At 43.6% G+C, this 107,900-nt stretch overlaps 1 protein-coding gene across 4 annotated transcripts; it reads left to right on the forward strand.

Moving 5' to 3' along the window:
• The first annotated feature begins 27,245 nt into the window (after positions 1 to 27,245).
• On the forward strand, positions 27,246 to 97,940 carry DCUN1D4 (defective in cullin neddylation 1 domain containing 4). Of its 4 annotated transcripts, none has more exons than XM_059383680.1 (11): positions 27,246 to 27,360; positions 47,122 to 47,192; positions 47,372 to 47,411; positions 58,033 to 58,147; positions 60,868 to 60,959; positions 68,509 to 68,579; positions 73,022 to 73,113; positions 79,916 to 80,024; positions 92,070 to 92,174; positions 94,261 to 94,363; positions 94,611 to 97,940. In XM_059383680.1, the coding sequence occupies exons 1-11, from the start codon at positions 27,264 to 27,266 to the stop codon at positions 94,664 to 94,666; spliced, it is 951 nt and encodes a 316-aa protein (XP_059239663.1). In that variant the 5' UTR covers positions 27,246 to 27,263; the 3' UTR covers positions 94,667 to 97,940. The 4 variants fall into 4 exon arrangements, with proteins under 4 accessions (XP_059239663.1, XP_059239671.1, XP_059239678.1 ...); XM_059383704.1 differs by lacking the exon at positions 27,246 to 27,360 and adding an exon at positions 28,041 to 28,075; XM_059383688.1 differs by lacking the exon at positions 92,070 to 92,174.
• The last annotated feature ends 9,960 nt before the right edge of the window (positions 97,941 to 107,900 follow it).

The raw sequence follows: 107,900 nt of genomic DNA on the forward strand, positions 1-107,900 counted from the left end.
TCTTGGTGCTATAGTAAATGGAATCGATTCTCTAATTTCCCTTTCTGTATTTTCATTATTAGTGTATAAGAAAGCCACTGATTTCTGTACATTGACTTTGTATCCTGCCATTTTGCTGAATTGTTGTATGAGTTCTAGTAGTTTGGGGGTGGAGTCTTTTGGGTTTTCCATATAAAGAATCATGTCATCTGCAAAGAGAGAGAGTTTGACTTCTTCACAGATAGAGAGAAAGGATCAGGAGGAAGCCTGGAACAAACAGCTTAGAAGCCACGAAAACAGAATCAGGGAAATAAATGATGCCATGAAATGTTCCAACGTCAGAATTATTGGAATCCCTGAAGGGGAGGAGAAAGAAAGAAGTCTAGAAGATATAGTGGAACAAGTTCTTCATGAAAATTTTCCAAATCTCATGAATGGAACCAGCGTTCATGTACTAGAGGCCGAAAGGTTTCCCCCCAAGACTACAGATTCTCGAAAGTCCTCGAGACACCTAATAGTAAGAATGAAGAATTGTAATTGTAGGCAGAACCTCTTGAAAGCAGCTAGGACAAAGAAGATCCTTACGTACAGAGGAAAGCCCATCAGAATAACGTCAGACCTGTCCACAGAGACCTAGCAAACCAGAAAGGGCTGGCAAGATATATTCAGGGCACTGAATGAGAAGAACATGTAGCCAAGAATACTTTATCCAGCAAGACTGACATTCAAAATGGAGGGAGAGATAAAGAGTTTCCAGGACCGGCAAGGCTTAAAAGACTATGCAACTACCAAACCGATACTGCAGGAAATATTAAGGGGGCTTCTTTAAAGGAGGAAAAAGCCCAAGAATAGCATTCAACGGAAATATAGAGACAATCTACAGAAAGAAAGACTTCAAAGGTAACACGATGTCAATAAAAACGTATCTATCAATAATCACCCTCAGTGTGAATGGCCTAAATGCGCCCATAAACCAGCACAGAGTTGCAGACTGGATAAAATGACAGGACCCATCCATATGTTGTCTACAAGAGACCCATTTTGAACCTAAAGATACCCAGACTGAAAGTGAAGGGATGGAGAAGCATCTTTCATGCCAATGGGCCTCAAAAGAAGGCTGGGGTAGTGATTCTCATATCAGTTAGATTTTAAACTAAAGACTGTATTCAGAGATACAGAGGGACACTACATCATTCTTAAAGGGACTATCCACCAAGATGATCTAACAATTGTAAATATCTATGCCCCCAATATGGGAGCAGCCAATTACATAAGAAAACTGTTAATCAAGATAAAGAGTTGTATTGATATGAATACACTAATCGTTGGAGATTTTTTTTTTAAACCTTAAAATACGGGGTGCCTGGGTGGCTCAGTGGGTTAAAGCCTCTGCCTTCAGCTCAGGTCATGATCCCAAAGTCCTGGGATCGAGTCCCACATCGGCTCTCTGCTCAGCAAGGAGCCTGCTTCCCTCTCTCTCTACCTGCCTCTCTGCCTACTTGTGATCTCTGTCTGTCAAATAAATAAATAAAATCTTTAAAAAAAAAAACTTAAAAAAAAAGCCCTTAAAATACATAATTATGCAGCCTTATAAAACATTGGTAATTCTATTGGCTTTGTATCTTGGAATCTTATTTTCATTTATAGGGGTATTTCAGGGGGAAAATGCACTATAAGTTTCAAACACTCAACGTATGAGGTAACTTTTCACAGTCTTCAAAGGTCTTGGATTTCCCAAACAACTGACTGAGGCAAGAAAGCTATTAGGGCATTTTGGAAAGATTTGCAACGAGAAGCATTGATGGAATTTTCAGATACAGTACCAGGTTTTTGTGTATTCTGGCTAATTGATTTTATTATTTCAAAATACTCTAAAGTGAATATAATCATAGGAAAAGAAAAGAAGTCATTGCTCCCAATTCTTTTACCAAATAAATAACTCGAAGCCTGACGGTATGTTCTTTGCTCAGCGGGACTTTGCGCTAGGGTCCCTTACTTACAGAACCTTGGCCCTTATCAACATAAATATCTAGACATTGAAGGTATTTCTCTTAATCTCCACTACTGTCACCAGATGGCAAGTGACTGCATCCTTAAGTAGTAGTGGCAAATGTCACCAAAATTACTACTTATTAAACGCCTGTGTTCAGAGACTGAATTTGTTCTTTTCTATACTAGTGACAAAACTTGTTGCTTTGCAGTTGACGAGTCCTTTTCCATCTATAATCTCTTCTTGAGCCCCACTATCATCTAAAACAGATTACCTATTATTATATAATAACTTATGTCTCATGATTTTGCAGGTTAGAAATTTGGGCAGAACTTGGCTGGGCTGTCCTTCTAAGTGGCACTGACTGGGGTCACTAGCCGGCATGTGTATGGTGGCTGGGCTGGACCGGAGAGTCCAAGTTGGTTTTCCCATACGACTGTGCCTTGATGAGGAAAGCTGGAAGGCTAGATTTAGCTGAGCCCTTTAGCTGTTTTCTCTGCGTTGTTGGGTAGTTGGACTTTATATATGGTGGCTCAGGGCACCCAAAGTATTTCTTGATAGAAAATGGAAACTTCTAGAAGAGTAAGGCCTAGACTTGGAAATTGGAATAATGTCACTTCTGCCATATCCTATTCACTATTCAAAGATCCTGAGCCAAGACCCCGCTTCTCAATAGGAAAATGTGTGGCCATCCTTACCCCGCCACAGCTAGATTTCAGGAGGCATCTTCTGCATTCTCTAGCCAAGGAAACTCATACTCAGTCTGAGTTGACTTGCCTAGGATAGCACATTTAGTAACTGCTGATTCTAAGACCGGCGTCCATACATTGCAGGACATCTTACTGGACTCAAATAAATATTTTTTGAGGGACACAATATACAAACACTGCTTCTTGTTTTGCTCTTCCTCTTTGGAAAGTCACTGGAGACGTCCGGGGCATCCGAGGCCCAGATGGGCCTTCTGTTTCTGTTTCTGTTTCTGATGGTGCACGTCCCCAGTGCCTCTCTTCTCCCGTTTGTCCTGTCTGAGGCAGGAATGAGGCGAGGGGCAAGAGGGAGAAAGCGGAAGATGGTTAATCAAGACTTAATTCCACCGAAGCCAGCAATGGGTCACAGCGGTCTTCCTGTGCGGCGCAAATGGCTTTTTGCAAAGCACTTCTCAGTCCGTGACATTTGTTCTCTTGCTTGGATTTGGTCACAGGAAACTCCGGGATTATTTCTGGAAGAAGGCATTTTGTCTTTACCAATAAGCTATGCTTCCAGCTGCCTTTATGTTGAAATTTCAAAAGATGTTTCTTTTCTCAACTGCTGAAGCACTGATTAACTTTTTTTCATCTTTCTTTTATAATACAGCCTATTGCTGTAATTTATAATATTTATAATATATCTTAATTATGTCAGATACTATTTATAATATAATCATATTCCTACAATAACCTCCTGCTACTATAGCCCAATGCTATATAATAACCTTTCAATTTAAATTTATGCACCAAGTTTTTGTAAATACCTTGTCTCTTCTCTTTCAAAGTGCTGGGACTGGTTTTATTTACTGCGTTTAAGCCTGCCTCATTTTTCACCCAAAACAGCAAACGCACTGAAGAAATCTACAAGGGCACAGTGGAAATGTACATCATATGTTGAGTAGGGAAAAATTCCCTTCCAAGTGCTTCTGAAAGTAACCAGGCTGAACAGCACATCACTTACACAGGGCCAGGACTTCAAAGCAACAGCAAAATTAAAGTTCAATCAAAGCATCATTCACTCAGAACATTTTTGCTTTGTGGATATCAAGTACCACATGTACTTGCAGTGGCTAGAATTTCCATAAAAGGAACAACAGGGGTGCTAGATTGCGTTACCTGAAAGTGATGGTAGCTGTTATCACAAAGGGAAAAAAAATTAAGGCAGAGGAAAGATGATAGGAGTAGAGTTAGCTAAAGATGAAAGGCAGAGTGCTTGAGCTCGCCAGGGGGATATTAGTGGGCCCGAGAGCTGTGCCCATCTGATGTGTCCCTTTATTATCTCCTTTATTCGCAACGTTTGAGGTTTGGGAAATTTCTGTGATTTCTGAAGTACCACCTGGTCTGCCTCTCTGGCAGTGTGGCTCTGTGTAATGCCCCGGTTTCCAAAATGGAATCTCTGGCTCCGGGAGCAGCCTAAGACAATTATCTGGGTGCAGGAAAAATATTAATTAGAATTATTATTTTATTCCGTTGTATTTTAGTGCTTTAAATTTCTGCCTTGGGGTTATGGTGATGGCAATGCTATTGAAAGCCAGGTCCAACAGAGGCCGCTTCGACATCACCAGGGAACCAGGTGATGGTTAAAAGTACAAACTCTTGGGTCACATGTCAAACCTACGGGGTGTCTGGTGCTCAGGGGAGGGGGCCGGAGAAGCTGTGCCTGAACACCACAGCTGCTGCTGTCACCCACTAAGGTCTGAAGAGCAGACTGGTTTCTGATGTATATATTTATAATTAAGTACATATGGGAGACACACTTGGAAGCTTCTCCTGCGAGGATGGGCAAACACAAAAGTTTGAAGATGTGCTGTGGCGGACATGCGTTAATTCGAGAACCACAGATATCCTCGTCCCGTTTCTTCTACTTTGCTAATCGACCCTGGGTCAAGGAGGGTCAGTTAGCCTCTTGTACTTCCTCGGTGAGATGAAGTAGGTTACTTAAGCACTCTGGAGAATGAGAATCAAGTGAGATGTCACTCTCTCCCGCGGGACTCTTGGGAGTGTCCTATGAGTTTGTGTACGTCAGAAACCCGTGGTGAACCCTGAGCACAGAACAGATGCTCGCTTCTTCTCCACCACTCCTCCCCACCCGCCTCCGCCCCAGACGGCTGTGGACCCCACAGCCCAGCGGTTTATGCTTTTCTGCCTGCTAGGGGAGATCTATCAGTCCCGAGCTCATCCATGTATGTACGGAAGCCAAAAAGATCTCTTACATCTGCAGGCTACAACCTGGTACATTACACTTGGTGAAGCCTGGACCAGAAAGACAGGTGGAGAAGGCAGCAAATGAGTTTACTGGACGTATTGACCTTCCAAGAGTTGCTTATAATTTTAAGCTGCGAAGAAGAGCTGTGTCGGGGATGGGGCTAGAGACTGTAGCGGTTCAACCCCGTGCTGTGGGGGACACTTGGTAAAACCACGACATCACCGAACATCCTCAGAAAGGCGGGAGCCTCAGCCTCCAGCTGCCCGAGCTGCCTGGCAGCCAGACACAGGGCAAGGAGTCCACGGGAGATTGGGAAAAGTGCTGGCTAGAGCTCTTCCCAAGATCCCTAGAAGTACTCCTAACCTCCAGCGTCCTTAGCAATCATCCGGAGAGCCTGTGCCCTTGGTGCATTTCTGGGCCTCACTCCCAGAGATTTTTAGTCTATGGTATGAAGTGGGCCAGGGACCCACTGTATTGTGAGCTATGTTTGTTCTGTGAACTGTTCAGTGAACTGTATTGTCCACTGTACTGCGAACAAGCTTCCCAGGTGAATGACTGTAAAGGGTTCGTGCAGAAGAGATTTTATATGCCCTGAATCGCACATGTCTTCAAGATGATAAGCCCTTTCCGAGCTCACTTGCTGTAAGATTTCTTAACCTTCTTCCCTTCACAAAAGCCAACGTGATTGCCATTAAGATAAGTGCATGACACTTTCTTATTAATGTATTCACACTGGACAAAACCACAAACGTTGGTAAGGGCTCCCTATCAGCTGCAAGAATTCCCTGCAGACCGAGGCCCTGAAAAGGCTATGTTTCACTAAGTTCCCTACTGTTGAACTAAACACTGCCTCAAAAGGAAAACTCATCAAGATATAAAGAAGAGAGAATAGGTGTTAATATAGGGATGACCTTGAATCCACCCGTGGTTTTTCAAATAATTCATTAGTAATCTGAGTACTTAATTACTCAATTACTAGGTTTCCTGGTGCACAAATCACCACTGGTCATCACCGTGGCAGAGCCTGTGGCTGTCCCCTGATGTTTCTTTTCCTTGGGCCTCTGTAAGAACCTTCAAATTTTAGCTGGGCACATGGACACCCAGGGTCGTGGGGGCGGAGGCGGGGAACTACATTTCCCAGCCTCTCTTGTAGCTACAGCGATCATTGTAGGGGTTAGGAACAAGTTCCTGGGGACAGGATATAAAAGCAAGTGGCAAGTGAGGTTTCAGACAGGGCCCTTAAAGCGGGCCATTCCCTTTCCTTCCTTCTGTTGCCGAAATGTGGAGATGAAAGCTAAAGCAGCCATCTTGGACCATGGTGCGGAAAGCAGGTGTTGAGGACGACAAGGGAAAGCCAAGAAGGAGGAGCCTGGGTGCCTGAAGATGCTGGAGCTGTCATGAGATCCTTGGGCTGTCTATTTACAATATAGAGAACTTTATTTCTATCCTACTTAAACCATTGTTATTTCTGGCTTTTTGACACGTGCTGGAATCCGAAGGTTGAGAGCCTCTAATCCAGCCAACCCTCTTGGGTTTCAGAGGAGGACAAGAAGCCTGGAGAAGTGAGTGGCTCACCTGAAATCACATAGCAAGTGAGGCACAGACCGGGAATGAAATCTAGGTATCTTGGCTTCTGGATCAATGCCCTTTTTACCACCCCAGGCTTTCGCAAAGTCACTGCGAGAAGCCATGCCTAGAATGGAGATCAGAGTTCTGCTATTGAACCGAGATGACTGACTGAACACATGTGCCTACCTATCTCCTGTCCAAAGTCTTGTTGTAAAGGCAGAGCAAACATTTTTAAAAGGCTAAGTCCGTGATAGTGTGGGGATACAAAAGATGGTACTGTTAGCAGATTACAGATTGAGCGTTCCTAGAAATATTGCTGAGAAATTCACAAAAGACAGAAGCAGATGGGATTGGACTGAGGAATGTAGCAAGCTGTCCAATTGCATGATACATTGAGGTACCAGGAAGGAAAGCAGAGGACTCCACCTTCTGTCTCGGTCTGCTCAGGCTGCTATAACAAAATAACCATAGACCAGTGGCTTCATGCAACAGATATTTATTTCTCACAGTTCTGGAGGCTGGAAAGTCCAAGATCGAAATGCAGGCAAATTTGGTTCCTGGCTTGTAGACAGCTGCCCTCTCTCTCCGTCCTCACATGGTGGAGAAAGCAAGCTCTGGGGTCTCCTCCTCTTTTGTAAGGATGCTAATCCCATTATGGGAGCTCCATACTCCAGACTTCCTCTAAACCTAATTACCTTCCAAAGGTCCTACCTCCAAATGCATTGGTGGTTAGGGCCTCAACATACCAATTTTAGAGGGACATAAACATTCAGTCCATTACAATTCCCCATCCCACAACTAAACTCAGGGAGATCTAAGAAGCTGTTACATTCATAAAACAAGGGGAGAAAACCTTTTGCTGATGGGTTATTATATAGCACATAGCTGACAACTGAACTACTGCATAGGAAGACCAACCCAAGAGATTGGGCTAGAACTCAAAAAGAAGATGGCTAAAGGGGGAAAAAAGTTAAGATTTATGGTGGATAGACCTAGAAGTTTATGCATTTGTGTAGAAGGGAATAATGAAGAGACTGGAGGGGAAGAAATAAAGAAATAGTAGAAGAAAAATGTTCAAGGCTATACAAAGAGGAATCTTCTCATAGAACACATCCCCTAAATCCTGAATAGGATGAAGGAGACTAAATCCAAGTCAAGAGACACCCTGGCGACATTTCAGAAATCACAGTCCTTGTTGCTACTGGATCTAGACACATTTCAAAATTGCTTAAGACTGTGGGATTGCTACTGCTTCAGTAACTCAATTCCTGAAATAACTCTCCTATACTCTGTTCTCAAGGTGTACAGAACAAGGAGCCAAAGGCTGGGTCTTGATTGATGTGCCTCAAGAGGAAAATGCACAGAAACACTATAGATTTAGATTCTAGGGATAGTATCACATAATACAGAATGCAAAATAATAGTGAGGGAGATAAACAATAATTCACGGTAGAAAATAATATTATATCTGTGCCTGCTCTTAGAGCCCAACAAAAAGAACACCAAGGAAACCTGCTGCTTATAAAGCTAAGTTTATTGAAGTTGCTGAGCAAGAAAAAACACGAGCTGACAAAGTCTTAGTAGGGTCTCCAAAGAGAGAAGTTAGGGAAGGATACTTACAGAGTTTATAGGACTGAAGGACATCCCATTCTGTCAAGATTGACAGAATTTGTACATCTGGCCAGTTCCTAGAACTGTCTGTGGTCTTTGGAACACATAAATCCATGTGATGTTACTGTTACTATAGTCTTATCTAGAAACATATGGGTCTGAATGAACTGGTGTTGAAATAATTTGGGTTTAGATAGTTTATATTGAATAATGGTTTGGTACTTTCGAAAAATCAAAGTACAGGGTTTTAAAAATTTTTTTGTTTATATGTTTGTTTTTGCAAATTGGGGTTCCCATTTCTTTTCCTCGCCTTAGATCTAGGCTACTGCCTGGATGGACACTCAATGTTGAATGAATTAGTAAATTAACTATTAATGGGGAATCCAGAACAAAGGTAAAGGTCTGAAATGTCTACATGTAAAAGCATATGGCAATGTTGCTTAATGAAAATGCAGATTCTTGGGGATTCTCTCCCTCCCCACTCCACTCCCCCCAGATAATTTGATTCAGTAAGTCTGGCTTTGGGGTGAGGTGATTCTGATGCAACCAGTCTACAGTGGTCACTTTTGAGAAACTAGTGTAGCGGCATGGGGACAGACAAAGTAGGCTTGAGATGTTAAAAAGTGCAAGGAAATAAGACCTACAGGTACCTAAGAGATGGTAAGACAGGATGGATATGAACTACGGTCATCAAGAGAATCAAGAGTTATGACTTCCTCAAAACAAGCCAGCTGATGGAGAAGGGAGTGAATCTGTTCACCTCTAAGAACACACCTGCCAGCCCGTCCATGCATCTCTATGTGATACACAGTGGCAAGCCCTTACCTGAGAATTAAAAGGATATCAAAGTAGACTGGTGGAGTGGGGGGGGGAGTGGCATTGCCATGGTAGAGCATTTTAGATTACAGTGTCCTTATAGATATGTTACTAGTTACTATGTTACTAGGTTATTTCTTATCAATAATAAAAGGCCTACATTGGAATGCATTATGATGTTTTTTACTGAAGTAAGTGAACATCAAATTCACCATTTTAGAGTGGACAACTCAGTGGCAGTTGGTCCATTCACAATGTTGTATAGCCATCCCGACTATCTGATTCCAAATCTTTTGCATCATCCTACAATAAAACTCTTTCCCAGGAAGCAGTTATTCAGCCCTGACTCCTACCCCCAGTTCCTGGCAACTGCTGATCTACTCTGTCTCTACAGATTTGTCTATTCTGGATGTTTCATGTAAAATGGAGTCATATGATATGGGACTTTTTGCGTATGTGTTCTTTCACGTGGCACATGTCTTCAAGCTTCCAAGTTTCATCCATGTTGTTGCATGTATCAGTATTCATTCCTTTTTATGGCTAATAACACTCCATTGTATGCATATGCCACAGTTAGTTTATTTATTCATCCATTCATGGACATTTGGGTTGTTTCCACCTTTTGGCTATCATCAAATCAAGTGCATGGATTTGTTTGAGTAGCTGTTCTCAATTATTTTGGGCATATATATCCATGGGTGAAACTCCTGGGTCATGTGGTGATTCTGTTTAGCTTTTGAGGAACTGCCAAACTATTTTTCCCAGTGGCTGAACCATTTGACATCCTCATCAGAAATGGACAAGGGTTCCAATTTCTCCACATCTTTGCCAACACTTGGTATTTGTGTTTATTTCTTTTTTAATTATAGCTATTTTGGTGGGTATAAAATGCTATCTCATGGTGGCTTTTATTTGCATCTCCCTAATGACTACCAATGTTGAGCATCTTTTTGTTTGTTGGTTGGTTATTTGTATATCTTCTCTGGAGAAATGTCTACTCAAGTCCTTTGCCCACTTTAAAAGTTAGCTGTCCTTTTTTTTTCTTCCCCCTTTCTTATCATTCAGACTGTCAACAATATTTATTGTGAACCTAAGGAATGTGGTGCAGTTGGGTAGGATGCAGACTTACAAACACAGTAGAAAATGTGTTCTTTCTTCCCTTAAGGTCTCATTGGTATCATTAAAAAAAAATCTGACTATAGTTGACATGGTTGTCTTTTTGTTACTGAGTTGTAAAAGCTCCTTATATATTCTAGGCCCCAGGCCTTTATCAGACAATACGATTTGAAAATACTTTCTCCAGTCCCATCCATGTTGATGCAAAAGCTGGGTATTCATCCTTTTTGATGGCTGAGTAATATTCCATTGTGTGTCTGGACCACATCTGGGCATGTATTGCATGGAGAATTGGGTTTTATATGCAAACAATGAATCTTGGAACACTACATCAAAAACTAACGATGTACTGTATGGTGATATGGTGACTAACATAACATAATAAAAAATAATAAATAAATAAGTAAACTAGAGGTGTGGCAATAAAAAAAAAGAAAATACTTTCTCCCATTCTATAGGTTGTCCTATGTTTTTTTAAATAAATTGAATAGATTCAAAATTATCTTTATACTAACATTAGGTTCAGTCCTTTTCATTCTGATATACTTTCTTGAGCGGAAGACTTAGGACAGTATACATATATGCAAACCTATATAGTATAGATTATCTCACTCCTAATCTTAATGTCTGTGGATCAAGTTGCTCACTGGAACATATTTTTCAGGAGTATCAAGACAGAAAAAAGATTGAGAATCACTTTCCTAGACCAAGGGTCCAGGCTCAAGAATAGGATGATGTACTCTTGATTCCTGTGTACCAAAAACTGGTATAAGGTCTAAAACAGTAACAGGCAGGACACCAACTAACCTAATATCTGAAGGCACACTGACTTTGCCATTCAACCATATGATTGGGATACTTCTGCCTCAGGATCTTTGTACTTGCTGTTTCTTCTGAGGAGTACTCTTTCCCCACATAGCTTGTACCCTCATCTCCTTTAGGTGTCTGCTCATATGGAACCTTCTTTGTAAAGCTTTCAACAACACTCTAGTCCTAATTGCAGCCTCCATCCACTCTCTGAAACTCCCTATCCCTCATTCTGTTTTATAATTTTCTTTAGCAACACTGAAAATACCATATTTATTTATATATTTCTGTTTGTTTTCTTTATCTTCCAACAGAAATATAAGTTCATGAAGGCATGGATTTTTTTTTAACATTGAGATATAATTCATATACCACACAATTTACCTACTTAAGCATACACCTACTTAAGCATACAATTTAATGGATTTTTAAAAATAATCAGATTTGTCTAACCATCATCACAATTTTAGAATATTTTCATTCCTTCCCCCAACAAATACATTCCCATTAGCAGTCACTCTCCTTCTTGTCATCCCCCCACAGGCAATAATTAACTGACTTTTTGTCTCTATAAATTTACCTATTCTGGACATTCCAGAATTGGAATTATGGACATTCCATAAAATTGGAATTATACAATGCATGATCTTTTGTTACTGGCTTCTTTTGCTTAGCAGGTTTTCAAGGTCAATGTTGGAGCATGTATCAGCACTTCATTCCTTTTCATTGCTAAGTAATATTCCATTATATAGCTATGCACATTTTATTTATCCATTCATCAGTTAATATATATGAATAATGTTTCCATGAACATTTGTGTACAAGTTTTTATGTGTATATATGTTTTTATATCTCTTGGACATATAACTAGGAGAAGAATTGCTGAGTCTGGGTCACATAGTAACTCTATTTTTAACCTTAAAAGGAATGCCGAACTATTTTCCAAGCAGCTGTACAGTTTTACATTCTTACTAGCAATGTATGAGGGTTCCGATTTCTTCAACACTTGTTTTCCAACACTTTTGCTGAAACTTGTTATTATCTGCCTTTTTTTTTTTATAACATTCATCCTACTAGATGTTCAGTGTCTTTTACTGAGGTTTTGATCTGCATTTCCCTAATAGCTAAGATGCTGAGCATCTTTTCATGTTCTTCTTGGACATTTGTATACCTTCTTTGGAGAAATGTTTATACAGATCTTTTGCCCATTTCTTGATTGGGTTATGTATCTTCTTTTTTAGGTTTTTATTTAAATTCTGTTTAGTTAACATACAATGTAATAATAGTTTCAGGTGTACAATATAGTGATTCAACACTTCCATACATCACCCAGTGCTCATCACAAGTGCCCTCCTTAATCCCCTTCACTTATTTCACCCATCCCCCACCCACCTCCACTCTGGTAACCATTATTTTGTTCACTATAGCTAAGAGTCTGTTTCTTGGTTTGCCTCCCCCTCTCTTTTTTCCCCCTTTGCTCATCTGTTGCTTAAAATCCACATTTGAGTAAAATCATATGGTATCTGCTTTTCACTGACTTATTTCAACTTAGCAAATTAGTATTCTCTAGCTCTGTCCATATTGTTGCAAATGGCAAGATTTCATTCTTTTTATGGTTGAGTACTATTTCATTGTGTGTATGTATACATATATACATCTATATATGTATATATATATATATACATCTTCTTTATTCATTCATCAGTGGATGAACACTTGGGCTGTTTCCATAATTTGGCTATTGTAGATAATACTGCTTTAAACATTGGGGTGTCTGTATCCCTTTGAATTAGTATTTTTGTATTCTTTGGGTAATGACCTAGTAATGCAATTGCTGGACCATAAGGTAGCTCATAACCAGAAAGAAGTTGCTACAGCTAATGTCAAAGAGGTTACTGCCTGTGTTCACTTCTCAGATTTTCATGGTTTCCTGTCTCACATTTGGATCTTTAGTCCATTTTGAATTCATTTTTGTGTTTGGTGAAAGAAAGTGGTCTAGTCTCATTATTTTGCATGTTGCTGTCCAGTTTCCCCAACACTATTTGTTGAACAGACTGTCTTTTCCCCATGGGCTATTCTTTCCTGCTTTGCCAAAGATTAATTGATCATATACTTGTGGGTTCATTTCTGGGGTTTCTATTCTGTTCCACTGATCTATGTGTCTATTTCTATGCCAGTTCCATACTGTTTTGATCACTATAGCTTTCTAATATATCTTGAAGTCTAGAAGTGTGATGCCTCCAGCTTTGCTTTTTTTTTTTTTCAAAGTTGCTTTGGCTATTGGGGTTTCTTATGGTTCCCTACAAATTTTAGGATTGTGAATTTTAGGATTTTATCTCTGGGAAAAATGCTGTTGGTATTTTGATAGGGATTGAATTTAATGTGTAGAGTACTTTGGGTAGACATTTTTACAATATTTGTTCTTCCAATCCATGATTGGAAGATTGGGATGTTTTTCCATTTCTTTGTGTCATCTTCAATTTCCTTCATCAGTGTTTTATGTTTTCCAAGTACAGGTAACTTTTTAAAAGTGTGAGAGTTCTTTATGTTGTTTAGCTACAAGTCGTTTACTAGCTAAACAATTTGCAATATTTTCTCCCATTCTGTGGAGTGTCTTTTTACTTTCAAGATGGTACCCTTAGTAGCACAAGTTTTTAGTTTTGATGAAGTCCAATTCATCTGTATTTTTCTTTTGTTGTTTGTGCTCTTGGTGTCATATCTGAGAAAGCATGGTCTAATCCATGCTTAAGTTCACAAAGGTTTCTGCCTATGTTTTCTTATAAGAGTTCTATAGTTTTACCTGTTACATTTAGGTCCATGATTCATTTGGGGCTCATTACTGTATGATTTGAGGGAGCAGTACAAGTTTATTCTTTGCCTGTGGACATCCAGTTGTCCCAGTATCGCTGTTGAAAGGACTATCCTTTCTCCATTGAACTGTCTTGACCCCTTGCTGAAAATTACTTAAGCATAAATGCTTGTAATTTTAATCTGTGCACTCTCAATTCTATTCTATTGATCTGCATGTCTACTATTATGCCAGTACCACACCGCCCTGACTACTGTAGTTTGTGGTAAGTTTTGAAATTAGGAAGTGAGTCATCCAACCTTATTCATATTTTCAAGATTGTTTTGGCTATTTGGGGTTCCTTGAATTGCCAGAGATGAATTCTTATCTGTTTCGTTAATTGTTATATCCCCAGAGTTTAGGACAGTGCTTGATACACAGTAAATGCTAAACAAGTATTATTTGAACAAATAAATGAATTCTCATAAAATTACAATAATGATTACAAAGTGGACATCTCTAAAAAAAATATCCTGCTTAGCATTCCTTCCCTCTATTCTTCAGGAAAGAATACTCACGCAGGCTTGGAAAACCACCCCTCACTAACTTTGTGTTGTTCTTTTGGGGTTTCATACCACAGTATCCACCACCCCCTGGCCCCGGAAGACAGTATTTGACTCAGGGCTGGCCAGTTCCGTCCCATCTCCTGCCATACGGAAAGGCTTTGGTATGATCACGTGAGTCAGGCCCTGTCAGTCAGAGTTCTGTCCTGAGATCACCTGTTTTAAGGAGTGACCCCCCCGCCCACCGACCAATTGTAAGAGAATGCATCCTACCAAATTGAGAAATATGCAAAACAACCAACAAAACCACCGCCATCATAAAAACAGGTCAAAACAGATGGGAGTGGCAACAAGACAGAGTGGGGAGAGCCTCCTTTTGAGCTCTAGTTCCTGAATCCAGTAGACCCTGAAGCTGTACTATCTCAGCTGACAGGATTCTCAACTGCATACAATGCAACTACTCTGGTTGACTTCCGCAGATGAGGAATTCAGTGGGAGAGCCCTGGGACACTGAAGCAAGAGCCAAGTAGAGTAGAGCCAGATCCAGATCCTGCCACAGAAGTTGTGGCAGTAACTGCTTCCACTCAGACCCCATCACATCTCCTTCTCTGACTGACTCTCCTGCCTCCCTCTTTCACTTACAAGGACCCTTGCAATTACGTAGGGCCCACTGGGAGCCACGTAAAGGAACCACATAAAGGAACACATTCACAGGTTCCACAGATGAGGGCATGGGACATGCTAGGGGTGCCAATGTTCTGCCACATGAATCATCTGTTGAGTCCTCACCACACTCCTGTGAGGTAAGTAGTGCTACTGTGCTCATTTAAAAAATAAAGAAATCTTGCCCAGAGAGTTTAGATAATGTGTCCTGTGTTGAGCAGAAGAGTCCATGTTCAAGTCTCGGCTGCTTTTCCAAAATCTGGTGTGTTACCCTTTCACAACCTTACCACTTGGCTTCAGTAGAGTGGCTGGTTTGGGAGTCTTGGTGAAGGAAATATGGATAGGATCTGACCGATGCATCATCTTTGTGTTTCCCTTCTAATCTGATGAATTGAGAAAAGACAAAACCCTTGGATCGTGAGATACAGTGAAGAGAAGCACCCTAATTCTATGATCCCTATTTCCAAATGCTGGCTTATTCAGCAGCCTCCATCTCAAGCCAATAGAGCTGGCCTTATTTAAAGGGGACATGAGTCTCAAAAAAACATCAAATACCAGCTCCTTTAACAAAGCTAAGAGCAACAGTGGCATGAGATAGAGTACAAAGCTGAAATTCTTCAGGCCCTGGAGTTCGAGGGGAAGGATGTACCCAAAAGAGCGATTGTCCTTAACTTGGGAATAATACAAAGATTGGTGAGACAGTAGACTGCTCTCGGCTGACAGAACCACAGAGCATCCAGGTAGCCTGACCCCGTTAGACCAGGCCTTAGTTGATATTAGGTACAAGGTGAAAACCGTCTTTAATGTTCAGCTATGGACTTTGAGATCTGGAAAATGCTTGCTCTTAAAGGCAGCCTCCTAGCACTCAGCATGCACGGACAGAGTAAAAGCTGCTGACTCTTCCCTATGAAATCAGGGCCATCAGCTCTCCAAAGCCAAATTCTAGACAAACCAGAGCCCTTTGTTAACATAAACAAAAGCTGGAGTCTGCATATGCTCGAGCCTGTAGAAACCATGGGTGAACTGGTGGAGATGAGAGACGTACAGGAAAGCTACTCTGTACTCCACTATTCCCACTTTATCCAGTCCCAGTGGACAAAATGGCCGCCCGTAGAGAGTTAATCGAGTCTTGCTTCATGAAACATTTACTGAGTTTCCGTTTCATGCTGGAGACAATACGAGATCATCCATTTTGGGCTCTCAAGGTGAGTCAGCCTGAGAGAGGAGAGGTTTCTCCCATGGAAGGATGGGGCCTGGCAGAGGGAGGAGGCCCGTGAACTTAGGAGGAAGGAGAGCTGGGCCAGCTTTGCTCTGTGAGCCAGGACTCTCCAAGTGCAAGTGACAGAAACTAATTTTGAACTACAAATAGGAAATGGAACGTCTTGAGAGCAATTGTCTGGGAAGGCAGGGGATCGGCTAAGCCTCAGAAGTGCTTGGAACTAGGGACCAGATGGCCATCATGCCGAGGCCACTGCCTGGGCTCTTCCAGGTGTCTGGAAACCTCTTCCTTCCCACTTAGTTTATTCACTACTCGTTATTCGTGTGTCTCCAGTCACCTCCTCAGGGGAGCCTCCCTTCTTTCCACTCTCTTCCCTGACTGAAGCAGAACCAAAGCTTTTGAGACTTTGGGGCATATTAGAAAAAGATGACCCTTTTGGGGGGTCATTTGGTGGTGGTCTTTTGGACCACCAAGATGTGAAGAACAAGATGCCCCTCTGAGCAGACGCAGCTTCACACCAAGTCCATGGGTCTGTGAGCAGACTGTAAGTGGTACTCCAGCCCCTTTGCCCCTGGACTGTGCTCCTTTGTGCAGTGCACGAATTGTACACCTGTACAAAGTTGCTGAGTCAGCTCTGCTATCGTATGCTCTCAAAAACTGTGCTCATTTTCTCCTACTTGTCAAAAGAGCCGTTTTACTTTGCTTGCATGGTTACTTAATGCCTCCTCTGCAAGCTCATAAGCCCCATGAGGGCACCAAGTGGGGCTGTTTTTGCTCAACGTGTTATTCCTAGAACCCGGCAGTGTCTGGCACATGGAAGGCCCTTGCTGATGGTTATTTCATGAATAGATGAATGAGCAAGCAAGAGATCACGTGCCCACTGGGAGTGGGAGGGATCCTGATTGGCTATCAAAACTTCATCTGATGAATGGTGAGGTGAGCGGTTCCCCCTAAAGAAGCAGGGGTCTTCCTAGCAAAAGAGGGGAAGGCCAGGCAGGAGAAAGTCCAAGTGGCCCCACTGCTTCTGTGTCTTTGTCTCCTCGCCTGTGGGATGAGGGAATGTGCCTGGCTCACCTCTGAGATTGTCCTGTCCAAACATTCTATTCCCTTTTGTTCCCATTCTGTTCCTTCCTGCCAAGTTCCGTTCTAGTGAGGCAGGTGTTCAGTGGAAAAAGACATGACTGTGGGCAACCTCAGGCAAAGAAGGGCTTAATGGAGGTGAGCCTGAAGCAGAGTCGGGAAGGGCTGGGACAGAGCTGCCACGGAGACAGGGAGGAGGACAGGCTTGAGGGTGGGATGCTGGCTGGGGGAGGTATGTTGTTGGTGCTGGGCCACGTGTTTGTTAGCAGTCTTATATCAAGGGTAAATATCTTTGCGAGGGGTACTATGTTCACACTTGTGTATTTCCCCTGGGTTAGCTTATCGGAGAACAGCAAGCCAGTCATGCACAAGGAGCTGAGGGAACGAGACATTGGACGGGTAAGTTTTGATCATCAAAATAGGTCCCAGGGACTACATGCGGCTCTGTGGTGCGTGGAGCAGGCTGATGGAGCTGGGCTCTGTATTTTGCCTGCGTGCTGTGGGGCGGCGGGCCTCCTTTTGTTCCATTAGCAGCAGAGTGACTCAGGCTGGGGAGAAGGAAGTGTCTCCATTTCCTACCCCAAAAGTGGCGTGAGGAATTTCGGGAATTTCACCCTTCCTGTGGCCCCTGAGTACTACGATCTCTCAGTATCAGTCTGGTCTCCTTCCGATTCTCAGGCAACTCCTCTGTGTCTTTCCTCTGGGATATTGTTTAAGCTTGTTTCAGTCTTGCTCTTACTAGGGAATAGAGAGGTTCGCCTTCTCTCACTGAGGATGGACCTCGTTCTAAAAAGGGCAGGGGTTTGTCCAGGAGGGCTGGCCACCAAGCGCCACGATGACAGGAGCCCTGGGCTCCTGGCAGGGGAGCTGGAAAAGGGAGAAAAGGCTAGTGGGGGGCAGGGGGCAAGTGGCAGAGGTTTTTTTTTTTTTTTAACTTTTTAAATTTTTTTATAAACATATAATGTATTTTTATCCCCAGGGGTACAAGTCTGTGAATCGAAGTGGCAGAGTTTTGACCCCCATGCAGTGGTAATCCTTTAAAGCTGCATCACCTATAACCATACTCTGCTACTTTGAGCCCCACTCTTTTTTTTTTTTTTAAATGTTAGCTCCATGCCCAGCTTGGAGCCTAATATGGAGCTTGAACCCACGACCCTGAGATCAAGACCTGAGCTGAGATCAGGAGTCAGACACTTAACCAACTGAGCCACTCAGGTGCCCCTGAGCCCTACTCTTATTTCCCCCAATGGGTAGTCCTGGTGCCAGATCCCCAGATTGTTTTAACAAGGAAGAGAATAAAGTTCCACACCCCGGAACTAGGGAAACCATGTTTCATGTTGCCACTGACGATGGGCAGAGAGAACACGGGACCTTTGCCCTGGCAGCCTAGAGTTATGTTGGGCTTGACTGCCTACTGGTTCAAGAAAAATAGGTGTAGTTTCCACAATAAAGGACTTGGAATGTGTGTTGGGTTGGGGGGGGGGGGATGTTGCACAGAGTGGGCCAACAGCCCTTCGTATGAGGCCATATGAAGAAGCAAAGTGATGAAAAATACAGATCTGAATCCAGATGGCCTGGGCTTAATTCTCCCAGTTCTGCCCTTAACTAGCTGTGTGACTTTGGGGAAGTTACTTTATCTGTCTGTGCCTCAGTCGCCTCACCTGTAAAGCGAGTTTAACAAAAGTTTCTACCTCTCGGGATTGTTGAGAGAATTAAATGAGTTGACAGGAACACTAGAATAGTGCTTGGTAATAAGTGAGTGGTACTTAAATTAAGTGTTTGCCAGTACAGTATTTATAGCCCCTAGTCTATTATCTGTGAATTGGAAATGTGTCCCTAAGCTACGGTTATCTAAAATTTGAATGGAGGTTTAGAACAGATGAAGGTTGTAGTGACAGAGCTTTGAAACCAGAACCAGTGCCTGTGAGGTGGAGGGATGAAGAATGAGATGAAAGCAGGTGCAGAGAGTCAAGGTCAGACTTGCCGAGGAAATTGACCAGACTAGGGGGTGGGGCAAGGTGGCCCGGTGGCCCCCGCCCAGAGGGAGCTGCTCAGAGCCCAGGATCAGGGGATGAGAAAATGAAACAATTAGATGAGAGGGAAAGCAAAGGGTGACTGTGGGCAGGGGAGGACCCAGAGTCTGGCTGGGGGTGGCTGCAGAAAAAGCAGCTTTGACTGCAACCCAGTTTGGAAATGGAGGTGAACAAAACTTGGAAACAGGAGTTTATTTTTGGCATCTCCTCTCCAAAGAGCACTGCTTCTCTCTTGCTCTTTGTCCAATGGTCCAATACACCACACTGCCTTGAAACTGCTGCGCCCCCCAGAGCCAAGGCTTCCCTCCTCTCCTACTGTTCCACAGCCTGAAACCATTCACCTCACCCACCAGTTCCCATTACTTGAGCATAGGCCCAGATGACAATCAGACTGGGAAACTCCTCTCTTGCCAACAAATTCCGATGGCCACTGAATCGTCCCTCAAGTGTCTGGATTTTTAAAGGGAAATACTTGTGAACTCAAATGAATGTCTAATCTAGGAGTTCTTAATTTAGGGGGTGATGGGATAGACGTAGAGGGATTTCAGGCCTTTGACAGGGAGACATCATTTTCAATGATTCTTAAAGGGATCCTGTGACTCCCAACATGTTAAGGGCATTCGCTTTAACCTATCCTGGCTAAGGCAGTATAACAAACTAAAGTGTAAACATTCAGGTCAGTTGGAAGGAAATACATTCCAGTTGGATAAATCTCTCTATATATGTGTGTAAGTGTGCCTGCACACGTGTGTACACACGCACCTGCACACACGCACATGCCTCCAAATTCTTTCCTTTTTCTAATTTGGAAAGATAGATCTTTTTCTGAAATACTTGGATTCATTACTTTCTTCCCACAACATGGCTTCTGTGGTAACTTCAGTTGGGGGTTGGGTTTCAGGTGTGTCGGGGGCTTGTGGTCACTGAGGCAGATGTAACGAGCTTGTAGGAGTGGGAATCTGCTTAGTCACAGGTTTCTGACATCCTACATCCTCTTCCTTTCTAGAACAGGAAGTTCTTACTTCCATAACATGTTATCACCAAGGAAGTGAGCATATATTTTCCTCGGCTCCTGTCCTCCTCTTCCCTCCCCCACTGCCTACTGCTGCCTGCCGGCTCCATCCACTCTCCCAGAATGCTTCACTTTGCCATAATGAGATGCTCGGCTGCCGTGCAGCCACCGACGTCTGGAGATGGATGGGGCCTCCTGTACTGCCCTGAGAGGGATGTTAGAAAGACATTGTATTCATGGAAGCAGGCTAGAAAAGGCGAGGAGAAATGAAGAGCCTGACAGCACACAGAAGCCATTGTACAAGTAAAATGGTTATTTTTTTCTGCCCATACCCTGCTAGCTGGAGTAAGTGAAGCAATGGTATATTTATGAAAGTCACTATAAACCTCATGCATTGTTTAGATTCGATTGGAAAATTATACCTTCTGAGATCGAATTTAATGCAACATCATTAGGACTTGATTAGCTCGATGCGAATGAGGTGAAAATACCCAATTCAGAAAAGAACATGCGGTAATGAACACTATTTTATTCAAACACTCTGTTAAATCCCTAGGCAGGTATGATTTCTGAAAAATAGAAGGCCCTGGGTAAAAAGAAAAAAGAAAGAAAGAAAGAAAGAAAGAAAGAAAGAAAGAAAGAAAATAAAAACGCCAGTTTAAGCATTCTATAGTTGTGCTGGAGAAATTAACAAAAAAAAAAAAAATTGAAATTGAAACACTGATGTCAAATCTCAGCAGAATTAGAAACTTCTTAGCTTTTCTGAGAGATCCCTAAAATGGCAGTTCATAAAGAAGGAAACCCGGATTTTCTAGATAACTTAGAAACAAAGACTCATTTTTACTTGAAAATAGCTCCAAGCATAAAAATTAAACCGTACCTCACACAACTGCATGAAGTTCACAAGGAAGTATGTGAAAACATCACATAATTGGGGCTCATGCATTTATTCCTGCTTCCGTCTCCTACTTTTATAAGTGCTTGTACATATGTTATCATATTTATCCCTAGAAGGTATTAATCCTATGTTTATAGATGGAGGAAGTAAGGCCCAAACAAGTTTAATGCCTCCTTAAGTGGGAGGGTCTGAATCTTATCCCAGGCTGGCCCAAAGGTAATACTTAAAGACACTTTGCCTCTGGTACAACAGATTAAAAATCTTTACCAGTAGCTGCGTCACTCAGAGAAGGGTAATATGACTTCAAAGGACGAGGAAGAGAAATTAATAACTATGAGAAGACCATATGTACCTCTAGTTATGTAGAATCCCCTGTAATTTACTACAATCTGTTTAATTATTTAGGAATTTCCTATGTACATCTGAACTTCCAGTATCAATCAATTTTCACTAAGATGGTTAGTTGGAGTGACACAGCATTGATACTGGGTACTCATTTTTTTTTTCTTTATTGTGTAAAATCTCACATTTCAGTTTCAAACTAGACTAATTTCACATGGGTGGCATGTCTTGGTGAAGAACGATTTTGTCCCTAACTCAATGTTCACTGTAAACTCTAGAAAGGAGAAAGGAAGCCAAGTTAATAAAACACAGTGACTGTGGAGGCAGAGGAAAAGGAAGGTTTGGGATGACAGCTGGCTGTGTGGGGGAGGGACTGATTCACGGATATGGTGAGGCTAACAGGTATGGAGACAGGTACCTTTCTGTCCTCTACTTATACTGACTCATTCACATAGTTCTTACATCATAACTATAAGGTAGTTCCTATTATTATCACTATTTTGCAGATGAGGAAACCGAAACACAGAGAGACGTGAAATAATTTCTTTTACATGATGCATTGTCTTCTTAAGCCAATGGGTCTTTAATCCAGGCCATCTGAATTAAGCCTATATTCTGCTCCAGGAAAAAAGTATCAAAAGTGTTGCCATGGCTAACAATGCTCAGTGTAGCGTTGGTTCCAGAAAGTTCCATCCCTTAAGATCTCTTTTTTATTGTGGGAGTTACACTATTGCCCCAACAGAAGTTGATGAAAAAAGAAAAGAAACCCTTTTAATGTACATTATGAATGCACATGACAGGATATCAATTTTATATGAAGTAACCTGGAGCGATTACCAAGAGGTCACTTGCTTGTGTGTCATTGTCAGTGTTCTGACCTCTAGCAGAAGAGGGGCAGGGGAAAAGGAAGCTGATGAAAGGAGAGGATGATGCCATCTTTTCAGCTTGCCAATCATGACCAGTTTTGAGGAAGGACTGTCCCTGTTGGTGACACTGGAGGAAAATGTCTATTTCTATGCTTTTCCATTAACCTAATGATTGGAACATGACTACGTACAGGTATTGAAAAACAAAACCTACATTTTTCCTACCCTATTAGCATTGGTAAGTGGCTAATTGCAAAACTGTTCTATGTATATATGTGAAAAGTTACGGTGATATTCTTAGGAAATTAAAAGCTAGACAGCTGAAACTATTTCCCAGAAGCACAGGCCTCAACGGTTAAAAGGCTAATTCCTGTAGGCTGAAGGGGCTGCCCCCTCCCACTGATCTATCAGAGTAAGGAAATTATACTCAGCAGTGCCTCATTGGATACTCTAGATAAATAATCTCATTAATAATATATCACGAAGTCGATAGCTGTTATTGAAATAAGGTCAAAAGGCTAAAATAGATAAGAAGGACTGAGTCACCTGGAAATAATCTTTCAGACTCGTTTTTTCATACTATATATCAACAAAGGCAGCCCGAGTGTCTACATACTCAACTCTAGAAAGAGGCCAAGTTTCACTATCTTTTAAAAACACATTCACCTCCATATTACTGTATCCTTAAGTAAATCTCTCAGGCATGGAGGGCATACATTAACCTGATTAAGAAGAGAGGGAATATTATATAACACAGGGAGTTTGACCACTTAGGCACGCTGTTCCTTATTAGCAAGATAGCAAGTTACTGAAAGGTCTAAGCCTCAGTTAACTTATCTGTAAAATGGGAATAATATTAGTAACCGCCCCGCCTGCCCCTCCCTTAGAGTGTTTTGAGGTTATGTGGAGTACTTTAACAAGGAAAGCACTATCAGAGTATAAGAGTAATGCCTACCACATGGGAAACAACTAAAAAAACAAGTTGGAATCACTTAGATCAGCAAACTGTTAGTTGGTTATGAGTTTGGAGAAATGAACTATCCTGACTTCTACCGACAGATTTACTTTTTTTGGTTTGTCTGTTTCCATGTAATCCCATCAAGCCTGACTTTTTTTTATAAAGATTTTATTTATTTGACAGATCAACTTGAGAGATCACAAGTAGGCAGAGAGGCAAACAGAGAGAGAAAGAGTGGGGGTGGGGGGAGCAGGCTCCCCGCTGAGCAGAGAGCCTGATGCGGGGCTTGATCCCAGGACCCCAGAGATCATGACCTGAACCAAAGGCAGAGACTTAACCCATTGAGCCACCCAGGCACCTTTAGCCTGACTTTTGATAACTAGTGGAGCTCTATACACTCTCTCACTTCAATCTGAGGCTGAATGGATTCCTCCCTGACATGACTTCTTTCCAGCTCTCTTCTAATTTTATCAGGGGCTTATTTATCAATTTGTCTAAGCAGGCTCAAGTTTATTTCAGTCTTAGGACTATGCTATTCTCCACTCTGTGCCCCCATCCCCCAACATAAGCAGAACAGCATGCTATGGTGGGATGTGTGGAATTTGGGGAAAAGTTTTACTCTACCATCTCAGTCCCAAGACACTTATTAATTTTCCCCTCAAGAATCTGAATATAAAGGCACAGAAGTGTAACATTATTATCTTACTAAACATCCCCCCCACACAGAGATCAAGTTATTTGGAGATGGTACCAATGAGAAAAAAGTTAAATGTTCTATTACATTTTGAAAAAATTTCCTGTTGAATTTCATAAAAGGGAAGGCAGTATTCCAGCCAGGAAGTATAGGATTTGTATTAGATTGCTATTACAACTCTTAAATGGGAAGGAAGAGTAGTTTACCCATCTTTGGAGTTTTGAGGCTTTGATATGGGAATGGGGAAAGACCTGGTCTAGGAGTTAAAAAACCCGAGTTTAGTTATTGCTTTGTAATTAACTAGTTGAGTAAGTTGGATTAGACATTTAACTCCTTTGGACCTCAACTTTCATATGCTTAAAATGAGGAAGTTGGATTTTCCCAAGGCTCCTCTCAGATCTAAAATTTCACATTACAGTCAACATTCAGTATACTCTAAGGAACAATTAAGTTGTGTCTACTATTTGAAAGCATTATACATGATGCTAAGGACATAAAGATAAATATAAGAAAATTCCTGCCCTCAAAGGCTTATAGTCTTGTGGATTATTAAAATGATGGGGTGATATCTGCAGAATATCATGTAATCACTCAATTACACCTATTTTACTATTCATACATCTGGGGCCCTGAGTTTTAGCAGACTAAGAATAAGCTTAGCCCCTCGATCTTCAGGCTGTAGTCGACCTACCAAAAAGATGTTTTAAATTACTCGGAGTCTATTTCTCATTAGAAAATAACCTTAGTGACCTCACTTAAAGTGATGCTGAGAAATAACAAAGGTTGAACATTCTATATATTTTTGTGGACACCATGAGCCAGTAAAGAGCTGGGTGCCACGGGCAAAGAAGCGGGCAGGTCACTCATGTTGCTTAGCCATTATATACATTATCACCAAGTTTGCAGCAAATAAATCAATACAGTAAATGGCTACCTAAAACAAATTAATTATGAGCTTATTTTAATTTGGAGGTGTCAAGAAGCAAACCTATTTCTGTGCAAAACAACAGTTGTATCTCAGCCCTTAAAGTACTATGATCAATAAAAACATACGTTTTATATATATAAAATTTTATGATTTAAGTTCTACAGAATTTATTACTTCCTAGATAATGAATAGGTTGCAAACATAAACAGGATAAAGAATGCAGGAGCAGCTTTTCCGTTTTGAGTAAGGAGGGACATTCTTAGAGTTAGATCTACCCAACAAGGAACCAAGGAACGCCTCTTTTAGAGTTTAGAAGTGCTTACCATCTCTGCAAGGCCCAGCTGACCAACCTGTCATTGTTAAAATTCACCAATATGGATCAGAATCTTGAGAAGAAACCTACAGTGGATAAATTCAGGACAATTCTGAGATTCTATGATTAGGTGAAGTGATTCATAAATATTCGAATGATAGAAATATGATAGATATAAAATTACAAGGATGCAATTTACCCATGAGACATTAGGGATTAAGAGGGACGTAGTATACAACAGGAATGGTGTGGGACAGAGGAACTGGTTTGATCCAGTTCTTTAAAAATACCTTGGTTATGGCATGACATTTATCCCGATTTGAAACCTAAATTTCAGAACCCTGAAACTCGAAACCATTGGCTTTGAAGTAATCGAAAACCAAAATGACTGTTTTGTTACCAATTGTATGTGATGTAATCCTATTCCTTGATTGTATAATGCTCTGGCTGTAGGTTGGGGTATAGCCTTGGGATACAGATAAGTGGTGCGATTGGGGTGGGAGGGGGCTGTCTTCCCTAAATATCTCAAAATATCATTCTGCTACACTATGGTTAAGTGTGACGAGTAGGTTGGGAAGCGTTGAAAAAAGTGGTTGCAACTCGTGAAAATGGTGCGAATTCTTGACTTAGGAAGCTCAATGGTCCGACGAATTTACTTACATTAACACCTTCTTTTGCCAAGTAACAGCCAAATGAGGCCCTCTCAGAGTCCGTGAGTTCGATTCGGGTTAGGTGTCCTTGAGGGCTCAGCACCTACGTTCTGGACTTGCCAGTGCGCCAGACGGAAGCTCAGAGCGTGGCCCTAATTTCCTGTATGCGGTGTGGGGCGTACACAGATGTGTGCATGACGGACAATGCCTGGAGCATTCGAAGCCTTTAGAAAAGCTTACTCGTGACCAAGGGGGAAGAAGTGTGATGATCCTCGAAGAGACGTGCATCTCCAAAAGGGGGAGAGGGCAGATTGTTGTAATTGTTGTACAAGAACTGGGAATTTGTTCCTCACCCGAGGGTTTGCTGGAAGTGAGGACGCGGCGATTCTCTACCCAGTTTCCAGCACTAGGAAACCCCTCGCAAGAGAAGTCCCAGTCCAAGTTCCGCGCGGACTGGGCTCCCGCTGAGAACGCCTCGGAGATGTGCGAGACAAGTGGGGGATCCCAGTAGGGGGGGACTCCCCCACTCCTTGTACGGGACACGAGCTGCCCCAGCTGTGCTTTCCCTCCTCGGCTCTTCGCGGAGCACCACGCGTGCTTTGTTTCAGAGCCGACGCATCTTCCTCGGTTGGTCTGCAGCTCCACCAATCCCGCCCGTGACGGGGCGGGGCTTCAGGGTCAAGGTAGACCAATTCCCCAGCCTCGCCCCTACACGCGCTTTCGGACCCCCGGGGATGAGTGACAGCAGCCGGGTCCAACCTGCTGCTCCAGACCGTGGCCTCCGCCGGGGGCGTTCCGGGGACGAGGCGCCGGGGCCAATCGCATTGGCGCTCAAGGGGCGTGGCCTCATTGCCAGCTCTAGACCGGCGCCCTCCGCACTCCTTTTGTCAAATGAGCGACGCGGTGGGGCGGTCCCGCAGCCGAGCTTCAGCCAATGCTTGGAGCCGAGGTGGGCGGGTCGGGTGTGCTGGCGGCTGGTCCTCAGCTCCGAGCAGAGGTGCGGCGAGCCGGTGGGGGGACCGCGAGGCGAGCGCGGGAGCCTGGGCGGAGAGTGGGGTGTGAGCTGCCCGAAAATGCACTCGGATGCCGCCGCTGTCAGTGAGTAACAGAGAGCGAGCGGGCCGGGGCCGGGCGGTTGCCAACACTCTCCACTCCGCTCCCGCAGTCCCCGCCCCGCGCCTCCTGTCCCGAAACGCGCCGGGAGCCCCTGCCCGGGAGCCACCCCTTCCCCTCCCGGGGCCGCGGCGGGCGGTGACGCTGCGGGCGGCGCGGGGCGGGGGCGGGCGTGGGGGGGAAGGGGCCGGCCTGCCGGGGGAGGGCGGAGGTGAGGGGGGTGGGGACTGGCTCCTTTTCAGTGTTGGGGGCAGGGGGGGCGGGACGTGCGATGAAGGGCTGGGACCGGAGTGCCTGGGGTGAATGGAGGTGGAGGCGGCGGCGGGCGCTAGCGGGCAGGGCCGGGGGTGGCACCGGCGCGGGAAGAGAGAGCGAGGGAGCGAGCGAGCGGGGCGCAGGGGTGAGGATTTCCTAGGGGCTGAGCGGTGCGGGCGGCTCCGTGAGAAAGGCGGGTGAGTGCGAGGGGAGCGCGGGGGCGGGGACAATGGGAAGAAGGGCTGGCTGGCGGGGGTGGGGGGAACAATGCGGTGGGGGAATGGGGGTAGCGGCCGAGCGGGGCAGGAGGGCGGGCACGGAGATGAGGGCTGATGTAACGGGAGAGCGAGGTGGTGGGAGGGATTGGGGTGTGATGGGATAGTTGGGGAGTCCGGCGGGCTGGAGAGGCATAGAAGGGTGGTGGGGTAACTGGGAGTGGTGAGAGGGGGCAGACGTTGGGGTAATGGGATTGAGCAGGTGTTGGGAAGAGAGGGTAATGGGGAGTGAGAGGAGAGAGAAGAGGGGAGGGTTTGGGGTGACAGGATGGGGGCAGGGGTAAAGGAGTGCGGTGGGGGTGTAGAGCTAGTTGGGAGGAAAGGGGGGTTGGGAGGGGCCAGGGCAGGGGGAGGACTGTCAAGTCCAGATTCGGTCCGCGCGGGGCTCGGGGTGGGGGGGGGGAGGTGTCAGACTATGTTTTCTGGGAGGGGATCCCTCCCCCCCGATCAAGACAGAGTCCGTGGAAGGGGGAGCCCTGAGCTTCGGGTGCGGGGAGTGGAGGGGGCGGGGCTGAGGTGGAGGGGGCGGGGAGGTGCCCTGAGGTTGGCGCTGGCCGCGGTTCCCCCAGAGCGGCGGGAAGCGAGGTCAGCGCTGGCGCGGGCTCCGGCTGCGGGACTGGGAGGCGGGGCCGGGGCGCGGGCTGCGGGTTTTCCGCGGCGGGATCCGGAGGGGTCGGGCCCTGGAGACCGGGTGTGGGGTTTTGCGCAGGGGAGGTGTTGGGGTCCCAGGCAGTCCGTGGGATTGGCAGTCTGTGACGCAGTTGTCTAATTTCTGGTCGTCAGGTGTGGACGCTGGTGCCCGGGGACCCGCTTCCCTGCAGGGAGGGCCTGGCCAGAGGCCCCGCGTAGCGTTCGCGGGGCGCGACCTCTGCCAAGCTTGCGGGGAGGACGCTTTAGGGGTTTCCTTTAGGGTCTGGCTCCAGTGGCCGGGTGTGAAGGGGAAAGGCGGTCGCGCGGAATTCTGGGACTTGTAGTCCGCGCCGCGCGGAGTCGCGGTTGGGTTGGGTGCACGTGGGTAACTGTGGAAACGAGTCCCAGAATGCAGCGCGCCCCTCGGAGCCTCCCGGCGCTGCTAACTCGTGGTTTATTCCCGGAGGACCCGAGCGAGCCCTTGGGAACCTCTCGTCCCCTGGGACTGGAGCGATTCATTGGACCTTCTCCCTGAGTCGGCGGGAGGGGGAGAACCAAGCCAAACGCAGTCCTTTCACACTTGGGTTCTTGATTCCCGAGTTGATTACTTCCCCCTGCATTTAGTGGCCTTATTTGTAGAGTAAATGCTTAGTCTTTTACCTTATAGCACATAGGTTTGGAGAAGCATTCAGGGTGCAGCACCGTCCAAAGCAGAGTTTAGGATGCTGTATTTATTGTGGCATCCAGCGTTAAACAGAAGGTTAAAAGGTTTCCGTCTTTAGGTAAATCTGGGAATGCAGTGGAGACCCATGGAACCCTTCTGCCGATAATACAGATTATGTGTTTGCATTTCCTGGGCTCTTTGAACTGCCCAAAGATAGGACTTCCTGAAAGAAGATGGCCTTGAAATGAATTTAGTAATGAAGATGGCTTAGTGGAATTTAGGATGGAACTGTGCCCATACATAAACCCCTCATGAAGCTGAGCAAAGGGAATATAAGATGTCTTCAATTTTCAAGGGAACGTGGGAAGCAAATGAGGCTAGCAGAAGGAAAACTCAGTGGACGACCTTAAGAGGTTTTTGTGTGTGTGTGTGTGTGTGTGTGTGTGTGTGTTTTTAAAGTTGGGGGTGTAATTCTTTTTTCTTGGCCTCTTTAATATTAGAAACCTTCCTCTCTGTAGATGCCCCAGACCCGACATCCTTTGCCAGTTCCTATTACCATTTATTTATATGCTGAATTACCATTTATATGCTGAATTTGAACATTGCAGAATCTGTCATGTAGAGGGCTGTAACATTAGCTCAAAGATGACAGACTATTTTTCTGTGATATATAAGGTATTATGAAACTATTGGTAGCTTAGTCGCTAGAAGAATATTACAATGACCCTAGTGATAAAATTTTACCAAAAAGTCCTGAAATTTGGAAACCTTTTAGTGTGGTTACAGATATACTGAACTTGATGAAGTGATTAATGATTAAGTCATGGCCGAAAAATTGGGCAATGTATGGTTTTTTCAGGAAAAGATTTCTGTTCATCTTATATTTTACTTAATCTTATGATGAAATATTCAGGAAGCCTTTTGTGATATGTAAGTATGTAATATGGACATGTTTTTTAAAATACGCACTTAATGCTGGAATTTGTTTATATAAAGCGTGAAGTGTCCGAGGTTGAAAACTAGTTATAATTGTGTTATGATTGTATTATATTATAAAATATAATAATATTTTAAAGAAAATATTATGCCAGTAATTTCTTTCCCTTTTTGTTTTTGTTACAGCACAAAGATCAGGTGCCCTTTACACACACACACGATTCCCCATCCTCCCGTCTCCCAAACCCTAGGTTTCTAAACCTGATCAGCTTCTACTTTATGCTGTGGATTTCGGGTTCCTCTTCGATTTTTGGTCTTTGGGGAGGTTCTTTATTTTCATGTGAACTAAGATACGTGTTTAAACAGATGTTTCTTCTACTTTATACAGAATTTTTTGTTATTTCATATTGGGAAGGATTTTTAGGTTATCTTGTTTATAACATTGCCAGAAGAGAAAGTCTCCCTGATTTTCTCCATTTTAGAGGAGAAACTAGTTTTCAACCTCGGACACTTCACGCTTTAGAGGACTTCTGCACATTACTCTTTCCTTCCTTTGGTCCTGCCTCCAAGAAGTGCTCCTGTCAATCAATACTTGATCACGCTTTTTCAAATGTTATTTATCATTACATCCCCTTCTGTTTTTATCTTTAGCTGCCCCCAACAGCTCTTACAGATTACTGCTTTCTTCTTGACTGCAATACATGTTTGTAATTCATGTCTGCATCTTCTCGTCTCAAGAGTAATGATCTTGTTAACTAAGCAGAATAAAAATCAGCTTGTCAGAAACTGAACTCATGATTTGACCAGTGTTGTATCCATCATTGGGAAGTAACAATACACTACAAAAAATGGCATAGATAACAGAATTTATTGTTGTCCAGTAGCAAGAAGTGTAGAAGGTGGTGCAGTGTCTGAATGATGTTTTTGAAGACTCTAGTCTTTTTGCATCCTTTTATTCCTCTATTTTTAGTATTTTGGCTTATGGAAAGCCTCGGGCTCATTGCTTCATGTTGGCAATGTGGTTGCTGTGGCCCCAGACATCATGCCTGTGTGAGACAGGGAAGGAAGGAAGATGTTTTCTTATAACGCCCTCCTAGCAGAGAGGAGTCTTCTAGGAGGTCACCTTGGAGACTTCACATTCAGTTTTGTTGGGGAGAACTGATTTCATGGCACTGCTACTTGTAAGGAAGTTTGAAAAACTGGAAGTCTGGCATTTTTTCAGTTTCTTTTGGGAGATGTGGCCTTTGCTAGAGTGGTAGAGCAGTGAGGAGAATGCTCTGGGTTGGCAGCCTACAGGTTATATCCCTGATCCAGCTACTTTGTCCAGCTGTCTCTGGCTTGGTCTCAATCTTTTTTTAATACGTCAATTTATTTTCTGCCTCATTTAAAAATCATTAAAGGTAACTTACTAAGTATAGATAAAAGCCTGCAAAGAGAAGGAAATTAGGGGCGCTGGGGTGGCTCAGTCAATTGAGCGTCTTAATCTCAGCTCAGGTCATGATCTGGGGGTTGTGCGATTGATCCCAGGGTCAGACTCCACACTCGGTATGGGGTCTCCTTGGAATTCTCTTTCTCCCTCCTGACCTCCTGTCTCTCTCTCATAAGTAAATTTAAAAAACAGAAGGAAAATAAACCATAGACTTACAGGCTGCACATAATTGCTTGCCATATGTTAGAAATGGGCCCTATATTTGGTTCTGAGCTTCCTAGTAGTCCAAACAAAGAGGAAAACAAGACTAATTTCATTCATTCGCAATCCATTTAATAACGCATCCTCGCATCCTCGCGTTTTCCTGGCTGTTGGTGAGAGCGGGACTGCCTCTCCTCCCCCCATGGAACGCGCTCCTACCTGTTGCTGCTGTCCTAGGGCTCACCCATCTTGTTGTTAATCTGAAGTAATCCTTTTGCTAGCCTCAGCCCCTCTCACTTTGTCCTCTGCATCACCAGTTTAATCACCTTTGACCTTAGGATTGCCCCACACAAAACCTCAAGGGCTCCTGTTTGCTTAATGAAATGCAGACTCCTCGGAACCTGGGGATGAATCGGTTTGTGCGGTTCAAGCTCCGTTTCTGCCCCTGCCACCCCCTGCCCACTGCGGCCTCCTTGCCCGCTGCCCTCAGCGCTGCTTCCGCAGAACTGTTCTTTCCTGGGCTCCTGGTCCCTCTCTAGCAGACTCATCCTGTCCCTCCGTTGAATCTCCAGAGTTGGGGTTACCTTTGTTCTCAGTTCTGTCTAATACAGCAATAGCTGCTCGTTTACTTGTCCCTTCCACAATTAGAGACTTACCCCTTTGAGATCCAGGACCGTCTGTTGGTATCCATTTCTCATCCGCGATGGCACTTTGTTTAGGGCCTCAAATAGGTATTGAATTGAACTTAAATGGTCAACTCTTAAGTAGTGAATTATCTGGAAAATTTTAGTTCTCCCTTGTGCTATCCAGCATGCTTCTGAATTGTCTTTCATTATCTTCAGTTTGTCTCTTCAGGGAATACAAACTCTTCCTTATTCATTCGGTCTTTTTTGACAAAGTCAGCCATAAGCAAACCAATTTAAACAACCGTTCTTTTTAAATACGTGCAAAGATACCAGGTTTTTGTTTTTTTTTTAAATACTTTATTTATTTGTTTGACAGAGAGAGATCACAAGAAGGCAGAGAGGCAGGCAGAGTGAGAGGGAGGAAGCAGGCTCTCTGCCGAGCAGAGAGCCCAATGTGGGACTCGATCCCAGGACCCTGAGACCTTGACCTGAGCTGAAGGCAGAGGCTTAACCCACTGAGCCACCCAGGTGCCCCAAAGATACCAGTTTTGAAGAATGTCTGTGGCATGAAGAAATTCTCAAGGAGCAAGTAAAATGCTGTTGATGGACTAAGGGCCCCGGAGTCTGTGTGTGAAAATGCGTGCTTCCATTTTGGATCTGGTATGTAAGTCTTGTGTAGATAAGGTTAAGGCAGGGCTTGACAGGTCTGACATTCCCTGTCTTTTTCTTTTATGGCCAGATTCTGGTCCGTAGGGTTTATTTTATGTTAACTACACATTGACATCACTGGAAGGCTTTTTTCGTTTAGAAAATAAACTTTGTTAGTTGGAGGTGCATTTTCTGATGATCTGATATTGATGCAGATATCTTTCTATAGTTGGTCATCTTGAATTCGTATTAATAGCTTTTCATAGCTTATTCTTTTTTCTTATTCTGAGATTGGGGTTAGGAGAAGTACCTCTTGAGAATTATTCTTTTAAGCAGAACATACATTTTAAAAATATGCTTTGGGGTGCCTGGGTGGCTCAGTGGGTTAAAGCCTCTGCCTTCAGCTCAAGTCATGATCCCAGGATCCTGGGATCGAGCCCCACATCAGGCTCTCTGCTTAGCAGGAAGCCTGCTTCCTCCTCTCTCTCTCTCTCTCTGCCTGTCTCTCTGCTACTTTTGATCTCTGTCTGTCAAATAAATAAATAAAATCTTAAAAAAATAAAATTAAAAATATGCATTAAGTAGAATCATTTATTTTAGCGATTATCACATCACTGTTTCAGAGCTAAGGACTTTTTTTCTCTTGTGTCCTTTATTCTAGCAGACAAAGTATTTGCTACTCTGGATTTGAATTTTTTTTTAATTAGAAAACACTCTTAATGAGTCATTTTCAATTTAGGAAGGTAGGCTTGTAGTTTTTGAAACTAATATACTGAGTACAACACTAAATGATATGAAAAAAACTCCCACCCTCCCCAAGTAGCATTACCTATGGTTATGATTCCTTTAAGTTCCCTCTTTGAGGATTTTTTTCTTGTAAATATTTTTTGAAAACCTTTTATTACTTGCTGTCACTAGTATTCCCAATGATGGCGTGTCATCCTTTTCTGTTCGTGGTGGGCATCATTAGTCTTAAGGGCCCTGGCTCTTTCCCTGATTGGGAAATTCCTACCTTTGCAGGCCAGGCTGCTCAGACACGCCCACCAGAATGTGAATCCGAAGGTGGAGGCAAGTGTTGGAAAGAAGCAGGGAGCGCCTGGAGGCCCTTTGGAGGGGACAGATAGTGGGGGGCAGCTGCCGGCTTTGGTCCCAGGGGCCAGGCCAGTTCTGGCTGTGTCCATGTGCTCTGCTGTGTGTCCTTAAGTTGTGTGACTTAGTTTTCTGGATTTCCTAGTCCTTCTGTGAACTAACCAATGGCCCTTTAAAAAAAGAAATTACGGTCCTGTTCTATTAGCTGGTTGGTTTCTGATGCTAGAAACTCAGAATCCTGACAGATTGAACATCCGTACCTGTCACTGGTCAAGATGGGGCAGAGGCTCTGGAAGAGACGAGCTGTGATGTGCCTTACTGCCCCGACTGGACTCTGTTCAGGGTCCTAGGGTCCTGATCTGAGGTTACCCAAAGGACAGAAGGAGCACACAGTCAATGTCAGTTGTGGGCACCGCCTTTGCCAATGGTCAGGCGGGCTCTGAGCTGCACATCAGCCACGCTGCTGGATCTCATTATACAGAGCTCCTTACTGCTTGTCTTTTTCCAATCACCTCTTTGTCCTTAAAAAAAAAAAAGAGAGAGAGAGAGAGAGGTGTGATGCTCAGGAGCTAATAATGCCTACCTTCTGGTGTGTCTTTTTGGATCTAATTTGGGAGTATTAGCCTGGAAATATTCTTTGTGCCTTTTTTTGGGTAGAACTCTATCTGATAGTCTTTATTGCTTTTTAGTATTTACTGAGTATCCTAGACATACGATAAAATTGAACCTATTTTAAGTGTAAAGCTTGATGAATTTTGATAAATATCTATACTGGCATAACTGCTACTAAAATTAAGGTCCAGAATGTTTTCTTGACCCCCCAAAGGTTCCTGTGTGTTCCCTTGCAGTCTGTACTTCTCCATCTCCTACCACAACTTTTGGCTTTTCGTATATGTCATTGGAAGCCGCCTTCATGTTAGTTGATGATCTGTCATCTTGCTGTTCATCGGGATATTACAGTATAAAAAGGTGTGATAAATCTCTCCTTTTTTTTTTTTTTTCCCTGAACTATTAAGTCCAGAGAAAAACTCTCAGTGCTATATAAATTATAAATCCGGTAGTGCTTTACCACATGGAACTGTCTAGAGTGAAGTTACTCATCCTTTTCAAGTTTTCCAGTGGATGGCTGTTCTGTACCACCCAAAGACACAGATGGCTAGCATTTGCTCCCTGAATGTGATGCCTTTTAACTATTATCTGGGTCAGGTTGGGAGACACTTAATAGTTTAGAGTTGGCCCTGGAGTCAGATTGCCTGGATTCTCATCCTTGCTCTGTTATGTCTTAGCTGCGTGGCCGCAGGTGAGTTTCTCATCAGTTTCTCTGAGTGCACACCTGTGTCCTCACGCCTAAAGCGTACCTACCGCAGGGTATGGAGCTGGTCGGTCTACACTGCTTACGGAGTATCTACCATGTACCAGGCCCTCTTCTTGTCTCTTGTGAAGTTCTCAGTATGGCTTAGGGGAGGGAGCCTGTAAGCCCGTAAACCATACAGTGTGGTTGGAAGTTCTGTAGAGAAGGATGAAGCAGGAGGTGGGGCACACAGGTGCGTGAGTGCGGAGGGGAGGGGAGTGGAGGATGTTGTAGTTTTTAATAGCAGGGTCCCTGCTGGGAGTGAGGGGCATTCCAGGCGGTGGGAAGAGGAATGCAGGGCCTCTGGGAGGGAGCAGACCTGTGGTAGGAATTCCATAGAGGCCGGTGGCCTTGGAGTGGAGGGGGGAGCTGGGCAGAGAGGAGGAGGTAGGAGGTGAAATCAGAGTGATCCCAAGGATTAAATGAGGAAAAAAACAAACACAGTTAAGAGAAGTGCTTGGCTCTCTTCTGTTTTAGTTGCTAATGATTGCTGTGTAATGACACTGTCCTCGTTAGGCTTTAAAAGAAGACCCTGGAGAGGAAGAGAGGTTATCAGAAAGAACCAAATGAGGCATTCCCTCACTTAGTCATTCACCAAACATGTGAGGGTTTCTTGTTGCCAGGCAGTGCCGTAACACACGTGACTGGGGGTTTGGGGTTGGGGCCCCGTGTTCCAAAGAGCTGCTTCTGGCGGCTTCAGCGGTGCAGGCAGAGAAGTAATGGACAGCTTAGGTATGGCATGGTGGCAGCTAGGTTGGTTGGGTTGCCCAGAGTGCTTTGGAAATAAATGGGAAGTCATTAAAATTAGACTTCATGGAAGGGTTAGCATTTGTCATGTGGGTTTCACTTCTGAAGTTTTCCCCGCTGAGGAAAAAGTTTTGTATGTGCCCACCCCTGGTGCTTTCCCAGGGAAAGAGATAGCAAGGGTCAAAGTACTGAGAACTGGGGCTGGGGAAGGGGGTGTTGGTAGGCTGGGGTGCAGGGGGGAAGGTGAGGGTGGGCAGGAACTGGTCGTGAAAGGCTGAGAAGAGGGAGCAGAGAGAGGAGAGGAGAACAGCCACAGGCAGGGCGCAGGGAGTGTGGCCAACAAGGGGGAGTGGGGAGGGGCTGACACATGTTTGGTGGTGATTGTTGGGCTGTTCCAGCCGCTTTGCCTTCGTTAATACATTCAGTCCTCACAACCACCCGCAGAGGCAGATTGTGTACTGTTAGTGCGCCCATTTTACAGATGAGGAAGTTGAGGTGCAGAAAGGTTAATTAATCTTCTCAAGGTCACACAGCTTCTAAGTGGTGAATGGAGATTCTCACTCGGGCATTCTGACTCCAGGGTCTGGGGCCCCACCAGTGCCAGGGAACTCAACATTCTATTTTTGTCTTTGGCCTGTGAATGTTGATGGCAGACCCAGCTGATGTGGTCATCCCCATTTTGGTTCTTTTGTTCTTAGAAGGGGCCCCAGTAGCATCAGGATGTAGGAGGAGTTCCTTCTTTCCCATCCCTCCTGTCCTCTCGTTTCTGTCGTCTTCCCCTCAATGACAGTAGGTTTTAAAAACTGATTCTAAGTGGGGAACTGATCATGGCAAAGAGAAGTCTTGCATTCCTTAACTCACTAGTGATGTCGGCATTTTAGTCTTCTGGGGTCTTAATTTTAAACAGACCTGTGTTAACTACTTTCTAAGTACACTTTTTGTAGTATTTTTAAATATAGAAGATACCGGACAACATTGCAGAAAAGCTACAAAACATAAAATTTACCTTTTAGGGGCGTCTGAGTGGCACATTGGTTAAGCGTCTGACTCTTGGTTTTGGCTCAAGTGGTGATATCAGGGTCGTGGGATTGAACCCCACATTGAGCTCTGTGCTCACCAGGAGTCTGCTTAAGATTTTCCTCCCCTCACCCCCTGCCACTCTTCCCTCTTAGTATGCTCTCTCTCAAATAAGTAAATTAACCTTAACCAAAAAAAAAAAAAAACCCCAAAAACAAAACCCAAACCCCTTACCTTTTAGTAGAACTACTAATGTGTTTTCATATAATATCTTTGAAATTATTTTTTTCTTTTTTTTTTTCTGTAGTTGAGATTAAGTCCTTTTCCGCTTTAATATCCCTTTCTTCAAATGCCATTCCCAAAATTTGACCACAGATTACTTGTTCTTAATTAAACAGGAAGCTGAAGAAGATGGTTATACATTCAAGTCCAGGCAGCTGGCTGTTGGTGTCATACTTTGAATGACCTGTCACCTTGTCATCCCTTCGGCCTTGTCTTTACTTTCTGATCTGGCTTCAGTGTGTCTTAGTCTCTTTTATGTTCTGATAATAACAGGGGAGTAAAACAGTGCACCTTATGGGCGCATGGGACGGGCCTGTGCTCTGCTCGTGCTTCTTAGGCACCATCTCTTTTCACTGTCACAGAAGCCTTGTGCAAAGGGGCCCATTAGAGCAATTGTACAGATGGGGACACTGAGGCACAGTGAGACTGGGTCACGGGCAGGGTCACTCCGCTGGAATGTCACAGAGCTGAGACTCTAGCTCAGGCCTTTCCGACGCCAGAGCAGCAGAACTCTCGTCACATCAGTGAGATTAAAGGATGATTTTTCCTCTGAACTGTAGAGTGGATCTGTGTTCCTCAGTGGTTGAGGCAGGGCACAGGGAATGAATCTAGGGCCCCTTGTACCTTGTCACACTTGGAGTGCAGCCATGCAGGGTGTCCTGAAGTGGCCGGCTCCTTTGAGATGGCACTGGCAGGCACAGGCCGCGGAGTGGATGACGCGGCTAGGTGGCACGCTGCCTCTCTGCGCCGGATGGCTTCTCCTCGCAGCCTCTTTTATGGGTCCTGGGAGAGCCCCAAGGAAAAAGCCAGCCGCGGTATGCTTGGATGCCTTTCATTTTGGAGCCTGTGTTCCGTGAAAACGCTGAGTCACCCACGATGACCTGCCTCCCACCCCCTATCCGGGTTCCCCTTGCCATGCCTCACCTTCTGGCTTTTGTGCCTTGTAAAGTGACAAATACTTATTGATGAGGAGAGAGATGCTAATATCTTCCCGCTGCTACTTGGTTTCTCATTTTCACCTGGCTTTTCAGTTTCGTCATCTTTTCCCTGGATCTTGCTCTGGTTCTTTTCAATGCGCTGCTGGGGTACCAATGACTGAGTTAGATTCTGGTCTGTAGCGTGCGGAGCTTGTCCCGTTAGCAGGTTGGCTGCCCGCAGGCTGGGGACTGAGTCCAGAGTGGGGCTAGAGCTCCCTTCTCTCGCTGCTTATTAGAATCATCTGGGCTGCTGAAACATCAGTGACCCCACTCCCATCCAGATGGTGGCCCTGGCCGTTTTTTCAAGCTTCCCAGGTGATTCTCTATGGGCAGCTGCTGGATTAGTTTGAAAGAGGCTTCACCAGCAGGCTTGGTTTGGGCTGTGGGGAAGAGGGCGCTGGGCTGATAGTGCATCCCCGGTAGTGCCTACCTCGTGCTGGCTACTGTTCTAAGCCCATCACATCATGGACTCATTCTGGCCTTGCGATATCCCTATGAGGCAGGCGCTTTTAGGCATTTTACAAAGAGATTCCTGGGGCGTCTGGGTGGGTCAGTGGATTAAAGCCTCTGCCTTCAGCTCAGGTCATGATCATAGGGTCCTGGGATTGAGCCCCGCATCGGGCTTTCTGCTCAGTGAGGAGCCTGCTTCTTCCTTTCTCCTCTCTCTCTGCCTGCCTCTCTGCCTGCTTATCATCTCTGTCTGTCAAATAAATAAATAAAATATTTTAAAAAAATAAAAGAGAGATTCCTACTTCCTAGCAAAGAGGGGCATGTGGGATGAAGCTGAACTGCAAACCTAGCACACAAACAGAAATCTAAAGCTGGTGGGGGGAGGAGGTGCTGCTTTTGATAGGGAGTGGGGAGAGCCTCTCTGATGATGTGACATTTGAACAGGGAGTGCAGTCGGCTGCGAGGCTTTGTGAACACCAGAAGTCATTGACATGGAGGGTATATTAAATGCAAAGGCCCTGAGGTAGGAATTCACTTGCGTCTTCAAGGAAGAGAGTGGCTGGAATGGAGTGAGCAAGGATAATGGAATGAGATGACTTAGGTCAGATCATGTAGGGCCTTGTAAGGACTTATTGAAGACTTGGGTGTTTTGTTTTTTTTTTTAAATTTCTTTTATGCTGCAGTAACAAATCTGAAATCTTATTGACTGAAATCAGACATTGTTACGTGTTCTCTTTATAGGTTGGTAGGGGTCTCTTCTTGACATCACTGGCATTCTCATTCTGTCTGTCTGAAGCCCACAGGAAAGAGGGCTCCTGTTTCTAGAAGGAAGGAGACAAGGCAAACCTGAAGAATACATTTCAGCTACCATACACCCTTGACTTTGATAACAGAGTATTTTTCTTTTTCCTTATCACTGAGTAAAATTAACATTTCAGGAGAACAGGCCATATAACCTGTAACTTGGAGAGCCCCTGAGCGTTCTGTACCCCAGTTAGAGAGGCCAGGCTCTGCTCGCTCATGTTCTGGATCTGTCTGAGAAACATTCAGGACCAATGCTGATTTTGATAACCTTTAATTTTTGTCTGATTTTTGTTTCACTTCTTTGTCATTAACATGGTCATTATTCTGCCCCTCCCCTCCCCAAGAGCCTTTATTGCTTTTGTTCATCATTTTCATTGTCATCAAGAAGCATTTATTAAGCACATACCTGTGCACAGTGCTGCATTAAAGTCCTTTATACCTGAGTGCATTGCCCACTGATGGGCCAACTAGAGTCTAGCTAATAATAAAATATTTTTAGGGGCGCCTGGATGGCTCAGTCGGTTAGGCGTCTGACTCTTGATTTCGACTCAGGTCATGATCTCAAGGTCCTGGGATGGAGCTGCATGTCAGGCCTGTCCTGCTCCCTCCTCTTCTTCCCCTGCAGGCATGCGTGTGCTCTCGCTCTCTCTAAGATAAATAAAATCTTTAGAAAAATAATGAAATACTTTTATTGATTGTTAGTGCTGAGAAGAAAGAGGTGCTCTTGAAGTCAAAATAACATTGGTGGTGTTGGTGGTATCTTGTCTGCCCATCTCTTCCCTTTAAATAAAGGTGGTGGGGACCCCTGCGTGGCACAGTTGGTTGAGTGTCTGACTCTGCTTTGGCCGAGGTCCTGATCTCAGGGTCCTGGGATCAAGGCCCCTGTGGAGCTTGGTGTGGAGTCAATGCTTAAGTTCTCCATCTCCCTCTGCCTCCCCCTAAAATAAATAAATAAACAAAAAAAAGTTGGTAAGTTGTTTTAGATTTAGCCAGTTTTAGTAACTTTTAAGAAAATGTTAGTCTAAGTTTGTGTACTTGATTTTTAACAACTTCGAGTGGGAGAGAGTGTTGCTCTTTTTTCCTTTAACGGAGCCTGGAGATCGATCCGTTCTCGCTCTGATTAGAAATAAGCTAGAATGGAGGGATGGGCTTTGAATTGGGAATTCGAAGATCTGTGAATCACTCCCAGCTTGGCCACAGCCAGCTGTGCGATCCTGCCTGAGCCAGTAAAGGGAGAATTGGACAGATGGACACGAAATACTGAACTCCTCCGCGCCGTCTCCTGAATGCAGTCATAGTGGTTTTTCCCGATAGTGCGATCACGTCTTATCTGGACGATAGTTCTGAGTCCTGGTGTAAGGTCAAAACCCCCTGTATTAAAAACGTCCCTTGGAAATGCTTTCAGAAGGTGCCCCACTGGAGGTTCCCTGAGATAGCCCAGCACGGCCGGTTCTTTCCTCCGGCGCTGGAACAGATCTCTGGCTCTTCAGCGGAGCACCAGTTGAAGCAGCTGGCTTGCATTTAGGGACCATGTTTTATGGAAAATACATTTTTAAATACTAGACTCATCCAGTGTTGTGAGAGTCACAAAATGTGACTAGCATGTGGGAACGGACTGACCGAGCAGCTATGGGATCTGTGTGCCTGTCTCTGGCTTATTCAGTAGCATGGGCGGTGATTATGGGACAAGTGAAGGTTCTTTTCTTCTCTCTTCCTCCTCTTCCTCCTTTCTTTTGTTTTTTCTTTTTTCTTTTACCTTTTTTTTTTTTTTTTTTTGGCCAAGTGAATGAGGTCGGATTTGTGTGAGTTCCCTGCGGGTGTGGGGAGGCCCCACTGTACTCAGTGTTGTTCCTCTCCACTGGTCCTGCCCCATCTCAAATCAGGCCCTAATCCTTCCTCGCCTCAGTCACTTCCGGTGGTCTTTGTGAGAGGCCATTCCGAAGCCAGGCCACCCACCGTCCATGCCACGCATTTGCTGCCAAGTGATCCTTCTAGACAGTTCCCAAATTGAACACTGCAGCACCTGGACCCACAGCAGTGCTCCTCAGAGTTCTCCACCAACATTCTGCTCTGGCAGAGGTTCAGTGACTTCAGTGTCCCCAGGATCCTGGCAGCAGAGCTCGGTGTGGTGACATCTCCTCGAAGTCGTGTGCCGTACTCCTGTCTTTGTGTCCATGTAACACTGTTTCAGGTGAATTACTCCTGAGTAGAATTGATGCTGTTTGAATGTGCCATGTCTGTCTGTGTGATTTGCATACCCCCAGGTGGCCCAGGTGGAGACTGGGCCTTGAGAGAGTAAATCTAGACTGGTAAGCAGGGTTCACGGATTCTTCATGTTCTCACCTTGGCCTTCTTGATGAGTTTCGTCTTTTACCATGCTGCTTCTCACATCTGAAGGTCTAATGGTGTGGATGCCCTTGAAATGCCCTGAACGTACCGAAATTAACATTTGGTGCCTTTGATCTGCGTTCATTCATTGAGTATTTATGTGCCTATTATGTGCCAGGTATTGTTTTAGGTACTAGGGATGCAGTAATGGGCAAGACCAAGTCCTGGCTTCCATGAAGCTCACCCTTTAAAGGGAGAAGAGGATGACAAAGCTGTGATACAAAGAAAAGAAGAAGGAAAGGAACGTGTGGGAAAGTGATAAAGATCGAAGAAGGGGTCCTATTTGTTGGTCCGGCGAGGTTGTGTAAGAAGGCATGTGGTGGTGCAGCCCCGGGAAATGTGAGAGCAGCCATATTCTCATCAGAGAGCAGAAGGCTTGAGGCAAAACACGAGTGAAGGCCTGAGATTGGAGAATCTTCACAGAACAGCGGGAAGCTCACGTGGCTGAGGCGAATAAGCGAGAGGAGGTCGGGTAGGAGATGAGACCAGAGACGGGCAGAGGCAGAGCGTGCAGGGCCCCGAACCCAAGAGAAGGGATTTTCTTTCAGCTCAAACGCCTTCCCCTTCCATCTATAACTTCTGGGTGAGGTTAAAATGAACTGTAGTCTGTTCCACATGCTAGCTATTTGCCCCTCTCTTTACTGATTCTCTCCTCCTCATTGATTTGAGTGTCATTTTATCGTATATTAATTACGTATGTGTGTTTACACAGATGTACATATGTTGATCAGCGCTCTTCCATTGATTTATCTTCTCGCACATCTACCATTCTGTTGTAATTATTGTGCCTTTATACCCAGCATTGGCAAATTACGGCCCACGGGCCAAATTCGGCCTACTGCCTAGATTTTATAAATAAAGTTTTATTGGAACACAGCTGTCCTCATTTATTTATGTGTTGTTTATGGCTGCTTTGCCCTCTAATGGCACCAGCAGTTGCAGCAGAGATGGCATGGCCCACAGAGCTAAAAGTGTTTACGATCTGGCCCTCTACAAAGAATTGACCAACCTCTGCTTTATACTGTGTATTGCTATCTGATAGGGCACGTTCTTCCTCATTCTTCCTTTTCAACAATTTCTTGGCAAGGCCAGAGTGTTTATTCTTTCAGATGAACTTTAGAATCAATCTGCTTGACTCCCTTCCTTTTCTCCACCTCTTTTGGGGTGGAGATCTGGAAGGCAGGAAGAGTAGGAATTTGATTGCATTTAATTTGTAGTTTAGTGCAAAGGGAAAGTGGTTGCTTTTTATAATACTGTTTGCATTCCAGTGGTGTAATATCTCTGATATCTCACACTTGTGTGTTTCAGTGAACTTTCATGGTTTTTTCATTTGTATGTTCCGTATTTGTTTATTCTTGTGTGTATGATTGCTTTTTGTTGCTATTGTAATTGAGATCATCTCCCCGCTGTCTTTGACAACTGACTATATGGTATGAGGGAAGGATTGGATTTTTAGGAATTGAAATTGTTTCTGATCTTCTGGAAACAAACTCCTATTAGGACTGTCCGTTTTAAAAATTTGATTCTTTTGGTTGGTGGTCATTGTCTGAAGTTACATAATTGTTTCCTTCCTAATGTTTGGGCCTGTTTTATCATGGAACTCTATACCTAGGGTAGGTTGGGGACATGGACTTTGGCCCCTTCCCCTTCCCCCTCCCCCACTTGTTATTCATTTTTTTCTTTTATCATATATAGGTCACAGCAAATGGTAATTACAAAACAACAAACAAAAACGCAGGAAGCTTTATCCCAGTCATTCTTTGTTGATGGTTGTAAGAATACCAGCTCATTTAGGTGTGCTGTTTATTAAGCAGGCTATGCTTTTTTTGCACAGCCAGGTTTGGCTTTTAATACAGGATAATAGGGTTTGCATGTCGTAGAGGAGAGTGAAACCCAGTCAGTGCTTTACTGTGGAGAGTCATTTGATCATGGAATAAAGGTGACTTAACCTAGCATTTATCCTTTGGAATTGAAATATGAGCAGAAGAAAATTTTTATGAATCAGTTAGTGCTTTCCTAAATACGTTCTCTGGAAAGCATTTGATCTTTACCCTTAATATCTATTCCTTAAGGATGTGAAATCTATTTTAGATTTCAAGGTCTGTTACTTGCCCTGAGCACTAAACAGATGAACCATAAATTCAATATGTGTTAACCTTTGTGGATTTATCTTTTAATGCCATTTTGGTCTTTTTTTTTCTCTGAATTTGTGTCTCCTCCTTAGCTGCTGCTTTCCTTGGTGAAGCTAAAGAGAAAGTATACGTGTTGCTGGTTTCTTTTTCCTTTTGGTGATGCAGTGATGAGGTGGTGATGACAATGGATGTGGAAATGGAAAATCCCTGAGTGTATTGTGTGATTTGCGAAATAAACCTTTTAGCCACATTGCCTGTGAGCTGAAAGTTCATATGTAGAACCTGGTCTTAAATGCTCGTCTTTTTTTCCCACTATGTCAAGGTTATCTTTGACTGTCCTCATGGACACCAGTTGATGGTATATGAATATAGAAATGCCATCATAGGCTGTAAAGACATACCAGGCCACATGCCTCAATCACAGAAGTGGCCCCAATTTGGGAGTTGGGGTTTTGGGGTTTGACTTGGACCAGTGGAAATTAGGGACCATTTTAGATAGCGGTGTGATACGGAAAATGATGTTAGCGAATGTAGTGATAATTGGTCTCTTTTATTGGACACTTAATATGGTCTAGGCATTATAATGGATGTCTGCCTTATCTAGGAATCATAATCTCATTTTATAGATAAGAGCGGTGAGATTTAGGTTAAATAACTGGTAGTCCTGAGATTCACATCACTTTTCGGTCTTCACAGAGAGGTTGTAAATCAAAGTGGTATTTTGGCTGTGATTTTTAGTACAGAACTCTGTGTGTGTGTGTATAGAAGGATTTAGAAATTTTAATTCATTTAGTTTTTTTTTTTTTTTAAGGGGGGAGAAAGGGAGAGGGAGGAGTTTTTTCTTTTTTCTTTTTTTTTTTTTTCAGATTTTATTTATTTGTTTGACAGAGAGAGAGAGAGCAAGAGCAGGAACACAAGCAGGGGAAATGGGAGGAGAAGCAGGCTTCCCACAGAGCAGGGAGCCCGATGGAGGGCTCGATCCCAGGACCCTGGGATCATGACCTGAGCCAAAGGCAGACGCTTAATAACTGAGCCACCCAGGTGCCCCAAGAGAGAGAATCTTAAGCAGGCTTCATACCCAGCCTGATGCCAGGCTTGATCTCTTAACCCTGAGACCATGACCTGAGCAGAGATCCAAAGTCATATGTTTAACCAACTGAGCCACCCAGGGGTCCGTCATTTAGATTCTTTTATGTGAATTTCAACAGTTGAATTAACATCAGAGTGGTGAAAAAGTCTAGCATGGGGGTGGGGCATCTGGAAACCTGGGTGCTTGAATGATTTTGGCAAGCCTCTTTTTCTGTGCCCCGCCCCCCCGTGTGGCTTCAGTGAAGACAGAATCTAGATCCTTAAATTTCTTCAGTTTTTAGTTTTTTTGGGGGGGGGGGTGGGCAGGAGTTTATTTCAGCATTTAATTTAGAGATGATGATGGAGTGTATCGTTTGTCTTCTGATTTTGAAATTGAGAGAGTACGAAGAAGGGGAGGTCATGGTGTGGTGATAATGTGGGGCAGGGGGGCTGCTTGTGTTCAGGCTCCCCAAAGCCTCTTGTGAATCAGAGAGCACTGTTGCTCCTAGCTCTAGAGACCCCACCAATGTTTACTAAATATATGCATAAGTAAATAAACGCACACACATATGTTCACATACTCCAAATGCGTTCCTAAACGTCTTCTGTGCAACTGCCTGATTAAGATGGAAAATCATGATTCTGGGCCACATTATGTCATCATTTACCTTAAGTATGGCTGAAGCATTCAGATGCTAAACAAGTAACACTTGTCTTTAGTCAAGCCCATTTAGAGTCTGAGGCCCTGCTCTGGTTGTCTCTCAGCCACAAAATCTGGTTATTTGGGCAGTTCTCGATGGCTGTGAGCAGAGCCTCTGACCATCTCTGCCACCAGGTGGGTCCAGCAGCACACCTGTGTGTGTGTGCGCGCGCGCGTGTATGTGCCTGCTGTTCCTGACAGTGACTTGTGAATGCCAGGGGCTCTGCTCTACCGGCCTGCCCAGAACTGGATTCCTGGCACAATTTCGAAAAGAAAGTAAAGCCTTCTAAATACTGGCAGGGAAGTCAGCTTGCTTTCCAGACTCCGAGCAGCAGCCCAGAGTCCAGCCCAGCACAGACAACTTGTAGTGTCTGCTCTTTGGTCTTTTCTTTGCATCTAATACATGTCCCAAAGAAACTGATCTAGTGAAAGGCGATTTTTTTCCTTTTTTTAAAAATCAGAATGGCCTAACTTGGGGGAGTTACAGTATCTCTTCAAGGTTACTTTCAGGCTAACTTTTCTGCTGGTAAAGGAACTAGTATAAATCTTGATATTTTATGAAAATATTCTTTGATGTTTATTCAAATATAAAATGGTTTGTAGACTTTCAACTTATATTTATGTAGCCTCATATGTATGTGCAAGCGACAAGAAACATTTGAACTTAGATGTTCAAAAAGCCTAACAGTTGAACGTTTTATGTTGTGTGGGATTCTAAGATGGGGGTATGATTGAGCATGTGATGGGGGATAATGTTCTTGGATTTGGACAGGTTTATGAGCATGATTTCTGCTTCTGCGTTCCTGGGTTTGTGGCATTTTTTAATCTTGCAGTGCAAGTAACTGTAGGCTCTATCCCTGGGCTCTGGGCTCCTGGCCTCAGCTTGCAGTGGAGTCCTTTGATTTGTCTGTGTTCGCTGGATGGGAGGGGAGGGGCTTAGGTTCCATTTTTGGTCTCTCTTGTATAAGAGCCAACAAAATAAATATATTGCAAGAAATGCCAAATGGTTGAGATGCTTTTTTATACTTTCCTGTCCAGGAGCTTGCTTTGATACTGTATTAGTAATTCCGGGGAAGAGAAGGGGAAAAGGAAAGAGAAAGAGAAAGTGAACATGTTTCTTCTGAGATCTTTCTTCTATTTGTGTGACTTTAATTCGCTAACATTATTGACATTTTTCTCTTATGTTCAGGTTCATTGCTGGTAGGATTTTACAACTACTGAGGGATTTTTGTTTTTCCTTACCGTTCACATGAAAATTTCATGAACTAAACAAATTCGGTTGGGAATTTGACTTTATTGCCAGACTTTATTTCTAAGAGATAGGTCAGTACTTGCATGTTGTATTTTATTTAATAAGTATCAGATTAATGGAGAATACCATTCAGTGGTATCCAAACATTTGTTTTTCTTCATTTCTAAGTTTTTTTCTTTTACACTGTTTTGGCAGCCTGGGAAATAAATGACACTGAATTTTCTTCTTTTTCTTTTAAAGACTTCCAGCTGAACCCTCATCTCTCAACACTGGCAAATATTCATAAGATCTACCACACCCTTAATAAGCTAGTAAGTCAACCTCTTAAAGACAAAACTACCAGCTGTTTAAAGTAGTTGTTTTACGTGTATTTGGTAAAAATTTAGATTACAGATATGAAGATTCTGGCTGTTTATGAAAATGTTTATGAATTTTCATAATTGCTATGTGGTGTGTGATTTCTTGGTAATAATGAACATATTTCTTACAGAATCTAACAGAAGACGTTGGCCAAGACGATCACCCAACAGGTATCTGTAAATGCTTACACTACTTAATTTTAAATAAGCCTTGTAATATAAAGTTATGAAGGAGAAACACGAGCTGAGAATGCTCTGTGTTGTAATACAGCAACAAGCTGTTACTTGGTTGAGGTGTTTCTTAGGGTGTCTGAGGGAAGCCATGTTATAGCTCCCTCCCAGCAGCCTATCTGTTGTGGGGCTCTGGCTTCTGTCAGAGTAATTCAGTCTCTTTAAAGGGGCTGGGAATCCTCCCTAGCGGTTTCACAGTACTGTTTTTTTACTCAAGTATTTTAGTTTATATTAAAAACTTACTACGGTGATGTGGTTCGAAAAGTATCCCACAATGGTTATTATTCAGAATTGAGATGACTGATCATTGGATAGATGAGTAGAGTGTTGGATGTATGTGTTGTATAGGTCTTGAGGATTTGTGAATTGGAAAATGGAAATAAATAATTACAAACAGCTCTCTAGTCCTGTAGTTCTTAAACTTTAGCTAGCTTATAACCCTCCAGGGAGGGCATGTTAAAACAGATTGCTAATCTCCTCCCCCAGAGTTTCTGATTCTGTAGACTGGGGCTGGGGCCCCAGAGCGTGCATTTCTTTCTTTCTTTCTTTTTTTTTTAAGATTTTATTTATTTATTTGACAGCCAGAGAAGCAGGCAGAGAGAGGAGGAAGCAGGCTCCCTGCTGAGCAGAGAGCCTGATGTGTGTGTGTGTGGGGGGGGTCCATCCCAGGACACTGGGATCATGACCCAAGCCGAAGGCAGAGGCTTTAACCCACTGAGCCACCCAGGTGCCCCTACAGTGTGCATTTCTAACAAGGTCTCAGATGATGCTGGTGCAGCTGGTCAGAAGACCACCCTTTGAGAACCACTTCCCCAAACTGTTGCTAATCTGAAGGTTCACAGAAGCTTGGACTTGATCTGTGGTTACTACATCTCCCAGCAAAAATCATTAAAATGTATTTTAAAGTTTTTGAAAATGACCACAGGAGTCCAGGCTTGTTGGTGAATTTTGAACAGCACAAAAGCGAATGGAATAAAAAGTGACAGTCCTTCTCATCTCCCAGTCCAGCCTTCCCCCGTTATGCTGATTAATATGTGTTCTTTCAGACAGTCTATGTATGCATATACTTTTATAGTACTTTAAAAATTTAGCATCTCTAAAATCATAATGGACATATTATACAGTATCTTGCTTTTTTTTTTCATTTAATGGTATATCTTGGAGGTTTGGGGATTTAGAACTCTCCTCCCTTCTCCTCCAGATTGGTTCAGAACCAGTTGAAAATGAGGTGTAAGATGGAGATTGAAGTAACAGTTTTGTTGGAGAACACAGCTCTGGTGTGTGGCGAGAAGGCGGCGGCTTTTCTGTATTTCACCTGAGGGAGATAGCCTGACGCCCAGTCGCCGCCAGTCGCCGCCGCAGCCAGACGAGCCCAGGCGGGTGCACCTGCTGTGCCCCCCCCCACACCCAGCCTGCCAGTTATGACAGCGGAGGAGTGCGAGCGTCTGCCAGCAGACCAGTCTGAAAGGGAGTTCAGAAGGGGCTGGGCCCCTCTGCTCAGCTCTTCTCCCTGGACCACTAATTAGATCAGACACTTCTTCCAGGGCAAGGAGTGAGAGAGGTGGTGGGTGGTGGGGGTGGGGGGCAGAGTCTATGCTAGGAGTGTTCTAGAAGGCCAGGCCACAGAGGTTCTCTTCACCTGATCTTTCTGTGTCAGTAAATCAACTCAAGGGCAATCAAATGCAATTTGCTTAGTACATTTTGAAAACAATGTTTGCACATGGTTTTAAAAGAAATGTCGAAAAGGTGTAAACTAAAAAAATGAAAGTTTCTTTTCCATTTTATTACCCCAGCTGTCATCCCCTGTTAGCAGTCTGCATTTGACTCTCTAGGGGTAACTCTTCCATTCTTGTTTGTCTCCCCAATGATGATGGTATCCCCCCTCAACAGTATATATTTATATGTGCCTCTTGTGTTTGTCACTCAGTGCATCTCGATCTTTTTCTAGTAGCACATTTATAAAGCATCTGCTCTATATTTTCATGTCTCTGCATTTTTAAAGTTCATAGATCTATCATAATATTTCTGCAGCCTCCTACTGATACACATTTAAGTCTCTTTGACTCGGCTACTCTCAATTATGCTGAAATAAAATTTTCAGGGCCAGCTTTAATAGTTCAGAAGTAAAGCACGTTTCTCTCCAATTCTGAACTGATATATTGGTGGGCTCTGAGGAGTTTTTTAAACTTCTGAGTTCACGCAATTTTGACTGAAAACTGAATTTTGTGTTGGTACAGCCTTGAGGTTGTCTCTTCTTTAGCAGAAGTGATTAAAACCTCTTAAGTTCTGAATTTTGTACATTATGTAGTTAATTCTGAACTTTAGATTTAAATGAATATTGTTACTATAGTAATTTTATGTCTAAATATTTAACCTGAATGTGGCAATTTAAAAACTGGAAACTATAATTAAGAAAATGAAAGTGGAAAATGTATCTGGCCTCATGCCTCCTCTCTCACCCTTGGGGACAGAGGATGTGTGTGCTGTGTGGTATGTAACGTGCTGGTGCAATGCCTGGTACCTCGTACGTGCCCGTCAGTGTCAATTAGCATTAGTAATTTCTTCGAATAGTCCATTTCATTAGCATTTCCCTATTTGGTTATAGCATCACTTGTGATTACCATACCCGACAGAGTGTGCTTTAAAAATGAAACATTAAATCTGCTATGTTTGGAAATCCGAGAACATTAATCACCGTGATGCTGCTTTGAATCTTTTTGGCTCAGCCGTGGTCTCAGCAGTCTCTATAAGGAACTGTACATGGAGGAGCCGGTCCTCAGTCCAAGAGAGGCTGCTGTCTTCCTGCTCTGTCTCTTCTCACACTTTCCTTTGCTGCTTTCAGTCTTCCTCCCACCAAAAAAAGAAAAAGAGAGACAGACAGAGTTCATCTTGGACAAGTAGCTCCAAATCCAGATTAGGGAATGAATAAGAAAAGCCAAATGGAAGAGACAAAAAACAATGAATGAGGAGAAAGATGACAAATGTCAGAAGTCAGTATTTAGAAAGGAACGGCAAAATTTTCTTATCTTAAACAGGGGAAAAGTTTCCCATTTAGACCCAAATAGTTTCACTCAGGCAAGCAAGTAGTTCAATGAACTGTTCAAGGACATGAAAGAAAATATTAGGTACTAGAAAGGTGTTTTGAAATGTGATCTGTTTATCAACCGAAATCACTATGTCTTTGTGACATTGTTCAGTGACAAGTGAGGCGAAACAGCCATGTGAAAAGTACTGAAGTGGCGGAATGAGCTGTGTATGTTATTAAGTGAAACAAGGTTATAATAAACTCAATAAAACGAAAAATTAGTGAGATTTTTTTGCGTTAGAACATGCATTTACGCTGTTAGGAAAAGTCAGACAAATTCTCTGATTTTATGGATCTCTTGAGGCCCCCAAACAAAAACATTAAAAAAGAAAAGGCAGTGGAGCACCTACTTGGATACTGTTTATTAAGAATATTTATTAAGGTTTAGGGATGCCTGGGTGTTCAGTTGGTTAAGTGTCTGCCTTAGGCTCAGGTCATGATCTCAGTGTCGCTGGGATCTAGCCCTGCATCAGTCTCCCTACTCAGTGGGGCATCTACTTCTCCCTCCCGTGCACACACTCTCAAATAAATACAATCTTAAAAAAAAAAAGTGGGGTGCCTGGGTGGCTCAGTGGGTAAAGCCTCTGCCTTCATCTCAGGTCATGATCTCAGGGTTCTGGGATCAAGCCCCACATTGGGCTCCCTGCTCAGCGGGGAGCCTGCTTCCCTTCCTCTCTCTCTCTGCCTGCTGCTCTGCCTTCTTGTGTTTGTGCACTTTATCTATCAGGTAAATAAATAAAATCTTTAAAAAAAAAGGTAATAAGTTTAGCCAAATTATCCTCAAAATAGCAAGCAGGATAGTCATTAAACAGCCTTTGGTCTGATCCAGGTGAACTCGAGTTGCTATTTAAAATAGATTTTGTGGGACCAACTATTAAAATAAATAAGCTGGCAGGATGTTGGCAGTATTTCTGATTGTTTAATGTGAAAAACTTCACTGACTACCCGATTTATTTGAAAATATAGGCAGTGAATAGAAGATTTCATTTGTTCTATTTAATACCTGAGATCACTTTGGATCCAGTTTAGTGATCCGAAGTTCTTCTAACACTAAATCAAAAATAAGTGAACCTGAACTCAAGTTATAACCCTTGGGTAAAAAATATAAGCAGTTTTTCTTGCCTTCTTAAGGACTATACACACACACACACAAACACACACACACCAGCATCAGGGTAGATTTCAGACTGTCCATCTAGTGTAGAAATACTGAGACTGAACACCAGGACATCAAGATAATATTAAAGAATGTCAGAGTTTGTGATTGTTAGTTGAGATTCTTCTCCCCCCCCTTCCTCTTTCTTTATTATTATTACTATTATCAAAAGGCATTTCTTTCCTGTGTGGCAAATATTTCTCATGATATAAGATGGATCTTTAAAATCTTTTTCATTCAGTGCTTTCTCTTGGATGATTGGCAAAGAATGAAAACTTATACCTGTGATCATTTCAAATGAATTTTGGGATTTCTTAAAGTTCATCTATGGAAGTTGCTTTTTCTTTGTTAAGCACTTAGGAACTTCATCTATGGAAGTTGCTTTTTCTTTGTTAAGCACTTAGGAACTTTTGGGTGCTCAACTCTATAGGTCAGTTTTCTCATCTGTAGAATTGGGATGGTAATAATATCTCTCAGACTTGTGAGGATAACTTTAAAAATGCTTCAGAGTTATTCTTTAAAATGTCCGCCTTTACATTTTGCCTTGTTCAATAATGTCACATTGATTGTACTTCCATAGCTACTTCTTGGGGATAAAATAGTACATTATTTGAAGTAGACAACATTTCATAACCTTTTTTTTAAGTTGTTTTTCTAGTTTAAAGTTTAATTGAAGTGGATTAAGTGATACAAATTCCGAGTCAGTAAAGCCAAATTTTAATGATACAAATAAATACAAATTTATAAAATATTCATTTAAGTGATTATAATTTTTATTATAAAAGACATTACAGAGGTATTTTAAGAAGCAAACATTCTCGGGGCATCTGGGTGGCTCAGTCGTTAAGTATCTGCCTTTGGCCCAGGTCATGATCCCAGAGTCCTGAGACCAAGCCCCATGTCTGGCTCCTTGCTTGGCAGGGAGCCTGCTGTTCCCTCTTTCGCTGTATCTCTCTCTGTCAAATAAATACATTAAATCTTAAAAAAAAAAAAGCAAACATTCTCGAATATTTTTTGTTTAAAAAATAGTCTTACTTGCCAGGCGACTTATAGTTGAGTGCTTATTTTATTGACAAACGGAAAAAAAAATCTGAAATGATGATAAGACTGTCTATTCATTGGTATTTTAAATATCTGGAAAGGCACTGAGGAAACTTCCTTTTTTTTTTTTTTTTTTAAATTTATTTGACAGAGACCACAAGTAGGCAGAGAGGCAGGCAGGGGTTGGGGTGGGGGATGGATAGGAAGCAGATTCCCTACTGAGCAGAGAGCCCAGTGTAGGGTTTGATCCCAGGACCCTGAGATCAGGACCTGAGCCGAAGGCAAAGGCTTAACCCACTGAGCCACCCAGGTGCCCCTGTACTGACTTTTTAAATAGAATTTGATTTACACATGTTTTAGGAACACTTATTTATTGAGAGCCTACTGTAGGATTCTCAGTAATGTATGTATCTTATTATTGTACTAAGATACTGTATCAGCTGCTGTGTATGCACAGGTGAACCAGATGGGGCCCTCCAAGCCAGCGTGTACCTTTGTGTGTGCACTTAAAAACACTCGGTGTTGCCCTTGCTCAGGTAGACTCCCTGGAGCTCTGTCGGGGTCGGGGGAAGGGGAGCAGGTTTGGAGCACATAAGCCTTGAGTTATGTATTTTGTTGATTTGGTTCCTGTGGCAAAGTGTATTGTAAGTAAGCTTGCTTTCCTCAGCATTAAAAAATTGCTTCATGTAGCCTGAAACTTATCCCGGACATTACGGGTTCTAGGGTTCTACCTCTGGAGCTATGCTGTGTGGCCTTTGTATCTACACTGGGGGATGAGTTTGACATGTCTTTCCTCTGGGGCGGGGTGAATGGGTCAGTGAGCCAGTGAGGGCACTGGGAAGGTGAACAGACGTTGTTTCTTGGTGAAAGATGGCCCCAGGCAGCCACTCGCCTATGCTGGTCATTAGAGTGGAGCGGTCTAAGCAAAAGCTGAGTTAGAAGATAAACATTTTAATCAAAGAATAAAATGCCAAATTGGGGCTCAAATAGGAGTGCATTTTATACAACCACCCAAAAAAAGAGTGATTTGTGGAACTTTTCACAGAAAACATTCAACAATAAGGAAGAAAATAAGAGAAAGTTGAACAAGTGAGCCTAAGATGTTTGTGTGTTTACCGAAAATAGGATACCCTTGAAAAGGAGGCCTCAGCGAAAGCCAGACGTTGTGCCAGTGTGTCTGCGAGGAAGCAGATCGCAGAGGAGCTAGTGGCTTAACTTTCATTGGTGAATGTTGGTGGAGACATCATTTTAAGCAGTGTGCATTGTTCGTGGGCTGAGGGGATATGGTGCGTTCTCCTCCGTGTTCTGCAGACCCTGGTGTAAAGGGGTGGTTATTGCCACATGAGGTGCTCAGAACCAACCCATCCCCAGTACTGGATGGAAATGACTTTTTTTTTTTTTTTAAGAGGGAGAAGGAAAGTGAGCAGAGTGGAAGGGGGCAGGGAAGGGCAGGAGGAGAGGGAGAGAATCTTAAAATGGAGGCAGTGCTCGATCTCATGACCCTGCGGTCATGACCTGAGCTGAAATCAAGAGTCGGATGCTTAACGGACTGTGTCACCTAGGCGCCCTGACTTCTCTTTATAAATAGACATCAAGGAGGGGAAAATGAGCTTTGAGGTTTAAGACAGACCACTCTTCCTTCCTTCCTTTCTTTTTTTAAATTGAAGTGTAGTTGACATATGATGTTGTATTAGTTTCAGGTGTACCACATACTGATTGGATAATTCTGTACAGTACGTGGGGCTCCCCAGGAAAAGCATCCTTACCATCGCTCACCCTATAAGCTTATTACAATATTATCGACTCTATTCCCTGTGCTCTACTTTGCATCCCTGTGACTTACCTATAAGTGGAAGTTTGTATCTCTTAATCCCTTTCACTTATTTTCTTATTTTGCCCATCCCCCCAGCCCACATCCCCTCTGTCAGCCACCAAATTGTTCTTTGTTATTTATGAGTCTGTTTCTGTTTGTTTGTTTTTTCTTTTTTCTTTCTTTTTTTTTTTTTTAGACTCTACGTATATAAGTGAAATCAGACGTTGTTTGTCTTTTTCTGCCTTACTTCACTTAATATAATACTCTCCAGGTCATCTGTGTTGTTGCATATGGCAAGACTTGATTGTTTTTTAATGGCCGAATAATATTCCACTGTATGTGTGCCCCACCTCTTCTTTATCCATTCATCTATTGCTGGCCACTAAAATTGTTTCCGTTCTGAGCTGTTGTAAATAATGCTGCACCTAGCATTGGAGTCCATATAGTCTTTTCAAATTAGTGTTTTTGTTTTTCTTGGGTATAAAGACCCAGCAGCAGAATTGCTGGGTCATAGGTATTCCTATTTTCAATTTTTGGGGGGACCTCTGTACTGTTTTCCAGAGTGGCTGCACCAGCTTGTCTGCCCACCAGCAGTGCACGATGGTCTTGTTAGCCCCACGTCCTTGCCAACACGCTCTGTTCCTTGGACACACTGTTGTTTCCAAGCCCTGTGGCCGGCTTTCCAGCCAGGCGGGACACACTATTACACTCTGCAGACCTTACCCCAAAGCATTCATGGAACAAGAATAAATCTTTCCCTTTTCTCTTTCTTTTTTTTTTTTTTTTTAAAAGCTTGGGTCACTGTGAAACTCTTTCGACCTTTTTGTACGCTTTAGTGTTATTTATAAACAGGACCATTCTGTAGGGAAGACGGGGTGTGCGGTGGTGGGAGGCTCTTTCCCCACCTTCCTCTTCCAGTTGCCGCTGCTGTTGCTGGGGTCCGAGATACTGTCCGCCTTTTGTCTCCGAAAACTCTCCGTTGGCATCCTTGCACAGGATCTGGGCGGGAGCTGGAAAAGGGTGACTGCGGGTTGTCTTTTTCGCCCTGTCTGGGGTCTGCTTCCAAGCTAGAGAGGAGGCAGGAGGAGGAGCTCATGCATTGCTCAGTGCCTGGCACTGGGCAGCCGCCCCGTTCGGGCTGTGGTCGTGGCTTATGACAGAAGAGGTGCTCTCAGCCGATCTGTGTCTGAAGCACGGCACCCTGGGAACCTAGCTCCATTTGTGAGGCTCACTGTGAACCGGGATTTAGGTTCCAGTCCTGATCAGCGCTCTTCCTGGGGCTGTGACCTGTAGCTATGGACAGCTCTCTCCCTGCCCTCAGAGCAGGTTTCTAGAAAGAGCTCTTTTGTGCCCTGTGCGGGCTCCCTCACCCGCATCCCTCTGCAGCCAGGCCCTCCACAGCCTGGCCTCCACCCTTGCCCCTGCCCACTGCTGCTGTGGGCCCTTCATCCCTCAGTCTGGTGGGGGTCTTCGTGGGGGCCTTCGCTCCTTCCTGAGCTGACCTCGGCTGCCCTGGACCACACCTCCAAACCCGCTCTCCTCCTTTGGCTTGTAGAGCACAACGCTTTTTCCTTTCCGAGTGTTTCTCCCCGCCTGGGTCTTTCTCAGCTCTGACACATCCACACTCACCTGGGGCTCTGTCCCGAGTTCTCTGCTTCTCCATCTCTGCTGGGACGGCCTCAGGGAGGCGATACTGAGTAGTGGCTGAGCGCAGGGACTTCGCTGTGGAGCTGCTTGGCTTCCATCATCCACTTCACCTGCTGCTTTCTGGCTGGGACTTAATCGCTCTTCTTCAGTTTCTTCATCTGTGAAAATGGGGATTCTAGCAATGCCTACACAGGGGTACTGGGGTCCCCCTGAGCAGTGCGGGCATCCCTGCCGTTAGAACGTATGTCTGTTTATACCCCCACCATCTCTCTACACACAGCGCTTGGCAGCGAAGCACTTCCAAGGCGTGTGTTTCTTCACGAAAGTCCTGAGAGGGAGGCATCATAGTTCTTGCTCTTAAAATGGTGAACCAGAATAGGTCAGTGATGGACCAAGCTGCATAAACTTACTCACTGAACACAGATCATTCAAACACCAGCACCGTTCTTAAGCTCCCTCTTGTCCCTCTGACTCAGGGAGAGCCCAGGGCCTTCTACCAAGGGACTAGTGGCAGGAAGAGAGACATGGGGGTCCTGAATTCACCCCTCAACGCTTTGGGGACCTTGGAAAACCACTTGAATGTCCAAGCTTTGGTTTTTCCCATCTGTCGAGCAGAGATAACAATCTCTACCTTGCCAGACTGACATTCAGGGTTAGTGTGGGACCCAGATGGCATATCCAGTAGCACCTGTGCCAGGATGGACACATTTTAATTATCTTATAATTGTTTTGTAAGTTGTAATGGCTTTAGACAGTCCAAAGCAAGACTGTCTGGGTTTGAACTCCAATTTTGCCTCTTAACCTAAGCTCTCCCTGCCCCCCATTCTCTTATCGGTGTAGGCAGTAGTGAGGATTCTCTTTTCATAAGCCGCCAGGTAGGAGGTTAACAAGTGAAGACATCGTGTAAGTGTTAGAAACTGGGCCTGGCTGACCGTGAGGTCCCTGTACATGTTCCCTATTGGGATCATCTGTTAGTACATTTTAGTATCTTTTACCAAATGAAGGTTTGCTTCTGAAAATCCTGACCAAAAGTGGCAGAAGCAGACTAAAAATTAGTATGGAAATTTTGCTCAAGATTCTGTCAGGCTTCTGTCCAAAAAATCTAAATCTTGTTTCTCTGATATCAGCTATCGCTTGAAGCTTAATAGTATTGGGACTAATGTACTTGTTAGTGTTTTAGATTCAAGGTTACTGGTTGCTCTGACCTTGCCTAATGAAATACACAAATGAGATAGCAGTGCAGTTCCTTTTGAAGGAACACTGACCTATGAAAGAGACCGAAAGCTTTGATGATTTACGTTCGTGTTTTTGGAGAGTAAATGGAGATCATGATAACTTCCGTTTCTAATGTGTTTTTTTGGGGCGGGGGGATATTAACTTACTTGTGTCATTTTCTAGGTTTATTTTTTTTTTTATTTTTTTTTTTTTAAAGATTTTATTCACTCATTTGACAGAGAGAAATCACAAGTAGATGGAGAAGCAGGCAGAGAGAGAGAGAGAGAGAGAGGGAAGCAGGCTCCCTGCTGAGCAGAAAGCCCCATGCGGGACTCGATCCCAGGACCCTGAAATCATGACCTGAGCCGAAGGCAGCGGCTTAACCCACTGAGCCACCCAGGCGCCCTCTAGGTTTATTTCTTGACGGAAACATTTTCCCAAAGAGGAACCAAAAACCTTTTTTTTCACCTTAGAACATTTACAAATAACATCAAAACCCTTTACAGTACAAGCCGCGGATGTTCTTAATTTGGTGGGTGGCGCGTTCTGGGGACGTAGGATGTGGCTAAACTGGCTGTTGTGCCCTGTGACCCTTTGTCCCTAGGAAGCCTGCGCTCGTGCAGCTCTTCAGACTGCTTTAGTAAAGTGATGCCGCCGAGGAAAAAGAGAAGACCCGCGTCTGGAGATGACTTATCCGCCAAGAAAAGTAGACACGATGGGTATGTCGCAGAGCCAGTAGATCAGACACGATGACGTGTATCAAAGAGGCACATTTTCAGAGTGTAATTATCTTGGGATATTTATTTTACGTGTGGGTTTATGAATGAAATCCAAATTAGGTAAGTCGAGTTCTTAGAAATTGAACTTTTATCTCGGTCCGTTGAGCCACCAAAACTGGTGTAGAGTCTCTTTCTTTCCTTTCAAGGGCTTGCCGTCTGTGCCCGTTGAGGACCACAGGATTGGTATGTATCTGTCCTCTAAGAGGGTCTCACCAAACACAATCACAGGAATCCATAATTGCTTTCATGAGGGCCCCCAGGGCCGAGTGGCTGGGGGGGCACTGGGGGTCTGGCCACTCTTAGCCTGCTTAGAGTGTTAGCCAGGCAGACCAGTCTCAGATGAGTGAGAATTTCCTTAGAAACCGTGAAAAATAAGACCCTCCAAAAGAGAAGTGGTTTTGGTCACTCTGAAAGTCAGTAGACTTGTTTATCTTAGGCATCTTTAATCTTTCACCTGGATTTTCGTGAGTCGTTGGGAACAGACATCATAATTTCAATCTTTTCTGCCTTTTTTTCCACTTTCCTCCATTCTGGCTCTGTAGGTTACTTCACTCATGGGCCCGAATATTCACATCTGTGAACCAAGGGGATTTAGATGAGATCTTTCTGTTGTTTTCTTGCCATGGTACTTAATATGCTCTGCCTCATTTGGAAGGATAGAGAACTCGACTCTGAAAATGGCATCCCTCATCCTAGCCCAGATGAGCAGCAAATGTGATCTGTAAGAAGGTAGCAGTGACTAAGACAATCACCAGCAAGGCTTCAACCAGTGATTTTCAGCTTTGGGAAGACAGGCACTTGATACTTCTTTGGTGGTATTGATGCTCTGGTCATGGAGCTGTTACATGCTGAGAGTCACATGGAGTTTGTGACTGCATCCACAGCCCTCGTTCCTTCTCACCACTCGCTGGGATAACTCCGTATGAGAAAGCTGCTTAGAAACTGGTAGCTGCATTGCGGGAGGGTATGATGTCCTCTTGCCAATAGGATAGCATTTCACTGGCCACCCAAGGGATAGGGGTCTGTAGCTTTGGCTGAGTTTCATTCTTGGTCTTTTAAAAAAAAAAACCACCGACTTTATTTACATACCGTAGCGCTCATCCACGTTAAGCGTACAGTTCAGTGATTTTTACCAAGTAGTTAAGGGTTAATGCAACCATCACACAAACCAGTTTTAGAAGATGTCCACCTCCCCAATGAGATACCTGAGACCCATTCACAGTCCCCCACCCCCAACCCCGTTCTCACCCCCAGATGCCTACAACGCCCCATTTAGCGGCCGTGTACAGATTGGCCTTTCCTGGGCATTTCACGTGAGCGGTGTGTTTGTTTCACGCTTCTTTGACTTAGCATGTTGTTTCAGAGGTTCATTCATATAATCACATGTATTGGTATCTTTTATTTACCAAATTGTACTCAATTGTCCTTTTTTATGTAGAGTACTTCAAAGCAGTTCAAACATGGCAGGGTCCTCTGTAGGTCTCCATGTTGTTGATCGGTTACAGTTTGTGAGCTGAGAATGTCTCAGCCCAGGATTGGAAGCTCTCTGAACCGTTGGCCAGTCCCACCTTTGTTTCTGGGTAGTATGGTCTATAGAAGAAATACAAAACTGGGGGGTTTGCTGTTTCAGTATCTTGATACCCTATAGCCATGCTCGGTATGAAAACCCAGAAATCCTAATCGGTATATACAGATACTCTGGTGAATGTCTAGGTCATGAATAAATTTTTACTAAAATGTACTTGTGTATGATCTTTGTAAAATATAATATGTAAATTAAAACTATATTCTTAAGTGTTGACATATATATATATATATATATGCATACACATATGTGTTTAGGCAATTTATATATAAATGAGGAAAAGAAAAGGTATATAGTCAGAAATTTTCTGTTGAAAGGACTACTTTAAAGATCTTGGCCTTCTCTCCCTTCCCCAGATGGGACACATCTTGGTTCTTAGGTCCCAGTCATCACAAAATGCAGAACTCCTGCGGAGTCCGTGTTGCAGGAGTAGGCTGCTGGGCTTCCTGACTTGGTTCTGCAGCTTATGCTGGGTGTTTCCATACCAGTGGGGCACGACAGGAGAGGGGCCGAAGCCAGGCTCCTGTACTTCTCTCTTCTGAGGTTTTTTCCCCTTAGATGCTTGGACATAATTTTATGTTTCTTTTTATTTGCTTAATATTCCCTTGACGTGTCCAGTACTGATGGGTTCTTCCTTAGACTGCATTCTCTGCCCACCCTGATTTGTAAGACCTGAAAGGAGAATTTAATGCAGAGACAGGAGTGAGTTGTAGGGTCATTGCTGGGAGGAAACACTTTAGCCAGTTCTGGCTGCGTCTCACTATATCCTTCTGTAGGTGGTTCTGGCTCATGAGGTAGAGGGGAGTATATTAAATCAGTCCTTACTGAGTACTTGTTAATCAGAGCAAAACCTGCATCAAGTATTTACCATTTAATTCTGTTTTGAGTCTGACTGTGTTTAAAAGTGTAGTTATAAAAGCTGAAACGTCCACGTGCAGGAAGCAAAATGTTTAAAATATACTGGAAATACTGGTTGAATAGATGTCTGGTTTGGGTAAAAGAGGAAAAAACTGTCTGCCACTTAAAAGAAACTCCGCATCTTTAAATAATTTCAGACTCCTTTCTCCATTTCTAGCATGTATAGGAAATATGATTCAACCAGAATAAAGACGGAAGAAGAAGCCTTTTCAAGTAAGAGATGCTTAGAGTGGTTCTACGAATATGCAGGTAGGTCCTCGTTCAGATTTGGGACTATCCCTCATGAGAGGAAGGACTGCCTTAGGAAAGAGTGAAGAATTTAAAAATGTGTACTTTTCTAATGTGGTATGTGTGCCGTCTCTTCCTGTTTGAGAGAGGGAACATAGTCGAAACAAGTCACCAAATGTCCTATTTATAGCCAGCAGCTAAGCCAAAGAATTCAGAACACTAGAAGGGAACTGAAAAGATGAATACACTTGGGAGAAATACTCGGGATTGCTAGGAAACCTACTTAGAATGCTGGTAGCGGGTGACTCTTTGGTTTGTACATCAAAGTTAAAATAAGCTTTGCTGCTTTGAACCCTTATGTGCAATGGAATTTCTTATATTAAGTGTCTATTTTGAAAGATCATTTGGCAGAAAATGTTTGTTTTGTCATTTAAAGTGTCTCAAATTCCGTCCTGTGTTTGCAGCTCACAATAACTGGTCGGATAATATCAGACTGAAATCCAGGGTGGCTTGTCACTGTGGCTGTGTGCAGGGTAAAAAGAAAAGGAGTATTTCCAGACAAGTGTGAGCTGAAGGCTCTTCTCCCCTTCCTCTTTGCAGTGTTTCTGGCCCTCTCCTAGCCTGCGCGTTTGACAATTTCAGCCCCTTTCAGACCGATTTTCCTGTCCTCTCTCTCTGCTCCCAACTAGGTTTCATGGACCTCCTGTGGTCTTTCTTAAAAAAAACAAAACAAAAACAAAAAACTGAGCAGATGGGACATGACATTCCCTACCATTCCGTTCCAGCCTCGCCTCCTGCTGCAAACTCCGTGCTCCCCCCAGGTTAAAAGACCACTCCCGGATGCACCGCATCCCTCTGCTTGGAGGGTTTCCTCTCCGCTCTGCCATCTGACAGCTCTTGCTGGTCAGCTTCGAAGCCTCGTCATTAGCTTAATAGCCTTCTTTGTACTGACCCACGACCTTTTGCTAACTGGTTCACATACCCTTTTATTACGTGTCCTCCTGTTGGACTGATCTACCCCCCACCCCCACCCCCTGCACCCCATCCCCTACCTCACCCTGTTCGTTTTCTGGTAAGAACCTTGTCCCTTTGGCCACAGAAGTTATTCCAGGAGCTGGCAGGTGACTGAGGCCAGGCCAATCAGATCAAGTTCCCAGGGAGTTTCAGATTGAAGCTAGGAGAAGCGCATTTTCTCTCCTGGGTGGTAGACTTGAAAGGACATGATCCTGTTTCCCTGCAGGTCTTTGGATTTTCCCGAGCTACTCCCATATCTTTTTAATGAATTCTCCTTCATTGCTTGAACTAGTTGGAGCCGGATTTTGTTTGCAGGGTATGGACCTTAGTACAAATACATAGTATTAGAATGTATGTGTTTCCATGTTACATCGAGAGAAAGTGAATCTCTCAAAGACATTTTGTATTCCTAGGAAAAGCGGTTGGCCCTTTGCCAGGTGTTTGATACTTGGGTGCTGAATGTGGTCTTTTCATATTTATATTACTTTGGCTATGAAGTTTTTTTGCTTTCTTGTCTTGGTTCACATTGATTTTTATGGACGTAGGTTATGAAAAGGAAAAAGTTTTGTCTTTTAAACAGACAAAAAGTACACCTAATTCTGCCATCAGAGCATAGCTATTTTGATGTGTGTGTGTGTGTGTGTGTCTTTCCAAGCAAACATCATTTTTTCATGGTATGGCCACATTTCTGTGTCCTTTAAAAAGGGCAGGCTACAGTTTTCCTTGTTGTTGGCTTTTCTCTGGCTCAGGAAGGTGACATTTGGGATAAAGATTAAGCCACATTCTTTAGGTTTCTTGAAATCCCTGCCGGATGGTACCTTGCAGTTCATCTCTGCAAACAGTCTTTGTGGGTGCTGCCATCCCTGTTTTCACTCCCCTCCCCCATTTTGTCTTCTTTTCCTGTGTTGGTGGGGAAAATGGCTTGAAATTGGGTCTAATGTGGAGCTCCAGCTGATACCTGCTTTCCCTTCTAATATCCCAAGCACATGAATAAAGGCTGTAGGTCATTATTCAAGAAAAGCAAATGGTGACATGACCCAGGGTGACTGTCAGGTTGTGCTGTGGGATGAGTCTGGGGTGGGGGGGGGCAGGCAGGGCTGCGGTAGGGCAGGAGAGGGGATTGGGGCGCCAGCTAGCAAGAGGCAGGCTTTAGCACCTGTGGTGAGTTCTGTTTCCTTGAGAAAGAGCAACTGGCATGGGCTTGACTCCTTGCACTCTCATCTGGGGTGGGTAGAGGGGCGGTAGGGGCCTTCGTGGTGTAGTCGTCTCCCTGGGGTGCCTCTTCTCTTCTTCCCAGAGTTCATTCCACTCCTTACCCTGCCCCCCACTGCCCATGGCAGACCTCCATCTGCAACAGGAGTCCCAGCTCTTTCCATTAGGATGAAAAATAACCAGTGTTACCTGAGCAATTGACCCGATAACGTCTAGTTTCTGAAGTCTATCTAAGAATAAGGAATTAAGCCAAACATGTGCCATTGTCGAAGTCAGAGTTCCAAGGAAGCTCACATATATGTAAATCATAGAAGTTCTCCCAAGTCCTGACTCCTTAGTTTCTGTTTTGGATTAAGTTCTATGACAGGATTGTGTTTGGGTTTACCAAAGTGAGATTAAGGAGCAGGAGCAGATGCTAAGTGACCAAGTGATCTGTCAGCAGGGGAACAGAGGCTACGGGTAACGCAGGGGACAGTGTGGCCTCGTTTGCCTCGGGGATGCAGCGTCGTGGCATTATGGAAACTTTCCCCTGAGGGCCCGAGTCCACCATGAAAAAGGTTAAATATATTTATGAGGGGCCCCTGCTTAGGATGGTGGGGAAAGGGGGGGGACTACTTTTTTTTTAGAGCGTTGTCAGTATATCTGCCTTCCAAATATATCTCCACTAGCTTGTTACCAGGGCAATCCACAGCTTAGGATTTTCGATACAACTTTTAAAAATCATCTCCTTCATGCTTCACCTCTAACCACTTCATGTCAGCCAGTTCTGTATTCAGAACGAAGAATTCTCAGTTCTTATGGCGGAGTTAAGATGGCTGAATTCTGTGCGTGAATTGATAAATTTCTGATCCCAACGAGTAGCGTGATTACAACTAAATCTCAGTGCATGCACGATAAAGAAGACCATGGCTAAAAGAGAAAAATTGTTTTAAGTAGCGGAATTATGGGTATCTTTTAAATAATGTTGATTGACAAGCTATAGTTTACAGTTTTTAGGATAAAATACTACTTTGGGCAGAGTCATGCCCCTGCAAGGCATATGGTTAAAACTTGCTCTTTAGAAACAACAGAGGCAAGTATTGTAGGTAATAGGACAACGGCATCACATAGAATCTGGAGGAAAGGAAGAACTGTGGAGAACTTAACATAACAGACACACAGTATATGTCAGCAAACCTCCCCTTAGGGCCTGCTGGGTGCCAGGCTCTGGGGTGCACTCAGGCCAACAGACAGACCTGAGAAGCATCGTCTTTGGGCCAAATGCTGGCAGAGAGAGGTGTCAGTGGCCAAGGCTGGAGGTTGGACAAGGTAGGAAAGTCAGCTGGGACCCACCAAGTGCCTGTGCGCAGGCCTGGGGAAAAAGAGGCACCTTGCAAGGCTCAAGGTTATGGCAGAAGAGCCCTTTCCAGTTGGGAGGAATGGAAACCAAAGACAGGAATTTTAAATGAATTATAACGTAACTTTTTTTTTCCACATCTGCAACTACCTCTCAAGGGGTCCTCCCAGTAGATACCAAAAAAGGGCATCCGTTCCTAAGAACAAAACCTCTTAGCATAATAGGAACGGGTGGATATTTCATCACAAGAAGAATTCTTCTTGGATCTTGTCGCTGGAATCTTTACAGTAGTAGAACCATGGCCAGGACAGTGATTCGTACACACGCTTCCGTGCAGGGAGGTGATGGAAGACAGGCCACTAGCAGAGCGCATGTGTGGGCCCTCGCCTGGCAGACCACCAGGTATGCGAGGGGCAGGATTACAGGCCTAGCATGAACCCTTGTGTGTCAGCAGACTGATAAGTGATTTCATCGTGTATTTGCGCATACCTAAGTCCGAGCAGGAAGGTCTGAGAGGTCCTGTGCCCGCCTGGTAGGAAAGGGAGAAAACACCTTTTCCTTTATAGTCTACTTTGCCCTGACTTTGTCTACTGGAGCGTTTTCCCATGTGGCTGTATTCCTGTGTCATTTGCAGAATATTTACGTGCTGCCCATGTGTCGGTGTCCACACCCTCAAAGGCAGAGCGTGCAGCCTGTCAGGTGGTAAAATGCTGAATGTGTTTTCATTTGAGTGAAGAGAGATAAGAGTGCTCACCCCTGGTGATGCTTATTTGCCCAAGTTTTGGAAATGATGAGCCAGTGCTGTTAGACAAGAGATGGAAAGAATGGGGAACAAGTCATTGGAAAGGAGCAGGCAAACACGAACATTGGCTGGAGATGAAGTGGTCAGATTCTCCCTGGAAAGCCACAGAGAATTTCATGGACGAACAGAAACAGCAAATAAACATGGACCTATTCCATGCCTGTAGAATTCTATAAGCAACTTATTTTGGGAAGGCTATTTAAAGGACTGTTTAATAAATGATTGTCTCTGAGGAGTAGGGAAGGGTTGGAGGGGAAACTTGCTTTCTAATTTTTTTTCACTTTCACTTTGACATGAACTTTGGTATCGTGTGTGTGTTAATGTAGCAAAACATAACCGGATTAAAAATGCAGTTCTTTTATTTGGATAATAACTTTTATTATTGTCTTATTGTTTAAGTATTATTTAAAGATTTCAGTATTTAAATTTTTGTTTGAACAAGAACTTTCCCCCCAGTCATCAAGATAAGTAAATTAGGACTATGTAGAAAAACCTGTAAAATAAAAGGAGAAAAAAAGAAAATCCCCGAAAAGGGGAACAGATTTGAATATGTGAAACAAAACATTTTGTAACAAAACAGCACATTTGTGATGCAAAGGAGAATAACAACATGCAGAGAAAGTATTTGCGGTGGCCAGTAACTTGTGTTAGAAGGGAAGGGCCTGGGTTTGACTTGTGGGGAGCCAAGGCTTCGAAGCAGGGAAATGACATAAAACTTTCCAACAAGCCCTCTAGGTGATTTCAATATTCATTTTATGTTGAGGACAGCAACCTTATACATTTATTGTTGTTTAATTATTTTTTTTTTTAGTTTTTTTTTTTTTTTTTAAATAATCTCTACATCCAACGTAGCACTTGGACCACAGCCCCAAGATAGAGCGTCGCGTGCTCTGTGGATCCTGCCCCCCTAGGCGCCTCTGTATATCATTATTTTGTGTTGAAATTACTCCTGGCTGGCTCGGGTGGTTAAGCAGGCAACTCTTGATCTCCGGATTGTGAGTTCAAGCCCACGTTGGGTGTACAGATTACTTAAAAAAAAAAAAAAAAAAAGAAGAAGAAGAAGAAAAAAAGGAATTATGCTATGCTCTGTTTTCCTTCCTGGAGGGCAGGGCCCATGTATTCTCCGTCTTTAGCAAAGGTCCACCGTGTGTCAGGTCAATGTTACCTGGATGAAACAGAGCTATGAAGACGGTGGGATTCTGCAGGGCTTGCTAGATCTAGGGGGCTGTGCAGAGATTGTAGAGCGACTCCTGTATTCCACTCTTCACTCATTCATTCAGTACGCTTTCTAAAAGCACCTGCTCCGTGACAGGTGGGGTGCTGAGGGTCCCCTGGAAATACAGTAACTCTTACTTTGGAGGAATCCTGAGGGAAAGACACAGGAGCCGGGACTTAAAGCAGATGGGCCGCATGTGGGAAGATGCTCCTGGAGTGGCGGGGTCACAGAGGACTCCCCCTCCCAGTCTCTGCAGGGGGGCGTGGGGGGGAGTGGAGGACTCCCTGTCTGGTTTCAGTCTTCAGGACTGAACAAGCCGGCCAGCTGACGCTGGGAAGGGGGAGAGGAGGGCGAGCTGAGGCCACAGAGAACAGTCTGGTGTTAGGTGTGTGGCAGGACGTGTGTGCGGAGCAAACCACAGGTAAGTGTTTCTGCGGCTCAGTTTTCATTCATTGAGGACTGCTTATTGATTCATTTCTTTCTAAGAAACTTGAGCTGAAGGTGGAGAGATGGGAGGCTCTACATCGGAGAGAACCTTACGGGATATGCCGAACTTTGGACCTCATCCTCGGGGAGTGGGGAGCCACTGAAGGGCTTGAAGCCAGCATGGGGTTATGTCTGGGATGGCTCCTTTAGGTGGCTGTGCGCAGGGTGGGTCGCGGGATGCGGGGCTGTGGAATTCAGGAGATCCCAAGGAGACTGCTGTGGTCATCTGCATGGGAGAATAAAGCCTGAACAGGCTAGTACAGGATAGGAGCCCCTCAGAAATATTTGGAAGGCAAAATTGGCATTGCACCTGCTAGTTGACCGGACGTGGAGCGTGTAGAAGAAGGGAGAAGTCCAGGATGACTCCCAGGTTTCTGTTTTCTGGTGGGGCCACCAGCTGAGAGGGACTATGGGAGGATGAGCAGGCGTGGCATGGAGAGATGATCTGGTCAGTGAGGTGGTGGCTGAAAATGAAATGCAGGAGGTGGCTCAGGGCAGAAGATGAGTTCAGCTGTGGCCGTCCGACAGGACGTGGTAGACAGTCCCAAGCTAAGAGGGAAAGCGTGTGGGCCCGAGAGCTTGAGCGCCCTTGCAACTTCCTTGGCAGAGGGTATAGAATGGACTAGGAAAGCTTTCAAGATGGAACTCTACACGTCAAATTTAACAAGTTGGGAGAAAGCAAAGGAACCCATGAAGAAGCCAAAAGAGAAGGAGGAGGAAAACCAGATGAGAGAGGGTACTTCCAGAAGCTGTGGGAGGAGGCAAACTTTGTGAAGAAAGAACTCCAAAGTTTCAGATAGCACGGAGAGTTCAGATAAAAACCGGCTGTCTGTTAGATTTGGCAGTGACGGGTGTCGTTGGTGACCTTGGCAAGAAGCATTTCAATAGAGAGAGAGGAGCAGAAACTAAATTGCAGTGGTTGAAGAATGAATGGGAGATAAAGTAGAGATAGAACATGTAGGCAGTTCTTTTAGGAGGAAACAAAGCTGAAGCCAGAGTGGGAAGAAAGAGGCTTTATTGCCTTATCAAGAACAGAAAGACTGGTTGCTTTTCTCCTACGGAAGAGAAGCAATTATGTTATTTCCCAGTTAATTTTGTAAAGAATGTTATGTGGTTCCTGTTGGGTTTCCGGAGATTATTCTATATATTGAAATTATGACCAAAATAAGATAGAGCTGTGAGCTCCTTGAAAGAGAAGGAGTTGAACTCAGGTAGCCTTATCTTGAGACGCAAATTATGTGTAGCCTGTGTCCTCAGGTTGGAAGACGTGGCAATAAACTGACTTAAATCATTGTGCAGAGCCGAATTCTTTTAAAAGTAATGGAAATTCCAGAATATTTTATAGTTTATACTTGGTGACTTCTTTTTTTCAGAAAGGATTATGGCCTGTAAGTGTTACTTGATTTTAGTTTCCTTTAATCATATTTTAACTGTATAACACTACTATAGGAGTAATAGTGTACCTGGTAAGATTAAATTTATGTAAGGTTTCATTTCATCACAGGTACTGATGATGTCGTAGGCCCTGAAGGCATGGAGAAATTCTGTGAAGACATTGGTGTCGAACCAGAAAATGTAAGTGTAGCCTATTAAGGTGGGCAAATCAGTTGACTCTTTTCCTTACCTCTTTTATCCCTTGACAAATAAAACAACAGTAAAAACGTAACGGTGTGTGTTAGTTTTATGAAGCAATCTAGGCAACAAGTTCCAATCTAATTTGATTTCTGAGCAAAATTTTTTCATTGCAGTTGGTATGGTGTGACTGGTTAGTCATTTTTTTCTTGTTTACGTTCTTGTATCTGAAAGTCCTGGTTATAATAAAGTAATTAGGCTAGATGTTTAAAAAGTGGTATGGGTCTGTGTGCCTTCAGTGGGAGATCAGTTGGGAGACTGAGTCACAGTCTATCTGTCCCCCTCTGTAGGCGTTCCAGCCCAATGTAGAGTTTGTCCAGATCTTTGAATAATTCATTATTCATCAGGGTTTTGAGTAGGTTGTAATGATCAAGAATTTTTTATAGCTTTTCCACTTCTGATCAGATTTAACACAGGGATTACTTTTTAGTATATAAAGGCCCTAAATATGTCCTTAAAAAATTTAATTAGAAGTTACTTTATACACTTAATTATTTTTTCTTAATTCTTAGCATCATGGTATTGTTGAACATTATTTCCTGTTCCTACATCATCTCTCTTACACTAAAATGAAAAACGATACTCATACAAGTGTCCTGGCTCATTAACCATGCAGTCTAATATTGCATTAGCCTCCGATTTAACAAATATGTCTTAGCTCCTAAATGAATTTATGATCTAGAAGAGATCTCAAGAGATCATCCCTCTCATTCAGACTCTTCTTGGCAAGATTGCTGGTGCCCATGCTCTTAAAGACAACTGGAAATGAAGGCTTAACACTTTTTCTTAAAACTTTTCTTTATCCTTAACATTTCTATGCCTCTGTCCTCCCCCAACTCCCCCCAACGCTTTACTTTTTCTAAAGAGCTTTTAGCTCATTACATGGATTTCTGTCCTTATATTTGTTATTTTAATGTGATCTAGTTCAGGGATCTTAATAAATTACTCAGCCTGCTCTAAAGGTTTAGGGACAGCAGGGCCAATACAGAGTATTTGCTTGATGAGGCCCATAGACTACTAGTCATAGACACAGAAAAGAATATTTCACCAGCTTTATGAAGGAAATTTCCTGATGGTGACTGGGCCGAGGTTGGCAGAGTGTTTTCTGGACTGAATGGTAAGAGGGATAAGAGTGAGTTGGGCCCGAGAAGGCCTGTTGGGGAAGAGGGAGTGCTGCCCTTGATTCTGGTTCTTCAAATAGCTGTACTCAGTTACAGAGAGCTACTGTTAGTATCCTTTTGTGGAGCAGTGGTGAGGCTTTTAGTTCTCGATTTCTGAAGGAAAAGAAATAGTCTTGAAATGTGAAATCACACTGAAGCCCAGGAGACCGAATTCAGAATATTATCCTAAAATATTTATTAGCGTGCTTCAGTTCTAAGACACCAATAGAAGTTATGTTTTATATCATCACTAAGAAAGAAAAACATGTTGCTAAGTAAACTGATATGCATCAGTTGTGAACATGTCCCAATATCAGAAGTGTTAACATTTGAAAAATAAGTGAGGGGATATTTTTTTAAAGGCTTGTCTGCTCTGTTGACTTAGCACTTGAAAACACTTTAAAAGTAGGTTGTAGGGCACCTGGGTGGCTCAGTCATTAAGTGTCTGTCTTCGGCTCAGGTCCCAGGGTTCTGAGATCGAGCCCCACATTGGGGCTCAGTGGGAAGCAATAAATAATGAATAAAATCTTTAAAAAATAAATTACAGGTTGTAAAGCCCTCTCTTTGCCTGAGACTTACAGCTTATAAAATTTAAGCAGGCTCATAAAATTCAAATGTGCTGTCATTTACTAAGGCAACAACAAAATCCTTTAAGTAATTAGCATCCTGATTAGCTACCATAAGAAAAAGTCCATTTTGTGTAAAGAAATACTCATCGCAAATATCGACTTGGCTTTTTAGCCACATTTCTTGCATATTTGTGTGTGTGTGTATGTTTCTGTGTCCTAACCGTTGTTTTAACAAGTGTTTATGTGAACTTTAAATCTCTTCAGTAGAAGATTGAGTATACATATTATGTGAGAAGATACCAAGTTTGAATTAGAAAACGTGGGTCATTTCACCTAGGTAAATTGATATGCCAGAGTCAAAATTCCAAGAAAAGCTAAGGGTTAGGGAGAGATCCACTACTGTGTATATATTTGGAAGAACGTGTAAGCTTTTTGGGGGAAGTTCTTCTGAGTAGCCTCCTGGTCTCTTAAGTTAAAATTTTTTAACCTGTTAAGCAATGGTATTTTGTGATGATACGCATGGTATGTGGAAATATTGGTTTACTAATCAGTTCTAGCAATCTACCTAGTAATCTAGATTTTTTAATCTAAGAAACGTAGTAACTTTAAAAATTGACATGTATTGATTTAATTGAGATTTGGTGCAAGGGCTTAGAGAATCAGTTCTCACAGATAATAATTTCCAAGGTGGAAATTTTACCATAAAGTCAGCATGAAGAGAAAGCTTTTCATTAATCTTGCAGTTAGAAATTAGATAAAACTGGACATTTTTAATCTACAAACTAGCTTGTTGGAGAACAAAAGGACAGACTTGCTGCATCTCCTAAATACTATTGTTCTGAAGTACTTAATGTGTGTGTTGGCTCTCAGAGGCTAATTAAATCATCTCGAGTGATTTCTAATTGACTGCTCGCCTTACTTTTTTCCTGTTATGTCATCCTCTTACCACCATCACTGTCGGACCCAGTGGGGCCATTTGGCTGGTGGCTTGATGTTTGGGGAAGTTCTTCTGGTAGCTGAAATGAAGCCTTCGAGTCCTGTGTAAAGAAATCAGATTAACTGCCAAACATGGAACATGTTAGTCCCTGGCCAACGTTTGCAGAAACATCTGTTTTCTTCCCATTGTTTTTGCTGTTCTTACAACAGGCAGACACGTAGTCATTTGTCAGTGTATAGCCCCAGTTCAGGACTTGGGTGTCCCTTAGGTATGGCCAACTGTCCAGAGAGAACCAGCCCCACAGAGTGGTGGGGTGGTCCTAGCAAATCCCCATCCCTCTTCTTTACCTGTCTAGGGATGACCTCCTTTCCTTTTCAGTTACTCCTCGTCTTATGTTGGGTCTTTGAGGTAGACGAGATGGGAAGGCTTCCTCCTCTTCCACACTCATGAATGGGTAGGGTCAGCTCTTTCGCTGTGCGGAGCCCTGGATAGTTAGAAGCTGGACATGCCTTTGAAACGGTTGGCTTCATACCTTCAGGCATTCATTAAGCTCACCATCAGGAGCTGTGGGCCGTCTTTTCTCTAAAGCTGCTAAGTGATAAGCTGTGCTGTAAACAAGAGTTTTTGCGGTTCCTGATACCGCGTTTCCGAGGGTTCCCTAGAAGCCAGAGCAGTGCCACACTGAGAAGTGATTGGGCTGGGCCACTCAGCCTGTGCTCGGTCCAGGCACCATGCTTTTTCAAGTGGAATGTTGGGCTCCTCTCAGATAATTTTCCTCCAGTCTATACAGTTAAATTCACAAACATTATTATGTGTCTGTGATATGACTCCATTATTACATGACCCGTCACCCGCCTTTTTATTTTTGTAGCCTGCTGCTCTGCACCTGCTCTTTTCACTTAGTAAACCTTGGAGATTGTTCCCCATTTCTGCTGATGGCTCTACTTCATGTGTCTTAATGGTGGCATAGTATTTCTTTGTGCGGAAAGCATTCAACAAGGAAGTATTTAATTAGGCCCTTATTAATAGATGTGTGGTGGTTCTCAGGCTTTTGATACTGTAAGTAATACTGCAGAAAATATTGTTGAATAATAACCTCTTTGTATACATGTATCTGTAAGGTAACTTTCCGTAAGTGGAGTTGCTGGGTCAGTAACTGGTTTTAATTTTGGTAAATATTGCGGAATTGCGCTCTGGAGTGGTTAATGGCTTTACACTTGCACTGTCATGCGTTGTAAGAGTTCATGTTCCTCCCAGCCTTTGTCAACAGACGGATGATCAAACTTATTTTAAGATGTTTTCCAAACTAGGGACGCCTGGGTGGCTCAGTTGGTTGGATGACTGCCTTCGGCTCAGGTCATGATCCTGGAGTCCCAGGATGGAGTCCCGCATCGGGCTCCTAGCTCCACGGGGAGTCTGCTTCTCTCTCTGACCTTCTCCTCGCTCATGTTCTCTCTCACTGTCTCTCTCTCAAAATCTTAAGAAAAAAAAAAAGAGCTTCAGAAAATTAAAAAAAAAAAAAGAGAAAGAAATTGCTAAAAAAAAAAAAAAAGATGTTTTCCAAACTAGAACGCATCTTTGAAGTTACCCTGTTCATATTTCAATGACTAAACTACCGTAAATACAGGCATCTGGAAAGTTGTTGATATGTTTTAATTCCTCAGATCTGTCATTCTGATTTGATTGGTTCTAATTTTTTGTTTGTTTGTCTTTATACAGGTAGTTATGCTTGTCCTAGCTTGGAAATTGGATGCACAAAACATGGGTTATTTCACTCTGCAGGAATGGTTGAAAGGAATGACTTCTCTACAGTAAGTCCCGAGGCTGCCCTGGGAGTGGATTTGTGGGGGAGGCCTCCATGCACTTCCCAGCTGGCTGTTTCTAAGGGAGGTTAGGGAGCCCGGGCTGGGTGACTGGAGGAAGCCAGGTGATCTGGCAGACTTCATCTGTGGCCATAGGTGTAAAGACCAAATCCCATTTTTACCTGGTGAAGAGGACATTATGCATGAATTTAAATTAAAATTTGTATGGAATGTATATTGTTTATTTTAGTATTCTTCTAGAGCAGATCTGCCCAATAGAAACCTCTTATAGATGTGAACCAGTGTGTCATTTTAAACTTTCTAATAGTTCCATTAATAAAGGTTAAAAGAAACAGGTAAAATTAATTTTAATATATTTTATTTAACTCCAAATATCCAAAATGTTATTATTCCAATGTATAATCAGTATTTTAAAAATTAATGAGCTGTTCTTTTTTTCATATTAAATCTTCCAACTCTGGTGCATGTTTTACATTTCTGGTCCACCTCAGTTTGCATTAATTGCATCTGAAGAGCTCGGTGGCCACGTGTGTCTGGTTGCTGTCCTATCAGCGCAGACTTAAAGCTTAAACAGTAAAGGCGTAATAGCATCCGGCTTTCAGGTAGGGGGAAGACTTTGACTTGAGTTTAACTTAGAAATGAAAATATTTGATATCTTCTATTTTATATAATCTGATGTTAGCTTTGGGGAAAAATGGAACTTCGTTACGCTGGTAATTAAAAAGTGATAATAATGATTCTATTTGTATTACCTGAGCCAGAATAAGGGGAAAAAAAAAACCACAAAAAACCCAGTGGTTTTATGAGTTCACTTTCCACGCATGCGTGTGTGTGTGTGAGTGAGGGAGAGGACACACTAAGAGTTTCATTCAAGGAAACAGTTGTTACCCTCTGCTGGGCACTGAAGGATACGGTTGGGATGGGTACGTAAATATTTCATGGTCCTAGAAGGTGAAGTGCTGATCCTAAACATGGTAACTTTGATCTTTTTTTTTTGCACTTCAACTTGGAATAATAGACTTTGATATTTATTGGATTGACATTGGAGTGGAAATGGTTTTATGGTTTTATTGAAACAATTTGGAACTTGCCAACTTACTAGGGTCATACATTTGTTACTGATAAAAATGCTGTCTTTGCACCTGGCTGTAGTAGTTGATTATGGTTTTCACAGCTGCCTGGTGAAGAAGACAGATCAGGCTTTCTCCTGCACATTTTACAAATGAGGAAACTGAGGCTAGGCAGGGGTACATGATAAAAGGGGCAGAAAGGAGAAGAAGGCCCCAGACTTCTGATTCTTAAGTCAACATTCTTCCTGTATCACCTATTGTCTGATGGCGAATGAGTTTTAGGTAAAAGTCAATAGCACGGTGCCTAGAGTTTGAGGGATTAAGTCCTCTGAAATCTCTTTTAAAAATTGTGTTTTTGGTGTTGGGCACATCTCCTTGACAGTTTTACATCTACTCACTTCCATGGTTTTCCTCGCTGTCTTTCTCTGCTGCCTTCCGAACACGGCACAGGATGGCTGCTCCATTATAGGATCCTTGTCTTGATGATGGCATGGCCATATCAAGGTTTTATTTCATATCAAGGCTTCAGAGGAGGCACCGTTCTTATTTTTCAGACACACTTTCATTTGTCTTAAGAGGGAGTGTGGAATATCCAATTTACGTCATTCTGGATTCTTCTTGACGTTTGCCTTTACCAAAGAAAGTTACACAATGCCAGGCTTTTCCCACGTGGGGGCCACCTTCGCTGGGAAGTGCGCAGCTCCCTGGAGGAGGTGTGCGTATGTTCGGGGGTGCAGAGGGGGATTACAGGAACCCTGCTAGTCCTTCGTTGGGAGCCCTGGTTAACACTTGGTGTGACACACTTGGTGGCAGATGTGTTCCTGTACGAAACTTGGTCCTTCCCATTTGGGGCGGAATGACAAGCCCGACCACTCAGGACACTGAGAAGCCTGCTTTCTTTCCTCCTTGTGCAGCTCTGAGACAGCTTTCCCCAAGACGAGAGAAGAGATAATTACTCGGAATAACCTCTAAGGTTCTTTATAGTTCAGAATTAGCATTTTCATCTTGTCAAGTTTTAAGAACCTCCACTCCCCCTCCCTCGGGCCTCCCTAGAGGCATCATTTGTTTAGCAAGTATTTGAATGGCCGGGTCGTGCCAAGAGCAGTGTTTCTACATCCTAGGGAAACAAAGTCCATGAACAAGACAGTCCGTTCAGGGCAGGGTCTCGGAAGCAAAGTTCAGGCAAAAGATCTAAAAGTAATAAGGCCACTTTTCTCTAGGCTTCTTGAATTGAGTAAGAACTGTGTTTATACGGTGTGCACGCCCAGTAAATATGGACAAGAAGTACATAAGGATGGAAACTAATCACTCAGGCTGGAAAGACAGAAGGTGGTCCATCTTCTGAATTACTTGTTTTGTCTTCTGTTTTGGATTTTTTTTTTCTTTTTTGCTCTCTTTTAGTTTTATTAAACGTGCCTTAGGGAAGTGTTTTGAACTCAAAGTGGAATTAAAATTATATGACAGTACCTGTATTTATAACATTTTAGTATATTTGATGAAAATGCTAAGCTTAAAAAAAAATGGTTACTGTACAGTGGGAACGTGCCAAAGACAGACAGCCCATGGGTTTTGGAACCAGAGGTTTGAATGAGCTCCGCCACTTCCTGGGTATCTCCGCCAGCGCCTCTCGAATCAGGAAGGGGGAGTGGTGCGCTGTGGTTCGCACCTGAGCTCTCAGAACTCTGCCCGGCCCCACCGGGGCCTTGTTTCGTGAGTGTTGGAAGGAGTGACAGCAGCTGGTGGGGCACAGTCATTGCTAAGCTTTGTAGATCATTCTCAGTCAGAAGGCACAGCTCATTTCAGTCGACTCTTTGTTTTGCTTATCGCCTTATTGCAACATATAGGCTTTAGGTTACCTCTGATGAATTAAGCTTATAGGGATGTTTACCCTAAACAGAACAAAACAGTGTCAGAGAGGTAGCTGACTCAGCATAGAGCTGATGAGGGGCCAGAAAAATACCTGTGGCTAAGTGAAGGGGTAAAGGCCTTTCCCCAGGTAATAGAGAATTTACTTTTGGTTTCAGAACCTTTGAGGCTTATTGTTCCAGTTTCTGGTGCTTCTGAGTCTGTTACAGGAGCAAAATCACAAAAGAAACCGTCCCCCGATAAGTGCACATTTTGTTTTGGGAGGTGATGTCCCTGAGTGGAGTGGCATGGTCTGTCACTCTTGGGCTTGGGCCAATAGGAGTTTTCTCACTTGTGCTACAATGAAAAGCAGGGAAGATGGGCTGAAGATGTGACTGCTTTCTGGAAAATCTCTGGCGGCTCGCTTCAGTGCCCCAAACTGGTTTCTTCACAGGCCCTGCACGTGATCTTGTGGAGTGACCACTAGATGGCGATCTGTGGCTCAAACAGGGTCGCTCAGCGGCCTGTTCCCTGATGGGGGTCAGTCTAGAGACTGTGTGGCAGGACCCCCCCTTTTTAAAATTAAATTACATTAAATTAAATTAAATTAAATTTTATTTTATTTTTAATTTTATTTTTTCAGTGTCCCAAGATTCGTTGTTTATGCACAACACCCAGCGCTCCATGTAATAGGTGCCCTCCTTAATACCCACCACCAGGCTCACGCATCCTCCTGCCCCCCCTCCCTTCCAAAACCCTCAGTTTGTTTCTCAGAGTCCACAGTCTCTCATGGTTTGTCTCCCCCTCCGGTTTCCCCCAATTCACTTTTCCTTTCCTCTTCCCAATGTCCTCCGTATTATTCCTTATGCTCCACATGTAAGTGAAACCATATGATAATTGACTCTCTCTGCTTGACTTATTTCACTCAGCATAATCTCTTCAAGTCCCATCCATGTTGATACAAAAGTTGGGTATTCGTCCTTTCTGATGGAGGCATAATATTCCATTGTATATATGGATTATGTCTTTATCCATTCGTCCATTGAAGGGCATCTTGGCTCTTTCCACAGCTTGGTGATTGTGGCCATTGTTGCTGCAAACACTGGGGTACATATCAGGGCCCCTTTTTAAGCAGATTAAACCCTTTATTGATGATATTAGCCCTAAACCACATCACTGTCTTCGGTACATCCACGAAGTATGCTTTACACTCCAGACAGGAGCTCTGGGTGTCTTTCAAGCAGAAGGATGTCTTTGGCCGGGGTGCGGGCAGGACTCGCAGGCAGGCAACTGAGCTTCATTCACGTTTGGCCTTGTGGTCCTGCCTGAAGATTCGCAGCTCCTTCCTTTTCTGTTAGCTGTGCAGCCAGAGCCCTTGTCTAGATGAGTGGTCCCTGCCCTCGAATCTGTTGCAACAAACATCTTTCTTCTTCCTCTCATTGGGCAGGAGTCCCCTAAACCACCTGCCCATATCTGGCTGATGTCCTGTGGCTTTGGTCCTTCACCTGCCCTTCCTGTGAAGAGCAGAGACCTCGGCCTTAAATGTTTGGGGGTTAGCTGGTTGCTCTCCTCTTTGACCCTCCCCCATATTATTAATAAAATATTATTAGTTATGTATATATAAACAATAAAAAATCAAACCATACAGTAGAAGGCCCAATGCAGAGATAGCTTGTTCCCCTCCTGTTTCCTAGACTCCCATTTACTGCTTTTCTTATATGACCTTTGAGCCACTGTTCACCCCACATTTGGGGTCTGACACTAGATCTATCTAGGCTAGCAACATCTTTTTTTTTTTTTTTTTTTTTTTTTTTTTAGTCTTCCCCAATCTTTCTCCATAGAGATCCAGAGTGGGCTTTTTAAGATGCAGGCCCAGTTATTGTGGTCTCTCCCATGGTGTAGAGGGTGGCTTCCATTTTTTTTTCCAGCAGTCAATTAAAAAAACAAAACAGTCTGGACCGCAAAACCCTTTACAGCCTGGCCCCACCTCCCTTTAACTTCCCCTCTTCATCTACCCTGTCTAGTCACAGTGGTTTCCTTTTCATCTTAACTTGGCATGCCCCCCTTCTGCCACTGGGCCTTTGCACGTGCTGTTCCTTTTATCTGAAAGACCCTCTCTGCTAAAAATATTTGCTGTCTGCTTTTAACTGTCAGCAAACATTTCAGTCCCTTCAAGAAGCCTTCTCTGACTTCTAAAATACTCTAATTGTTATCTTTTTTTTTTTTTTTTTACTTTCTAAACATCAGGAAGAAATAGAGGACATTCTAAATTGTTGTAGATTCATAGAAATGAAGCATTTACTCTAATTTTTGGCTTTTAAATATTTTATTATCTCATTAGATTATGGGAACTGTTTTGTAGTTAGCTACAAAAAAGAAACCTTTAAAGATTTATTGCTAAAAATAGATCAGTGTGCTCTAGTATGAATCATATTTTAGTTTATCAAGTATGTAAAATGTTTACTTTGATAAGACTTATAGTATGCATTATTTATACTTAGTAAGAAGCACATCCAGCATTGAAAAGGTTAATATCACTGGTGGAAGTGGTGACTCTTGGTTCTCCTTTTTAAGGGCTAGATATTAGGAACAGAAAATCAGTTTGTAAAAATAGCCAATTAGTCTGCTTCCTTAGGAAAAATAAACCGTGTGTCATTTACCTGTAAAAAATGGGTTTTTATCACCAAAGCTTCCTGGAGAAATAGCTGATTTCAGGTCTAGGGTAGAGATAGTACAAAGTGAGCTAGGATGTCTTGTGCCAGAAGCAAGGACGTGCTCAGAGACTGACGGGGACATGTCAGAAGGACAGTGGCACCAGCTTGGAGGGGCTGCTGCCCAAATGAGGACAATTTGTGCATCACAAAGACGAAAGGCAATGCAAGATTATAACACTGAATAAAAAGCAAAAATCCTTAAGTCCAGAAGAGAAGAAGGGGTGAGTAGAACTTCTCTTTATAGAAGAGCTCCAGCCGGTAGTGTCACAGCAGGAGAGAGTCAGGAAAATCACCATTTCACATCTTCAAATTTGAAGTCGATTCAAGCAGGTGGGTGCTAAAGCCACCGGATGAAAGTTGTTGAGGAACAGGATTCAGTCTCAAGATAGCAGCCCATAAATTATATACCATTTCAGAGGAGGGAAAGTACCTTTTAGTAGAGAATCTGGGGGATGGTACTTAAATTGAATGAAGCAATTTAGAATCACTCACAATGGGCCAGACTGACATTAGGAGCTTCCCCGTGGGACACAGAGAGAAGGATCTCATGGGCAGTGTTCTTACCATAAGTAGTTAGCTGAAGTATAATCCTAGGGAAATTATCTGACAAACTGGGATTCTGCAGAACGACTTTTTTCGAAAATGGCATTGTCAAGAAAGACAGAAAAAGGCAGGACGTCCTTCTAGAGACTAAGGAGATGAACGCAGTACAGTACATGAGCTTTGATTGGATCCTGGATCAAGAAAAAGCATCTATAAAGAAAATTGGGGGAACAGTTGGAAGTTTTGTATATGGGTTGTACATTAGCTAAGAAAGTTGACATTGGTAAAATATTAAGAGTGATGATGGTATTCATACGTTTAGGATTGAAGCGTCGTAATGTTGGCCAGCTACTTTGAAGTAGTAGCTGGTACGGGAAAAAAGTGCCTGTATGTGAGAAGGTGCAAATCTGACAGTATTTGTTATGAACCTAGGGGATGGGTATGTGGGTGCCTGTTTACTGTCCTTTCCATTTTTCTGTACATTGGAAATGTTTTTAAGTCAAAAATGTGGGAAAAATAAGATCGTCATGAATGTGTTCTTTAGATATTCTGTTTTATGTAACGACCCAGTTAAGAAAAAAACTCAGGTTATAATTTGCCTTTATTCTGTTTTTCTAGATGTGATACAACAGAAAAACTCAGAAATACTTTGGAATACTTAAGATCATTATTAAATGATTCTACAAACTTTAAACTTATTTACAGATATGCATTTGACTTTGCACGGGTGAGTTCTCTGGAGCCTCTCCAGATGTTTCCCTCCCCCACCCCCTTTTCTTATTGCCTTTTGAGGTTTGTTTTTACATGCTGCGAGCAACAAAGTTGAGTAAGTTACTCCCAGGATGCTAGTTAGACCTTCTTTCTACATGTACGCTTTCTAAACTAACTGATTCTGGGCAAAAATGTAGCATGTTAGCAGAAAGCTGTGATGGCAGACCTTCAGTTGTTCTTGAGATTGGCTTAGAAGTCAATTACAAATGGACATGCGGTAGACCGTTTTCTTAAATGTCTTTGAGACAGGCTTGGGAAAGCTTGTCATTCTGGTGAAACAGCAGACCTTCACCCATTGAGTTACCAGAGTAAGCCACTCAGGTAGAATCCAGCTTCCCTCTGGGTGCTGTGTTGTGTTTGGGAATCGTTTGAAGTTTAGACCCAAGCGGATTCCAGTGAACGTGACTCAGACATAATTTCTAGTCATCGTGCTGAAAAGTGAGCAATCTTGTTTGTCACGTGGTGAGGCCCATCTGAGTGTGTGACCGTGGTTCTGCTGGAGTGAATGAAGTCTCGTTTTCTCAGCCGAGTCACCGTGGGTGGGGAGTCCCGAGGCTCGGGCTGGCGCTGTGTTCATTCACACACAGCCCACGGCCCATACGGTTATACTCTATTCAGGAACGGTGTTGCGGTCTCTGTTAGGCTTGTGCATTTGGTGGATTCAGGTGACGAGGCTTTCTTGATTGATTGGGTTTTAAAGCAGAGAGTTCAGGGACAGAGAACTCTTTTTTTTTTTTTTTTTTTAAACATAATCACCATGCTGATCTTTTTCCCTTTTTACATGCGTTGACTCTGGTAGGTCAGCCCCAAGGGTTTACTGGACGGTAAATTCTGGTGCATCTGTAATAACACATTAGTAGTTCTCTAGCATGGCCTCATTTGTGAATTTTTGCATTTCTATAACCTACCAATAAAATCACAACACATCAAAGTTTATGTTAGAAATGATATGGTGCAGCTCAGACACAGTGTTGTACTAAATGGCATTTGTGAAGTTGTACATGGGAGTTATTTGCCTGATGCTTTTAGAATAGCTACATGGTTTTTAGGATTAACCATTTTATTACATGAGACCGGGTTCCTCCCAGAGTCCGCTGTTCTTGCTGTATGGGCGAAGTGTGTTTCAAAGCATTACAGCTTCTCACCAAAATAAGCCCTGTTTTCTAGCTTTTCTGTTTGGGGGTCAGAGATTGCCACACACCCGCTGCTTTAGCCCCGAGTTCCATTTTACTCCTCGCCCCGGCTTGCGCATCCGTGGCCCGTCAGTGTGGCCCGTCAGTGTGGCCTGTCGCAGAAGCCCCCTTTGCTGGCCTCTTCCTCGGTGCTTCCACCACAGCCTCACCACTCGAGGCCCTAGTTACTCCAGGCCTGCGCTGCCACAGTCACCTGGTTTCCACATCCTGTCACTTCTCATCCAGCATCCCGTCAGGAGGGTGTCCCTCGTCTGCCTTCAGCCCCAGGGTCACCGGGCCACCTTCCGGCTCTGCAGAGCCTTCCTTCCGCCCCCTGGGCCTTCAGGGTATGTCGTGCTTCGCCTTGTGTTCGGTGTGGCTGTCCCCCAACACACAGTGCGTGACAAGCAGGGGTGGGTTCAGCCTCCTTCACAGAGGAGGGGAGTGGGCTGCGGAGAAGCAGAGACATTGCACCATGGTCGCGCCGTCCATCAGCAGTAGATCCGGACTCAAACCCAGGGTCAGGTCCCACGTCCAGGCCACGGGGCCCTCGGGTTTCCTTTCTCATGGGACACATGTGTTGTGACGTCCAGCCCGCTGTTTGCTGAACCTGCTCTGGCCTTTCTGCTTTCCTGCCTTTCGTCATCGGGCCCCCCGCCCAGAGCCCTGCTTGCGCTCCCACAGCTCTCTGCCGCCTCGGGCTTCTGGGCCCAGCCACCCGCATCCCCTTGTCCCCCTGCCCACAGCCTCCCCTGCCCTCACACCCTCGGGGTCCTGCCCCCGCCCCCCGCCCACCACTGCTGCCGCCTCCAGCGCGGCTGTGGGGTTTGGGCACGGGCCTGCCTTGTCTCGGACGGAGCCAGGGAGTCGGCATTTTCCTTCGTTGCCTCCCCAGTAGCAGCCAGCAGAGATCCTTCCTTTACTGAGCGCTGCCAGTGAACTCCTCTTACCGGTAGGGAAGATGAGTAACTGCCGCCCATATTAGTCCTCACCAGACACATTCAGCTGGGCCGAAATACGCTCTGAGATGGCTTTGTCATTGGACCCTTCGGTTCGGTTTGCATCACCGCATCCGCCATTTTGAGGTGTTGTACATGTTTTCGTTGGCATTCAGTTCCGTTGGCATTCAGTTCAAGATATTCTCCATTTTCCCTTCTGATTTCCTCTTTGACACGTTGGTTGTTTAGGGCACACACAGCACGTGTCATTTCAGTTCACCACACGTGTGGAGACTTGGTCTGCGGTCCAGAACACAACCTGCCGCGATGAATGTGTTTTTGTGTAAAACGCATAAAGAATGGGTATCCTGCAGCTGTTGGGTGAAGTGTTTTACGGCGGTCAGTTAGGTGGCGCGGGTTGATAGTGTTGTTCCGGTCTTCTCTGTCCTTCCCGTTACCTGCCTTCTGGGTTGTGTCCGTTACCGAGAGGAGCGATGAACTCTCCAGCTTTATTCCTCCTGTCGTTTTCATCACGTATTCTGAAGTGCAGACGTTAGGTGTACATACAGTTCATATGGTTGCAGATTTTTAAAGCATTGATCCTTTAGTATCATGAAATGTCTCTCTATCTCCAGTAATGTTCCTTGTTCGGAAATTTACTTTGTCTGATACAGATACAGCCGTTCCTACTTTCTTTTGATTAAAGTCTGCAGGATCTGTTTTTTTCCACCCTTTTACTTTAAACCCATTCGTGTCTTTATGTTTAAAGCAGGTTTCTTACAGGTAGGATATAGTTTCCTAAGGATAACATATAGACAGTCTGAAAATACCCTCTCGAGATGCTTAAACCATGTACATTTAATGTAATTATCGGTATGGTTAAACTTACGTGTCCTATAGTATTTTTTTTCCCTGTTTGTCTCATCTGTTTTGTTCCTTTTTCCCCTTTATCATGATTTCTTGGATTGAGGTATTTTTTTTAAATGGTCCCATTTTAATCATTCCATTCCAGCATTGCCTTAATAGCTGCCTCTCTGTTTCATTTTTCTTGTGGTTGCTCTAGGCTTGATGTATACATCTTTATATTTTCACAATCTACAAATAATATTTTACCACTTTATGTATAATGCAAGAACCTTTACAATAGCAGACTTTACTTTTGCCCTCCCATACTCTCTGCTACCGCTGTGGGACATGGTACTTACTTGTCCCATAAATTTCACAGTATATTGTCTTAGTCTATTCAGGCTACTATAACAAGATACCAGAGACTAAGTAGCTTATTAAGTAACAGAAATCTGTTTCTTGCAGTTCTGGAGGCTGGGAAGGCCAGGGTCAAGGTGCCAGCAGGTTAGGTCTCTGGTGGTTGCCTGAAGCCTGATCTTGGATGGCTCTCTGCTGTACCCTCACGTGGCAGAGGGGAAGAGGGAGTTCTCTGGGGTCTCCTTTTAGAATGGCATTCACCTCCAGCCTCATGACCTAACCACCTCTCAAAGGCCACATCTCCTAATACCCATGACCTTGGGGGTTAGGATTTCAACATACGAATTCAGGGGGAGCCACAAACATCAGACCATAGCATACATTGTTATCACTTTTGCTTTAAATAGACAAAGATATCTTTTATGAGCCATGTTTGTGCTCTTTGACGTAGATCCACATTTCCTCCTGGTATTCTTTGCCTTCTGCCTAAAAAATTCCCTTTAACATTCCTCATAGTACAGACTTTCTGGCAGTGAGTTCTCTAAAGTTAATTTGCCTTCGATACAGGAGGTGCTTCTCTGGATAAAAGATTAGAGATTGACTGTTAATATTCTTTAAATGATCTCTTTCCCTTGTCTTCTGTCTTAAATAGTTTCCGATGATAAGTCTGATGTTCATTTTTCCGTTGAACATAGTGTCTTGTTTTGTAGCTGGTTTTATTCATTTTCCCTCCTTTCTGGCGAGTAGATTACGATATGCCCTGGCATAATTTTCCTTCTGTTCATTCTGGTTAGGGTTTGTTCAGTTTTTTGAATGTGTGGACTTACAGTTTGGGAAAATTGTCAGCTATTGTTTCTTCAGCATTTTTTCTGTTCCCTCTTTCTGTCTTTCTGGGTCAGGAGTTAACACCTGTGTTAGAAGCTTGATTTTTGTTCCACAAGCCAGTGATTCCATGTTCAGTTTTGGGGTCTCCCCTTACCCTTTGTAATATTTCTTATGATGCCTGCTAATACTGATTTTTTTCTTCTTCAGTGTCTAATTCTGCTGTTAATCCTGGCCTGTTTATTTATCATTTTAGGTGCTGTATTTTTCAGCTGGAGAAGAAGTTCCATCTGAGCCTTTTTTATATCCATTTCTCTCCTCATTATGTGATAATATCTTCTACCTTCTTGAACATCTAGAACATGTTTATGACAGGTGTTTTAAAAACTCCGTTTCCTGGTACCATCACGTCTCTCGTTTTTACGTATCTTTCTATTCCTTAATTTTTGTCTTGATTGTGATCATATTTGACAAGTTCTCTGCATTCCTAGTAGTTTTTTTTTTTTTTTTTGGCTTTTGATTGGATGCCAGGTGTTATTGGTTCCTGAGTTTTGCTGTATTCCTTTAAATAAGATTGAGCGTAAGCATTGTCCTGGTGTACAGTTATAGTTCCTTGGAACCAGACTGATCCTATGAAAGTCGTGGTCTGGAGCAACCTTCAGTTTTGGTATGATTCAGCCCCACTGGTAAGTCTCTTTTGAGGTTCTACCCAAGGCCATGTGTATTAGATCTTTCCACTGTAGCTGGTGGGAACACAGGGTTTTCCCCCAGCCCTGCGGAGGTCTGGGACTTTCTTCTTACTCCTTTTCAGTGAGTGGTTGCTGCCTTCCCTATACTCAGTCTCTTCTCGCACTTGCACAGATAAGTCCTTGGCCAATGACCAGGGGAGACACTCTATGGATTTCCAGATACCTCTCTGTGTAGGCCCCCACCTTGCTGGTATTTTGTCCCACAAATCATAATCACCTTTGCCTCCTTGAACTACAGCCTCTGTCCTTTCCAACTCAGCAAGAACCCCTGGGCTTGGTTTGGCTTCTTCCTCCTGTGTTCTGGGTTGGAACCTGCCTCAGAACAATGAGCGGGTATCACCCTAGGCCTTCTGTCCTGTCTCCTTCTAGCGGTCATGGTCCTGTGCTGCCTGTTGTCCATCGTGTGACAGCCATCATTTCAGATAATTGGTCCAGTTTCCCAGTCTTTCAAAGTGAGAGGGGAAATCTGATTTCTCTAACTTCATCTTGGTTGGGAAAAGTCCATCTCCTCTTTTTGCCCTCTAATATTTATTTTTTCCTTACTAAGAAAGAACTCCTAGAGGTAATAACATATAATTAACACAGCAGACCTTTTAAAACCAAACTTTTAACAGAAATTAAGCTTTCTTATTGTTTCAGTATCCTAAGTATTCGCTATTATAAATAACAATGGTTTATGTTAAATACTTCCAATTATACTTTAATATATGAGGAAAGAAGCTATGATACAGTACCAGAAGATGGCAAGATGACCTCTTTGACATCTCTCCACCAAGATTACATAGCCCTATGAATGTGATGGGTTTTTTTCCCTCACTTTCAAACTTGTAGCCAATTAAAAATAGTGGTTTGTTGTCATTATTTTTCTAACTTAATTTTTGACTTGAACTTACTTTTATAGTCTCATGGATGTCTTAGAATTGTGAAACTTTAGAGCTGAAAGAAACCACAAGAGACCATGTGGTCCAGTGTTGTCATTATGCAGATGTTGAGACTGGAAACCAGAGAGGAGGGAACAGCACGCAGAGCCACCCTGCCTTTCCTGACTTCACACTGTCCCCATCTTGTGGTGTCTTGGTGGAGGAAGATGGTGGAACACACACATTCAGGGGTTGAAATGGCCAATTCTTTCATACAAGTGGGCATTTTTGCAGAAGGGTTCCGCCCCCAAATGTAAATATTACTACATAAACAAGTATCATTATATGGACTCATTTAAAATAAAACAGCCATTTTTTCTTGATTCTTTTTTTAAGGATCTAGTGAGAATAAGATTGGACAAATGGAATGAGGTAAAAGACTAAGCATAGTAATTTGTGTTGATCTGGGAAGAGTTATTAAATATGGTACATTTGGTTTTTCCTGTTTTCTATGGCAGAGGCAGGTAGCCAGCTGCGGTCACGGGGCGAGTGGACACTCAGAGTTTTGAGGAGGGGACATGGTGGGCCGAGGGGGACGCGCAGCCCCGTCGTAGCCCTGAGAGGCGCAGGCCCCGTCCGGCCCGGAGCAGAAAGGAGAGAGAGGGGACGCGGGGGGCCTCCTAGAGTGCGGGAGATGATCCGGATGGACAGACCGGAGAGATCCAGACGGACAGACCGAGGGCAGGAAGAGGAGGTGGGAGGAGCCACCGCTGGAGGCAGGGAGGCCTTCCGTTGAGGCGCCGGGAAGAGTGGGCAAGTTCTCTGGCGGGAGTTCTTGACCCCGCACTCCTGGAGGTCCAGCTTGAAGAAGTGGAACCGGAGGGCTCCACGGAGGCAGAAGAGCCCGAGCGCCCCTTCCTGGGAGGCGCGGTCGCGGGCTTAGTGGGCGGCAGGCTGCTCCCGGCCCTGGCAGGGTGCTCCCCGCGGCTGGTGCGGTGCTCCCCGCGGCGGTCCCCGGCGGGGCGCGCTTTGCGGGGGGCGGGCCCCGGTGCCCGGGCGGGATGGCAGAGGTCACACGTCTCCCTCTAAGTGAAACAGCAGCTGAGTCATTTCCCTGCAAACCAGCAACGCAGAAGCTGCTAAGGAGCATTTCGCAGGCCTGGCGCAGCGGCCCGTGTCGGCAGAGAGTTGGGCCCGACGCCGACGCCGACCGAGTCCGCTGCGATCTCGGAGCCGCTGGTCTTCTCTCCTCGCGTGGGTCGGTCTCGGGGCGTCAGCGGCGCAGTCGCCTCGTTTCCCTGTCTACGCCCCCGCCGCACACACCCGTCCGCCGTGCCTCCGCTTTCTTCTGCTCTTCGTTGTGAATTCGGAAGAAAATAGGGGGTGGTCCCGGGGGAGGATGAAAGTAGGCAGGAGGGGCGGTGCGCTCACCCCCGCTTCCTTACCCTGGGCAGCGGTCCGGGGCAGACGCGGTTGCTCGGCCGCATCGGTCCGCGGGGCAGACGCGGTTGCTCGGCCGCATCGGTCCGCGGGGCAGACGGGGTTGCTCGGCCGCATCGGTCCGCGGGGCAGACGCGGTTGCTCGGCCGCATCGGTCCGCGGGGCAGACGGGGTTGCTCGGCCGCATCGGTCCGCGGGTTGCTCAGCCGCTAGCTGTAAAGCTGATGCGACTGCACTGCCTGAACCGTTCTCAGGGAGGTGCTGTGCTACTCACCCAAGAGCTCGGGCGTGGACTTCACCGACTGGTTGATGACGGTCCTTCAGCTCCCCGTGCCTCAGTTTCCTTATTTATAAAGTAGGGGTTAGAATAGCCCCTGTCCTGACAGAGCCGTTGTATTAAATGTGTTTCAGTATAAGGCTCCTTTCACAGCTTTTGGTGCAGCTGAAGTAGTCCTTAAATTACCCTATAGAATTAGGAACAGTTGTTCAATTATTCTACACTGACATGGTTTAGGTTGTCTGCAAAGCTCAAGTTCCAAATAATGACTTGTTTTCCAAGAGTAGTGCTTACAGTCAGGGAATCTGTGCCAAGTAAAATGACAAGGAAAGACTGTTGGCAGATTTTTTTTCTTTTGTTTTAAAGGAAGCGTCAATATTTTAGCTTAATTAAGTAATTGTTTTGCAAACATTGTTATCTTAATGAATGCTGGGTAAGTTCTAAGAGCAAAACTATTTCACTTTTCCCAGTGGAAGGGCACTCTTGGGTTTTTTGACATTTTGCTTGTTTTTTCACATGCATTAAAAAAAAAAAAAAAGACTCCCACTTGAAAAACTGATTTATTGTATTATCAGTTTCAAAAACAGAACCGTATCAAAATTCGAGTTCTTTAGCGCTATCTTTACCTTGCATTTGTTCCCTTAGGTAGCTGTGTTTAGGAGGACTGCGTTTTTGCTTTCTTTTTTATAATGCCAGTGGTGACTTAGAAGAATTGCAGGGCATGTGTCATAGGTCTTCAGTTTAGGCCTTTTGATTTCACGCACCAATTTCTGCCTTGGTATTTTCCATTTATGTTTGTGAGTTGTAGTCACTGTTGGTTTCTTGAGTTCACCTAGTCTCTCTTGAAAACAAGAGGGATTTTTTTTTTAAGGTTTTTTTTTTCTTTATACTTTTAATAATTTGGGGCTCCCCTTTTCACATACAAGTTTTTTTTTTTTTTTTTAAGATTTTATTTATTTATTTGACAGACAGAGATCACAAGTAGGCAGAGAAGCAGGCAGAGAGAGAGAGAGAGGAGGAAGCAGGCACCCTTTTGTGCAGAGAGCCTGATGTGAGGCTCGATCCCAGGACCCTGAGATCATGACCAGAGCCAAAGGCAGAGGCTTCAGCCCACTGAGCCACCCAGGCGCCCCATTTCACATGCAAGTTTTAAGCTGTTAACACTGTGAAAATTGGAAATAGAGAATCTGGAAGTTGGGAACCTCTTGTACAGAATATCTAGATACCTAGGTGGTGACATACTCATTTTGTAATACCGTATTTACATATTTAAATCGCTTTGTTTCTGTTATTGTTAAGTCATTTGAGCCATTTAAGAAAAAAAGTGCTTAATTTTCATATTTTACAAGAAGACCTATCCTGGAACAGTCTTACATAAACCAAGGTAATTTTTATGTATATATTAAATATATGTAAATAGGTACTGCAACTTTAAATCAGACCTTGATAAACATCATCACTTTCTACATTCGCTGCTGTTAGACTTTAGCTTGAGGAATGCATTTAATCCAGAGATGACACATAACTTCCTCAGATCTCCAGAGTACATTCCTTTGGTTTTACGGCTGCCCCACGAAGAGGCCCGATTCGTCTGTAACTGCGCTTTTAAAAATCTCTGTTTAAGGAAGACAGCAAGGCAGAATCTAGTTCTAGTTGTGTGTTGTAGGGAGTTAGTATATCCTTGGTGTCTAGAACCTGTTTGGTTCCTATTATTACTCGAAAAATAAACTTCTTTTCTAAGCTGTTCTCCTAGACAATGGAAGTGCGTGCAAGAGATACCCCCACTTCTTGGGTCAGGAGTAGGCAGGAAGGAAAGTTTGGTTTCTTCTCCTTTAGCCTTGATGGGCCTTTGGGGGTGCTGACGGGCTCTTGACAAGACTGCCTCAAGGTCCTTTCTGCTTAGATTCTGTCCTTGAGATGCAGAAATCTGTCCTTTGCTCCCTGGTTGCTCCAAGAGCAGAGGGTCATCAGGTCAGTGTTGACAGGGTACTATTCAAATTTCTCTCAAGGAGCTTCAGTATTTCTTTGTTGTACTCCTTGAATTTGTTAAGGTGATTTTTTTTTTTCTTTTTTTAACTGCCCATGATGTCGATGGCTGCCTCATAGCATCCTAGAAGATTCTTTTCACTTCTGATTGGGAGCCCTTTTGCGGAGACGGCCATTAGGATCATTGTCTAGAACCCCCTGGGCGTGTCTCCAGTTTTGCTGGTTAGGAGATGTGTGCTGTGGGAGCTCTCAACCGTGCTGTTCCCAGGAACTTTGAGCGTTTCCATTCATGGTCATTTGCACTTAGTCTGTATCCCCCCCACTGGCAATGTTGGTTTTCAGCGAGATGCCACCTTTCAGACCGCGAGTGCGTCCATAATATCTTTCTCTTATTTGCTAGGCAGAAGATGGTGTTAGTGATTGCGAGCTGCCGGCTGGCACCCTTGCAGAGCAGGAGTAAGTGAGTGCTGTTCAGCTTCCGGTCCTGTGAGTCTGATGCCTTTCCTCCATGTTTTGGCATCACTGCCAAACACATGCATTGAAATTCCTTCATGATCATCAGTTTGTCAGATGATTATATTGTTGCAAAGAGTCTGTCCAGGTCCTTTGTATCTTTTTTTTTTTTTTTTTTTTTTGTCACCTTAGTGTATGTCCATCGTGATGGGGACAGAGGCATTGATGTTGGAAGAAGGCACAACTGTATCAAGGCAAGACTAGCGACGTTAGGCGTAGTGAGCGATTACAAACTCCTCAGGGGGAGAGGGTGTGCAGGACGCCGGTGGCCTCAGCCCTGTGCTACCTGAGCGGTTGTTCAGCAAATGAACTTTGGGCCCCGTCCCGTGGTGCCGCGTGTGTTTTCAACAGTTTGCTCGTTATTTTATTTTTTTGTGGATTGCTTTATAGTGTGGTGTGCTGTTGCTGTGTGCCACACCCGTGTAACAGGGTAAGGGGAAGTTGTCCCTTTGCTTGCACAGTGCCTCGCAGAAGTGTGAGCCCCTGTAATGCAGCAAACCGAGGAGGGTGGTTGGTGAGAGGTGGGCAGTCTCAGGCGCGCCTCTCCTCCTGTCCTCCTCTCCCTGGGAGTGAGTCCCGCAGCCCTGAGCAAGAGCATATGCGTGGCCAGGAGACAGGCAGAGAACGCCGTGGAAAGGAGGTCCCACCTGTTTGCATGGAACTGTGGAGCTGGGCCCCCACCATCATCAGACTCCGTATGCGTGGCCTGTAATGGAGAAGGGGGACTTGGACCAACTGACCTGGTCTGTCGGGGAACAGTCCTTAACCCTTAGCCACTGGGACGGAAGACAGACCTGTTGCCCATCTTCCTGTATCTGCATCTGCCCTGTGTACTGTTGTTGAGCGGGGCCCTCCCATGGGCCGTATTGTTCAAGTCCTTTTACTTTCAAATGCAGTGTCATGGCCAGAGATGCCGTGTGTACTAGTGAGCACCTCAGTGTTAGAGTCCTCGAGGTAACAGTTAATTTGGTCGCAAGGTATGTGTGGCTCAGACGTGGCTGACCGGGGTGGTCCCAGCATCATCCCTGAATCTGACGAACACCGAGATTCCGTCCCAAGCGGGATGGCCAGGCGCTCACTCTCCCTTTGTCGAAAATCCTTTTGCCCATTTCCGCTGTAGTAAAAATACCACAAGGCGGCTAGCTTCGGGTATGTGAGGTTACCGCTCATGGGCCCAGGTCCTCGGTCCCTTTACTTAGAAACAGCCTGCTTGTATTTCTGGAATGGAAACTTGTGGGAAAGGTGAGAACGAGAAAGTAGGATCCTTCATCGCAAGTAGAAGTGAACTTGAACTTAATCTGCCCATATTCAGGTTTATGTATTATTGCTTTTCTGGTTTCCTTATAAAATGTTGTCTTTCCCTTGGCTACTAGTTAGGGGTGTTCTGCTAAGATATTCCACATCTAATAAATCCAAGGTAAGGAGGACTGCAGCACAGCACGTTAGACACTTTGCTCCCCAGTGCGTGGATGCGTTCATCCTCTCGGAATCTCCAGAGCCCCAGCATTTATTAGGAGTTGATTTAATTCCAGCTTTTTAGGTTCAAGAAAAACAATGAAAAACACTTAGCAGTGAAATAAAATTGTGGGAAAAAATGATTTTTCTTAAGGAAACCTGATTCCTAAGCATGGAAATCGAAACCTTTAAATTCCATTTAGTAAAGTTACAGGCTTTGGGGTCCATAATTATGATTTGGATAATTATTATAAATGTCGCAGCAAGTGATTGAGTTGTAGATTTTTCTTTATCCCATGAAATGATCATAGATACCGTGACTACATAACTAATCGCTTTTGCATTAGGGCGATCCCTCCGTTGACATGAATCTTGCCCACGGTAAACTGACAGCACCGAACTGATTAAGCCGTCGCTTGCATTTGAACCATCCCCCTCCCCCACCTCAGGTTTGGTTCAGGGTTTTTATGGTGTATGACAAATGAGCTGTTTACTAATTTTGTGTTGAAGTGAAATAGAAATTTGGATTATTGGAATTTATTATTTGGGGGCATCTGGCTCATCCTTGTTTTTGTTTGTTAAACAGGAAAAGGACCAGCGCAGCCTAGACATAAACACTGCCAAGTGCATGTTGGGACTGTTATTAGGAAAAATCTGGCCCCTTTTTCCAGTTTTTCACCAATTCTTAGAGGTACCAAATTGTTATTTTATGGAATGTATGTTTGCTTGCTTAGAACTACCAAGTATACTTTATTTAACCATTTCACATAATTTTCTGTTTGTTGTACTTTTCTGCCTATAGGAATGATGGTGACATAATCGTTGTCCGTGAGCAGTTCCCCGTTTTCTCTGAGGCTGTCTGGGGGGGACGGGGTGTCTGTGCCGCATCACTTCCGGGTGCGGGTGCATCGGAGACGGCCATGGCTCTGTCCTTCCCGCTCTCTTGCCCCCCTTGACCTCCGCTAGGATATCCTGCTCTGGATAGCAGCAGTAAAACAAGCTTTACTTTCTTTTGTGGCTGTAGATGAATTTCCACTCTTATGAAGCAAAGGTTCAGAAACAGCTGTGCACCTTCTGATGATAGGAGTTGGTCCTGTACTCTCTATCTCCAAGAATGCGGGCACCTAGCTCAATCTAAGGGTTAGGCACACTGACGGCATCTCCCTGGGTTTCCATTTCCTTTGCGTTTGCATTAGAAAAAGTCTCCAGAGCTTGACTCCACCGAGGTTTGCTTGCTCTAAGTGTTAATGATCAAACGTTTTGAGCTGCTCGTTATCGGAGCTGGTTCTGATGCCCTGTGGTACTGTAGGACCTGAAGGTAATGGAGACGTACGTTTCAGCTTCGGGGTTGTCACGGACGGCATCCTTATTGCCCTCCAGACCCAGACCCCTTAAAAAGTGCCCTTTGCTTCAAAGGACGAGGGTCCTGGGTCTTTGAGAAAAACTTGGGCCCTACCCTGACTCCGGCTTCACTCTTTCCTTAATCTTTCTTACAGCCCACTTTATGCAGTGATCCAGAAAAACTTTCAGCTGATCTGATTCTTTGAGGATTGTCACTAAAAATTGCTTTTAACGGTCACTAACCAGGGACTCCTCAAGACGGGTATAAGATAGAGTTTTTACTATAAGAAGTATTTATTGATGTGACAGTCCGTGGCTACAAGCGATCTGTTCTAATTTCTCTGGCCATCCCATGAAATGTTAGCTTTCTTCGAACAATGAGTAGAAAGAAGTCCTGTTCCCAGAGTAGAGCAGAATTTGAGCCTCGGCGCAAGGAGTTTTGTAGCTGAAAGACCTTGCCGCAAGCCAGTCTGACTTTGCATGGTTCCAGGAGCATCTTTAGCTGTTTCCAAGACTGATGTTTGCTTTGAGTTGCTTCAGAAGTTCAACTTGAGGTCTGTGCTTTGTTCTTCTTTTACATTAGTTGGCTTATTTTTTTTTTCTTTTCAAAGGACACAGGGAGTGTTTCCTTTGAGCTTCTCTTGTGTTTGCACCCTCAAAACCGTGGGCTCAGCTCTCTCTGCTTTTCCCCTCCTCGTATTGGTTCCCAGTGTTCCTGACTTTTAGTGGGTAGGATTTAAAAACTGTTCAATCTGAGTTTTAATTTTTCAGTCCTTATACAGGAATTGTGTACTTTGAAAAAAAAAATACCTGTGGCATATTTTTTGTCTGAGTGGAATAGGAGAACTACTTCATGGGTGTTGTGATTTATTACTTTTATGATCAGATTCCAGGTTTGAATGATTAGAACAGTAACTCTCTCCAACAGCTAGAGCACCTAGCTCTGAGCCCGCTGCTAGCCCTTCGTCAGTTCCTGGAGAGTAACTTCCTGCTGTGTGTGTACTTGACATTGAACGTGCTGATCAGGCCAGGGATTATTAATGGGGAGCTACTCTTTATTTAGCACCTGCTTTCTGCCAAGCACTGAATGAGGTACTTTACATAAATTATCTCTTGTAATTCTTGCAGAATCTCTATGAAGTAGGTTAATAAGGGCTTTGGCAGTCTAGAAATTTCACTTCTAGGGATAAAAATCATTTTTCTTTGACGTGCTTGTCATTTTGTGTTGCGCCCTCATAATATTTTCCTAATGGGAATTGTCATCTTAAGTTCTACTCTTGCTGTCTTTAATCCCTCTCCTAGATTGGTGCTTAACATACCTCAAATGAAAGAGTTAACCTTCATGAACTTTATTAAGTTGATGCACACAGCCGTTGAAACTGGGTCATTTGTTCATTGTAAGTGTCAGTAATTCATGTTACTTTTCCCTCCATCAGCAATCAAAATATAAAGTTATTAACAAAGACCAGTGGTGCAATGTGCTAGAGTTTAGCAGGACAATTAACCTTGACCTCAGCAACTACGACGAAGATGGAGCGTGTAAGTACCGGGCACTGGCTGTGCACTCATGCTCGCTCTCTCTCTCTCTCTCTCTCTCTCTCTCAGTCTCTCTCTTTCTCTCAATCTCTCTCTCTCTCTCTCTCTCTCTCTCTCTCTCTCACACACACACACACACACACACACACATACACATCAACCCCGCCCCCATCCCAGTCGCCCCATCCATCAGCGCACCCTCCTCACTGGGAAGAGCCTTATAGCCGCTTTGTTTTCTCTCTTTCTTCAGGGCCAGTTTTGTTGGACGAGTTTGTGGAGTGGTATAAAGACAAACAGATGTCCTAGGACTTTATGCATAGCAGCGAGAGAGTCACTGTTACCACAGATCTGTCAACCATTAGCCATAAATTGCTGTTTGTATCCAAGCGCATGCTGCTTTTCTTGCACTGTCTCCCGTTTGCAGGGACGTTTTGGTGTTTGCTATTGAACGGGCCGGCTCTGCTTGCTGTGTAGCCTCGTCCTCTTGGCAGGCTGCTTTGCAGTTTGTACCTAACACTACAGATTGGTGACTTGGCCAGTGCCCTCACTGTGATGATGTGTATATTGCTGTTTAAATTTTGTATATGTGTATAAAAAGACAAAGCTTCACCTAGAGATTATTTCTGCAAAACTGTATTGTAAAAATAATTTTTGTGGCATATTTCTAGTCCCTTTTTTCAAACGAACCAGTTATACTCTATTTGGTCTCCAGTGTAGCATTTCAGAACACAAGAGAGAACAACCTTTACCATAAGCGAATGTTGCCAGAATTAACCTCATCGTTTAAGAGGCCAACTAGTGGAAAGAGGTGCGAGTCAGACCTTCTCAGAGGCACACGCCAAATATAATTTGGTTTACTTCAATGTGAGTGTTTTTAAATGATGGAAGGAACAATTATTTGAACATCTCGACACGTACCATGCCACAGATGCTTTCCACCATGCAGAGTGTAGGTTTTTATTCTCTGATGTTAGGCCGTAGTAGTTTGAATATTGGTACAAATGAACAAATTAAAATTGCACCTTTTTTAAATGAGTTTGAAACTCTTGTAAACTTCCTTTGCTGTTGTTGTTTTTGTTTTTGTTTTTGTTTTCTCTTTTGCCTTCTCCTTGTCAGTGTTGGGTCTCCCGATGCTTCCCGTGCCATTCTAGGTAACATTGATTTTGCCTGCTCCGTGGAAACCTGATGGTTTGCTGGCAGTTTGTAACCACAAAGCACCTTTAGTTGTGGTTTAGATTTTTAGTTAAGCTTTCATGGTGTCTAATTTTCTAGTTTTTTTGGAAAAAGAACTATACTATAAGTGAGAGGTGTTTTGTTTCATTTTCTTTCATGCTAGGCTTTTCCTGGCAGAATGTCCATTGCAGGCAATGGACACGAAACCACCAGCATTGAGCTCATTTTATCACACAGTAGGACCTTTCCTAGAGGGGCCACTCGTCATTCATTACCCGAGTAGTTTGTACAGAAAGGTGATAGCCATTATTTATGTGGATGAGGAAACGAGAGTAAACAGGACGGTATTTTTAGGTTTGTATTTTATGTCTTTTTTTTTCTCTTTTTTTTTTTTTTCCTTGCCTTACCCTTCTTGAGGAAATGTATAGATAACCTGTTTCCCCCTCAACTATCTGGTGCTATTGAATGACTAATTTAGTCCCTAAAGTTTTGTGAAAACATAAAAGTCTAATGATTTAAACCGATAAAAAGCTAATGGTGCATTCGGACAGGTGCATGCAGTAGGTATGAGCAAGATCCGTGATGGGATAATGATTGGAAGAGGTTCGGGTTATCACAAAATCTGGCCAAAAAAAATCTCTTGGACTAAATGTGAACCTTTAAATGGCATTAAATGAGCAAAAGCACACAGACAATGCTACTCCTGACCACTATGTCACAGTTTCTTTGCAAACAGTGTTTGGATTTTCATATTATTTTCTCCCTAACTGAACCACCAAAGACAGAAATTTTGTATGTATATACGGTGTGTGTGCATATACAAAATCATGATGCGGTAGAATGAAATCACTCCCTTTTTCTACCAAAAAGAAAGGTTTGGTTTGCTGTGAAATAAACCAGAAGTGTGAAAAACTCTGTAATGATTAAGCAGACTTCATCATTCCTTGCTTAGGAATGGTAGACTCGCCTCTCTACCTTATAACCTCATACCAGTTTGCACAAGTTAATAACCGAAGAGAAGAGAAGGTGTTGATGCAAGCACAGCCCTCGGGACCGATCTGTTCCATCCCAGCAGGTGCCTGGTGTTCCAGGGGTGATGGGCCAGAGGCAGGTGTGAATTTGTGAAGAACTTGATTCATTTTCAGAAGTATCCCTCAAAGTTAAAAAAAAAAAAAAAAATCACACTTTAAAGGCAATAGTTCTTAGATTCGATCCGCTCTAGTTTTGTTCAAACAAGTAGAAATCATAGATGAAATTATTTTCAGAGTTACGGTTAGTACTGGAGAATGTTTGGGAACACTAAGCACAGTTAATCCTAACATAAGAGGATGGTTACGGGGAGATGTTCCATTTCAGCCACTGTGAACATTTTGATCAGTGGGGAAGAAACCCAAGGGAAAACTATTCGTGATCTGGAATATGGAAAGTAAGTATCCCCAAGCAGTGACCATCTCGTACATTTAGAAGACTCCAGATAGTTTTCGAGCTCCCTTGAAAAGGAAGCCTCTGTGCCTGTGGACTGCTTGCCCTTGGCTCTTGATTTTATGCAGTTATTTTTAGGGAGACGAAAAGGGGCCAAACGAGTAACAAGATGCTTTTCTTTTTAAAAAATGTCCCTAAGTTACATAAAATTGAGCAGTCATCAGACACTTACTTACTGGCTAATGTTCAAGAAATTAGGGTGCCTTCTTCTGGTTTTTCTTTCTTACCTGTCTACACCCTTTCTCTCTTCCCACGGTGTCTTGAACTACACATTGCAATACTCTGTCGTCATGATAAAACTTTGCGGTGTTTACTGGTAGGTCAGAAATTTCACGATTGGATTTGCCATAAACACCCACTGTAATGTTACATGCAGCCTTTTCAAAGCATGAACTCTGAATTAAAAAGTTTTTACAAATCCAACTAGACAAGCCTCTAACCTTCTCCTTTAACAACACACATCTGTTGCCTCTCCGTCTCCATTTTAACAGTGCTTTTGAAGTTTATACGGAAAGCTTTCCGAGTTAGTGTGTGCCCTTGGTTTTTATTCTTATGACTGCTAAAATACCTCTGTAAGCCTTATCTTTTATTCTTTCATATGTTGTATAATAAATGTATAAAATTCATTGACCAACTAAGTGTTGGGTGTCTGTAAATGAGACCAAAACGTGGGTTGCTTTTCATCCTAAGGCCTTTCCCTGGGGGGTTACTGTTAAACGGACGGCAGCCAGCCTGTAACTGTGAACGCTTCGTGTCGTCAGTATCTGCATTCCGCCCATAGACGTGTGCAAGTTCTGTGACTCCAGCTTAACTGAAACCCTGTTCTGCCACCTAACTTGAGTACAGCAAACTGGTTTTAGGTTTTAATGGAATTGATGTAAAATGATATCCCATAAATAAAAAGTATTTGTGTTTGGTTTCAGAACCGATTCGTGAGTTCTTTCTTCTCATCTTGGGATTTTGCTTCAAAAACCACTTAAGGTAGTTTTAAAGCATTTTCTCTTTTACTTTTTGGTCCCTCCCTCCCCCGCCACCAAACTCTTTATACCGAAGAATCAAAGCTACAGAAAAAAAATTCAAGAAATATAATGAACTTCAACCCATCCATATACTTATCACCTAGATTTTCTGCCTGTTAACGTTTTGCTGCCTTTTCTGTGGTGTTCTGAGAGTGTGTGTGTGTGTGTGTGTGTGTGTCTGTCTGTACATACGTACACTTCTCTCTGTGGATAGATAACACTTTTCTTCCTGAACCAAGAGTAAATTACATTATGATGCTTGATACCTAGTTTTCGAAGCAAGGACAGTTTAAGAACCACGATACAAGGATCACACTCAAGAAATTTCACATTGATACAGTTCTATTACCTAATAAACAGTCTAGATTAAAATCTCTCTCTTCATACCAATATTGGCCTTGATAGCAATTTCATTTGTAATCCGGGGAAAAGCACCATACGTAGCTGTCCTGCCTCTCTCTAGTCTCTTCATCTGGAACAGTACAAACCCTCCTCAGCCAGACAGTGAATTAAAAAGATACGCAATCATACGCTGCAGATTTCTAAAACTGAGCTAATGAGTGCTTGGAAAATGCCAGAGCCAGGCAGAAGTGCCCACTTCACTGCCTCTGGTACTACCGTCCAATTAGTTTCTAGCGAGTATCAGCCCTGCTTAGCACTCTGAACTTGTCTGATGGTGGAGTATCAGCTCGCCAATGACAGACCTCTGGCACAGCGCGGGTGCCCCGAAAATGCATGTAGAAGGAAGCAAGTCACAAGACCGTGCAGGGCAGAGAATCGTGAGGACCTAAGAAACCTCACATAAAGATCAGAGAACCCACAAGGACTGATCCAGACTTTTATTTAAGACTCCCAGGAGCTTGAAGACAAGACAGGAGGTAGAAGACAAGGTTCCTAAAACAATCTCCATTTTAAATTGGTGACACAGATGGGCTTTCCGCTATCATTTGGACCAAAGCTGGGCTCAACTCTGGAAAATCCTCTTGCAGACGCCTACAGAGTCGGTAGGTGGAGATGAAGGAAAAGCTTCATTGGCTATGGACGGCCAGCACTGGGAGAGGGCCAGCGGTAGGACGGGCCCAGCCTGGGCCGCAGGGAACAGCAGAAAGTCATGAGGCACTTTGTGCAACCCTACAAAGCAGGAACACGAGGTGGGTTTCTCTGGGCAATACTAGTCCGCATAAAAACCCCAGTCATTGAAATGAGGTTCTCCAGCAATGTAATGAGCAGGATGCCCCGGGGAGGGCATAGATGACTAATGCCTGCCCCCCCCCACACACACACACGCGCACACGCACATGCACACACACACGCACACACCCAGCTTGAGCTGCATTGCCGCAGACCTATGAAAGCAAGAGGTTACAGGATGGTTGCTCCAACAGAAGCACATTTTTAAAAAAAGATTTTATTTATTTGACAGATCACAAGAAGGCAGAGAGAGGGCGGGGGTGGAGGGGAAGCAGGCTCCCTGCTGAGCAGGGAGCCCGATGCGGGGCTTGATCCTAGGACCTTGAGATCATGACCTGAGCCAAAGGCAGAGGCTTTAACCCACTGAGCCACCCTGGCACCCCTGGAAGCGCATTTTTAAAAGACAGCTATTTGAAATAATGGGACATAGAGGCACAGTGAACAGAAAATGGAAAACATTACCTGCAGGAAAAGATGGAAGATCACGGACTCCGCCCCAGAGCTAGAGGAGTGAGGAGGGGAGGGAGCTCCCGGACAGCACCTTTCTTGATTCATCTGAACCCACAGGGAGGCAGGATGTGCTCCCCACAGAGCAACATGCATCCCCCCTTTTGACTCCCCTGAACCTTCTCCCCATATCTTCGTGTGAAGAAGGAACTTCCAGGTAGAAGATGAGAAAGAAGCTTCTGTGATCCCTTTAAAGAAGAATTGCCCGAGGAACCTAGTGACAGCTTGGATGGGGGAAACCTAGCGCGTGAGGAAATGATACAAGAGCCTCCTGGCCCTGTCTACTAGCCTAAGCCCTGGGGGCAGAAGGGAATCCCAAACAGCTTGCTCACCGCTCTTGGCACATTCAGCAGCAGACGGTCGGGTTTATTTCCCACCAGAATCTGTTCGTAACATTTATCTTTAATTGCCACAACAAAACCCAAAACCGTCCCCTGTGTGCAAGTCCTTGCTCAGAAATTACAGTGAGTAAGTGGGCTATGCTGACAATAATAATTGGAAACTGAGAAACACATATTGTCTACGGTAATTAAATGGAAATTTTTTAAAAACATCATTTAAAATGTAATCTCTTCTGAGGAAATGTATTCAGTCCTTTGGAAATAACGCCTTTGCAACCACTCTCTGAAGCATGTGGGCTGTGAAGAGCCGGGGCGATGAGAAGGTAAGCTGAGGAGGGTTTTGTGTTTTGGTTTTTTTGTTTATTTTTTTGCCTCTGGCACTTACTAGCTGAGACATCTGGGAATTGCCGAAATTTGAATATTTGAAATTCAAACTAGTGTTTTCTAGAAATCTCGGGATAAATGTGATGATGAGGAGAGTTGCAGCTGTACTCACAGCCGGTGAACTCATTCACCAAAAAGTTGTCACCAACTTTCAATAGTATATTAAAAGCCCCCGCATTTCGGGGCGGCTGAGTGGCTCAGTCAGTTAAGTGTCCGACTCCTGATCTTGGCTCAGGTCATGGTCTCAGGGTCGTGAGATTGAACCTCATGGCAGGCTCCGTGCTGGGCGTGGAGCCTGCTTAAGATTCTCTCCCTCTGCCCCTCCCTCCCCACTTCTCTCTCTCTCTGTTTTCCTCCCTCCCTTCCTCCATCTCTAAAAAAAAAAAAAAAAAGCCACTCCATTTCGTGTCTACTCGCTTATTTTTTATTTTGGCTTCATTACCTGTGGGGGCTGCTACCTACACCTTCTTGAGAGTGGGACTTGGACAGGAGTTATGACTCCATCACAGATCACCCTAATAGAATACTGCGTGCCTTTTTGCACCCTATTCTGCATGCCTGAATGCTCACTAATGCTTCAAATTCCTCCTCTATTTCTCTCATCGAGGTTGATTTTCACATTTGCAGTGTGATCATTGTAGCAACAGACTTCAACTGTACGTTAGGCACAACTCTTAGGTGAAATTGGGAACACAGGCATTAAAATCTTTAAGTGTGCCGAGTGGGGGACTGGGATAAATAGAAAATCGACAGATTGAAAAATCTGGAAGGACCTCGGGGCGTGGGGGTCTGTGCCCATTGGTGTAAGTGGCATAAGCCACTGATAAGTGGTAGACCAGAAAGACACTCTGTTGGTGCCAAGAGTTCCTCTGGAGAATACGGCATTATAGGGTTAGCTGGGACTCGGCATGGGTTGACTCTCGGGTGCTACAGAAGACACAGAGATAGGATATAGGGAAAGTAGAGAGACTGGGCTTTTCAAGACAGGGAGTTTGTGGTTGTCATGAAGAGATATGTAATTGACCCAAAAAATGCCAACAGAAGAAATATCTCAGGAAAAAGGATATGAAATGTACCGAGGCAGCTACATCAAGTAGGAGATGGTAAAGCATGTTCTGTCATGGAGGAATGACCTCCCAGGTCCCCAGAATTCACTCTGAGGACATCCGACTATAGTTCAAAACTCCCACACAGTGCAAGGCTTCTAGCCAGTGAGAAATGCCCTCTTTTCCCTCTCCTGGAGGGTGTACCCCTCTGCCTGCCTTTGGAGCCTGGCCCTAAGCCTGTCCACTCACCAGATGGAAGTGACAGGTGCAGAGCACGAGATGGGGGCGGGGGGAGTCCGTCTTCCAGGAGTGTCTTTCCCTAGGCCCAGCCACGAAGCATTTTCATAGAAGGGAGGACACCCATGGGAGGAAGACCCCCAGGGGTTCTGCAAGGGGAGTGGGAAGCTGAGGAGATGAAGGGTCAGACCGTGTGACAGAGAGATTTAGGGGTGGGGAACCTCCAGCGGCGGCGGGGGGAGCCATGAAGCAAGCAGGGCCAACCTGTGGACAGTGCTCAGAAAAAAGGGAGTTCCCTTACTGACAAATTTCCAGAGACCCCAATGCCAGAGACGGAGAGCATGGGCTAGCAGAGACCCAGTACTGTCCAATTGTCACAATCTTTGCAGCTAAGCAGTTGGAGGACTTAGGTCTCCCCCGTAGCCCACCGCCATCCTCAGGATAAGTTGCTAGAAGGCACCTACAACCTTCTCTCCCTCTTGTCCAGCATGGAGATTTGGGGATATAAAGGGGCATTTGAGGTCAAGTACTTTTTCAATTCTGACCACAGTGAGATGACATTGCAGGTGACAGACCTGTGACAGGGAGCAAGAAAAAAAATACGTGAGACTTTCTGGTACAACACAATCATCTTTGCTACCTTCTACACTGATGTCATGTATGTACTCGCGGATTTTGAGACTTGATTGCCAGCAAACTGTAATGGATTCAAGGGAGGTAGGAGACAGGAGGGCCAGTTGGTGGTTTACTGACAATATTTAACTCCTTTCAGAAGAGAAGGCAGCCAGTGAGGTTTTATACTGTGTAAACACCAGTGTTTGACCCTGGTCTCCTGAGACACCTTTCAAGAATCATGGGAAGTATACCAAAGAAACTGAGGTTTGGAATGTTTATGTAGCTCGTGCTAAGTCAGGTGGCTGGAAGGTGGGAGAGTGAGGGTTAGACTCGGGCAGATGTCTTCACCTCCAGCAGCTTGGGAGGGGGCCATGTGATATGGAGAAAAGGTTGCCACAAGGAGGGGTGAGGCATGTAAGCCCTATGTGTGCTGCTTGGGTCTCTGATGGACTTCCCGGTGCCCCCCTTCTGCTAAGTTTATCAAATCCTGGGGAAACACAGAGTTCAGGAATCGGCTGATTTTCAGAAGTGGGAACGTATGGGTTGGTTACACTTCAGCCATGAAATTGAGGTCACTGGAGAAAGGATATATATGTATATATATATATATTTTTAATTTCTTTTCAGTGTAACAGGATTCATCGTTTTTGCACCGCACCCAGTGCTCCATATTTTTAAGATTTTATTTATTTGACGGCACAAATAGGGTAGCAGCAGGAAGAGGGAGAGGGAGAAAGAGGCTCCCCACTGAACAAGGAGCCCGACGTGGGGCTCAATCCCAGGACACTAAGATTATGACCCCAACTGAAGGCAGACTCTTAAATGACTGAGCCATCCGGGGACCTTGGAGGGAGAGAATCTTAAGCAGGCTCCGTGCTCAGCATGGAGCCCCTAGGGCTTCATCTCATGACGCTGAGACTGTGATGTGGGCTGAAGTCAAGATTCAGACACCCAACCAGCTGAGCCACCCAGGCATGCCTGCTGAGACTTACTTCTCAGTAAGGCTTTCTGCCCTTTTTGAATATGTGAGTTCACACCTATGGATACGGCTATGGCTGACTAACCCAGGGTACGTGCCTGTCCCAGTGGGTACCAATCCATAGACTTCACTGAGCCTCGCGCACTCTCTTTTTCAGAAATCTGAATGAAAATATACTGAAACAGACAGGAGGAAACAGACGGGTATGAGATCTATAATATCATGATGATTTGGGGTAGATTGTCTATTTATTTATTTATTTATTTATTTATTTATGATTTGTTAGAGAGGGACAGGGCACAAGCAGGGGAAATGGCAGACAGAACAGGCAGAGGAAGATGCAGGCTCCCCACTGGGCAAGGAGGCTGGCATGGGACTTGATTCTAGGACCCGGGGATCATGACCTGACCTGAAGGCAGAAGCTTAACTGAGCCACCCAGGTGTTCCTAGATTGTCATTTTACATTGTTTATATGTCAATAAGTAAAAAGCTGATTGGCACAGAGCATCAGTAAGAAGCAACTACGAGATATGCCGTTCCCTGAAAGACAGATGGAGCAGTTTTAGTCCTCAAAGTTCCAAGACCAGAACCCATTTTCCCAGCTGTCTTTGCTCCACTTTTTTATATCCAGATCTATAAGACTATTGAAACCATGAAGTGATCTTTCTTTTATTAAAGAAATATCATACAGAACTTTACACTGTATCTATGATTTCTTCTATGCAATGTAATGTTATTTAATGTTAATCATTCAAAAATAACCAAACCTACAAAAAGGGGCTAGACTTTATTAAGGAAGGAAAAAAAACAATAGAAAAAGGGCCCATAAGAAATTTGGATATGAGGATTAACTGATGTGGCCTTTAAATAACTATAAATTATATTTATGAGAGACTATTTCAGCAGAGTATTGGAAACTATAAAAAAAGAATCTAATGGAAATTATAGAACTGAAAATTTTAATAAATGAAATTAATAACCCAGTGGATAGGAGTTCACAGAAGAGTAATAAGCCCAACCAAGACAGAATTAATGAATAAAAAATACATCAGAAAACATCTAGACTGAAGAACCAAGAAACTAAAAAAGAAAAAAAAAGGTGGAAAACTAGAAACAAGTCCAGAGATTTACAGCACAGTGAAAAGGTCTAAAATACCAATAATTTCAGACCTGGAAAAAGAGGACAGAGGACATGGCAGGGGAATATTTTAAAAACAATGCTTAAGAATTTTCCTAAACTAATGAAAATAGGAGGCCCCAATTCAAGACCCACACAGGACAAATACAAAGCAATATACAAGTAAAACCTCTGAAATAAACAAGACAGAAAACCTTAAAAAGCAGCCACATGTTAAAGTAGAAACCATAAAATACTGAAGATAAATGAAAAACAAATAATGACCTGAAAACACTGAAGAGCAGGCAAAAACAGGCAGAGTCTGAAGGTTAGTTGACACCTGAGTTAAGAGAATGGCACAGAAAAAGTTTTTCATTTTCGACAGCTTTTAGTTGAGTTCAGCTTTTTAGCTTTTTGTGATGCTCCAGTCTGCACCACATGAGATGAGCAAAACTTCAAGAAACTCTGCAGCCTTTCTAATAACCAGAAATCAGATTTCAGGGCAACCACAGCCTCTAGAAAGTGAAGGGGAATCCCAGAAACAGAGCCAAGAAGGAGAAATCCCAAATTCTGCACATAAACTCTGTCCAAATGTTAAGCCAATCCTTGAAACACGCATATGCAGGGCAGGCTGCCAGTAAGCCCAGCTAAAGATCAAACTACTGAAATGTGAGGTGCCACACAATAGACAGAATTTGCTATTTGAACCTAAGCAAGTTAACGAACACCCTTTGGAGGAATATAACAGAACACAGAATTTCCACAACAAAGCAATCACAATATCCAGGATACAACCCCAACTTACTTGACTTGTGAAGAATCAATAAAATATAACCAAATCTCAGAAGATAAAATTATCCATGGAGACTGGTCTTGAGGTGATCCAAATGTTAGAATTAGCAGATAAGAATTTTAAAGTGGATGTAATAACTGGCTAAAAACATAAAGGAAAACATGGTCATTTTGAAGGGAAAGGATGGGAGATTTCAATAGAAGAATAAGAACTATAAAATACATCCAAATGGGAATTCTAGGAGTAAAAAATACCTCAAATGAAAAGTTCACAAGAAGAAGATTCAATAAAAATGAAGATAGATTACTGAATAGTAATCCAATTTGAAAAACAGGAAAATTTTAAAGAAATGAATAGAAGCTCATGCATCTATGGGACACCAGCAAAGATCTAAAATACATTACGTTTGGAGTTTCAGATGGAAAAAATGGGTAAAATGAGACAAAAAGAAAAAAGACAAACCAAAAACCCATAAAGAACCAAAGGCTAGATTTCCCCCCAAATTAGTGTAACACATACATTTGTAGCTTTAAGAAGTTCAGGAAACCTGAAATAAGATAAATACGAGTAAAACCATGCCTAGGCACATCATAGTCAAAGTGCTGAAAACTAAAGAAAAAGAAAATCACATAAGTAGCAGGGTAAAAAAACCAAAGCACTATACACAGAACAATCATTTCAGTAACCTTCACTCCTCATCAAACACAAAGAATTTGAGAAGATCTTGGACCAATACCTTCAGAAAGCTAAAATCAATAATAAGATTGTTAACCCAGAATTTCTACACTCATTGCAAATATCCTTCAAAAATAAAGGCAAAGACATTTTCAGATAACTGAAAATCAAGAAAATATGTTCCCAGCAGTTTTGTAATATGAGAAATATTAAAGGAAATTGTTCAGGCTGAATTGAAATCCTATCAGATATAAATGGTACAGAATGTGTAGGACAAGTTAATAAAAGGGAAGCAATGGAGTAATCTAACTAATGAAAATGAAGAGAAGACAAGAGATAAGCAAAAAAATAAAAGAAAAGAGATAAACACAGGATACATAGTATAATACATACAGTAAGATAGTACACGTAAACCCAAATACATCAGGAATTAGATTCATTGCAAATGGACAAATTACATGACTTAAAAGACAAAGATCTTTAGAACAACAACATGACCCTAATTATATGCTGCCTGTAAGAGGCAACTCTTAATACCAAAATATTTAAATAATATGGTAGGTTAAGATGAGTCATTGCAAACATTACCAAAGACAAGGCCGGTAAAGCACTTCTAACATCAGACAAAATGGATTTCAAGACAATTAACATTACTGAAGTTAAGGAGGGAGATTTCAGAGCTGTAAAATGTTCAATCCACCAAGAAAATAAAATAATTCTAAATCTTATGAACCTTGTAACATGACTTCGAGATATAAGAAGCCAAAAGTGATAGGACCGAAAGCAGAAACTGACAAGTCTACATAGTTGGAGATTTTATCCCATCTCTCACTGACCGATAGAACAAGCCAACAACTAGGCATGAAAGCTACTCAACATGTGATCAACACAATTATCAAACTTGACTAATTTGACACATAGGACACTGCTTTCAACAACTTCAAAATAGGCAATTTATTTTTTAAGCAAACACAAAACAATACCAAAATTAACCATATGCTGGATCAAAAAGTAAGTCTCAACGGATATCCGATCAAGTACCAATACTGCAAAACTAAATAATGGTCTCAGAATTCAGGAGAGCAGTTACCCTGGGCAGGGAGCTAATGGCTGGAATAAGACCAGAAAACGCCACTGGAATGTTGATTACGTGCTGATTATGTTCTGATTGTGTTTCTCAATCTGGGAGCTGGCCTCATGGCTTTATACTCAGTTTGGAAATGTATTGCTGTGTACTTATGAGCGCTTTCCTAATGTTCTGCCCAAGAAGTTAACAATAGCAGCAAAACCCTCCTACAAAGCAAAATAAAACAAAACTTCAAGCCTAGGTATCCCTACCAATGAGTTCTTCCAAACCCTGAAGGAAGAGATACACTAACACTTCGAATCTTGTTTTATAATGTCATTGTAACCTAGGAACTCTCCAGGAAAAAGTATTGTAGGTCAATTTCTTTTAAGACATAGGTACAAAGCTCTAAATTATCACATCAAATTGAACCAAAATATAAAGATCATCAAATTGAGCTTATTCCAGAAATGAAAAATTGGTTTCACTTTTGAAAATCAATCAATGCAATCTACTGTATTTATAAAATAAGAAAAAATCATATAATTCATATAATCTTCCTAGATAAAAGATTTCATACAACTAAGCATCTGAGATTCATTAATTAAGCATCTGATGATTCATAACAGTTAATCATCTGAAAGATGCAAATCAGAATCCCAGGGAGACACTCCTATTCTCACCCTAGAATAAAATGACTGACAATACCGAGTTTTGATGAGAATACGGAGCAACTGGAACTCATGCGTGTCTAGCACAAGTGCAATTTGGTACAAATACTGTGGAAAATTGTTTGGTTTTATCATACAGATACCCAGTGATTGATCATTTCCCCACTAGTTATATACTCATCAGAAATGCTTACATAGAGGGTATGTGCTATGGTGAGTGCTGTGAAGTGTGTAAACCTGGCGA

Source organism: Mustela nigripes, chromosome 1, assembly GCF_022355385.1.
Source record: "Mustela nigripes isolate SB6536 chromosome 1, MUSNIG.SB6536, whole genome shotgun sequence".
In the NCBI taxonomy this organism is placed as follows: Eukaryota; Metazoa; Chordata; class Mammalia; order Carnivora; family Mustelidae; genus Mustela; species Mustela nigripes.

Bases quoted from the DNA above. Each gene is read 5' to 3' on its own strand.
- DCUN1D4 (XM_059383680.1), top strand. From the start codon at position 27,264: ATGGAGGTGGAGGCGGCGGCGGGCGCTAGCGGGCAGGGCCGGGGGTGG. The intron at 27,361-47,121 runs GTGAGGATTTCC...TTTCTTTTAAAG, and splicing joins CGAGCGAGCGGGGCGCAGGG to ACTTCCAGCTGAACCCTCAT. The intron at 68,580-73,021 runs GTAAGTGTAGCC...GTCTTTATACAG, and splicing joins TTGGTGTCGAACCAGAAAAT to GTAGTTATGCTTGTCCTAGC.